This window comes from Anolis carolinensis, chromosome 5 (assembly GCF_035594765.1).
Source record: "Anolis carolinensis isolate JA03-04 chromosome 5, rAnoCar3.1.pri, whole genome shotgun sequence".
NCBI classification, from domain to species: Eukaryota; Metazoa; Chordata; class Lepidosauria; order Squamata; family Dactyloidae; genus Anolis; species Anolis carolinensis.
Window position 1 is genome coordinate 153,209,019 of NC_085845.1, and position 113,934 is coordinate 153,322,952.

Consider the following 113,934-nt stretch of genomic DNA (forward strand, 5'->3'; position numbering starts at 1 on the left):
AATGTTCTGCCTTTCCACAAAGTCAATGCATTGTGAGTTTGTGGGGGATGTAATGATAGTAACTACTTTTTCAATGAGTGCCCAACACCATACAATATTGTCATTGTATTTGAACATTCCTCAAGGAGGTAATCTTGTTTGAAGAAGATCTATTGATATAATACCCCAAGAATGATTCATTGAGTAACCCAGTTAATCACACACACTCTTTTAAAGAGCTTGGCTCTGATATCAGATTGGGTACTGTTTCTTTAAGAGGTAGTTAAATATATACAAATACAGATCCAAACCTATCTCTTTTCCCCCAGGATAGCGGTATCAAATGTTAAGGGTGTAACATTAACTGATAGTGAGATGGTTCATTGGAATTATATTCCATTTTATATTATATAGCATTCTTACAGACAGATTTAGATGTAATTACGTATATAGCCATATGGTTTGGGGGACCAACTGATGATGAATCTGTCATAACAGGTTTTGGAAAGATTGTGGATTTTTTGGTATCTTGTTACAGTAACATGTATAAAGGAAATAATTATAACTAACCTTGCCTTGACCTAAGTCCATGCTAATACTGTGGTAGGAGGCTATTTCAATTTGTTGTAACTTGATTTCCCCCTTGGTGCATCCTTTATCTGTGACCACCTCTCCCGCTTTTTGGCTCCTCTGCTGGCAAACTTCAATCAGCAAAGCAGTTTTGTGGACTGATTGGTCTGTTGAGAATTGATGCTGACAAAAGAGAATTTCTAAAAGATAATTCAGACGGTTAAAGAACTTTGTGCCTAATTGTAATCCCCTATAGTAGCTAGATCTTCAAGTCAGAATTCCATAACTCTTTGCTTCTTCTTTTAGCGAGATATGGCATTTTTGAAAATATGGCATAATTAGCATTTTTGAAAATATGGCAAAAATAGAAATGGGTTGTTGTTGCTAACTGCTGTCAAGTCAACTTTGACTTATGTGGAGCCTATGAACAAGAGACTTCCAAGTCTCTGTATCATCAAGTGTTCTGCTCAGGTCTTGCAGACTCAGATCCATGGAATGTGGTTTAACAGTTTCTAAAAAGGAGAACAGATATAGGCCTCTTCTACTCTGTCATATAATCCAGATCATCAAAGCAGATAATCCAGATTATCTGCTTTGAACTGGATTATATGAGTCTACGCTGCCATATAATCCAGTTCAAAGCAGATAATCTGGATTTTAGATACCAGAGTAGAAGGGGCCTCTGTGCCTAGCAAGTTTCTGGGGAAGTATTTCTAGAGTAGTGGTTCTCAAACTATGGGTCCCCAGATGTTTTGGCCTTCAACTGCCAGAAATCCTAACAGTTGGTAAACTGGATAGGATTTCTGGAAGTTGTAGGCCCAAACACCTGGGGACCCACAGGTTGAGAACCACTGTTGTGTGTGCATGTACCTTCAAGTTGCCTGTTGACTTATAAAGACCTCATGAATTTCATAGTCAAAGGATATTCGGAAGTGTTTTTTCCAGTTCCTTCCTCTGAAATATAGCTCACAGCACCTGGTTTTTATTGGTGAGTACTAACCCTGCTAAGCTTGCAAGATTGGATGGGATCTGGTGCCTTTATTTTTTAAAAAGGACTAATCCACTACAGAGTACCTCAAATAAATGTTTCTGAGACAGAGCTTAATACAGGACTGACTTGTCTGGTCATAAGCAGATGTTGTCATGTCCCCACCAAATACATATGTGTTGGATATTTGCTCTGCAGAAATAACAATTTGCTGACAACACTCCCCAAAAAGTATGATGTTGAATTTTAATAATTCAAAGAGACTGATGTAAAGTATATGTACTTGGCATACAGCACAAAACAAAGAATTCCAGTCCAATCACATCCTGCTTCTAGCAAGTTTTTTTTAAAAAAAAAAAAAAGAGAAGAAACACTTTAATCTTATTCAAAGGCTAATATTTATATTAGCAGCAATTCCATAAAGGCACATTAATATATCACACTGTTCTATTAGATATTCAAACATGATCAGGCAAAATAAACAATATTGAGGCAAAACATCCTTTTTTTCACCCTCTCAATTATTAATCAAACTGCATTTATCAAAAGGAAGTAAAGATATCGAGTCTAAGTCCGTTTGAAAAGAACAAGGCAAGCGGTGGACTTTATACTCATTTTGAACACATGAAATATCAGTTAGAACCCAAAAATAATGCAAATAATATTTCAGCATACTTACAGAAATGTTTGCCTAGTTGCCTACAACTATGTTGGTATCCTTTTGCAAACTGTACTTCGGCAAAGTGGTTTAAATCCTTTGGCAAAGTTTATAGCTGTTCAAACATGCAATGAATGGCACTGCCTTACTGGCAAAGGGGAATGTATGGCATTCAAGTAACTGGCATGATAGAAGCTACTAAAAGGAGTGTCACTATTTGTGTCCAGCCAGGAATGTTTCAGAAATCTTATATTTTGATAAGAAACATATAGATTCTGCACAGCATCTGAAAACTGTTTTGCCTATACATAGGTATGGAAATCATTTGTTTTTTATATGCTCATGATAAGTGATCTTTCCAGATTAATCAATGTTCTTATCTCTTCATGGTTATTAGAATATCAAACCAGAACTAAGGAAACTCAAATTCAATATACAGGGTGTTTGAAAAAGAACTCCCTATTCACCATTTAATTTAAATGGTGAATAGGGAATTCTTTTTCAAACACCCTGTACAACCCCCTCCCCCCTCACACACACATATTTGTGAGTTTTAGTTTTGTTGATTTAATTATGTATGGGTTTCATTTGAAGGTTCAATTAAGGGATTTTTAAATTCTTCAGTGTGACTCAATGGCTGCATCTATACTGCCATATAATGCCGTTCAAACTGCACTGAATAGCACTATATGGACATATACCAGTGGTTCTCAACCTGTGGGTCCCCAGATGTTTTGGCCTTCAACTCCCATAAATCTTAACAGCTGGTAAATTGGCTAGGATTTCTGGGAGTTGTAGGCCAAAACACCTGGGGACCCACAGGTTGAGAACCATTGACCTATACTAACTATATAACACAATTCAAATTGCATTACATGGTAGTATAGATACAATCTATGATCAGTTTCCATTGGAAGTTGACAATAGAGTCACACTGAGGGATCAAGAGATTCCCACAGAGGACTCTTTTCCAAGAATGTCTAGGTCCTCTAGTGTGATCCCATGGATAACTTCCAGGGGATGTTGACCAGAGTCATACTTGGGGACCTAGGCCCTTTCTACACAGATAAATAAAACCCCACATTTTCAACTCTGAACTGGAATATAAAGGCAATGTGGACTCAGATAACCCATTTCAAAGCAGATATTGTGGGATTCTCTGCCTTTATATTCTGGGTTATATGGCTGTAGAAGGGCCCCTAGTGATTCCTAGAGAGATGTTCCCTCCTATAAAAATACAGCATTTATTCAGTTCTTTACTTTCATTGCAGTCCTGAGTCCCAATGTGGAGGGCTGACTTGAAGATCTCATGTTTAGGTGGAATTTTTTTTCCTGCAATTTGAATCCATTGTTCCATGTCCTGGTCTCCAGAGCAGCAGAAAACAAGCTTGTCCCCTCCTAAGTCCCTTCGGGTGAGAAGGGCGGGATATAAATGTTGTAAATAAATAAATAAATCATTTCACTATTAAACATGGCTCTCATGTCTCTTCTCAGCCTTATTTTCTCTAAGCTAAACATACCTAGCTCCCATAGCTGTTCCTCATAGGACTTGAATTCCAAACCTTTGATCTTTGAATCTGTGAATATAGAATCCATAGATATGGAGGGTCAACTGTACTTAAATCTACAAAAGTTAGCAGCCCTATCCTAAGAAGTTGTGCTGCCAACTTCTTTCTCTCTTCTCAAAAGTACTGCAAGATGGCTTTGCATGCTGATACTTCGGAATGCTCTTGTAAGGGTAAAATAGTTACAGGAATAAAGGAGCAATATACAGTCATCCCACCACATTTGTGGTTTTGGCTTTTGCAAATTTAATTATTCATGGATTTGATTTTAAAATATTCTGTCTAGGAATCCTCCTGTGTAACTGTGAGGTTAACTTCTCCCAGTCATGCTTGAGGACTTAGAGATTTCTAGAAAGAATTATTCTATGGGAGTTTCCAAGCCAACCAATGCAATTGGTTATTTATTTGTGGTTTTTCATTTTCATGGGAGTCTTGTACCTTTAACTAACTCACATGAGTCAAACTCAAGGCTCATGGGCCAAATCTGCCTTCTCATGTCATTTTATGTGGCCTCCAGATGCTGGACTACAACTCCTATATTCCTCATCATTGAACGTAATGACTAGAGCTGATGGGAGCAGTGATACAGTAACATCCGGAAGGCTTAAGTTTGTTTTGTTTAGTCAGGATGATGGGGTTTGAATTTAGATACAAAGCTTGTGGATATGATGTCTGACTTCACAATGTCCTTTAACCTTTCCCCAACCTCAGAGCCACAAGTGCTGTTGTCTTGCAATTCCCATTATCCCCAGTTCACATGGCAGATAATCAAAAGTGATGTGAGTTGTTGTTCAATAACATCTGGAGACCCAAATGGGGTAACAACTAAAGAGCACCAACCAGATATAGATATATAGATATGGTAACCCACTGTGCCACAGGGGGTTCCTGGCTAAACCCTTGTGCTGGCAGGTCTGATGACTTGCAGATTGGGTTGCCTGTTCGAATCTACTCCTGGGAGAGTATGGATGAGCTCCCTCTATCAGCCCCCCATGTGGGAACATGAGAGAAGCCTCCCACAATGATGGTAAAACACATCAAAACATCTGGGCATAGAATCATAGAATAGTAGAGTTGGGAGAGACCTCATGGGCCATCCAGTCCAACCCTCCGCTAAGAAGCAAGAAATTGCATTCAAATCACCCCCAACATATGGCCATCCAACCTCTGCTTAAAAGCCTCCAAAGAAGGAGCCTCCACCACAGTCCGGGGCAGAGAGTTCCACTGTCCAACAGCTCTCACAGTGAGGAAGTTCTTCCTGATGTTCAGGTGGAATCTCCTTTCCTGTAGTTTGAAGCCATTGTTCTGTGTCCTAGTTTCCAGGGCAGCAGAAAACAAGCTTGCTCCCTCCTCCCTATGACTTCCCCTCACATATTTGTACATGGCTATCATGTCTCCTCTCAGCCTTCTCTTCTGCAGGCTAAACAAAGTCCTTGCAGATGCCAACTGTCGCTCTTGACACGAAAAAATATCAGTCTGGTTGCAAAAATCACAGTGAACTGGATTATGTCGCAGTGTGGACTCAGATAATCCAGTTCAAAGCAGATATTGTGGATCATCTGCCTTGATATTCTGGGTTATATTGCTGTTTGGAAGGGCCCCAGGCTGCACCTGTTGGCTTAAAGCGCAGCATCTCTGCTGGAGGTAAAAAGGGCGGGAAAAAGAGGGGAGCCACCTGAGTTAGGATAGGGCTGCTAACTAAAGACGGGAAGTGCGACAGGTGAGATGCGCATGCGCACACATACACACGCCCGTAGAGAGGTATGAAGCGAAAGGAGCCGCTGACCACTTCGTTAGCCCGGGAGACTTGAAGCTCTTCTCTTCGGGTGGAAGAGCTCCGCCTCTTTCGGCGGCTTTGTCCCGCCCGTTTGAACCCACCCTCGGGGAAATAAGAAGCGCGGGAGGGGGGGGGGGTGAGAGAAAGAGAGGGCATTTAGGGGCGGCAACAAGGACGCGTTTCGGAGTCGGGCTCTTTAAAAACGGCGCGCGAAGCGAGATGCGGATAGAAGAGGAGCAAAAGCGCGCCAGCAAAGGCGGGGGAAGCTCAGTCTCCTGAAGCCACCAGAACGTCGACGACGCGGGCAAGAGCACTCCTCGGTCTTCTCTCTCTGGACTCTCTTTGGCGGCGTTTCTGAAGGGCAGGCATGCCAGTCTCCCTTTCCAGGAGAGCCGCCTTCCTCCCGCGCGGCACCATGCTGCTTCTCGCCCTCCTGGGCTTCTTGGGCTCCGGCCGGCTGCCTTCCCCAGCTTTAGCGGGAGGCGGAGGCTGGTCGGGGAAGCGGCCCCGGAGCTGCCCGGCCGCCTGTCACTGCGAGCCCGACGCCACGCTTTGGAGAGCGGACTGCGCCGACCGGGGCCTGGACGGCGTCCCCGCCAACCTCAGCCTCTTCACCTCCTACCTGTGAGTCCTCCTCCTCCTCCTCGCCATACTCGGGGATATGGGTCTGTTGACAAGGGAGCAGGGCAACTCCTTATGACAAGACGCAGCCTGGCCGCAGGGAGAGATGATGTCGAGGTTGGAGATGCTTCTGCAAAGTTATAGATAGTTAGGAAGTTGGGAAGTGCCTACTTGATCTACACTGCATTAGCATTGAATACAGGAGCTTCCGATGGCCTAGGGCAGGCATGGGCAAACTTGGGCCCTCCGGGCGTTTTGGACTCCAACTCCCACAATTCCTAACAGCAGGCTGTTAGGAATTGTGGGAGTTGGAGTCCAAAACGCCCGGAGGGCCCAAGTTTGCCCATGCCTGCCCTAGGGCATAAAAACCTCATGACTTAAAGGTTGGGTTGCTGACCTGAAAGCTGCCAGGTTCGAATCCCACCCGGGGAGAGTGTGGATGAGCTCCCTCTATCAGCTCCAGCTCCATGCGGGGACATGAGAGAAGCCTCCCACAAGGATGGTAAAGCATCAAAACATCCAGGCGTCCCCTGGGCAACGTCCTTGCAGACGGCCAATTCTCTCACTCCAGAAGCAACTCTGGTTGCTCCAGACACGAAAAAAAAGCATTGAATAGCCTTGCAGCTTCAAGGCCTGGCTTATTACTCCTGGAAGAATCTTTTGTTGGGAGGTGTTAGCTGGCTCTGATTCCTGTCTGGAATCCCCCTGTTTCTGAGTGTTGTTCTTTATTTATTGTCCTGATTTTAGAGTTTTTTTTAAATACTGGTAGCCAGATTTTGTTCATTTTCGTGGTTTCCTCCTTTCTGTTGAAATTGTCCATATGTTTTGTGGATTTCAATGGCTTCTCTGTGAAGTCTGACGTGGTGGTTAGAGTGGACCAGGATTTCTGAAGACAAGGGAATCCCAGTCAAGAAACAGTCAGGGCCAGTTGACACCTCCCAACAAAGAATGCCCCCAGCAGGAAGCAGCCAGGCTTTGAAGAAGCAAGACTATTTAATGGTAATCAAGCTGACTAATTGCAACATTCACACTTGCCTCAAACAGACAAGAGTTCTTTCTCCCACCCTGGACCATCCACAGATATATAAACCTCACTTGCCTAGTTTCCAACAGACCTTACAACCTCTGAGGATGTCTGCCATAGATGTGGGCAAAATGTCAGGAGAGAATGCTTCCTATGCTATACAAAGCATATATATTTATATATGTTTGGCTGGAGTTACATAGAAATTCAACTATCCAAAGCATGTGTTGTTAAAGGTTTCATGGCTGGAATCACTGAGTTGCTGTGAGTTTTCTGGGCTGTATGGCAATGTTACAGAAGCATTCTCTCCTGACATTTCACCCACATCTATGGTAGGCATCCTCAGATAAATCCAAAGCATTTATCTAGCATCTGCCAATTCCCAGGAGGCTGGCTAACTGAAATTCTACCATATCTACTTATACATAATGAGATACCTGGGAGATGAGACCTTTCTTTTATGTTTCATATACACCTTCCACTCACAGCCTGAAGATAATTTTATAGACCGTATGTTATTCATTTTTCATATAAAGCAAAGTTTATGTACATGGAACCACCAGAAAGCAAAGGTGCCACTATCTCAGCCATCCATGTGGGAAATTGAATGCATTTCAGAATTCTGGATAAGGGATACTCCACCTATATAGATGATTCTGTAATTAAGCAAGAGTTGTACACTCTGTTTATCTCAAATATTTATTGAGAACTGCAAGGGCATCTAAAAACTTGACAGAAGCATCTATTTTTTTAAACAGCTTTCAAGAACACCTTTTTCATATTAACACATTCAGGGTTGTCTACTACTTTAGATATGTGCTGTGAAAATTGAATCTGTTGTAAGGGAACAGGGAAGTTCTGCATGACAAGATGCAGCTGTGCCACAGGGATGATCTGGACATAGAAGATACTTTTGTAAAATTAGGGAGATCCGACAGCCTTTTCCTCACTACACTATGGGTGAGAAGAAGAGTCATATAGTAACCCCCCTTCCAATGTTCTAGAATCAGTTTTGCTGATGCTTTGCTCTTGCACTTCAAACAAAAATACCGATACATCATGGACCTGATGCAGCCCTTGGCACTTTGCACAACTTTTAAAGGAGAGAATGGGGCATTTAACCACCTCCATGTGCTATGCCATAAATATTTTTTGAATTCGTTAGGAGTAAGCATTATCCATGTCCATATCCATATCTGCAACAACGTTGCACATTATTGTTTCCAGGCTATGACACTGTTCAGTGATAGCACTGCAGACAGTTCCTGAGACGGCGCTAATTCACTACATGTCTGCAATATTATCAATGTGTATTCCACATTATACATTGCAAGGTTACATATGTAGTATTTTAGGAAACATGCATGTTGTATTTATGCACATTGGGAGGTATGATTTAGGTCTGTAAACTCCCAAAGTGTTGGTGGTATGATTTAGGTCTGTAAACTCCCAGAGATTTGTTGGTGGTAACAAAAAATCCTGCCCTTTGCAGGAAACAACTGATCAAATGAATGGGTTTATTATGATTTCTGTGGTTATGGCCAATTTGTATTGTATCTTTATGGTATTCTCTAATGCAGCAACTGTTTCGTCACAAGGGAAAGGGATGTTACAGCATGGTAGGTTTAGAGAGCGTTGGTGGAAAGATACAGTTGAGAGATTCTCTTCATATCTAAACAGAAAAGCACTTTCTTGTAGGAATTAACCTATAACCTGTTGCTATCTTACATGAATTTCTGTGTGTGTATAGGAAGGCCATGATCGGCTATAGAATTCTACTTCGTGTACATTGGATAATCTTTGCTTTATTCTGGTATAGTTTAAGCTGTTGTGCAAACAAGCATATCAAATCAGAGGCAAATCCACTTAAGATGCAAATAATACTTAGAAGAGAGTTACAACAGACTTCACAGAATGCAGATTTGTATATTCCATAAAAGAATATGAAGTGTATCAGTTCCCAATAATAATAATCACATTTTGAACATCCGTACATTGGAAAATTAAATATATGACATGAATGGTCACTGTTGTAATATTATCTATTTAAAATCCATCAGATAAAGTTGCCTAATATGCTATATGATATGTATGTTCTATTGTGAACAAAGAAATTTATTTTAAAAAATTTGATTGGGTCAGAAGGATGCTGACTTCATCTTTGCTTCCCAAGAATTGGCTTTGAACTACAACATTTTATTTAATATTTAACCAATTTTTATATCTAGACTCAAAGATTTAAAATACAGAAGGTGCTCATCAATGCTGGTAAATGCTGTTTGCATCTTTGGAAAAGTAATATACTCTGTCTTGGACAGGATTGTTTGTCTTGGACAGGATGGTTTGGGGACTTCTAGTTGGATAGTTGTACATTGGAATGATGATCCAAACACAACAATGACAATTTGAATGCTAGTAAGGAAGTCAAAAGCACTAAATACAGTGTTTGAATAGGAAGCAGCCATATTATATAATGTTTGATATGTAAATGTGCACCCAACTTGAAGTTTTGTATTGCATGTTTCCATAACTGACTCAATGGCAGAGAATAAATATATGAATAGGAAAGTGGTGGTTTAACATTCTTGCAGTGATATGCAACATAAATGCTGTTACAAAAGCAAAAACCTTGAATTGTTTTATGTTCTTCTTTATCATAATAATGAGATTGGGATATAGAATTGGTTATGATTATGTCCAGATTCTGGCAAATTGTATTTGTATGGTGTATTGTATCATTGCTATCATGTATGTGTCAAGGACAGAACGCCACAAGATTCAAAGTAACAGAGTTTATTGGATTACAGAACTCAAAAATGCCCGTAAAACACAAGGGCCAGGCAGTTTTTGCCTTTAGGAGCAAAAAGGGGCAAAAGTAAATGTTCAAAAGATAAACCGGATTAAACCGGAGTTTAATCCGGGTAAAAACAAACTGCTTGCTTCAGCCTGGGTATAAACGAAACGAAAGCCAAGGAACAAAAGATACAAAGAATGCAACTAATTGGCAGCAGATTCCTCTCTGCTGCCAACACTGTGCTTAGAGTAACTTGCGTCGCTCCCCCACACACACAGCAGACAGGATCTCCAACACGAGTAAATCAGCCAAGGATTGTAGCAGTTGAGTAGACCAGTTCCGTTCCGTAGATCAAAGCCAGAAGCAGACGTTTGTAGTTTTTCCAAGTCCAAGAAGGGGGGAAGACAAGCCGTGGTCAGTTCAGTCCGAGTTCTCAAAGCAGGAGATGGCGTCCGTCAAGAAGACGACGGAGGGTCAAGCTAATAAGAGTAAGCACAGGTTTGCACAAACAAATGCCCACACAATCCCTCCCGCCGTCTGACCCTGGATTCCAATCAACTTACGTCACAGCACAGGAAAGCACACAAGTCTTCAGGGAAGCGTCCCACACACACACGGATCCCAAGCGTTTGCCCAGATTACCTTGCCCAACGCAATTTGCAATTGCTCCCAAGCCCCATTTTATGCCAGTTACAAATCTTCATCACTGTCAGCTGTCCTCCTTAACCCGGGCGTTTCCTCATCACTTTCCTCGTCAGAGCTGGAACACCTCTGACTACGCCCAACAGCATCTCCAGCTGTGGATCCCGTCCCATCCCTCCAGCTAAACCATGGGTCTAATCCTGAAGGTCCCCATTCATCTTCTGTCCCATCATGGCCAGTGGCACCCACTTCCTCCCTTACCCGAGTCCAATCCATCTCATCCTCCTCTGAGCTAACCAGCCCCTCCTCCATTCTCTCCGTAAACCCTTCGAAAGACTCCTCGTCAGATGGTGCTGCAAATATGTCTCGCAGTCTTTTTCTCTCTCGCTCCTCGAGAGTATCTGACTCTCGAGGAGTCTTACGCCCACGTCTGTCAGTAACAGAGCCATGAGGCTCAATCATAACACTATCCCCTCTCACAAAGGCCTCCTCCCCCGATGGCGGAGAAGTGGCAGTGATACCCTCCGCTATAGCACCACGACGACTAGAGGTATCAAGTTTCAACAGCGAACGATGAAAGACTGGATGGACCTTTAAACTAGACGGTAAACGCAAACGAAACGCAACAGAAGAAATCTTTTTAACGATAGGAAAGGGACCCAAATACCGAGGCGCAAACTTTCCCCCAGCCTGTTTAATATGTTTGGAAGATAACCACACCAAATCCCCTTCTTCCAACTCCTCCCCTGCCTGCCTGTGGCGGTCAGCCTGAGTCTTCTGCGTTGCCTTAGCTTCCAACAGTAAGCGACGGGCAACATCATGCAATGCAGCCATTTCCGAAGAGCGGTACACAGGGTCCGAAGAGACCACATTGGTCGACGGCGCCACACCTCCCCGTGGGTGAAAACCATAAGTTAGCTCAAATGGCGTATGCTGACTAGACGTGTGCACCGCATTGTTGTAAGCAAATTCCGCCACCGGTAACCACTTTACCCAAGCCGTGGGTTGATCTAAACAAAAACAACGCAGATACTGCTCTAAGAGCCCATTAACCCGTTCCGACTGTCCATCCGTTTGCGGATGGAAAGCTGAAGACACGTTTAACTTAGTCCCCAAACACTCATGGAAGTGTTTCCAAAAGCGTGACACAAATTGCGGAGCCCTATCTGAAATAATCACCTCGGGTGCTCCGTGCAAACGATAGATGTGCTTTGTAAATAGTAAGGCCAACGTAGGGGCCGCCGGAATGGTTGAACAAGGAATAAAATGAGCCAGTTTACTAAATAAATCCACCACCACCCAAATACAAGTATAACCCCCAGACTTAGGCAAATCTGAAATAAAATCCATGGAAATGATTTGCCATGGCCTCTCCGGAACAGGTAAAGACGATAACAACCCTCTAGGGCGCCCAACAGGCGTCTTACTCTGCTGACAAACGGCGCAGCTGTCACAAAAGCGCAGAATGTCTTGCCGCATCTTTGGCCACCAGTAGCTCCTGGTGATAAGCTGTACGGTCTTGAACCTGCCAAAGTGCCCAGCCATGGGTTCGTCATGGTGGGCTCTAATCACCTCCAACCTGAGGGTCCCTACTGGTACGTAAACCTGCCCCCTACGCACCAATACCCCGTCTTGATCCTGGAGATGCGGCAGTATGGTACGGTTACCTGCAGAGAGCAGCATCAGTTGCTCCTGAGTCCACACATCATCCTTCTGAGCCTCAAGGATCTGGTCATGTAACCCAAGCTCATTATCTACAACACACAGAGAGGCAGTAGGCAAGATGGTCTGACATACTACCTGCTCATTGGTCTTAAATTCCGGCTTGCGGGATAAAGCATCGGCCCGCAAGTTTGCCTTCCCCTCCACGAACTGCACCTTGAAGTTAAACCTGGAGAAAAACAAAGCCCAGCGGATTTGACGCTGGTTTAACTTCTTTGCTGTTTGCAAGTGCTCTAAGTTCTTGTGATCAGATCTGACCACGATCTGGTGCCGTGCCCCTTCAAGCCAGTGCCGCCACACCTCAAACGCCACCTTAATCGCCAACAACTCCTTCTCCCATATGGTATAGTTCTGCTCGAAGGGTGTTAGTTGCCGCGAGTAAAATCCACAGGGACGCAAGGTCCCTGAGGAATCCTTCTGAGACAATACAGCCCCCAACGCGTAGCTAGAAGCGTCCGCTTCTACCACGAACGGTCTGTCAACATCAGGATGGGTTAGTATGTTGTCCGATTGAAAACTAGACTTTAGTTGTAGAAACGCCTCGTGAGCTTCCCGCCCCCACACAAATGGCTGTTTCTTGCGCAGAAGCTGCGTCAAAGGTACCGTGAGCTTTGCAAAATTCGGAATAAACTCCCGGTAGTAATTAGCGAAACCCAAGAACCTTTGTACATCCTTCTTAGTCTTCAGCTCCTGCCATGAGTTGACGGCGTCAACCTTATGTGGGTCCATTTTAAGTTCCCTACCTGACACTACATGACCTAGGAACTCCACTTCAGGCACATGAAAGACGCACTTGGAAGCCTTGGCGAAAAGCCCATTAGCCCGCAGTCGGTGCAGAACCTGCTTGACATGTTGACGATGTTCTTTCTCGTCCTTAGAAAAAATCAAGATATCATCCAAATAAATCACTAAAAATTGGTCAATTAGGTCCCTGAACACATCGTTCATGAACCTCTGGAATACCGCAGGAGCATTACAAAGCCCAAAAGGCATGACTCGGAACTCGTGGCATCCGAAACACGTGTTAAATGCCGTCTTCCATTCATCCCCTTCCCGTATACGGATTAAGTTATAGGCCCCCCGCAGGTCAAGCTTGGTAAAGACCTTAGCCCCTTGCACCCTTGATAACAGTTCCGAGATTAAAGGCAGCGGGTACCTATCCCGAATGGTGTATTTGTTTAGGATCCGATAATCGCAGACCAACCTAAGTTCCCCAGTCTTTTTGGCTACAAAGAATACCGGTGCCGCAGTTGGAGAACTAGATGGGCGAATAAACCCCTTGGCTAAATTTTCATCTAGAAACTCCCGCAAAGCTTGCCTTTCCGGTACAGTCAAGGCATACAGCCTCCCTGCTGGCAGTTTCGCACCTTCTGCCAACTTGATGGCGCAATCATATGGCCTGTGCGGTGGTAATTTGTCCGCTTCTCTTTTACAAAATACATCAGAGAACTCCCCATACTCAGCAGGCACTCCCTCCATATCAGAATGAGTAACATTTAGAGTGCAACAATCCTGCCTCTTTAAGATCACTTTACGTGTTGCCCAATCTACTTGTGGGTTTACTACAGCTAGCCAATCCATCCCCAGGATCACATCATATCTAGGCAAGCTCGTAATATCCCACACAAACGTTCCCGTTACTCCCTGCACCTCCCACGTTACTGCTGAGGTTTCATGGTTAACCACCCCAGTCTCCAGCAGTCTCCCATCTGCTCCTTCCACCCACACGTCGCATGCCTTGCGCACTCTAGGAATGCCATGCTTCTTAGCAAACTCAATATCTACATAGGAGACCGTAGCCCCTGAGTCCAGCAGTGCCAAAGTAGAAACAAGTTCCCTTCCCCCAACAGATAATGTAATGGGTACGAAAACATGCTTCCTCCCCTCAGTTGACTGCTTGAGGAGCCCTAGTGCGTTGGACTCACGTCGCACTAGGGCTGGCCTTTTCCCGAAAGCTGGGAAGGTTTCACATTACAATTTTTGGCAAAATGCCCAGCATTCCCACAGTACAAACACAAGCCCAGCTGCCTCCTACGGCTCTTTTCCTCTGTAGACAGCTTTTTAAAGACCCCAAGCTCCATGGGCTCTTCCCCCATCACCACAGGTGCCCTGGTTACATGCATGGGTGGCGCACACATTGCTTTTGAGTGTTTACGAGCCTCGAACCTTGCGTCTAAACGCAGCACCTTAGCTACTAAGGCGTCCCAGCTTTCAGCCGGCTCCAAGCGTGCTAATTCATCCTGGAGCATATCACTTAACCCGGCAGTAAATAAAAGCATGAATGCATTTTCCCCCCAATCCAGCTGGTGGCGATACAGGTTAAACTTATTTAAGTAATCCAAAACAGTCCCCTTTCCCTGTTTCAACCGATACAGAGCCCACCCAGCGTTCTCCGTGCGGAGAGGATCCCCAAAAGTATCAGTTAACAACTTTTTGAAATTATTCAAATTGTCCTTGACTGGGTCATTTCCCAAAATTAAATTAGTGGCCCATTGTCCTGCGGGACCGGTCAACAAACTCAAAATAAAGGCCACCTTGCTAGTGTCTGTAGGAAAAGCATGAGCACTGAGCTGAGAAAAATAAAGCTCCACTTGTGCCAAAAAGGTTGGCAACTTGCACCTGGTTCCGTCAAAGCGTTCAGGAGTCAAAACATGTCCTTTCACAGCCTGAGCTGTTTGGATAACGGTAAAAGCCGTTTGCAATTGGTCTACTTTGGCCCTTAACTCATCCATCGTCTTCCTGACGGGTTTATTGCTGCAATAAACTTTTTATGGGCGTTGGGCAATCTGTCAAGGACAGAACGCCACAAGATTCAAAGTAACAGAGTTTATTGGATTACAGAACTCAAAAATGCCCGTAAAACACAAGGGCCAGGCAGTTTTTGCCTTTAGGAGCAAAAAGGGGCAAAAGTAAATGTTCAAAAGATAAACCGGATTAAACCGGAGTTTAATCCGGGTAAAAACAAACTGCTTGCTTCAGCCTGGGTATAAACGAAACGAAAGCCAAGGAACAAAAGATACAAAGAATGCAACTAATTGGCAGCAGATTCCTCTCTGCTGCCAACACTGTGCTTAGAGTAACTTGCGTCGCTCCCCCACACACACAGCAGACAGGATCTCCAACACGAGTAAATCAGCCAAGGATTGTAGCAGTTGAGTAGACCAGTTCCGTTCCGTAGATCAAAGCCAGAAGCAGACGTTTGTAGTTTTTCCAAGTCCAAGAAGGGGGGAAGACAAGCCGTGGTCAGTTCAGTCCGAGTTCTCAAAGCAGGAGATGGCGTCCGTCAAGAAGACGACGGAGGGTCAAGCTAATAAGAGTAAGCACAGGTTTGCACAAACAAATGCCCACACAATCCCTCCCGCCGTCTGACCCTGGATTCCAATCAACTTACGTCACAGCACAGGAAAGCACACAAGTCTTCAGGGAAGCGTCCCACACACACACGGATCCCAAGCGTTTGCCCAGATTACCTTGCCCAACGCAATTTGCAATTGCTCCCAAGCCCCATTTTATGCCAGTTACAAATCTTCATCACTGTCAGCTGTCCTCCTTAACCCGGGCGTTTCCTCATCACTTTCCTCGTCAGAGCTGGAACACCTCTGACTACGCCCAACAGCATCTCCAGCTGTGGATCCCGTCCCATCCCTCCAGCTAAACCATGGGTCTAATCCTGAAGGTCCCCATTCATCTTCTGTCCCATCATGGCCAGTGGCACCCACTTCCTCCCTTACCCGAGTCCAATCCATCTCATCCTCCTCTGAGCTAACCAGCCCCTCCTCCATTCTCTCCGTAAACCCTTCGAAAGACTCCTCGTCAGATGGTGCTGCAAATATGTCTCGCAGTCTTTTTCTCTCTCGCTCCTCGAGAGTATCTGACTCTCGAGGAGTCTTACGCCCACGTCTGTCAGTAACAGAGCCATGAGGCTCAATCATAACAGTATGTCTGTTGTCATTTTTTTCTAATGAAAACAGCATTTTATGGAGTAGAATTTTGGCTTTCTGATGACTGTAGATACATGTCACTATATTTTTTTTGTTAGCTAGAACTTTAATGTGAACAATATTTCATTTCTATAAGCAGATTGGTATGTATTCAGAAAGTAGATCTTGTATTTCAGTGCAATAGTAAGACCTAGTCGTCAAAAATATACTAACTACTCCAACATGATCATATCTGCTCAGAGCCACAAGATGCCAAACCCATGGAATTGCAACAAGCATTCCTCAAGTTACAATACCCACCACATGACGTAAAACGAATCAACAAGGAAAGACTTGTACCCAAGACTAATCTTTTGGCGAACAGTCAGAAGACAAGAAATGGCATACGAATCCTTTATTTGCCTACAGACAACTTCCCAATCTCAAATAAACACTTATCTACAGGAGGAATCACAACTGTTAGGATTTGGATATTACCTGGCATTTTCTAAGTGATAGCAGGCCTAACCACCTGTAAAAGAGTTAAGCCACTTTAATTAGGGTATGGTGGTCCATGCAATGAGAGCAGTATACAATAGTACATACTTAATACTTTTGAGGGTTGATGAGAGAAGGATGGTATTTTGGAGAATTGCTGCAGTAAGTAGAAGTTGTAAAGTTTGTTGCTGCAACAGAGAAGAAAGAAAAGCAGTCCTGCTTATTTTGAAAAGAACAAAAATCTCTGTGTGTTTTGTTGCTCACGTAGAAGTCCACTACAATTGTGTTTTTGGACACCTTAACTGGAACTAATAGAGTCACTTACACAAGAACAAGAGTTTATGACTGCATAGAACCCCTGACAGCAACATGGATAGGCAGGTGGTTACAAGATCTTGTCACAAACCCAGATGTCAACTCTGCCTATGCATCTACTTAGAGAAGTCATCACAGAACTTAATCACATCATGTAATCACTTGTTCTTTCAACAGTGTTGTTTAGCACTGTGCATTGGGCAAGCAGCTCAGTCTCTGCACTAAATGGACATGAATCAGATATTAGGAATAAAAATACACAAAAACCATTGTCAGAATACTTTAGTCTCCCTTGGCATTCTATCACAGATCTCAGAACAGCTGTCCTGTCCTTGAACAATTTTTTTTTTTACAAAGATTGAAAAGAGAAGCAGAATATATGAACTGGGACATATGCACAAACTCTAGTCCCTCAAGAGGAGAAATGGAAGAATGGTTTCCTTGCACACTACATATATTATAATGTTAATTTATACCCCAGCATTATAAAGGCTAGTTTATCATATCTTCTTTCTGGTTTCTGATCAGCATCATAATGTGTTCCATATCGTGGCTTTCTTTTCTACATCACCTGTCATTTCATCCCAATACCCACACATTCTTCATATAAAAGTATTTTCCTAGGCACTTCATTCCATGCATCTGAAGAAGTAGTCTTAGTTGATGAAAACTTATGCTACCAATTATTTTTTCATAGTTAGTGCTAAAAGTTATCTTTGCAAAGTGATATTCCTGACTAACATGGCTATGTCTTTGAGCATTATTGTAACTGAACAGTAATCCTAAAGATACATACTTAGGAGTTAGTCCCATTTAATTTAATGGGACTTCTGAGTTGATGTGCATAGCATTACACTATTATCTTGGAACCTTTGAGACTTATTCAAGTACGCCCTCAGATTTGGTATAGGATTTTCAATACAGAGGTTCAGTGAAGCAGTTTGAGTGTTTGACTAGAAGTCTTGGGAGACCAGAGTTTCTAATCCCCGCTGGCCATGGAAATCCATTGGTGAGGTCACACATAGTCAGCCTCAAGGGAAGGCCATGGTAGTCACCTCTGAAGAAATCTTGCCAAGAAAACCTCATGAAAGACTCACTTTAGGGTCACCATAAGTTGAAAGTGACTTAAAGAAACACAAAACAACACCTTAAATACTATGTTATTTACTGAGTGAGGCAAAAAAGTACATCACATGGGTTTTGTAACAGCCAGGTCTGACACTTTTAGGTTATTTCTGAAAACTAAACGTTCTCTAAGTTTTGTTTCCTTGGCATGGACTATCCCCCTTCAAACTTCCCATCTATAGATATTGGAAGTTTTTATTGGAAGATCAAAGGCATTGTTCATGGTGATCATTTTTATGAGAAGCTTATCTCATGAAAAGATAAGCCCCTAGGTATAATAAAGTATCAGATGTTGATACCTGAGGCCCTTTTGAAACTTGTTAATGTAGAAAACTGTTCTTCTGCACCAGGAGGGGATGCTGCAACACTGTCTTGCACATTTTAAGCCACTGATTGATATTCATCTAATGTAAAAACATTAGCCAAGGGTCATACTCCAATGATGTATGTTCTTTCCTACATGATTCATTGGGCTAGAAATAGAATTTTTCATTTTTGGAGTATTATTTTATGAGAAATACTGGTTTCCGTCAAATTGAATTGAAATTTAGAAAGTTTTATTGTTGTAATATCAGGATTGCTTCATTACATGCACTATTTGTACTAATCCGTTATGCTGATTATATTTTTGAAATATTGTGTGTATCAGTTATTTTATTAACAGTTATGTATGGAAGTTTGTCATTTTATTGAAAATAATATATTTTTGTTTTACTGAGGGTAAATATTCATGCTCTGTGGATAAGAACTTTACTTAGAAAAAGTTATTTTTAATGAATAAAATATAAATAAAAGCTTGAAAAAGCATAGAAGTAAATATATTTTATAGCATTTGATATTAAACAATTAACACTGTTGTTACATCCTACATTATGAAAAGAATAGGCAGTACATGTATGCTGCAGTAGCACTTCATCATAAAATATAAATCACGGCTTTAAGATGTTCAAAAACCAATAATCTGAACTGCCCCAAATAATTCAGCAAATTTATAAAAAAAAATTTATAGGAATAACTGAAAATTGGACTTAGAGGTATCTCATTTATAAGCAAGTTATAGCTAAGTATAAAAGCTACTGTGTTTCCCCATGTGTTATGCAACCAACTATACTTTTCCTGTGATATTAAGCATGCTATTTACTTTTCTTGCTGTAGAGTTATTTGATATAATATATGGTGACCAATAGGCTAATGGGATGCATATTTACCCAAAAGTAAGGATGCATAGATCAGCTTATAGCTGCTGTGGAAACCAAAACAGGAGTGGGGGCATGTGTGGCTCTCCAGCAATTGGTGGGCTCCAGGTTCCATCTGCTCTAACCAACATATACGAGAGATTAGTGAAGTTGTAGTCCAGTAATATATGGAGGTATATTTGTGGGTTTAAGGAGGATATACAAATATATTAAACAGAGAAAGTTGATTTCACTTATTTAAGTGGGATTTACTCCCAAGTAAATGGGATAAGATTTTAGCATTAATCACACAAGACTTATAGGTCAGAACTGACCTTGAAAAACCAAAGAACAAAGAATTATGAACTTCCTCTTAAGTTTTAGAAGTAGCTTTCTAGTAATTGGTTCCTGTAGCAGATGGGAAGTTGATTCTCAGTTCTTTTAAAAAATGCAGGTGCTTTATGGCAGTGAAGACTACAGAAAGGATATATTCACTCAGTCATCTAGCATAAATAAATTATTCAGTTACTCTACCCTATGTTACCATATGATTGAAACTGAAGTTTGACTAATTACGATGTCAAAATTTTGCTTTTTCTTTCTTTTCTTTCTTATTGAAACTGATGGTTCTTGTATATGCTTACCTTTAGCTGGCCCATATTTTGTTTTTCTCCTAATTCCACATAGTTACATCATAAAAGTAATTAACAATGCAGAGGCATCAACTATGTGGTTTGTTTCTGATTATTGTTCCTCAGGTGAACTTCAGTTCACCTATCACAACATATTTTTGTTACAAGCTATATCAGAAGTGTGTTTAAAGTATGATTGTTTCCTCTACATATACAGTAAATAAGTTCCTGTTGATCTAATGGGAATTCCACATGCTTTTGAGATTAAATTAGAAACCTCTTTTTCCCAGTTGCATATATTGTGCTTTCTTATTGCTCGCTGTGTTGTAGTAAAATATAAGAGCCAGGATCTGCAAATCCTTTACACGTGGAACTTCCATTAGGTTTCTGAAGCAGTTTTCTACCATGTGAAAGCCTTATCTCTTTTTGAAGGAAAGAGTAAACAATGAATGCAGGAGATCATTTCTTTTCTCTCCTTAAAATCTTAGCTATGCTTGTGACAAAATAAAAATTCAATTTCCTTATTTTTTCAGATGTTGATTTTTGTTTGTGACTATAGATCAAACCTACCATAATACCAGTAGAGTCTCACTTATTCAACATTCGCTTATCCAACATTCTGGATTATCCAACGCAGTCTGCCTCCTGCCCAGATCCACAGCTGTTTCTCTAGGACTGAACTTTTTACACATTTAATTTCCGACAATGTTGTTACTGTAAGTTCATTTTATGCAATTCTATCTTTATTTGTAGTCATTTGTTAGTAGCAAATGTTTGTTTTCAATACCATGCGATGTTTTGGTGCTAAATTTGTAAATACAGTAATTACTACGTAACGTTACTGTGTATTAAACTGCTTTTTCTGTCGATTTGTTGTAAAATTAAGTTTTGGTGCTTAATTTGTAAAACAATAATGTAATTTGATGTTTAATAGGCATTTCCTTAATCACTCCTTATTCAACATTTTTGCTTATCCAACATTCTGCCAGCCCGATTATGGGTGGATAAGTGAGACTCTACTGTAATTTGAATTATCTGATTTAATAATCTGGATTATATGGCAGTGTAGATCCAGTCTATATTGTCATGTTGTTATCTTGAGATATAATGAAGAGGAAGGGTCTGCAGAATCTATAATGGGGCCCATCATGTGATGTGATGATTTCACCCAGAGTAATCCCTATGTTTTATTGGAAAAGCAGACAATGGTTGTTAAAGTAGAAGGCACAACAAAAAGAGGAAGATGGAATTACAGGTGGATAGGCTCAATCAAGGAATAACAGCCCCAAGTTTGCAAGATCATGAGTAAACTTAGTTTATAGGATCTCAGAAAGGGAGAGTCAAAATTCATGGTGTGTTGTGTGTATGGTTAGAACACATTCTTCTTAATTGTTATGTTCTATCTAAGAACCTCATTCCAATTGGGGAGAGGCAGGAAGTCAGGGGAATTGTCTTCTTTGTGTAGCGCATCATGGAGACAATTTACTCACCCCCATCATTCAGGATCATCTCCCTTTTCTAGCTCAACCGTCTGCTTAATTTCTCATGAGCAACCACCAGAAGCAGTCCTGCATCGTTTGATGGGCTCCATGGTAGTCCATCTTTGAACCTTCTTTGAAGTATGTAGAAACGGAGGAGGAAAACCGCCTGATACCAAATTAAAGTACAGTTATTTTGGTTAATTTGTATCAAAGTGGCTTTGCTAGGCACACGCAGCAGAAGTCACTGACTAGGAAGCTCTGGATGAATAACAACGCTGCAGTCTTCGGTTATCTATTAAAATGTTTACTTACGAATTCCACAAGACAACACACAGCTCTCACACAGGCATACACGGGAAGGGACAGAGATAGGAAGTAGAGGCTATTTATCTCATCCTCTGCTGTCTGATGCAATCCAAGCTTAACCCTTTACACACTGGTATAGTAAGCAGCATATGATGCAATCTCAGTGTATGATGCAATCTCCAGTACACATTGCACACATGACTCAATTACATTTAAACAACTCTATATACAATCATTCCCACTTCAACAATTTGTCCGTGCTTTTCTTTGTAAAATTAATGTATGGTTCTCATCATAAATTACATGCTTCTTAAATTTGTTTTTAGGAAAAGCCCATGCCCCAATGTGAGATTTTTACTATCTTATTCTGTTTATACAATAGGAAAAACTTTTCAACACTCAAATAGGCAAGATATCTGCCAATCCTATAAAGTGCCAGCTTTCCACCCTTTAAATAAAGAACATCTCTTAAAATAAGAGACATCTGGCAGTCCTACTAATTCATAGGGCTTCCTACAAGTGGAAGCCAACTTGTTGGCAACTAGCAACAGTAACAACAACAATCATTAAGTTGATGGGAATGAGGAAAGCAATAAAGTTTGATTCTCCATTTTGAAATAATTTCAGTAAGTTCAAGAAAGAACTTAAGGAATATTTAAGGCTGGTAAAGTATGATGTTGTAATTTATTATGTTATGTCTTAAAGCAACTTTGTAATGGCTTTATACCACATAAACTAGGTATTCCTGGAATGAACCCAAAATAATTCAATGAAACAGGAAGAAGAATATTCTAATGTGCAACCTAAAAGCAACCTCTCTCCCAGGCAATTATTTTTGTTCTTTCCATGCCTATATACTGCTCCTATTTTGAGATTTTCCATTCACAGGTGATCACAAGTATTTGTATTCTTGCCAGTGCCAGATCAATATTGCTTGGGAGAAGTTCTATTTTAGAGAGCTCTCTACATAACAGCTATATTGTCTAGGTCTCAGGCATAATGAAGGCCTACAGGATATGAGGGGCAAACCTAGTTTGAACTTTTCTAAGGGCCCTTCCAGACATGCCCAAAAATGCGGAGCCTGTTGTGCTTTTTTAAACCCACTTCAGTCCAGGTTTAAGTTATATCTAGAAGCACCCTAAGATGAATGGCAATGTTGTGTTATGAACAGTTATCATGACTATTGGACGATACCATATATATCACATTTTCTGACATTTAGTCAAGTTGTAGAACTAAAAGAAATAGACAACGAAGGATTCCCACAATTTCTAGTAATGCTTAATGAGAAAATTTTAAGAAAAAGATTGTTAAATTGACCAAGCCTTTATAAACATAATGGAAATACAGTAGAGTCTCACTTATCCAAGCTAAATGGGCCGGCAGAAGCTTGGATAAGTGAATATCTTGGATAATAAGGAGGGATTATGGAAAAGCCTTTTAAACATCAAATTAGGTTATGGTTTTACTAATTAAGCACCAAAACATCATGTTATACAACAAATTTGACAGAAAAAGTAGTTCAATATGCAGTAATGTTATGTTGTAATTACTGTATTTACGAATTTAGCACCAAAATATATTGAAAATATTGACTACAAAAATGGCTTGGATAATCCAGAAGCTTGGATAAGCGAGGCTTGGATAAGTAAGACTCTACTGTATTTAAAAATTCATCCTAAGATTATTCTGCAATTTAAGGGAATTTTAGATGTAAAAATAAAAGAGTGCAAGAAAAATTGAAGCTTACATAAAAAGGAGGAAGGAAATGATAACCAGTTCAAATTCTGTATGTTGCCTAGCTTACCACTACAATAATTATTGTTCCAAAAAATTCTATTGCTGGACATTGATGTTACTCTTGATCCTGGTAAATAGCCTGAACACAAATTTAGGAGAAAATAGATGCAAATAGAAATTAGCATTTTTAAAATGCCTTCAAATGACAGACACTGCATTTTATGGAGACAAATTCACCTCTTCAAGCCATGTTTCTTATTGATTAGTTTGTTTCTTGTTATCTGTTTACTCATTATATATATTATACGTTGTAGAATCTCTGTATTCCTCAATATAGAAGCCAATAAAATGTTTTTAAAATCCTTTCAAAATTGATTCTGATTGTACTTAATTAAAACACAACCCCAAACTGGTTTTCCAAATGTCTGTTTCTTTTTCAGGACTGGATTCCTTTCAACAGAAGGTACATTAAAAAGACCTTACACTCATATGTGTGTGTGAGAGAGAGAGACTGAGTGACTGCTGTGTGAAAATGTGCATGCTGATGGAGCGGGGTGTTATTTCAACTAGTTAAATGCAAGGATCTGGCAGAGCGAAAGGTACCTTCAGTTTGGCTTAGTGTTTTGAGTGCAGAGGACAATTGGCCTGACAGAGGGAGCCTGACTCCAGCAGGGAACGCGTGCATAGAAGTGACCTACCCAGTCAGTATGTCAGCTGAGATTACACTTTCTTCAACTGTTCCCTTGTTAACGGAGCCTTTTCTTCAATGTGGTTTGTCTTTCAAAGCCTTGCTGCCACAATTGCAATCCAAATCTGAAGCAATCTTTTCATATTCTCTGTGATTCCCATCCATTCTTGTTTATGGCTCTGGTTGTTAATCATTTCCACTCAAAGAGATTGGATTTGCATCCAAATTGAGTATGTCATATAGAACTGTTAATTCTCCCAAGTTATTTAAAATGTCACAGTAAATTCCAGTTAAGCTTCTGTGTGGCTCATTAAGACAAGGATGGGGAAAGTATCCTGTGGCCCATATAGGTCATTTGTGGGACACCAACTGCCCCAAATGAATCTGAAATATTAACCTTTTTTAAAAAGCCATTACTGAGCCTAAAATTGTTCAGTCTAACCTCCAATACCATGGGGGCATATTGGATCAAATTTATGTTTTGCAAAAAATATATATTCAGAATGGGCACTTGCAATGCGGCACAACCTTTCAAAGTCTCCCAGGTGTCAATGTATTCTCCAAGGGAAAGTAGCCTGAGGATCTTTAAGGATCTTCCTTCTCATCTTCTGTCAGACCCCTGGCAGCTGGGCACCAAGAACCATACACGGAGGCCAATCTCTTATCTAATATCTTTATTAAGGAAATACATAAAAGCAATAAAAACAAGTGAAGAATATAGTTCAGAAGCAGACCTTTCAAATGAGGTCAAATATAGTCCAAAAATGTATTGTCCAATAAATGATATTAGAGTTCAAAGTTTTTTATCCAATACCGAAACACACACTATTGCCAAGCAATAGTGTGGGGAAATGTCAGAGTCTTAGAAGTCCAAGGAAGCTTGACAACAAGGCTGGAAATAGTCTTGGTTCTTTGACAAGGTCCGTGACTAGAAACAAGGCAAACAGTGAATCTTGGAACAAGGTCCGTGGATAACAGCAAAGCAAGCAGTACTTGAATTCTTGATCCGGGAAGCAAGGAACTGGGGTTATGAAGTCCACACACGATCTCACTCCTGAAGCAGCTCTGTTGACTCCGCAAAGAATCTCCCGCGTCAAACACCTATATTGGGTCTCGTTTTCCCGCCAACAATCTCTTTTCCTAGGGAACGAGAAGCAAAACCCAACTCTGTCCAGATGCAAGACTCCTTAGAATTTCCCAAGGGAAGCAGGCCTAATCAGCCTGTTGTTTGGCAGCGATCCGTAAACTCCTGCGATTTGCTTCTCTGACTCCTCTGTCTCTAGAGTAAGATTCCCTCCTGGGAAACGGAGGCGAGGAATGCCCAAGGTCTGTTTTACTGAATTCTTGAGGACAAACATCAACATCCGGCAGGTGAAAGGACTCCGGCTCTTGTTGAACCGGCGAAAACCCCATGTTTTCATCTTCATCTGCCACGATAGCACTAGGAACAGGACTACAAGGCCCATGGGGCATCACATCTTACCCGCTTCCCTCTCTCAAGTTTTTCAAACCAAAACAAGAATCAGGACTTGAACAGATGGAGCTGCCAAAGTCAGGAAATACTGAACTGTTTTGATATGTTGCGCCTCTGGAATAACTGAAACGGTAGTAAAGGATTACTACTTTGTGCCTTTTACTCTTACTGTTAACTTTCCCAGTTCTATTAATGAGCTACTTCACCCTAATTTAAATGATTGAAGCTGCACTGCAAATTCCTTACTTGGTTGGAGGAACAAATGGATTGTTCCATTATTAGGAAAAAATATGGTACAGATGTCTTTCTTCTTCGGGTCTTATTAGACATTTGGTTGTTTTCGCTTTAAATTCCTGATTTCATATCGCTCTTTTTCTTGTCTTTTTAAAATTCTCTGTCCTTTACCTTCTTTAGTTCTACCTCTTATCTTTTGTCTCCCATCACAACAATTCCTGCCTACACTTGTCTTTTCCTAAGTCAATCTTTCACTTTTTGTCCTGTTCTCCATACTTCTAACTGTCAATTACTGGTTAAAGATCTTACATTACATATAGCCTATCATACTCAAATATGTATCCATGTGTTTTAGAGATGTATGAAATATTTTGGGTGATATGTAATTTTCCTCTTAGTAGTCACAGCTGCCGCATTCTGAGAATTGCAGCATTTGTGTGGAGCATGTATAATAGTGCTGGCTATTTGTTTCATGGCCACTGGGTCTTGTAGTCTTCTGATCTGCATGCAGTTCACTGAAATTAAGTATTTTGGGCTAATACAGGGAAAGCAATTTTGGCAATTCTACCCAGAATGAGTAATGCTTGTGTTTATCTCGTAGTGAAAAAGTCAAGATAAAGGTCCAAAGGATCTGAATGAAGGGCTGTTTTTTCACAGGCACTGAAATCTAACTTGAATGTGACTCAAGGTCAGGGTGTCTACAAATGTACACCTCCAATGCATCCTGCAACATGCATCCAGCCAAAAACAGCATGTAAAAAAACCTCCCCAGAAATCATGAATGAAGCCATAAAATCCACTGAAGCTGAACACTGTATAAACAATGCAGAGCAGGAATAAAAAAGCAATATACAGAGCACTTGTGTGGATGGGGCTAATGCTGAAGCACCTCCATTGCTCTCAGTTGCATCCTGGCTCTAGAGAGGTGCTTCAGTCCGATTAACTTGCCGTTTGCTCTCAGCTTTATTTTTTGACTTGGCTTGCCTTGGCCTCTCTCTAGCATTGAATCTTTTTTATTTTCTTGATTATTTTTATTTAGTAGGACTGGGAGTTGGGAAATTGCAGGACGGGTTGGATGGGGGGAATTGGGGGCTTGGGAGGAAGAAAGAGCATCTCTTTGCTCTTGATGTGCTTTTCTTAAAAATGTTTTTCATGGTTCTTGAGTTATCCTTGAGCTTCTTTTTTTCCTCCCCTCCTTTAGAAAATACTTTAAAAAGATTAACAATTATTATTAATAATAATAATCTCAGCAAACAAACAGAAAAGCCTCATTCTCAGAAAGTTACTTCCTAGTTATTGACCTACCTATAATTTCATTCCTTTGCTAACAAATTATCTCTGTTTATATTTCTCTCTGTGCTCTAAAAAGAAAATTAATTCCTAAAAATTAGGAGATGACCCAAATGTTATGAAACTTGGTGGGCTAAACATGGTGGATGTGTTTTCCAAGTGTGGAAATTTTCAATCTGATAGCCCTAAAAATGACAGCAAGGGGAGCCCAGGAAGCCCCCCCCCAAATTGGGCTGGATCTAGCTGCATTTTTCAGCTATTCAGCTACCCACTCGTATTCAGGAGGCGTGCAAAAATGGGCCCGGATCAGATGATGCACACTCAGATGATCTTTGTGGACTCCATCCAAGCTTCCAACCAGTTCATGGAGTGCCTGTGTAGGCGCTTCAAGCCTCTTAAATCCACACCCTGACTCAGATTAAATGATTGTGCAGAAGCAGCCTACATTAATCAAAATTTAAATTCTTTTGTTAATGATTTAATGATTTTTGGCTTCAACAGCTCAGACATAAAGCTATAATAGTTGTCATCATACAAGCAGGTTTTTCATGCTCTCACAGTAAGCAAACACAAGTATATGGTGTAGAAGTGTGCATCTCTTGCCAAAATATGAATATGGAAAACTATGATTTTCCTAACACTGCACATATAGAACTTCTGATCTTATGCCATTAGGTGAACTCTTAGGAAACTGCGGTCCTTCTCTGGATCTCTGAAGAGAGAGAGATCTCAGGGATGTGGGAAAGAAAGAATGAATTCATTTTTTTTAAATGTGAGATATCTTCAATAAAGGATATCCAGCTATCACCATAGGCATGACTGGGTGGCTTGGAAGGCACTGAACAGACTGTGATCTGGTATCACAAGATGCAAAGCCAATCTTAAGAAATGAGGCTACAAAGTGGAGTCCACGACATCCAAGTGTGGAGAAGAGCAGATCATTTAATACAATGTGACACCATTCAAAGTGACAAGCTTCTGGTCAAAGGAAATTTAGTATAATGCTAAGTTTTTAACTTTGTTTGTGGTTTTCCTATACATATACATTATAACTGTATTCTCAATTTGCTTCTGACATGATAAAATTTAAAAAACCATAGCATGTGTGATCCTCCTAACTTTCAGAAATATTCATACATCTACTGATTTTAGGGATTTTTTTAAAGTTTTGACAAAAATGTTTTTAAAAATGCCACAACAGCTATCTCATTGAATGTCTCTCATATATTAACCAATAGAAACCACTATTAACCAATTCTACATTTTCATAGACTCATAGAGTAGGAGGGTGACCCCCAAGGGCCATCTAGTCCAACCCCTTTCTTCCAGGCAGAAAGGCCCACCAATATTCTGTTTTCCATTCTCAATGCTATGGAGTCCTGGGATTTGTAGTTTGGTGAAGCATCTGAACTCTTTAGCAGAAAGGACTAAAGTCCTTGTAAAGTTGCTATACCCATAATCTGAAAGCATTGAGGTATAGCAGTCAAAGTGATGGCAAACTATCTTCATTCTACAATGTAGAACTAGGCAGTTGTATTTTACCTTAATTCTGGGCCCACTTCATTCATGCCTATTTCCAAAATCTCCTGACACAGAAATAGGATTGGGATATTATAAACAATTTTTTTTTGTAATATCCAAAGATCCCTCCCTCTGACTCCAAAGGCCCCAGCCTCTTTGTCTTGAGTTTGGTACTAAAACCTCAGATAAGGGGAAATACTATTATGTGTGTATGTGCTATCAAGTTGCCTTTGATTTATAGTGCTGACATGAATTTCATAGGCTTTCTTAGGCCCTTTCTACACTGCCATATACTCCAGATTATCAAATCAGATAATCCAGATTATCTGCTTTGAATTGGATTATATGAGTCTAGACTGCTGTATAATCCAGTTCAAAACTGATAATCTGGATTTTATATGGCAGTGTAGAAGGGGCCTTTGACAAGGAATACTCAGAGGTGGTTTGCCCCTGTCTTCCATTGAATTATAGCCTACAACATATGATATTTTGTGACAGTATCCCATCCAGGCATTAACTAGGATGACCCTGCTTATCTCCACCATTCCATAGATGAAAACAATCTAACTCATCAGTGGCTTGATCATGACAGGGCCTAATTCATCAGTGGCTTGATCATGACAGGGCCAAGTTTCTTTGAATACAGCCATTGCATTGTAGTTTATCCACCATTAGAAAGATGGAGGTTTAATTTACATTTGCAGTTACAAGTGCAACAGTGACATAGAACATAGTCAAGAAAAATGCACTGCATACATATTTGAAATGTAAATGTCCAGTTGAACAATATCAGAAATTAATATAGAAAAAAACTAAATGTGGCCGATACATTCATAACATCATTTAGCATTGTTTTAAAACAGGCAAAATTTGTTTTTATTAAGTGTGCATTTGATTTCCTTTTTTAAGGAACTTGCTATGTTATCAGAATAAAAGTAAACATTTCTAATGCCAGCACTAAATCCAATGAAATGACAAAACATGGGATAATATGTTTCAGAATATGAAAACTATACCATGTAACAGATAGTTGCAAAGAGCAATATAAATACCAGACTTTATTGGTGTACACTCTACAGGACACAAAGCATATGGTAATCTGGAAATTATACTGTCAGGCAATACAAGGACATATGATGTTGGACAGCTTGATAATTATCCAGTATCCCACTCTCCAAATATTTGTAAATGCTGCTGTCTCTGTAGGCCATTCATTGTACATGTTTCAACTCTGTGATCTTTCAAATCAAAGGAGTTGAGAGAAGAACAGAAGACCACGTTTGACATTAAAAATATCAAAACAAAGCTTCCTACATTTCCTGAGAAATAAAAAACTGTCACACTCAGATATCATTGTTAGTAGAAGATATGATTCTGTTTCTGCAGGCAAGTCACAGTGAGTTTTCCTCTCTGTAACAACAAGCTCCTATTTTAGGTAGATAGTTATATATATGTGTGTGTGTGTGTGTGTTGTATTTGTTATACAGTATACATCTATTCATAAACTTTAGTGAGAGTTAGCAAATTATTTTTATAGAAATTAAGTATCTTCATTTGTGTATGTCTTAATATAATAAAACCAGACCAGTTGTGTAGCTTTTACAGACTATTCAGTTGTCTGTTTCGATATTACATTCTTCTGTCATCCAAAGGAAAACCAAGAGTGACGGAAATCCATTGATTGCTGTCTGATCTCTGTAGAGAAAGAGAAGCAGTGTATCCTTTTACATTCTCCTGCCATTGCTCCCTTGAACCTGGAGGCTCTTTCACATCTATCTGTAAACCTCTGAACCTCCCTGGGCCATCATTCTTCCCTATCCCAACACTACAACTTATTTCAGACATTGGGTTTTTCAGGCATACCAGAAGGTATTGGCAAATTATTATGAATTTTAAAATGAATCCCCCAATATATGAGGGATTATATGGTCATCCAGCTATTAAAACAAACTCTCTCAAAGAAGTAGCAGATTTAGTTTTAGCTTATGAAATGACACTTCTGTTAGTACTTTCAGAAATATTATTGTTATTAACCCAGGAACAAAAATGTGGTGTTCCATATTTAGTCTGATGTACATCTGCCCTGGAGCATCCCAGGATCCTGCACATTCACACTAAATCTGGAGCCATTCTCCATCTGCTCCACTTGACTGTCAACTTCTGTGTAGTTACCACCCCTAGATGGCCATGGAACTCCATCCAAGCTCCTGGCCACTGTGGGTGCCCTGCTGATGTCAAGATGGGTTGCACATGTGACTAGCAAGAAGGAGGGGTACAATCCCCTCATAGGCACCCCATTCTGACATTCAGGCCACAGATGGAGCCCTGTACTTAGCAGGAAGTGGCAGTGGCAACAACACTGGCACGATCCATTCCCTTTCCTTGTGCAAGTCCTATCTGACTTTCCATTCTGCCCCAAAGCCTTAAGGTACTTCAGAGCTTCCAACAAACTCCAAAGTATGTGTTGTCGAAGGTTTTCATGGCCGGGATCACAGGGTTGTTGTATGTTTTCCGGGCTGTACGCCCATGTTCCAGAAGTATTCTCTCCTGACGTTTGGCCCAAATCTATGGCAGGCATCCTCAGAGGTTGTGAGATATGGAGAAATTAAGCAAGGAAGGTTTATACTATCTGTAGAAGTTCCTGGGTGGGGGGAAGAACTCTTGTCTGTTGGAGACCAGTGTGAATCAGCCATAGCAGAGCACTTGATGAACCAACCTGGACACAGCATATTATTTGAGAACACAGAAATGCTCGACCACTCCAACAACTATCATGTCAGACTACACAGAGAAGCCATTGAAATCCACAAGCATGTGGACAACTTCAACAGAAAAGAGGAACCTATGAAAATGAACAAAATCTGGCTACCAGTATTAAAAAACTCCAAAATCAGAACAGTAAATAAGAAGCAGCACTCTGAAAACAGAAGAATTCCAGACAGGAATCAATCAGGGACAGCTAACGACTCTGCACAAAATTTTCCCCCAGGCCAGGATGCGAGGCTGGAAAGGCCATCTAATGCTAACAAAGGTGATTAATTACAACATTCACACTGGTCAGCAGTTCAGATCTGGGGAATGGGGTAAGCTCCCACTGTTAGCCCCAGCTTCTGCTAACCTAGCAGTTCGAAAACATACAAATGTGAGTAGATCAATAGCTACTGCTCCTGCAGGAAGGTAACAGTGCTCCATGCAATCATGCTGGCCATATGATCTTGGAGGCATCTACAGACAATGCCAGCTCTTCGGCTTAGAAATGGAGATGAGCGCCAACCCCAGAGTCGGACATGACTAGACTTAATGTCAGGGGAAAACCTTTACCTAGGGCTAGGAAAACTTGATCTATTTCTAAAGAACCACTATATGTTTTCTCCATTTTTTAAGTACCAAAGATCTTTATTGTTTCAGCATTACAGCATCTTGCTTACACTTCAGTTCCGTTAGTGCTCATATTTATACACACTTCATTTTCATGTAATATTTCTTTTGTCTGCACCTTCTCTTTTTATACTTTTTGATGACATTTATTGTTAACACCTTTCAACCCCACCCCATCACCTTTCCCTCTGACCACATATTTACTCTATACCTTTAACTTTAACCATGTGCACAATTTCCTTATTTTCTGTACAATGTTTACATTGGCTTCGCCTCTTTCTATCCATTCTATGTATGTCTTCCATTTATTTTTAAAAGAGCCACTATATTTGCAACTTCCATTCAATTTTACCAAAAAATTGGAAGTATTGTCAGATTCCTTTTTCCAGTATAAATAAAAAGCAAGAGTGTAGCATGAAAGTTCTATTTATCTGAAACGCTGTACAATGCCTAAAAATGTCATTCAATTATGATAAGGGAAAAAATACAGCCTATCTTCAAAGACAGTCTGTTGAAAGTGTGAACATTTTTATTTAGATTGATATCAAATCAAACCCATCAGAGATGAGCCATACTGTTTTCCAAATCACCTTGCTTGGATCTGCATCTAATCTTTTGTTTGGTGCACATTCATAGTAAACTACATTACTTGTTATATAGTTCAGACAACTCAGTCTGCTTCCTTAACTATTCAATTCATTAACATTAAATCAGCAACCAGAGCTTCTTTCTGTCTCTTTCTAGCAGGATTAATGGATCTGACCATGATTAGGGCATCTAGCAGTAAAAGCTCTTGCTGAGAAAGCTAGGAAGCTTGACTAATTCCCAGCAGTGCTGACTTCATAAACTTTTATTTCAAACATTTAAGTTTGATGGACGATTAAAGATAATGACTTCATGCTGATATCTTTGAATATGGTGTACCAAAACTCCAATGTTTAGTAGAAAGTTGAAGCATGAACATGAGCACCAAAAATGCAAGCATCTTATTTCAAACAAAATGCATATTTCTTGTTATTTTTAAAATATATATATATGTATGAAGAATTTGAAGCATGAAATAATATATCAACAGTGAAAATACCATTCTTATGAGAAGATGTCTTTATTGTGACAAGGCCACCAATTTCTACTAACAACACAGTTATTATGTCCTCCTCTCTCCAATTCATGCAGTTGCAAGAATCTGTATTCAGGAAAGCCTACAGAAAAGGGGGTGGAAGCAAATGGAAAAATATTTTCAGCCTGTCTGACAAGACTACATAATAAGCTTGTGATCAAAGGGTCTTAAATTCATGTTACTGGTGTGACAAACAACATTTTTGTCCCTTTATTAGATTTATTTTCTCCCTTAAAACTGAAGTAGCCAATGTATAGATTGTGAAAGAAGTCTGGCAGGGTTGTATTCTTTGATTCCTAATTAACACCTTCAGTCTCAAAGGAGAACTAACAGAAGTACCATAAAATGTTGCAGCTGCATTGTTATTCCGCTCGGTTGGTTTGTTAAAAGTCGGCTGGGCATTGGCAGCTGCAATAAAGGGAAAGCTCAATGAAAGTTTTGTATTGTGCCCAGTGAAGTGAAAGAAGGCAACCATTTTATTTTCAAATGGGCAGCTACATTGTGAAGTTTAAATGGATCTAAATATAAGATCTACTGTTAATGGATAGTAATTGACAATAAATAAAGGAGCAGCATCACCAACTTGCATCTATTATGTTTATGGTGCACACAATTTAAGAAAACTTTTTATGAAGACACAAACTTTGGCAGACCTTAATGAAAGTTCAAAGTGAAACATATTCACAAATCAAAGTTTTTATACTGGAATGAAAACAATGTTTTTGAACCCATGCTTTAAAATACCCCACTTATTCCTGGAAAGGGATTATTTTTTAATGTTATACTTCTTTCTTCCATCTATGTTATTTAAAAATAAGTTCATTTTCTCTCACAACAGAATAAATTGAGATACTATTTTCATTACATACTCTGGACTTCTAATGTTATCATAATACTAAAGGAAGGAAACATTTAAGCTTGGATCAGATAAGCTGGTCTCAGAAAATGCAGCCAGGGAAATATGGAAATCTAGAAGTTTTATCAAATGTTTGCTAAGGTTCCTTGTTCTTTTTGTGCACAATGATGGAACTAAAGAATTTCAGTGGCTATGTAAGAACTATTGTTCTAGCCACAGCACTTGTTACAAACAGAGTCCGGACTGGCCGTGGGAAATACCTTCATATTTGACATAGCCAATGTTTTAAAAAGAAAAGGGGTGGAATTGAGAGTATGGAGATTTTACTGCTGAATTCTAATCAGCCATGATCTGCCTAATTTGCTTTACTTATGAAGATAAACGAATGTCCCTGCAGCCTGAATACAAATAATTAACAAGCCCACACTTTCATGTTTTGGAGAATGGCATAGAATGGGAGAGCTGAAAATGTAATTGTGACAATAAAGCCTGACTTTTCAGCTCATTTGAAAACTTTTTTCATATAAATCACGATGCCAGTTTAGGAGACACACTATAGCTAATGCTGCTATTTCAGATTTCTAATTCATTTTGTATTATTTCATTTAAAGTATTTTTGTATCACGACCCAGCCCACGAGGGCTCCCAAGGATATGAACAAATAAAAACCAATGAAAACAATATTTGCTATTTTTGTGTTGTGCCTTAGCACTTGGCATTTTCTGGGTCTAAAACTGTGTGACTCAGTCAGCTTCATGCAGTGATTCATATGGCTGAATGGGGAATTGAACCTTCTCCAGAGTTATGTATAGTCTAATGCTCAGACCATTATACTAACAGAGCCCCCCCCCCCCCCATGTGCAGTGGGTTAAACCCTTGTGCTGGTAGGACTGATGACTTGAAGTTTGGGTTGCTGACCCGAAGGTTGCCAGTTCGAATCCATGCCAGGGAGAGTGTGGATGAGCTCCTTCTATCAGCTCCAGCTCCATGTGGGGACATGAGAGAAGCCTCCCTCAAGGATAGTAAAACATCCAGGGACGCCCTGGGCAACGTCCTTGCAGATGGCCAATTCTCTCACACCAGAAGCGACTTGCGGTTTCTCAAGTTGCTCCTAACATGAAAAAAGACAATTATGCCATGCTGATTCTCAATTAAACAATGCAAAGATATGGAAATTTTAAAGCACATTTTAAAAAGCCTTCAAAGGTCTAAAACAATAATAGAATCTATTTAAGTACTTACAATAGCATTATGAAACTCTGAGTGCCATGTAGAAAGTACTGTTTTGGCTGCCCAACAAAAGCTTAAAAGAAATGGGACCAGTCTGACTTCCTTTGCTAGGGAGTTTTACACCCAAAGTCCTGCTACAGAGAAAGCCATATTACATGTCGCCACCAATCTAGCTTCATGAAGTGTTGGGACACACATCCCCCGAAGATCTCACATTTCTGGCAATCTTGGAGAACAGGTGGTTTTTCAGGTATCTTGGCCTCAAGTCCTTTAGAGGTTTTTAGGCCAATACAAACAAGGGATCTGGTAGGAGAGCTTTTATAATAGGAGAAGGTCACCAGTATATAGTGATGTCACTTATTTAAATCTCTCACACACCAGTTACATTTGTTGGTTCTTTGCTGGCCTTCCTTATCTCAGTAACATGGCATAGTATCACATAGCAAGATGGATGGAGGGTATCCATGAAGTGACTGACTTGACCTTGAAGGAGCTGGGGGCGGCAATGGCCAACAGGGAGCTCTGGCGTGGACTGATCCATGAAATCATGAAGAGTCGGAAACGACTGAGTGATTGAAGAAGAAGAAACCTAGAAGTAATATATTAATTTATTATTATTTTTTACAGTATTTATATTCCGCCCTTCTCACCCCGAAGGGGACTCAAGGCGGATTACAATGAACACATATATGGCAAACATTCAATGCCAACAGACAAACAACATTCAGTTTTAGACAGACACAGAGGCATTTTAACATCTTTCCAGCTTCATGATTCCGGCCACAGGGGGAGCTGTTGCTTCACCGTCCATTGGTGGCTGTTCTTCCTCATTCTTTTCCTTGTGAGCAGTTTTATGGTGTTGTAGATTAGTTAAATTAGCCTCCCACATAAAGCGTACCTAAATTTTCCCTACTTGACAGATGCAACTGTCTTTCGGGGCTGCTAGGTCAACAGCAAGCCAGGGCTATTTTTTATCGTAGGAGGCTTAACCCGACCTGGGCTTCGAACTCATGACCTCTCAGTCAGTAGTGATTTATAGCAGCTGGTTACTAGCCAGCTGCGCCACAGCCCGGCGTAACTGTTGTTATTGTTCAATAATGAAGGACGTAATCCAGCCAAAGTTGTGTCATCAAAATCCATTGATTAATATAGGGAAGATATCAGCAAAACTATTAATTCTTTCTGTCTGTTGCATGAAACAGGAGTTTGTTGTTTTTTTTTAAGTATTGTGTCCACTTATATATGAAATAAAATATAGTTCTTTCCACTCTTTAGTAAATAATAAACTATATAGAGAATGTGTAATATCCCCAACACTTTATCCTACAACGCCCATATGAGATCATGTTTCTTGTTTTATGGTGCTGCTTTTATGTTAAGTATCCTTTTCTGATTGACGAAGGTGCCTTTTCTGGAAATTTTCAACTCTATTATTTTTATAGCAGGGAGATATGTTTCTAACTTAATAAAAATTCATTTTTGCCTCTTTCATTTATAAAAAATAGATAGAAATAAAAGTCCTAGAACACTTCTTGCATAGTGCTGTTAATTACATCAAGTATATGTCTAAAATGTTAATTTCATTTGCAAATGATAAAAGAAGTTAAAAGCAAAAACATCCCTATTGTATTTTTTACCAGCTTTACTATCGAATTAGAAGGAATGTGCCTTTTCATCTTTAAAAATAGCAGCATAATTGTGGAATTGTTAGGTTAAGATTCCTAAATTCAAACTGATCATAGATAATAAACATAACAAGCCATTACAAATAGATTTCAATAATTCACTAAAGTATGTCTCTACCAAGCCTTTGTGGCAAATGTCTTGTTTGCAAGACAAATGTGGAGTTGAAATAACAACCCATGAATACCACTGTTGAAATGGCTATGTACACAAGGTGAATGCTAAAGCTTTTCTTTCTGAATGGATCTTTTAATCTAGGCATTATCTAAGCTCTGAAAAAGCTCTCAGTGGCCTTACATACAGATTAATGGGGAAAGCTGAGACCCCGAGTTGAGCCAGTTGAAGAAAAAGTTTTAAAGATTTACTGATGGTTGACAAATGCCATTTAAGTTTCAAAGCCATCAATAACCTATTGAAAAAGATTTAACAGGGAAACCCCCTCTCTCTAATAAGAGCTGACTTTAAGTCATTGCTCTCCCCACCACACACACACTTCACTGGCTTCCTTTAGTTTTGGGAACCCTGAAACGCGTGGCCTTGCAAAAGAGGGTGATGAAGCCCTTTGCATATAACTGATTGTGGAAATCTGCTATTGTGCAGCCATGAGAACCAAACAGAACTGTTTCCAGCTTCTGAAATCAGAGCCAGCCTTTCAAAAGTCTTTTTTTAATGTGGGAGCTGGGATGTCAGAATAATAATCTGTTGAATCTGAAACATCAATCATACTTTGTATCATGATCAATGTTAAGTGTCAGGACATTATTTTTTTTTTCTTTCAACTTTTATTTTACAAAATAGCCAAATTCCAGTTATATCTGTGTTGTATATATCCTTTGCACTGTATATGCATTTCTGAAAACTTAGCCAAAACCTTTTATAGAGAACATACCATGCCCCTGGAGCCCCAATAGCACAGTGGGTTAAACTGCTGAGCTGCTGAACTTATTGACTGAAAGTTCGGCGGTTCAGATCCAGGGAGTGGGGTGAACTCCCACTGTTAGCCCCAGCTTCTGCCAAACTAGCAGTTCAAAAACATGTAAACGTGAGTAGATCAATAGGGTGCATGTGAGGACTGATTATTCACATAGGCACTTTAGTTAGTTAATTGATGACAGCTAGTTTTATCTACAGGTATTTTTGCCATTTATAAATTTAAACAATTTTATTAGTATGTGATGTTATGTGTGTTCATTGGGATTGTTGCTATAATTTTATGTTATCATTTTTATGCTTATGTATTGTTTATTTTATATGTAGCACTTTGGAGTGCTTTTGTGAGCCGCCCCAAGTCCCTTTGGGAGATATTGACGGGTTTTATTATTATCATTATCATTATCATTAAAGTATGAAAACTAAAAACACTGTGGGAGAACACACCAATTCATTACTTTATTAAAATATTTATATTAAAAATTACTAGGAACAGTGAAAGTGTATATAACTGTTGGACAGCTTTCCATAGGCAACCAATAATCACGATATGAACAGAAAATGACTAGATAAGCATTTTATCTGATTCAACATTTTTCTCCATATATTTTCAGGAGTATGAGACTGAGAACTCCAAGGTTAAAGGTGGCACTAAGCTATGATGTTTATTCACAGACCTTCAACAAGTCACTCTCTTTAAGCTTGAACACCGCTTACTCGTGCTAGGGATGTGCATGATCTGTGTGTGAAGGAAAGGAGAAAACGAAATGCTTAGCCGGTAGAAATAAAACAGCCTTGATCTGTCTTATAATACTCTCACAATCAGTAATGCCATAAGATGCTGGTCATTATGCCTTTCCAGCTTCTATTGTGCACTGCAGTGAGGACTCATCCTTCAGGTCAGCAAAATAAATGAAATAGTCTAATTTTATTTAAGAATAAAATAAAATAGTATAGTCATTCTTCCTTACAACTGTATGGGGCAATTGTTCATTTTCATGTCTTACAACCCATTAACCAAATACAATGAGAGTCTGACAGGTGAATATGCTTTTGTGAAGTTGCCCTGATAATTTATTGCTTACCATATAAATTATTACTACATGTTTTACTTAGAAGCTGTTGGGTTCCAAGTGAAATGCCATACCATCAACCACAGAGTGGGGAGTTATTATATACAAACAAATATATTTAGGAGCAGTGGAGATAAACATTATAGAAATACCTTACAATAGCATTAAAATGTCAAGTAGCTATCTGAACAACATCAAGCACTGATAGACTTGGTACTGATTGATTCATCATATAATTTGATCCTTCCATTTTACCTTCTCCTTCAAATCTCTGACTATCTGCTCTTCCTCTACTAGAATCTGGGCTAAATTTAGCATTATTAACATTACTCCTCGAGGGAGTAACCATCCTGTCATGGCTGCTTAACTAGGTTATACAAAGTTACTTTTGAAATCTGCTTCAAGCAGCCAAAGTAATAATTTCATTGTTTTCAGGGCTATTGAATGAGTGACCACAAAATAACACTATAATTAAAAGGTCTGCTCATGTCTTACAGACTCAGGTTTGTGGCATCTTTGATCAAGTCTATCCACCTGTAGTGTGGTCTTTCTATTTTCTTCATTTACTGCTGCCTTCTACCTCTACCTTGCCAAGCATTATTGCTTTTCTAGTGAGTCATGACTTCTCAATGTGTTCATTGTTTAAAGTTATTTAAATCAACTGTTTACTTAATGTTCAACTATAATCCTGTCTTTGTACTTTTTTATTTGACTTTCTTCAGTAATTGTTCTTAAGTTTTTGCTATTTCCTGCTAGTAGTATGGTGTCATCTACATATCTTAAATTGTTGATGTTCCTTCCTCTAATTTGCATGCTTGTTTCCTCTGAGTCTAAGTCTGCTTTACATATGTACACTGAACATATCACATGTAAAACAGATAAGGTGGTAAAACAAATAGGGTGATAAAATGCAACCTTACCAACCTCTTGTCAATTGGAAACAGTTTTACCATATTCTGTCCTGATGATTGCCTTTTTCCTGAGTACAGGTTAACCATGACAATTAAATGTTGTTGCACAACCATTTGTTTAAGAATGATCAATAGTTTTTTATGATCTTAGCAATTAAAGGTTTTTCTATTCTCTATAAAGCACAGGCTGATTTCCTTTTGAAACCTTTGGTATGCCCTAGCATCCATATATCTTTGCAATATGATCATTTGTGGCTGTTCCTTTCTTGAAATCAGCTTAGGCATTTGGCATTTCTTGTTCTCTATGTGCTAAAAGTTGTACTTGTAGAACCTGGAGCAGCACTTTGCTTGCATGGGAAATAAATGCAATGGCCCTGTGCTTACTGCAAACCCAAGTGTCCCCTTTCTTAGGGATTAGAATGTATATTGAGCATTTCCAATCTGTTGACCATTATTTTGTTTTCCATATAGTTAAAACTAGAGTAGGTTCTTTCTATGAAGCTTGAGGCAGCTCTGTTGGAATACCATGTGTCCCTAGAGATTTATTTCTCTGAAGTGCTCTCAATGCAGTTTTCACTTCACTTTCTATAATGGTAGCTGCATCTTCAAATGGTTCTTATAAAACTCTTTGCTGTATTGTTTCTATCAGCTTTTTATTTGTACCTGGTCATATAATGTATTTTTGTAACACAGCAAATAAAATATGCTTAAACATTTTGACATGCTCCATGTGTGTTGATGTATTTCTAAGCAAATGTGTGATATTGTGATATGTGATTGGTGGAAAGGGCGGTCAGATAGCCTGTTTTCATTATTGGTTAGATGTCAGGCAAGATTGCAGTGTTAAACATATAATGTTAACAAGGCACCTAAAACAACCCAAAAGGAATCAGGACCTTGGACAGAAAACTGTGGGTACTAGAGGTAAGAAGGCTAAAAGGTGAGGCCAAGGGTCAAACAATAGGTTATTTTGAACATACTTTAGAAATGGTATGAGCCTTTGATTATTGGTAGCCTGAAGTATTTGACTCAATATTTTATGGCATTAATGGAGAAGGAATAGTAGTGTGCATTGCCTTCAACTTATGCCTGTCTACTTATGGTGACCCCATGAATTTCTTGGGGAAGAAATACTCAAAAGGTGGTTTTGCCCAGTCCTTTGAAAAATAAACAATAGCTCCCAGTATTCATTGGTGGTCTTCCATCCAAGTACAAATTGGAGCTGATCCTGCTTAGTTTCCAAGATTAGATGGAGTATGGTGGTTTTAGAACAGTGGTTCCCAACCTTTGGGCCTCCAGGTGGTTTGGACTTCAATTTCCAGAAATCCCACCAGCTTGCCAGCTGTTAGGAACTGTGAAGCTGAAGTCCAAACACCTGGAGGCCCAAAGGTTGAGAACCACTGTTTTAGAGTATTTAGGCTAGCTTCCTAGGTAAAATTCAAGGACCTTTTTCTTTTTCTATCTTTTCATGAGTATGTATATAGAAATATCCTCACTGTCTAATATTTAAATTACCCCCATGATGATCAAGGATCTTTGAAGGCTAATGCGGGAAGGCACTGGGGCTTTATTATGCTACAGATAATGTAAAAGAGATTGTTGTTGGGTAAAATTTAGAAAGAAGTTTCCAAACACCAGATGCTGCCCCTATGGTCATGTAGTGGCTGGGAAAGAGCAAGGGTGCCCAGTTCTGCAGCTCTAAGTAGAAAATGGTCATCACACTGCCACACTTCCAGAAAAACACATCTGGTAAAGAGAGATCAGCTTGTGCCAGGTGCTCCATTGTGTGGTTTTGAACTTGGAAAACCTTTATTGTGGCCTTGTCTTACTTTTTCATAAAGTTTGCAAACTGGCATTGATTTCATAGCTAAAATGTGTGTTCGTTAGTCCTATTCAGAGCATGCTGCTTAAGTTATGAAGCATTTATTAAAACCCATTATTGGCATATTTAAAAATACACCATTATCCAAGTGGCTTTATCTTATTGTCTCTCTATAATTAATTTGACAGATTATATTTCATTTGTTGTCGGTTTGTTCCTTTGCCAAGAAAGCCCTTTGTTCCTTTGCCAAAATAAAGGGATAGTGGCCATCTACTGAAAAGAAAGAACAGCATGCTTAAATATTAGGGGGGAAAAACAGGAAATTTAATAACAGTACTAGTGTTTAATAAATTAGCTTTTGAAGTGACTGCTAAACAATAGATTTCCAGCTGAAAAAGAGCAACTGTTAAGAAATATGAATAAAACTGCCATTTATTTCAAAGGATATCCAATATTGGATGTTGTCAAGAAGATAGCTATAAAGCTATATATGTACTTTAGAATGCCAGCTAAATACAATATCACCCTCAAATATGAACAGCCAGCATGATTAATATTTAAAATGTGGTAATAAAATTTAGATCACTTGCTTATAATATTAGTGGTATAGCCAGCAGTCAAAGAGACAGCAAGGAGGGAGAAACATTGAACAAACCCTGTAAAGACACATTACTGGAGTCAAATTGGCCACTGCTTCATTGGTTGTAGTTATTAAAACCTGACTGTAACTGAGGAAAATCAGTCTACACTGGTCGTTCCTTCTGCCATCTGATGAGAACCTTATTCCAGACTGTCTGCTATGAAAACCACTTAATTCCACATAGGGATAAGCCACCAGGTACTAAATCTGGCCCAATTAAACACTGTAAAGTCCTAAACCAATGGTTCTCAACCTGTAGGTCCCCAGGTGTTTTGGCCTGCAACACCCAGAAATCCCAGCCAGTTTATCAGCTTTTTGGATTTCTGGGAGTTGAAGGCCAAAACATCTGGGGACCCACCGGTTGAGAACCACTGTCCTAAACTAAGCATCTTCTACTGCAAGCAATGACCAAACCCATGCTGTGTTGCTTCTATCGCATGTGATTCATATTGCTGTTTTTGATCTTTAAAGCCCTTCGTGGCATCAGTCCAGGTTACCTGAGACAACAGGTTCCTTTGTACACATCAGGGGGAGCATTAAGATCAAGTGGGGAAATGCTGGTGTCCTCAAGCATCCATGACACTCGCCATTTGAAGATCACTAGATAGGGGTCCTTCTTGGGAGTGGCTCCCTCTCTTTGGAATGTCCTCCCCGGGGTGATTAGATCTTCACCCTCTTTGTTGGCATTTAGAAAGAGCCTAAAAATCTTCATTTTCAAGGAAGTCTTTGGGGAAAAAAACCTAGTGATATCGAAAGGTTATGAAGACCCTGCAACTTCCTTACGTATTATCAGGGTGGTTTTTAATGTGTTTTATTTGGGGCTTGTTGTGTGTTTAACAGCATTTGCTAATATTTATGGTTTTAACTTGTTTTTAATTTTATATTTTATGTTTTTACTGGCTGTGAGCCACCGTGATTAGGGAAAGGCAGGGTATAAATTTTATAAATAAATAAATGTGGTAGGCATGTGCTTACTGTCTCAGGATGGCTCCAAGACCATTTATCTTTACCTTCACTGATATGTCTCTAAGCTTGAGCAAAAAAAAAAAGTAGCTTTGTTGCCACACAATCAAAGTGAGAAAGAATTCACCATCCCCATATTTTCTCGGGAAACAGTTGCAGCCCTTTGATCCTGGGGTGATGCACTCTATTGCACAACTAATTATTTTGGGTGAAGGCTGCTTTCTTCTTCGGGTGATCTTCAGGCTCTTCCTCTACTGGTCCACTAGTGGCTGTAAGTGGTTCTCTGTCATTATCATCTCTGCCTTTCTCTTCCCTAGTGTTTGAACTACTACTACAACAATCTTTATTTGATACCAGCTGCTAGGCTATAAGTGTTTTTATGCTCCCTGTGATGAACAGAGGGGACAGTTCCCCTCTGATGTTCATTCAGTAATACTTGCCCTCAATTTTGACAATTACTACTGTCATCATCATGCTAACAATAATGAAAATTATTTATTACTTGCCTTTCCTAATGCCTCTCCTTACAGCTTTGTTGTTGTTTTTGTTGCTAGCTCGCCAACCAGCTTCTGAGCTGGGGGAAAGTAATGATAAAAAGCCACTTCTGGTGTGGAGGAAAAAACCTTAGTGTCCTCCACTGGGTCATAATGAATATGACTTTTTTGTATCTCATCCCATCTGCTGCTTCCTTAACGGTGTTCCTCAAACCCAAGACCCCCTTGAAAGGAAGAAAGGAAAGGATCCTGGGAATTGAAAGGGGAGCCTTGTAAATTCCTCATTCCTGCCAATGGGCTCGATCTTCCTGAATCTTTTGGCTGCCTAGCTGAAAACAGATTTTTCCATTAGCCAGTTTTCAGGAGGCTACTGGAAACGGATTTGGGTACTCAACGAAATTCGGATACCAAAACTGGATCACCCTCTAGCCAAATTGTACAAGCCTATTGTTTGCTGCTGTCCACTTCAGCAAAGTAAACTGGGGCAAAGGGCAAAGAACTGCTTAGGGCTTGAGCTCCAGTAAATGCTTAAGAGTGCTGACCCTTTGACTAAGCCTGGTACTTAGAACTGAATTAATACTGCAAGCATATAGGATAAATCATATATATATATAATGTTTCACTTGGCATTCCATTTGTTGCCTGTAGTCATCCAGCCTGGAGGTTTTGGAACTGCATAGTGCTACATGCTAGCATAGCTTCATTTACATGAAGCATATGCAGGAGGATCTCTCAGTAAAGTTTTGTGCCTTACATGGGCAGAGTTAATTTATGTTGTTGTAGCTTCTATGTGTTGTAATGATGCCTCTCAACATAAATAATGAAACTTTCATAGCATTTTTTAAAAGTCTGGTTACATGGAATGATGTATAAAACTGCGGCTGATTTGAGTTAGAAAAGCTGTTGATTTCATATGCCAGGAACGAATGTGGAATACACCAGGAAGTGTGTTAACTTAGTAGGATCACGTTGCACCCTTGTTTTGTGGTTCTTTTCACATATCTAATGTAACCTGAGGATTTAATGTGCTAAGAGAGCACATTTAAAAGAGAACGTTAAGGTTATTTGTTAGATTTCTGTGAAACAAAATACTTGTTATTGTAGTTTAAAAGCAATAATAAATGACAAGTTCTGCAGCTATATTTTAAATTCCACAACTAGTTATATGCATATCAGCATGATGTTTTCTAAATGTGAGTAGACATTTAAAGATTATCATATTGCAAGCCATGCACTATCTGACACTTTTTTCTTTAATAAGCAAAAAAACTCAGTTATGCCAGCTGTTTTGTTTTGTTTTATTTTTAGTGGTGTATTGTCATAGAAAAAAAATGGCTGAATAAGAAAAAAATGAAAAACAATATTTCAAAGTTCCTGGCAAAAGGCCTATAACACCATGCTTTAAAACAATAGATCTAAAATTATTTTTGTCCAAGTTAACCCATGGGATGGTTTGGATAGTTTGAGGGACTCTAATTAATGTGTTAGCCTTTGTAGGGTAATAACTTCATCCTCCTCCTTCTCTTCCTCCACCTAGCATCCCAATTTAAAACAAATGGATAATGCATTTATGTGCTATTAAAACTCTTGTCTTTTTTGTTTTTACAGTGATCTCAGTATGAACAACATCTCTAAGCTGCCATCAAACGTTCTGCACAATCTTCGTTTCCTGGAAGAGCTGTATGTATCTTTGCATTTAAGACTGATATAGCTAGGAACACATTCCTGGGTTTCTCTCTCACACTTATACTGGAAACCAGTTAACATAGCACAGAAAAGCTGTGAGTTTTGGCACATAAGGAAACATTTAGGGTGGGGAGCCCAAATGCTTGTGATTCTGATTCTGGAAATGGACTTACTTTTCTAAGCAGAGACAAAGCCATACAAATTAATTTTTCTAAGTTTGTTTAAAGAGCTGGATTGCTATTTGGAAATAGTTAGGCAGCAGGATATTAAAAGTTTGAATGCTGGCTTGTGTTTATTAAAATAGCAAGTAAAATCATAATCAAAACCAAAACCTGCTGCCTCACTCTGCCTGTGTCAAGGACACTTGCATTCATGTTTCCTAGTACTAAGTTGTTTTGTTGTAATCACTGTAATGTCTGTTTCCTTACTCTTCAGCTTTTAGCATCCCTCAAGGCTGACTATGGAACACAGAAACCTATATATAGCTTATTTGCCCAATTTAGTGTGTTTTTTTGTTTTAAAAATGTGCTATAAAACTAGTTAATCAAACACAGGATTATGGATGAAACACTGATTTAAAAAAGGTGATGGCCAGCGATAAAAAGGAGGCAGTCTTTGCCCATGAGAAGTACATGTAACAAAGTGACCAGAATAAACACTAAATAGAAAAGGCTTTCAAATACTCACTCTTTATAATAGTACCAACTCAAGAATTGGGACACTGCAGGTATTCTAGCACAGCTCACAAAATGAAGATTTAGTGGTCTCATTCCTCTCATTTTCATACTCTGCTTCTAATTCAACAGTCTGTCATTTTAATAGGTAGCAAACTATTTATCATGAAAAAGCAATTAATTTAAAACACCTAAATTTAAAAAAAATCCCTTACTTTGGAGGAATACCATGCAATAGTAGTGGTATTCATGTGAAGATTAGGCCAAGAGGGGTTGTATCTCCACCCTCCCTGCACTACTGAACATCTTCAGTCTGGAATTTGGCGTCAAATTAGAGATTTGATCACTTGTTACTGAAATGGTCTCTTTAGCCTCAATCATATTTAACATACTTTCTATCTAGAAAAGGATCTAAACTTTCACTACCTGGCACCGTATAATACATAAAGCCTGTTGATTTGAAGAAGTCACAATTAGAATCCTGATAATTTACTGCAATCCTGGTGCTCCAAATGCCAATACATTGTAGTGCTGCACAAAAAGTCGCCAGCCAGTCTCCTGGAAGAGCCTATAATTGAATGAATAGCATGAACAACAGAACCTATATCCTCTTGATTGTTTCTGCAGCTTTGAAGGAGAAAGACAGTAAGGCTGCTGGAGCTAGTTATAGCATTGTTCAATTAGACATATCCAGTTACTTTTCTAAGACTGAAAAGCTGGCAATTTCAAACAAAAGAAGAATAGGCAAAGCATCAGAAGCATTCTTAGTACATTATTATTAATCAACAATTTTGCAGCAGGTGCTCTTAACAAATAATAAGGAGATAAATTCAGTTTCGGACAAAAGTGGTCTTTCCCCTTCGTTTTTCAAAAGAATTAGTTGGGATTTGGTTTCAGATAACAACTGTTCTGCAGATCAAGTGACAGAGCTGCCTCAAAATTTATTTGTGCCATGGGTACTTGTGCCAGCTAACAAAACCGTGAACCTTCTGCAATTCTTTAAAAGAAGATGACATGGAACTCTTATGTACTTATTTGGGCAGAATCAGTAGCAAATGATTTCTGTGATTGTCCAGTGATTTGGCAGTACAGTTCAAAGAAACACAGAAATATAAAAGAAGCTGTTATATTTTTTAAAGACAAATGCTGACTTTTAAATACTAAGAATTTTACAAAAGCTAGGGATATGAGAATAATGTAATTTATCACAAATTATATCTGAATGTGATAAAGTTTATGGAAATAAATATTAAGGAGCAATTGGAGATAACAGTATCTTACACTCTCTGTTGCATGCGAAAACCCTGCTGTGTTCAAGACATTCATGCATAAATAGTCATATATTGAGTTATAGATTCTTCCCTCAGTTTAGAAAAGTACAACGATAGGAGGAGGCCATTACTTGTTATTTTGCTTAAGTTTCAGACAGCCATCTGGGTAGAGTTACATTGCTATGACTATGAAATAGCACCAAAAAAAGATGCAATGGAAGTAGAACCAAATGAGGTATCTGTCCAGACTAATTGTACAACACACTACACATATGCAAGAAGGCTATAATAAAACCAGCTGGAAATGACATTCACTCTTGCAGTAAAGTTTTGCATAGGCTTTCAAAGTCATGCTCCTGCTGTCCAAAATTTCCTAACCTAACAATATAAATGAAGAATTAACGACAATTGAAGTTATATCGTGTAGTTACATTATCAAGGTAAATAAGGTAGAACTGAAAAAATGAGCATGGAGAAACATTAACAAGAAAAAGATTGCTGGTATACATAGTATTTGAAAGACTTTGATTTTTTGAATCACAACAGAGATGGCATAGATAAACATTTATTATTTAATATATTTATGTGCCTCCTTTCTCACCGCTAGGGAGACTCAAGCCACTTTACAAAATATTAATGGCAAGAATTCAGTGCCAACATACATAAAATAAAAAAAATCATAATAACTAGACACATACATATAACTATAAATTAAAATCATTAAAGAACATTTGTTCCCAGTTCCATTAAATTATAGGGTAGATTCGCTGTAGTACATAGCATTGCTTGAATGTATTAATGCTTGTTCAATTTTCAATTGCTCTAGTGCAGTGGTTCTCAACCTGGGGTCCCCAGATATTTTTGGCCTTCAACTCCCAGAAATCCTAACAGTTGGTAAACAAGCTGGGATTTCTGGGAGTTGTAGGCCAAAAACATATGAGGACCCCAAGTTAAGAACCATTGCTCTAGTGCAGGGGTCCCCAAACTAAGGCCCGGGGGCCGAATGCGGCCCATCAAAGCTATCTATCTGGCCCGCACGGCACAAGGGCAGAAGGAGGTTGGGCTAAATGACCCAAGGGGTCTCTTCTTCTCTTACAACCATTATTATTATTATTATTATTATTATTATTATTATTATTATTATTATTAACATTGTGGCTGGGTGGCCATCTGCCAGGGGTGCTTTGCTTGTGCTTTTGGTGCACAAAGGCAGAAGGGGGTTGGACTCAATAGCCCAAGGGATCTCTTCCAACCCACTTTATTATTATTATTATTATTATTATTATTATTATTATTATTATTATTATTGACATTGAGGCTGGCCATCTGTCAGGGGTGCTTTGCTTGCACTTTTGGTGCACAAAGACAGAAGGGGGTTGGACTCAATGGCCCAAGGGGTCTCTTCAAACCCTCTTTATTATTATTATTATTATTATTATTATTATTATTATTATTATTATTAACATTGAGGCTGGGTGGCCATCTGTCAGGGGTGCTTTGCTTGTGCTTTTGCTGCACAAAGGCAGAAGGGGGTTGGACTAAATGGCCCAAGGGGTCTCTTCCAACCCTCTTTATTATTATTATTTTATTATGACACAGCAAACAAGATAGATATGCTGGATTTCGTATCACAAAATCACAAGTCAAACACTTTCCAAGTGTCTAGGACTGTGATGTATTTTCGGATGATGCGTGCATATAATAATAATAATAATAATAATAATAATAATAATAATAATAATAATAAATATTGAGGCTGGGTGGCCATCTGTCAGGGGTGCTTTGCTTGTGCTTTCGGTGCACAAAGACAGAAGGGGAATGGACTCAATGGCCCAAAGGGTCTCTTTCAACTCTCTTTTTTATTGTTGTTGTTGTTGTTGTTGTTGTTGTTGTTGTTATTGCTCGGTGGCCAACTATAGTCTGGCCCTCCAACGGTCCAAAGGATCGTGAACTGGCCCCCTGTTTAAAAAGTTTGGGGACCCCTGCTCTAGTGGATAGCTGCCTATCTTTTTTACAGCCCAAATATTTTCAGCATTTCATGTTAGCTTTAGCTTCCCTTAAGTGGGCACCCCTCACCCAATCACCTGTTGAACACATTAAAAAAATTAGAGCTACTCCCTCTATCTATTACCTTTGTGTCTGCCAAGTACTCTATATTTTAAGTAAAATTTGGTCAAAATATATACTTTATTTTTGCATAATGATTTGCTAGATAAACAGAAGAAACCCAATTACCTTATATAGGATATACCAGTGGTTCTCAACCTGTGGGTCCCCAGATGTTTTGGCCTTCAACTCCCAAAAATCCTAACAGCTGGTAAACTGGCTGGGATTTCCAGGAGTTGTATGCCAAAATCCCTGGGGACCACAGTTGAGAACCACTGCTATATACCTATTGTTGGCTTAAATTAATATGAGATAAATTGGGGGGGGGGGAAGCAAAACTGAATATTCTCATAACATGCACAAAAAAGTGAAATTCTCAGCTTGGTGCAAAAGTAATGGTATAGCAACAACTGAAAACCAATTTTTTGTTTTTAAATGAATACTACTTGATTAGAGAAAATGTGTAGGAAATACAGACTGCTCTCACCTAGGTTGCCTAATTTATTGTTTTCCTTGAATTTCTGGAATGTAGCCTAGTAATGAAGTTCTCTTTTACAAACATCCTCAGGAATCTGTAACTGGCCACAATAACCCTGGGTTTGATGAAATGTAACTGTTCTTATGTATTGGCATGTTTCTCAGTACAAACAGCAGCTTTTGACTTTGCATATGGTCTCAACATGTGCTTTCTTTTGTGGTTATGATAACTTATTTTTACAGCCCTGCATTGATGGAGATATATACAATACAGAACATTAGCTGGGGTTTATAGCTTAGTAGTGCTTATTGATAAGACAAGTCTCTCCCCATACAGGCAAACAGCCAATAGCACATTGTAAATTCCATTGCTACAAGGCAGACTTTGCCATTAAACAGAAACTCTACTGCAATGAGTGAAATAGAAAAAGTGGTAAAATTCCACTCAGTATTCCATACTCTAAAAGTACTAAATTTCATCTAATTGCCACATTTTTAGGTTTTATTTACTTGGTCATGTATACTGTCTAAAGATGGTTATTTTGGCAAGGCTAAATATTAATATCTTCAAAAAATAAGTAGCCATGCTGGCCATGGCCGTGTCTACACAGACCAAGTACAATGGATTCACCTTGCAACCACTGCAAATATCCATATGATGTGAGGTTAGTTTTGTAACAGCAACTCTGCTTGTAGCTCTTAATCCAGAACAAGAAGAATTTGCAATTTATGCCAGGGCTTCCTGGAGTCTCTGGAGTAACCCCACTGACCATTCAATGCAGTTTCAAACCATTATTGGAAAAGGTAGTTTTGCTGTACAGTACAGATGATTACATAGGAAATCCTAGCACCAGTTTGAGGCCTGGATGGTTATTGTACAAACCACAGAGCACTGATGCACATCAAGGGTTTTCTTCTACCACTTTGATGGGAGTTTTTTGTTGGGCTACCATACAAAATTTCTTCTTACTAGCTAGCTTCAAGCTGCATTAAATAATCACGATAGATGCGGCCTTTGGGCTAGTAAAGTGGTGGCCTCTAATGCACCAACAGCCTGGCCAGCCATTTGGACTCAAAAAGGGCTTCAGGGTACTCCCATGCTGTTTCCAGGGTAGCTCCAGAGCAGTCTGTTGCAGAGAGGTTTGACAGTTGGAGATGTATCTCATAACACAAATGCCAAAATCCACATTAGTCAAAATTATTTTATCAAAATGGTTGAGCAAACGACTAGAAATGTGTTGCGAGCTTGACATCTCAGTAACTCTTCATTACACAGGATGTTACAAAAAGAAGGGATGGAGGTCTAGATTGCTGACCTGATAGTGAAATCGTGGAGTCTGCATGATCACAGTCTTGATATTGAGATGAGATGTCTGCAGACATTCAAAATAAAGCACTAGCAGATGCTGTGATGTTTTTTGAAAAGTGCATCCAGAGTGACTCTTGAGGCCGTTGGAAGCAAAGAAGGTTGAAAAGTTTGTTCCCCATTTAACACAATACATCTCAGATGAAGCTCATCAGCTGTTTTACAAGTGAAACGTGGAGTTAAAATAGGCCACTTAACCTAGGAGTCATCTCCATTGAATTCAGTGAAAATTACTTCAGACCAAACATACATAAGAATGCATATCTTAGTTATTTAGCAAGCTCCCAGTCTATTCACCCTTCAGTTATTTGGAGGATATTAAAAAAAAGGTAAAGGTTTTCCCCTGACGTTAAGTCCAGTCATGTCTGACTCTGGGGGTTGGTGCTCATCTCCATTTCTAAGCCGAAGACCTCCAAGGTCATGTGGCCGGCATTACTGCATGGAGCGCTGTTACCTTCCCGCCGGAGCGGTACCTATTGATCTACTCACATTTGCATGTTTTTGAACTGCTAGGTTGGCAGGAGCTGGGGCTAACAGCGGGCGCTCATTCCGCTCCCGGGATTTGAACCTGGGACCTTTTGGTCTGCAAGTTCAGCAGCTCAGCGCTTTAACACACTGCACCACCACTAGGGACCCTTGGAGGATATACATCAAAGTAAATAAGATGTGAATTATGGCTTAAATCTACTTTTATGCAATAATGCCAGCTAAAAAAAAAAAGAAGCACTGCTTCAGTTTGCACATCTGCTAAATCATTAATGGCAATAGGTTTATTCCCCCTGCTTCTGCTTATTAGTATAGCGAATTGAGGGTGAGGCTTTCCACTTTTTTCTACCAATAAACTAAAGACTGTTTCTTCTGTTTTTATAATGCAGTAGTTGTATCAGTTAGAGAAGCTAATTTTGATTTACAAGTCTTGACAAGGCAACAAGTAAGAAAAAATGTAGTGCAACTCAGGTATAAAGTATGACCTGTCTGTGTTTGTGTGTGCCCCTTCAGAAGACTGTTTCTACCCCTATTTTATTATATTTATGTGTTTGATAGTGATATTCCTGCTGCAGTTCTACACACACTTTCTGTGGACACATTTGCATTTATATGTTACACTCAGTGGGCCTTGCTTCTGAGTAAATAAGATTGTACTGTAAATCACTTAGATTATGTGATTACATATTCAAGGACTTGGAAAGAGATGTAATCCTCTCAGTTCAAGGAGAACGTAATATATAGCTTGGTACATGAACTTGTTCAACTTCCATCCTTTATTCAGTTCTTTGATTGTGTTATGATGAATCTTCCAGATGGACATTTTAAAAAGAAAAGAAAGCTATCAGAGTGAAACCAGATCACCCCAAGGTTCAAACTATTTTGTCCTGGTGGTTGAATCATACTAAAGCGAACAATATAATGATTATAATCCACAGAGTGGGTTAAGATATATTTATCAGACAGCACAGTCATATGTGTGAGTCAACCTCTATTGTCTTCATGGCAATAATGTGGTTTGGTTTAGGATTAGAGTTACATTAACAGTCCATGAAGCATTCTGAAGACATGCTAATTTAAACAAAACAAAATATTATAATCTCAGCATATCTCCTGATGAAGTGATTCCTTCAGAGATTAGAAGCAGCATGTTGTGCAAGTGATAACACCATCTGTAACATGTTAGTTTTGGAAATAATCATCCTTTTCAAACAACATTTTTGGTTCTGGTTCTGCTTATTAAGCTATACACCACTCCCACACACATGCACACATACTTGAGGACTTTCTGATGTTTTGGAGTGCAACTTCTATCATCCTCATACTAGAGAGAGAGAGTTTTTGTTTTGGGGTTTCATCTATGATGTCTAGTAGGGGTGTGCAATTTTTTCATTAATCATATCAAATTTATTAAATTCATACTTACAATGTGATATCCAATGTGTGGGCATGGCCCATGCCAAAAAAATTAAGAATCAAAACTTACCCAATACTTTATTGTTTGAATTTTGTAAATCTCAGAAGACTACAAAAGTCAGTTTCATTTTCAGCACAAGGAAGCAAAGCAAAGCCAAAAAGAGAAGAAAGCAGCAGGGGAAAAGCAGAATTTGCTAGGAAAGAGACTGAGAAAGCACAGAATTCTGGGTAATGTAGTTTGAGAAGGTGAGGAGCCCTATGCTAGAGAATTCAAAAGGCCTGCCCTAAACTATATTTCCCAGAATTTTGATCAGCATCAGACAGCCCCAATCAGGATAGGGGAGAGAATTGTTCATCCCTTGCAGCAGCCAGACCAGAGTTCCAATAAATTGTTGAATCTGCAAAGAGGAGGAGTGACTGATACTTCTGGTAAGTAAATCTCTGTGCTGGGCTGGGAAGAAATTCCTAAATGGAAGTTCTCTTGGTTAATATGAGAGACATTCAGTGAGATAGCTGTTATGGCTTTTTTGTTTTTTAAAGAACATTTTTGTCAAAACATTAAACATTCCCTAAAATCAGGAGATGTATGATTATTTCTAAAAGTTGGGACGAATGATCGCCTGTTATCTGGTGTCATTGTTTACAAAATTCAAGGAGATAACTCTTATAGTTTTTTATATTGTTTATAAAACCTTTGAAAATTCTCAAAAAATATCTGTGGATAAATGAAACATTCTGAAACTTGATGGGCTAACAGTGGTAAATGTGTTCTACCATTGTAGCAAGTTTCACCCCAATAGCTGTAAAATGAGGAGAAAGGGGCCCCTGAAGTTTCCTCACTTGCTCAATTACTACAACGAAAAAGTAATGAAATGTTGTTACTCTCGTTATAGTAACAAAATTTTCACTAACAACTCTTTAGAAACACTTTAGAAACGAAGCGCCGGTGCCCCCTAATTTTGTAATGACTTTTGAAACTGGCTAACATGAAGGCAGACAAGTTGGACTTGTGTCATGCCCTGAGACTGCTGTAACATGGAAGGGACAGTGACTACCATCCTGTGTCTCTGGGCCACCCGAGCCCAGAAAACACAGTATAGAAGTGGGGGGAAATGCAACAAGTTTTGTTTTGAAATCAGTTCAACCTTTCTGACAGGCCCAAAGTCGAGGAATAGTCTAAATTTTGGGTCAGCTTTCAGATTATCCCTGACTTTAGCTAATGCAGATTGAAGTGATATTAAGGCGGCCTTTCCTTATGTTGCCCCAAATCAGCTTCATGTGGTATTTGGCCATGAAGGACCTAATCTGGCCCTAGACCAACCTGAGTGCCTTTTGTTAGTGTACTTGGGGCTGGACTGTGGCACGGGCTGGTGAGCAGCTGCTGCAATAAATCACTCTGACCATGAGGTCATGAGTTTGAGGCCAGCCCATGGCTGGGTGAGCACCCGTCAATTAAAAATAAAATATAGCCCCTGCTCGTTGCTGACCTAGCAACCCGAAAGATAGTTGCATCTATCAAGTAGAAAATAAGGTACTACTTATAAAAGTGGGGAGGCAAGTTTAACTAATTTACAACGTTGGAATGAGGAAGTGAGGAAGTGCCATCAGAGTGGATGATGAAGTAGCTGCTCCCCCCTGTGGCCAGAATCGAACATCCCCTCAGGAGAAAGTTAAATTGCCTCTGTGTCTGTCTGTCTGTCTGTCTCTGTCTCAGTCCGATGTGTTTATGGGCATTGAATGTTTGCCCTGTATGTGTATAATGTGATCCGCCCTGAGTCCCTTTCGGGGTGAGAAGGGTGGAATATAAATACTGTAAATAAATACTTGTATATATTTCCTTAAATCATCCATTCACACTAAGAAATGTATTCATAACATAATGTAGAGGGAAGTGTTTTGCTTCTAATTTGCTTGTGCAAATTGAGACAAACATAAACATACATAAAACTGATTCCACTCTGCTTCTAAGAGAATATGGATTAATAGCCAAGTAGAGTTCCAAAAAATAATGGAACATCCCAAGAAACAAATTTTTTAACCCACGCATGCACCATTTTTCAGACACATGACACAATAATTTTGGATGTATCATTGTACATGTGGCAATTGCCAGTGTTGAAAACAAGATTTCCACTCTCTTGCTCAATGTGTCCAGGTGCTGTATTGTATAAGCAATGAAAATGTTGCACTATATGTATGATTTGATGGATTAAGAACCTCACCATTAGTCTCCTCTAGCTAATGAGCTGTAGTGTGATGACCCATGGGCAATGTAGTCCCATTCCTGGCACTGTGGTGCCAGATGAAGAGGAAAACTTGGGTTTTTCACCGTTCCAGCCAGAATTGGAACTTTCCCAGCCAGATTTGGAAACCTTGCACCTGCAAGAGATTTGTCTTCCAGAAGTCTGTCAAACAAGCCCCGAGCCAAAATCTCCTACGTTTTCTCGCCATGCTTTTTGTAAACAACAGAGGGGAGTTCAACAGGCGTCTCGCAGGAGTGCTAGGATAGCTGCTAAGCATTCAGCTGATTAAGCCTGCTTTCCATGGGAAACTTTAAGGAGTTATGCATCTGGACTCAGAGAATAGCTTTCGTTTCTGGTTCTCCAGGGAACTGCTCTTTGGTGGGAAAACTAGACCCTATTTAGGTGTTTTGCCCACAAAGGGATCTTGCGGAGTCAATTCGTCAGCAACTGGAGTAGGTTGTGTGTGGACAGCGCTACTCCGCTTCTAAGCCTTCGTCCCTGTTTCCAAGCCTACGTTCCCGTTCCAGCCTTGTTTACCTCCGCGGACCTTGCCTTGCTTCCTAGGACTCAGCCTTGTTTTTCCAGGACTCTGCCTTGCCTTGTTTTCCGGATTTTGCCAAGTAATTCCACGGATCTTGTTCTTGCTCCTCGTTCCTTGTTGCCTTGTATCAAGCCTTGTTTCAAGTTACTCCCTAGCCTCGCTCAAGTTCCATGGACTAAAGGACCTTGTCATCTCCCCTCACTTTGCCTGGCAAAGTGAGTGTTTCGGTTATTGGATTACAACTTTGGACCTTAATATTTCATATTGGACATTGTTTCTTTGGACTAATTTTGACCTTTCCTGAAAGGTCTATTTCTGGACTATTTCATACACTTGCTTTTATTAACTTTATATATTCCTTCAATAAAGATATTAGATAGAATCTGGCCTCGGTGTATGGTTATTGGTGCTCTGCAGCCTGGGTTGTGACATGTAGCCATTTATACATATGCTTCTTGTGATTTCTACCGGAGTACGTACAAAGTTATGAAAATGATATATTGAAGGTAACCTGTATACAGTCTAGGAAATATTGTTTGTTACTGAAGTAGAACATCCAGAATAATTACACATGCACATAAACTGGATTTATTGAACCAAATGCATTTGCCAAGATAATGGACTATATAGTTATATGATATTATGCACAGAATGTTAATTATGACTAAACAAGTCTCTTAAACCATTGCTACTTGTGCTGATGTTTACAACATTGTTGGTCTTGTACAATCCTAACATTCAAATTAATTCCACATGAAATGAAATTGATTTATCTTCTTTGTTTTAACCCTACAGACGTCTAGCCGGAAATTGTTTGACACACATCCCCAGAGGAGCATTTGCTGGACTTTTCAATCTCAAAGTATTGTAAGTAGTCTGGGCACTTTTTCAAGCATTTATGTTATTTATTAAAAACCTTTTAGGATCTAGTATTGGTGCATCACTCTTGTATTTAAATACCTTGTTACTTTGATCAGAGTTTCCAAAAGTAAAGTTATGTATGTTTTGAAATCACCTTTGCTTCATTATGGTGAAGAAACGCTGAGCTTGAGTCGATGAGTGATGTTTCAAAAACAGTTCGCTCATCAGGTTAAATATGTCTGGACAATATTAATCACAAAAGGAATTTCAAGTAATCATTTCTTTAACCTCAAAAAAGAGGGCAGGTTTTAATTCTCAAAATTCAGAGACATTTCAAATGATGATGGAAAACAGGGGATCGTTTTATTTCCATTTTAATGGGTAGGTGTGACAAGGAGAAAATGAGCAGATTAATTACTGTAAAAATTGAACTTGAAGAAGCCAGAATTACCACTGTTACCAATCTGAAGTAGACTACGTCTTGACAGGGCAGTTACCCAATGCTGTTCTGGAATGGCTACTTCAGATCAGCATCGGGGTAATTACTAATTACAATGCATGATAGCTACACCAGCAGCCCCTGAACCAGCCCAATGGCTGCATAATGGCTGCATGAGTGAGTAGGGGTGAAACTTGTTTGCTGTAACTTGCCCACTACCTCAACTTGCCCACTCTAACTTACCTTTTGCTGCTCCTGTTGGCACCAAAGTCGACATTCCTTGGCACCTGGAATAACAATATCTAGCAGGCTGGGGAGAAAGGGGAGAGGAAGAATTAGAGGAGGAATTCCTTCTCCTCCCCAATCTCCTCAGTGCGCAGAATAGCATCATTCCAGTTGCCAAGGGGTGGCTCTCTCAATTATGGGGCCCACCAGGCTAAAGTAAGTTAAAGGAGGCAAGGCAAGTGCTATCTCTTTTCCCCAAATGGAAGGCAGCACAGTTGGATGGCCCTGAAGTTGCTGGATAATCCAGAACTTTTGGAAAGCTCCAGAATTACAAAATCAGTCCCACATACTTTAGAAAAAAATTCAGAGCACACATTTGTGGTGATCTGCTAGACATTTGCTGGTTGATTTTCCCCTGATTATGATCTTACTGATACTGTACTGATATTCACACACACACACACACACACACCCGCCCAATGCTATTTAGCATATACATGAAACTCCTGGGAGAGGTCTGCTGATAATAATAATAATAATAATAATAATAATAATAATAAGAAGAAGAAGAAGAAGAAGAAGAAGAAGAAGAAGAAGAAATTTATTTATATCCCGCCTCCATCTGGGACTCGGGGCGGCTTACAGCAAAATCAGATACAAAACAATGATAAAATAAAATATGAAACATCAAAGACAATAACAAAAACCAATAATAATATATACACAGCAACCGAAAAAAGACTGATGTTTTGCAGTGCAATGCCATCTATATTTAGATGATACCCAACTCTGTTACTACTTTCCACGCAAAACCAAGGAAGCTGTCCAGGTTCTAAAGTAGTGTCTGTCATCAGTAATTGATTGTACGAGGACAGACAAATTGAAACTTTATCAAGACAAGACAGGGATGCTCCTGGTCAGTCAGAAGGCAGATCAGGGAATAGGGATCCAGCCTGTGTTAGATGGGGTCACACCTGCCTTGAAGATACAGGTTTGCACTAGTGCACATCCCTATGTGATTAAAGTATCATCTCAAAAAGCCAATTTCATGATAGGGGTAATTAACACTATGGTACATAGTGATTGTATAATCTTTAAGGATAAAGTAGGGCTCCAGTTTTTCTTTTACTAAATATTAAACCAAGAAAAATATAACAAAAATGACTAATCTAAAATATGTTGTTTTCTCTCCCTCTCTCTATATGTGTGTCTGTGTATTTATATTTACAAATGTAGAATGCTTCAAAACAATCTGCTAAAACAAGTTCCCTTGGAGGCCCTGCAGAACCTCCGCTCTCTCCAGTCTCTGTAAGTATATGTGTCTTTCTTATGATATTGTACATTATAGTTAATAGAATAACACAGAAAGACTGTGTGTGTGTGTGTGTGTGTGTGTGTGTGTGTGTGTGTGTGTGTGTGTTATAAATCTACAATTACTGTGCTGTGCCACAAAGGCATGTTTCTTTGTTTCTAAAACTTCACAAAAGATCAAATAAATAATGGGTTTGAGATTAAATATTTTACTGCTTTTTTATTATATTTCTGGCCTGAACACTATCTTGCTTTTGCCTTTCAAAGGAATGATTAAAGCTATAGAACAGATTTAAGCAACATATGGTCCATGCATAGCGTCAGCTTTAGAGTTCTAAGTTCCAAAACATTTATTTTAAATAAAAGAAGAAATAGTCCTGAAAAATATCACCAAACACATATTAAAACAAAAGTAGAAGTAAAAAAGGAGGGATTTCTGTTAGTGATATTTTCCAAATCTGGAGATTTGTGAGTCTATGTGTCGACCTCTATTGCTTTCACTTCCTTACACAAACTTCCAAGAGAAATGGGACCTGCAGATATGATAAACTATAGAAACAAAAGGTTCTTTATCATGTTGAGAGTGAATTGATGCTTCAACTGGCTTTCAAAATGAGCTCTCTTTCTTTCTATCTTTTACTCTTTGAGGCAGATATCTTCCCAGAAAGCTAGAAAAGAAGAGGCCAAAGAAAGGAAGGAATAAAATTGAGGAGTTGTGCAGTCTGTTTAAGAGCCTGGTTTTTGGTGACAGAATTAAAATAAAAAAGAGAAAGTGCATGGTCAAATAGGAGCTTTAAACAGCTGTGGAGCCCACATCAGAGACAATGATAAAAGCATGTGCAGAATAGCTACAATCACTTGAAAGAGGATCATTGGCAATTGTGACCTCTTTGTAAAAAAGAAAACCTGTTTTCTAAATGAGTTGTGCAACTCTGATAAAAGTGCACCCTCTGATAAAAGTTTCTCGTTTCATACTACCTGGTAATTTTCTATCCATAAAGTGGTTCTTGTCTTGGTTTCCGATTTAAAGTACAGATTACTTTGAAACTATTGAAAACAGGAAATCTTTTTTAAAGGAACACAAAGCTTTAAAACAAGCGAGATATGTCTTACAAAATAAAAGCTTTCTTGAAAGTACAACAAAGTTTAGAGCTTAGTTTTAAAGTGCTCCGTATGAATATTGATGGTTCCTTTGTCTCATTTTCTTCGTGTTTATTGATGGCTAACCAAACTAACTTTACTGATGCTCTACCAGTTGGTCAGGCAGGACTAATTTTCTTTCTAGTTTAGGTATTTGCTAAGTAGGTTTTCCTGAAAAAAATATTCTATTCTCAAATGTGGGGCAAATTTCATGGATCATCATGGAACAAGTTATTGTTCTTCTTTCATCTCCCAACCCCTCTCCCACATATCTTAACAATTAGAGTCAGGATAAATGGTCAGTTGCTTTCAGCCCCCTGATAGTTATGAAGCAGTTGCCTCACTGTGAATAATGGTTCATAGATAGTGCTAATTTCACATGGATTCAGGCCAGCCCTACCATTGAGTGTAGTGAAGTAGCTGTCATGTGAGAATTGGTGGCTCCCTGTGGCACCCCCCCCCCCCCAAGCTCTTCAGGTATTTCCATTTCTTGGGAAACAGAATTATGTGTCATAGATCTTATCCTGCACCTCCTAAAACTAGCCTTCTGTCCTCAAATGAGCTTTGTGATTAGCTAAACACTAATTATTCTTGTAGATGTTTGTACAGTTCTGGAGGGATGCAAGAACTCCCTTTGTTTTCATTCTGAAAGACTGCAAGATGAACAACAGTTATCTCAAATTCAAGAACTCCAGCTTAGTATAATCTTCCAGTGTCAGTGTAGATTGATAGAAAGATGCGATAGGACTAAATCATAAGAAATTATATTCTGTCTATGCTAGGCTTTTATGTTTGATCAGTATGTATTGCAAGACATGTATGAATGTGTATTTGGCCTGTGACATATGTATAAAAGTATCTCTACATTGGTCTGATGGCGTGTGAAACCTTTGCAAACTTCTTAGAAACTTTAACATAGTCTAAAGCATTTGGCTCAGAAGAACAAACTTAATTGCCTTGTTTATAGATTGAAGATAGACATGTGTCAGGGAAGCCATGCACACTAGCAGAAAAAAATTGGTGGATAGGTTGGCCTGCAAGGCTCTTAGACTACATCACCACCTTATGCCATCACTATGCTTGTGCACTTCTCATCACAGGCCAGATGCTGAGAAGATTTCTGGGCTGCAGCCAGCTATGTAGAATCCAGATACCCTATGAAAAATATTCAGTGGTCCACATCAGAGCACATCCCTTCAGTCAACGTTTTTACCAGTTTGGTTTAGTTTGACTGTAATACCATAATACCACTTATTTTTTATTAAGGAGGCAACACAATTAAATTAAATTTTATTTTACTCTTCATATTTATTTCTTCTTCATTGTCTGCATTGCTGATAGAAATGAATTTTGCACTTAAACAGAACCACAGTTAAAATCTTCAAGTACTACATAGTTTCCAGTAGGAATCCCATCCAGTGCCTACCAGCACACAGACACAATGCACCTCAGCTTTTCTCTCTCTCAACAGCAGCTTAATGTTCTCTTGACCCCACAGATGAGCTAGATCTATGCTTGAGATATGTATACACTTCATTCGCCTGTAATTGTCATTGCTTCTGTTTTGTATATGGTTTGTAATCCCCTCTTTAAGATATCTATTTATTACAGTTGCAAGATAGCTCAGTCAATGAGATAAAACACATTAATATTTTTTGTGGGATGTTTTTCCAGTGAAATACTCATTGTATATACTTGAGACTGGCCCTTCACAGATTCACAGGACACCTTTTCCAATTCCAATTGAGCTGACAATCAGCTTTTGCACACTCTGTAATACAACAATTGGCTCATGAATCTATGAGTATTCTCTCTCTTTCCCTATGCTGTATTACTTTAGGTCTCCCTTTCCGGTATCTCCCCCTCCCCGATATTACTTCTATGGGTATCCCTTGGCAACTGGAACTCCCCCCTCCCCTATTATGCCCTACCTCCTGGTCCTCAGCCCATGGCTTGATAGTCATTGCTGACTGTTCTCCTCTATAAACTAGTTTTCTCACCACTATTTCTTCTCCCTCACCCTGTAAACTTCAGTCCCCTCTAGCCCTCCCAACCCCCTCCAAATTAATAAAATTTAAATACAGATCCTTAAAGTACACAAAGGAGATTAAGGAGCAGCATGGAAAAACAGATTTAAAAGAAGTCTATAAAGTGCTAGGCAGGTCTTGGAGTGAATTATAGTCCGTGGGGCATATGCCAGTTAAAGTGCAAGCAGGTGACCAAGTCTTGATGGTGCAAATTAATTTGGTGGTAAGGACAGAAAAATTTGATGGTAACGACAACACAAGCACAAAAGGTTCCCCTGATTAAATAAATTCCATTGTCCCCTCCCTTCCTACAAGCTGATTTACCCAGTTTTTTAAAGGTTTGCCAAGATTCTTCAGTATTCTCCCATAGTCAACTTGGTTCTAAAAAAGACCCATCAGTCAGTTAGGCCCACAGCTGGTGGTAAAGTGTAAGGTGCTGAATAGGCCTCCCTATAGTGAATAGAGAGGGAGCGTCCAAGTCCTCACACGGATGGAGCCAGAAGCAGCAGCTGAAGGTGCTCCAAAATCTAGTATTGCCAGGGCAGCAACAGGATCCCCCCATGAAGCAACCGTGCTGCCGAGGTGATGGCAGATCCCGATCCGAACGGTGGGGGGCGGTGGCAGGCCTTCACCCCAGGCTGTGTAGATCACTGCAGTGTCTGTGGCAGGTCCCAGACCAGCGCAGTAATGGGCTCAAAAGCCGGCAGCAACAGAGGAGGAGGTGGCTGTGGACCAATCCAATGTGGGCCCGGCTGTGGGCTCGGCGAATAATTCTTATCAGTTGATAAGGAAAGCCATAAAGTGAAATGATGGGCAGATACTGCTGTTCATAAGCTGTTTTTGCTATCTATGTTATAGTCTCCAGGCCTATATGACTGTCTATCAACATTTTGGGAGAAATTAGTACTTTTCCTTCCTTGCCCTTTAGAAGATCATAAAAATGTGGCACTTCTGTTCTAGTTAGAGGTATGTTGTCTAGCAGAGCAGCAGAATAAGACAGTCCAAAATCCTGCAGAATGTACTTTCAGTTTTATGGCAAGAGCCAATCGTTTGAGAAGAATGCTTATCTTCACTTAGCTAGAAACACTGAAGATTTAGATCCCTCATTGTGGACCTATCCTTCAATGGTAATAGACTGTTTAATGCAAAAAATGGTGACATGATGACTTATCTTTGTAGAGCAAGGGCAATGGTGAAGCCTGGAATCCTATGGCTAACAGCTGGGTTTCTGGGAGTTTTAGGCCAAAAACATCTGGAGCCCCAGGTTAAGAACCACTGCCATAAAAAAATTAGTTCTCTACTGCATTCTCTTGCTTGTGTTTACTGTCATTCTAATCCAAAGTCATAGGTTTCATTTGAGAAGATTCCCTTCTGATCATAAAAATACCACTCAGTTCAATACAATAGTAGAAGAGTGACTCCCCTTTAGTTATCAGGTGCATACTTTTGCAAATCACATATACCTTTTTTAAACTGTTGTACAAATATAATCAAAACATCAAATCCAAAATAATGTGGGAAAGAGGTGAGAAGGTAAAAGAAAGATAGCTGTGAAAGTTCTTGAGAGAAATTCTGATGCATGCAACTGGGCAATCCAAAAATGGCACATGAAAACTAAAACTAGCCGCTCTTTTAAAGAGAGTGGTCAATCATTATTTTCTTCTTAAATGCTCTTTCTCAGACCCTACATTCTTATTTTCTTTGAGATGAAAGTATATCATGGCTATGACTCAGGGCATACTTTGTAAAAAAAATAAGAAATCAGTATTCATTACTTACATAAGCTATTTTTTGGCTTACTCTGACTTTTCAGGCATAAAAAGTTGTAGATATGCTGCAATATATATGTGTACAGTATGGTTTTTAATGTGGCACTGGATTAAATTCTCTGTGCTGCATGAATTTTGCTTGACATTTTGCATATTTTATGATGAATGCATGCCACGTTTCAAGTTGTATCCTCTTTTATATGCTTTCTATAGTAGAAAATGTTATGCCCCTAAATTGGCCCTTTTGATCATAATAGCTCCTTTTAAACTTCCCATGTTATCCATATATTTAAAATTATAAATAAGTTATTGTTCATGGGCTAATGGACTTCGCTTTGAAAGTGCCAAAACTTTGATCAGCACAACTAGAACAACTGAATGAAAATGTAACATTTCATTGCATATTTTATAGATCAGTGTGCATTGTTTACATTATGACAGGAAGCATAATCACTCATGAAATGTTTTATTATCTGCAAGTAGGAAAATGGTTCCTAAGAGTAAAAGAAAAGATTAGATAACAGGGAAGTGTTTTTGGCGGTAGATTTTAAGAGTACCTTGTGAATGTTTTAACTTGGTTACATAGTTTGTAATATGTAACATAGTAGCTTTTTAGTCCAGCATGTTAAAAATAGATTTCCCTGAATTTGAATCAAAAATCAATATTGTTACTCCTGCATTAATAGGCAATGCAAGTTTATTTTAGGCTTGGATAATCTTAAAGATTAATAGTTCACACACAGACTTACAACTGTTGCTTTTTTAGGAATTACTTCTGCTCCAAAATACATTTTACATTATACAGGCAGTCCCAAGTTACAAACAATATAGGTTCTGTGGGTTCTTCTTGTTGAATTTGTTTGTAAGTTGTAACAGATACATTTTAAATGCAATTCCAGCCAAAAATATATATTTCTTAGCTTTGGGTAGCATAGGGAAGATTTCACCTCACTTTCTGTCCCTGTGATAATTGGAGTTTGGAAAATTTGGCTAGTTGTGGAAATAAGGATTGGTGATAAAGCCTTTCCCCGTGATAACTTTTTCAGGAGTGAATTTGAGTTTTGCATTCCTCGGTGTGATATAATTGTAATTTTTAGTCACCTGGGCTGAAGGCACTGTGTGCCAGTTGTCAGGCTCACTTCAAAGGACCAGTCTGAACGCAGGTCAAAGATTGCTGCTCTCAAATCCAATCTTTATTGAAGAATACATGACTTTGGAAAAGTCGGGAATGACCTAATGTTTACATACAATCATTTTTATCACCTCTGTCGTAACGTCACACCACACGTAAATATCATCACCAAATCCCACCCCCTGTATCACATTACTATTATTCCCACACATTCTACCAATTATAATTGTTTATACTTTCAACCCCGAGTTCCCAGGCTCTTCTATCTTCTTCTGCCAGGTGCTTCATGAGACATCCGGAATTATTTATGTTATGACTCCAAGTCCAGGGCTTGGAAATTCAGCCCTGGGACTTGGTTCCATGACACCAGTCATGCTCAAACATCAAGTTTTGCTTTATCTGTCAAATTGCTAAACATAGGGAAGTGTGAAACCTGATATAGATTCTTGGACTGTAATTCAGCATTGGCTATTCCAGTTAGGATGTCTGGAAGCTGCAGTTCTGCAATATCTGGAGGGCCATGTTTTCCCAATCCCACAATTAAACCATGCCAACCAGATTCACCATCAGCACTTTCCACTTTCAGGAAACTGAAAGATCACAAGAACTTGAATTTGGTGATTTGGTCCACTATTATTCAGGTTTTACCATGTAACTGAGGACTGTGAACTGTTTAGAGATTATATTTTCATGCATTGAGAAATTTAAATGATGGAAAATGTAAAACAGCCTACTGCTGCCCATCACAGAAAGTTGTTTGACCAATACACCATTTGACAGGAAGACTCTTAATTCTGGAGTTGGTTCTGGATTAAATTATTGCAAAATATGCATGTTCTATAAATTATTGTTTGATATGACAGTATAACATCTGGACATTTATGATGCATAAGAACAGTATGGATACAGTGTGTGCCTGCTAATCTTACCCAAATCATTATGTGGGCAGAAGCCTGCCTGGTGTCTTGCAATCCTTAAATGGAATAAGCAATAACCTTGGAGTCAGATGCGAAACTGTAAGATCAAGCCCATAGATACACTAGGATGTTAACTATGCAGGAGGGAGAAAATGTGAATTGATTAAAGCCTTTTCCCTCTCTCCCTTTAATCAATGTAACTGTCAAGCTAGTGCAACTCTTAAGTCCTTGGCTTAGACAGAAATATCACACAGACAAGAAGTGTATCTCTAACTAAATGCTAAACAACACCATTTTTCTTTTAATGCATATACTTAAAACATAGTACAAATGATGCAGTTGCTTTTTCAGAAAACAGATGCTTATGTTGGACATTTTAAAACATTTCAAGCTATTCCAATTTGTTGACAGTCTTTGTGAACTTTTTTGGAAGCTGTGTCCTTATGGCCTGCCATGTCAGTTATTGTATTGAAAATTAAATTGTGAAAAGGTTTTGACACTGAACTTTAATAATTTGTTCCAACTGACCTTGTCTCAGTTATTTGCCAGCCTGGCATGGAGCCACAAAAATTGTTATTTGTTCTCGTGCAGTAGGTAGAAATACTGAGAACAATGATATAAAATGGACCTGACATTTTATGTGCCTGGAAATGAAGAAATGGTCTTTAAATAAAGAGATTAGCATGCTTATCACAAAGCCCTATTTCTTTCAAATGAGCTAGATTTGGTTTGTGAAGGATTACTTACAGTCCCCTTTCATCTACCATCTTTTTAATTCATAGAAGACAAATATTTAAGCATATTTCCTTTAAGCACCCTTTTCCTGGCATACTTTAACAGAACTACAACTGATGTGATTAAGCTGTAAACAGTTTCCTGAATCAATGTTTCATTGCTGATTTTGTCTCTTGTAGTCACTTTGCTAAATGCTGAGCTTGAATAATAGAATAATAGAGTTGGAAGTGACTGCCTGGGCCATCTAGCCCAACCCCCTGCCATGCAGGAAAAGCACAATCAGAGCATCCCCAAAACATGGCCATCCAGCCTCTATTTAAAAGCCTCCAAAGAAGAAGTTTCCACCACCCTCTGAGGCAAAGAGTTCTACTTTTGAACAGCTCTTACAGTAAGGACGTTCTTCCTAATGTTCGAGTGGAATCTCTTTTCCTGTAATTTGAACCCATTGATCCCTTTTCCTTATGGCATTCTTTCTTATATTAATACATGACTCTCATGTCTCTTCTCAACCTTGTCTTCTGCAGGCTAAACATACCCAGCCATTTACGATGCTCCTTATAGGGCATGGTCCCCAGACCTTTGATCATTTTAGTTGTCCTTGTCTAGACACCTTCCAGCTTGTCAATATCTCTCTTGAACTGTGGTGCCCAGAATTGGACATATGTAATATTCCAGGCGAGATCTGACCAGAGCAGAATAGGGAGGCAGAATTACTTCCCTTGATCTAGACACAAAACTCCTTTTGATGCAAAATCTCATTGGATTTTTAAGATGCTGCATCACATTGTTTGCTCATGTTTAGCTTGTTGTCTATTAAGACTCCAAGAACTTTTTGACTCTCAAGATCTCTTGACAAAGAGTTCTGTGAAGTGTTTTGTCCAATTCTTTTTGGCTATTCTTATTTCTTTTATTTCTGCTATTCCTTTTAACGATGCCTTATGTAATTAAAAGAATGGAATGGACCTTCCACATCTGTGTGGGTTAGATGTGTAGGACCTCCACAAAAGTGGGAAAACTATGAATAAAACTAACACTGAGGGAAACCTCTGTAGGTCTTCTCTGTGGTGAACCTCCGCTGGCCTAGAGATTCCTAGCAACAACATATTAATCAAATCTGTGATAAACAAACCTACCAATGCAGAGGCACAACTATAGAGGCTGAAGAGGAAAAAAAGATGAATCTCCTGTAATCTGCTGCCCCTAGACCTCCCCCCCCCCCCCCAGGGAAAGACTTGGGTCTAAGGAAAGTAAGCCTTAGGAAGATCTTAGGGGCTCAAACTGCGACTTGACCCTTTATTTTGGGGGCCTGAACAGAACAAGCTGTCGGTCCGGGCTATGCCATTATCAAAGCCATACGTTAACCAACTGACTATTCCATTGCAGAGAACTCGCCATTGGCTTCCCAGCTAGACTGGGGTCTGGGACTGTGCTTGTTCCTGCTTCAGCTCCTCTCCCTGCAGTCTGTGGTCAGGAGAGGGACCATGTTGGTGCTACTGCATCACCTGGGGGCCTGCAGTTGGGCCTGGCTGTTGCTGGGCAGTGGGCTTTTGTTCCATCTGACCTGAGCCCCAATGGATTTCCATCTGGCCCTGGCTCACCACTTCTGTCTGTTCCGCTTTCTGCTGCAGCCATTGGACTGTGTGGCTTCTCTTCCTGACTGCATCCTTGTTTGTCTGAAAAAATAAATTGTCATTGGCAGAACCGAGAGTTCACATTTTATTCTCTTTTCTATAGTTCTGTCTGTGTTGCACATGACAATCAAGTGTCATCTGTGAATGACTCATTTCAATTTTGGCTGCCACGGCTAATAATGAGCACTAGACATCCATTTCATGGACTGCTGTTGTTGTGTGCCTTCAAGTTGTGTTCAATGTAAAGACGCCCCTAAGGCAGGGTTTTCTTGGCAAAATTTGTTCAGGGGGAATTTGCCTTAGCCTTCCCTTGAAACTGAGGGACTTGCCCAAAATCACCCAGAAGGTTTCCATAGATGAGCAATCTAGCTCTTTTTACCATATTTTATAAAGAAAGTGTGCTTTATGATTTTTAAATTCATGTGAATAACAAACTAATTAATAAATTAATAACCTGCCTTTCTTACAATATGAGACCCAACTAAAATGGTTTGGGACTACTACATGAAGCTATTTTAGTTGCACCAAAACAGATGTGTTTTTAATAAATGTGTGATAAAATATTTCCACCTACTTTTTCTTATGCGTTAGAAAAGTTTTCCAGAAAGATTTAAGACTAGGCTTATTCTACACTTCATTATTTCATCTATGTTTGGCTCTTGTGTGTAACTCTTTATTTGATAGTTGTTTTGAACACTTGAAGCTTCAGATGGAAATTGTATATCCTTCTAGAAATGGTTGAATTGAAGATCCTAGCCAGAAGATATGATGGAGAAGAAAAATTAAAGTTGAAGTTCAGCAATGTATGGGGAATTGTTTGATTCTCACCACTGCTTTAGAAAAAGAGTAGGCAATCATGTCCTCCACAGAATCTGGAATACAAATTTCATCAAACTTTTTAACCTAATTACATTGTATTAAAATACTATTGAAGATTTTAGCTTCTCTGGAGTTGTTTTATCAAGCACCTGATTTTGTACTTCCAAACTTAAACTTTATATACAGCCACCATTATTATATTAATATAGTATGATCAGTAAAAGTGACACTACGCCACATGAGTAGAAAATGTGAAATACTTGCTTAAATAAAAGGAACAGGATAGAGGGAACAAAAGAATTAGGAAAGAAATCAGATTTACAAATCATATATATGCACAAATGCAATATATTTGCTAGGGAGCATGAGCAAATGTTCCACAACAATTTTGCTTGCTTTTATGACTTAATATCACAGAATTAAGTTTTTCTTAGTATGTAATTTAAGTTACATCCAGTGCACTATCCTTTTGTTGCTGTGTTTTTAAAAGAACATGGATAACTCCGTCAGCATGGAGAGTTCTATTGGATGTTTCCTAAAGTATGTGTCCTTCATTTTGGCTGCATAATAAAGTAGTGCTTTGCTTGTTCGGCTAAGCCATTATAGAATATGTTGATGGAATTCATTGTTTAAGGCACTTTGTAAAGTTTTAGTAGAATGTTGGGATAGGTAAAGGTTTTCCCCTGACAGTAAGTCCAGTCGTGTCTGACTCTGGGGTTTGGTGCTCATCTCCATTTCTAAGCCGAAGAACTGGCATTGTCCGTAGACACCAAGGTCATGTGACTGGCATGACTGCATGGAGCGCCATTACCTTCCTGCCAGAGTGGTACCTATTGATCTACTCACATTTGCATGTTTTTGAACTGCTAGGTTGGCAGAAGCTGGGGCTAACAGTGGGTGCTCACTCTGCTCCCCAGATTCGAGCCTGCAACCTTTTGGTCCATATGTTCAGCAGCTCAGAGCTTTAACATGCTATGCCACTGGGGGCTCCCAGAATGTTGGGATATAGTAACACAAAAAAAAAAGCAGAACTGTGTCACTTTTTCCTGTTAAAGCCATTTATTTACAACACATGACAATTTCCCCTCATTTCTAAATTCTACTCTTATGTTTCACTTAGACGTCTGGATGCTAACCACATCAGCTTCGTGCCTCCCAACTCTTTCAGCGGCTTGGTTTCACTCAGACACCTGTGGCTAGATGACAACGCTTTGACAGAAATTCCAGTACAAGCTTTCAGGAGTTTGCCAGCACTTCAAGCAATGACACTGGCACTGAACAAAATACACCACATTCCAGATTACGCTTTTGGAAATCTCTCCAGTTTAGTTGTTTTGTAAGTTTTTGGTTCTTTGGAGCAGGAGTTGATTAGTATTTCAAGACATCATATCACAGTGAACTGACTGTTTCAAGATTTTGTGGCTGTTCCCATCTTGAAGTAATTTGATTATTATAAACAATAGGAAAGGGAATGTACTTTTATTAGACGGAGTAGAAAAGTGTGAAATATTGACAGGTCCAAAAACTGAGCAATGGTGCCAATGTAATATTAGCATGAGGTGGAGGAGGTGAGACTGTAAACACTAATGCTTTCTTTTATCCATGCATGCAATTTAAAACACATAGCGTAACTTGTCTACATCTCATAAAAGGATTAAAAAATATTTGCTTGCAGCCTAATTAATAAAATTAATCCTTAATTAAGAAAATTAGAATATAGTCACTTTGGGCATACCACAAACTCCAAATTGGGCCAGAAGTAATTCCTGGACATTCATGCAGTATTCAGAGTCTTCAGACCCCTAACACAGATAAGACTGGTTCACCTGATTTTACCCTACTTTAGAAGAAGTCAGAGAATGCTCCAGATCTTTTTCTTGAAACTCTGGAGCAGCCATACACGTCGGGATTGATGTGAACAGCTGGTCCAGTTTCAATTCAGATTGGTCCAGCTGTTCATACGAGACAGCCCTACCATCCTATTTTCCCTGTGATCCACAGTGCAGGGGAAAGGGGATAACACTTACCTGGGCTTTAGAAAGCTCATTTCCTTTGTTGGGCACTTTTGCTGATGTCAACATGACCTGGTGAAAAGAGGATTACCCTGCTCCCCTTTGCCCATCCCTTTCCAGACCATCTGCATGATTTTGCTCACATTGTCCCATGTGCTCTGGCAAAAGGAGCGGGATTACCCTCCCCCCCCCCCCGTTTTTTCCCCCCAGCTCATGTGGGCACCTTTGCAAAATAGCCAGGAGATCTCCAGATCTCAGAGGCACCTGCCACAGCCACAAGCAACAGCAACGGTAAGGGTTACTGAACAGCCAGGCCAAACCAGATTCAGCCAGACTGGGTAGTGTGTAAATGCCTATGTGGAATCTGGGGCCAATCTGAAGTAGCAATACTCTAGACCAGCATCAAATTTAGGTTCCAATATAGATGGGTATTATTTTCAGAAGGACCCAAAACAGCCAATCTAGCTCACCAAAATACTGGCACTTGTTAAACAGATGAATTAAACAAATTTAGGTTATGCATGCTGGAATTGAGATGTAATCCAAAAATGCTTTTCTGCTCAGATGTACAACTTTGGGATACCCAGTTGTTTTTTGTCATCAGACACACTAAGTCAGAAGCAGTTTGTTTAGCTGTTTATGGAAATCCCATTGTGATGTCAAATTGCTGATAACCGTTGCTGTTTGAAAAAAGCTAGAGCAAAAATAGAATGCAAGAATGAATTTCTCCAGAAGATGAGGAGATTAATGAAGATTTGGGGAATGTTCAAAGATACATATATATCATTCATGCTCTATGTCCATGCTAGTTGCTAATATATCCCCAAAAAAGTTAAGAAAAGAAAATGTAATTCAGTTAGATTCTGTTCAGTCACACATACCCAAATCTTATGTCTGTTCTTCTCACTTTGCAAATGTATGACAAGTTTTTTCTGTATTATCTTTTAGTCAATCACCAGTTTGAAAACAATCCATGCCTTCTCTCCCCTGTTATGATACTTTGCAGTTGAGTCTGTGTTATTACAAACTGCCAGGACCTAAACAGCATCACTTTATTATCCCTGTAAATATCTATCTATATATGCATTTACCATCACTGCCTGATGAAGAAGCCTATGAAGTTTTGAAACCTAGTTTGAAGTATTTTACACTTTTTCATTTGCCTATAAAGTTGTTACAACAGGATGGATCTTGGATCTTATTGAGTTTTTACAGCAAGTTATATAAACCCTCAGGCTGAAGGAAAATCTGACACTGTCTTCATTGGGCAAAAGAAACTGGGTTGATAGTCAATAAAAATGTAAATAGAATAGCAGCTTTTGGATATGTTAGATTTGAGGAAAATTGCTGTAAGACTAATATGGGATAAATTCTTACTTTCCATTCAGGTTTGAGTGGGTGTAGTTTAAAGTAGTTTTTCTCAGTTCTAAGTATTTCTACAATGTCTGCACAAATGTGCATTTATTTCTGAGATTCTTGTTTCTAAATATACCAATACACAGCAATCGTATGTTATAGTTGTAGATAAGCCAAGTGTTAAATCCCTGTCCCTACAGCTGTAAAGGAGAAAACATGAACAAATCTTGAGAATGGTAGTGTTGGGATTTGACTCACTTAAGGCTGTGCAATTTCAGTTGTAATCCAACATAACTTCTGATCCTGCAAGAAGGCACAAGCCTTGAAACACAGCTACAATGAACCCTACATTTTCACAGAAGTTAGGGACATAAGACCCTCATAAAACTGGAAAACTTCAAAAAGAAATCCACTATGTTTTTAACTTGAGATAATTATTTATTTAATGTACCCATACCCTGCCCTTCTCTCCCCCGAAGGGGGATGCAGGGCGGCTTGCAAACTATGGCAATTATTCAAGGCCAGATTCAGATAACAGTATCAATAAAATACAATATTATACAATTGTTAAAAAAATCTACATAATGCCTCTGTGGTTGTCCAGGATAACTCGGTGGTCACCGTGTACTTGAAATTAACCATATACTTATAGATTATCTGCAGGTTTCTAGAGAAGCATTCTTTCTAAGGATTTCCAGATACTTCAGCATCTGGATCAGCATGAAGGTTGATCATAGACCTGTGGTTCTCAACCTGTGGGTCCCCAGGTGTTTTGGCTTACAACTCTCAGAACTCCCAGCCAGTTTACCAGCTGTTAGGATTTCTGGGAGTTGAAGACCAAAACATCTGGGGACCCACATGTTGAACCACTTCCATAGACTCACCCTGGAGGACCTAGAGAACATATTAATCAAATCCACAAAAGTTAAACCCACAAATGTACTTACATTGCAACTGTACACTTACCTTTCAACTGAGGTATACTATTATATTCTGAAGTCTACAACTGACTGAATTATACAAACTTCTAGATTTACTTGAATTACTCTCAAAACAGATATCATTTGTTGTGTTTCCAATATAATGGTGGCCCTAAGGTAAACCTACCACAGAATTTTCTAAGCCCAAGCAGGGATCCAACCATTGATCTCCAGTCATAGCCAACTTAGATATGCTTCATTTCATTTTCACTGTTTCTCCTGTACTGAAACATATATTGAATTACATAGTTATCCTGCATGGTTGCAAGAAGCAAAGCATAAATCCATTTAAAGATTGGAGTTGCTGTATTGCAATTATACCCTTATATTTTTGGCTTTAAAATACTTTTTTTAATATACATAATCCTTCTCAGCTTGAAATTCCTTACAATGCAAATAATACATTTTGTCATGAGAGGAACAGGGAGCAAGAACAGAGTTAACTAGAAGATCAGGAGCTAAATAAAAAATAAAAAGTAGATTGCAGTTTAGATCACAGGGACATTGGAAACTAAATAATTGTTAATTGAGCAATTTTAAAGAACCAACTGGCAGGCAGTGCAAAGGGATGAACAAGTAGAAAACAATCTGTCCCATCAACAACTTTGTAAATACTTGACTTGTATATAATCATGCCTGTGGTGGTGGAGGGAGGGGGGCTTTCTTTATATTTAACCATCAAAATGTGTTTCTCAGTTCTACTGTGTAGTTGGTTTTCTGACTTTAGTGAATCACATTCTATTACAGACATCTCCATAACAATAGAATCTACTCTCTGGGAAAGAAATGCTTTGATGGTCTCCACAGCCTAGAGACTTTGTGAGTTGACATTTTATTTTGCATGCTTTGTTTTCATTAGCTTTCTAGAAAAATAGAATAAAAAACCAAACATAATTTTGGAATTACTACAGGCTTGAGGTGATATTTTATAGTGACTCTATAAAAATAAATCTTTAGTGGTTGAATTGGATTTTTCCTCCATAAGATAACATAGCCTAGTAGTAATATTTGCATAGTATTCCTAATATCTGTCAATGAATAATTGCTTCACATTAATTTTGGTAGATTTTTTCCACATTTTTGATCCAGGTTAAATTTTCAGTTGGTTCATTATTTAAGACAGAGTTTAAAGCACACAATTAACATAAAAATAGCATAATTGCAATATCTTCCCCATGCAAGGCAGCAGGAATTAAGAAATTTAGAAATTGTAAGTGTAGTCTGATCAATATAGGAAGATTTAACACTATATCTGGGGATTGATAAACTAAAAAAATATTTAAAAGATATTAATGCAAATATCCATAAATAATTTGTGTTTCTGGAGATATGTAAATATAGATACAAAGTACAGTATAGATAAATTTTACACCATGTGATAAATTATTCCTTTGTAAATCTGAATACATATTTAATTAAGTGATACATAATCTGGTTTACTGTAATTTTTATTTTGATCTAGAGATCTAAATTACAACAATCTCAATGAATTTCCTATTTCTGTCAGAGCGCTCAGAAACCTGAAAGAACTGTAAGTACTCAGATTTATAAGGATTCTGTGTTCTGAAAGTTTATTACTTTATTTCAGTAATGACAGCATCCATAACTTTATATTCTGTGTATTTTAGAAATATCTAAGAAAGCAAGAAGTAAGCCTACTTCTAAGTGTTGTAGACTTATTTACCTATTTGCTGAGGCCTGAAACTATGAAATAAAAATGTGGTACTTTCATAATATCCCGGAAAACAAGAAATGCAAGTTACCAGTGGCAGCCAATAACTTCCACATTAGTGGTGCAGTGAACTTGCTCTTGGTTTTACTCCAGATGTTAAAGAAGCTATCTAAGGTGCTGAATGAGGTTCAGAACCATGGACAGCTCCTTTAAAGCTTGCATCAAGCCCAGAGCAGATTCACTGCACTCATAGAAACCACTGCTGCCATTCAACATTACATATTGGCACCATTTTTTTTAGATAGCATCAGCCAAGAGAGTGTGATGTGTGAAAACTGCATGTTGTAATAAATAAAATGCAGGTTTTGATAGTTATCATATGACTTTGGCCAAATGAGTATATCTTAATCTAACAGCCCTCAAATCTAATAGAAACATGATACCTGCTATACAAAGAGCAAGAAAGCATATTCCCCTCATCCGGCATCTCACTTTAAATGACAATCATCAGGTCTTCTCATCTAGGTACATGAGGTATACCTATGTTGAACTCAGATGCTGTACTGATATACTAACACTGTATGTAGAGGTAATACTGGGCTGGCACAGAGGCTTGCTGGAAACTTTTGCTTCTGGTTTATGCTGGCTTCAACAAGTGTTTAATATTTTTATTGTATTTTATTGGCTGGATCCAGATCTGGCTGAGCACAACAGTGCTGGCAGAAGGAGACCTCTCTGGTCATTTTTTAAAAACATTATTTTTCCAGCCCCAACCCCAAAATGATGTATGGAGGATTGAAATCTCTTGTCTAATTGCATAGATTGCTGAAGAAAATTTCATGCAAATAGGAGGGGTAAAGGAAATCTGTCTGCCAGGACAGTTGCAGATCACTAAATCTTGATTCAACTTTCTTATTTTTACTGGTAGACTCCTCTGAGATTAAAGACTGAAAAATGGCCCCACAATATAAAACTATATTTTATCATTTAAATGCAGCCTCACAGGCTTGGTGGTAGTGAGATATGTATAAATACAGCAAATACATATATAAATCCAAAAATGTATCATCTGTAATATACATTGAGGAATAAAGTGAGCAAATTCTGGGAATGATTATACACCATTGATTGTACTTGTTGTGAATGTAGATTTTTATTAATTGTTTTACTTGCAGAGGTATTAATAAACCTGCTAGGTGGCTTGCAATGTAATCCTCAGTGTCAGCAAAACAACTGATTTTTCACTTCTGGATGTGGGAGTGAATTAATCGCCTTTTTAAAAAATAAATGTTATGTTATTCAGACAAAACCTTATATTTAATTGTATTATTTCAGTGAGCCATCTGCACTTTTAACCTTGAAACAGCATCTGTCATCTGGCACTATATCACATAGCCTACAGTGATAATGGAAAATATTTTGTTGTTTTTATTTGGCGTTAACAAATGGAATTGACAACTTTTGTGGTTTGGCAAGAATTCTTGATTCTCCATTTTATAATGTAACTGACTGAACCACTAAAAACAGAACCATAATTTTCAAAATTCTAGGAGTTATTAACGATGAAAAGGTGGCTAAAGTGAAATGGACACCATTCTTTGTGAAAACAATTTGGATCAAACCAGGGGGGCTAGGAGAAGATGATAGATTTATCTTTAATTGACCATACTATCTTGCTATTTAACGTTTGGGAACTAGAGATACACTGTTAGAAATGTTTCCAGTACAACTTGCAAGGATTCTAAATGAAATCTGGGATTTCTGCTTGGCTGTATGCTTCTATCTATCTATCTATCTATCTATCTATCTATCTATCTATCTATCTATCTAGTAATGGTGGACTCAAAGGCCACAAAAGCCCAGAATATGTCCCTAAAGAGGTGGTAAACCATCATTGACATAACACAGTGATGGGGAATCTGGCATGAAGTTCCCAAGTACAGCATACAGTATTTTGTATTACATTGCACTTCGTCCTCAGCTTATTTATTTCGTGTCAAAAGCATTGCATAATAAATAAGTTTAAAAGTAATGAAATAAAGGAATCACAAGCAGCTAAATAGTTTTAGACCAAAAGCTGGCAACAGCGACTGCATTGTCTGTAGCTTTAAACAACTCCTCCTCCGTACATGAGGCGGGACATTGTGGGCAAGCATACATATGCGAAGTTGTTTGTTCTGCTCCACAGTCACACAAGGTGAAGGATTCCTCCAGGTAGTGCCATCTTGCCAAGTTGTCTTGATCTGCCCACTCCGCTTCTGAGTTCCCAGATCCAATAAGAAGATGGAGATGGCTTGGGAAGGACCTTATATTGTGTTTAAAAACCTGCTTGATGTGAATTATATTGTGATGAAAGTGGGTGATGAAAGAAGTTACATGTTAATAGGATGAAACCATATTACATGAGGACCAATTTAGTCTTTAGGAGAATAGTAAAAGAGGGAAAAGGTTATTTGATGTCAGAATGGGGCGAATTAAGTAGACAGAGTTTGATACCAGATGTGTCTAACTGCTTGGAACTGTCTGAAGAGCAAAAAGGTCAGCTAAATATCAGGATATTTTTTAAAATGTGCCAGGTAAAACAGAGCCAATAAGACGTAAGATTGACACAGGCAACGCAAAGCCCATATCCTCTCCATCATATAGAGTAACAGGAGAACAGGCCCAGATAATTCCTAAAGAGATTAAAGAAATGTTGGATTTAGAATTAATTGTGCCTTCAGATAGCCCATGGTTGTCACCTGTAGTACTGGTTCTAAAGCAGGACAATACCATGAGGTTCTGTGTTGACTATAGAAAATTAAATGCTTTAACGTTGTCAGATGTATATCTGCTTCTCCTTCCAAAGGTTTTGAAACACAAATTATGATGCCATCTGGAAGAGTGTTAACAAGGCTAGGGGTCAGAATCATTCCATCTGTATCTTTTTTCTTGTACAGTTCCCAGAATATAGGCAACACTTCTGACAATATTACCCAAAAGTCTTCAAAAACTAGTTCATTTATTCACATCAAGATTTGAAAACTGGCATATGCTTAGTTTAGAACTTGGAAAAGCTGCATTTTTCGACTATACCTCCAAGAATCCTCATCTAGCATAGCAACAGAACATGTAATCTGGAAAATCTAGAATTATAATACCAAAAGTAATGCTTCCAAACTCTCTTGGTTTATCAACTGTTTTATTTACAATGAACTCCTCTGTTCCTGAGCACCATATAGGTAGAAAATGACCTCATCGCATACATATGTGTTAAGCAAAATGCCAGCATCTTGCAATATTCTCTTTAAAAAACAAAATAACTGTAACCATAAATGTCTAGTTGTTATATTTTTAAATATTTAAAATGGAAATATTGCTTTGGTAACAAAAATTTTAAAAATAACTGGTCATGGGCATTGAAGTTATCATTAATTTTTTAGAAGTAGTTTGTGAAGGTCTGTTCTGGAGAGACAATTTTCTTTTGTAGCCAGTTTTCTGAGAACACTATGGTATGGTCACTAATAGCATTTGAAAATCTCACTGAAGCAATGCATCAGTGAACCATCCAATACTTCAGTTTAAATCTGGGAAGCTTTGTTCATACCTGATTGAACAAATGGACATTTCCCACACAAATCATTACTTTTCCTGCTGAACACTTTGTTGCTCCCTTTGTTTTTAACAATAGATTATTACTCATGTGAACAAAATGCGGTAATTAATTTGGAGACAATTTGCTTCCTCCTTAAATGGCTGTGATTACATTGTCTAGCTTGTTCATTTAAAAATATTTTCATAATGGAACTGTGTAAAAGGCTAAAATGTACAGGATGTGATTTTATGTATATTCACTTTCATTAGCACCCTAATTACAAACACATTGGAAGCCCTGTTCAGTTTAATTGAGACTTCATTTAAGAAGAGGCATCGGAGAATAGGCTATGTTTACTTATGTAGGGACACATCCCACTGAATGCAGTGCTACTTTAAACGAAATATATATGGAATCAGATTGAGAATCTCATTAGCAAAAATAAAATAAAAATCCTGTATCCATTGAAAATATGCATAAGATTGGGCATACTGGCTACTTTACTGGCGTAGCATCACAAAGCATTTCATTTCATTGTTTACTAGAGGCAGGGGTACTTATGCAGATATTTAAGAATTTAAACATCTGGAGAAAATGGGCACTTTGATTACCACATTAGGAAAATGTCTCATCTGTCCACCCATTTAAGTCCTACTTATCCATCCGTCCTTGTATTTATTACCATAATTACAAGGAACAAAGATTTCCATTGTTGCATCTGCCAGCATTTTCCTGAACAGACTTTGTCCCAAGTAAATGTGCATTAGCATCTCTATAAAACAAAACAAAACAAAAAGGTTTGTCATACATCTTGTTATTTCCTTTGTAGAACATTTCACAACAATAATATCAGATCAATACCTGAACAGGCATTTGTGGGCAATCCATCACTTATAGCAATGTAAGTACTCTGCTTTTCATAGAAAATGTGAAAATAATTTCTGTCTATATCACTATCTCTTATGTTTGGGTACCTTATACAAACAGATCATTACTTCTCAAACCTCATGAGATGTCACCTTCTTATCGGTACACATAAGTAGATATTCAGTATCCCAGTCTAGAGAACATGCTATGGGTTCTTTTTTTCAACTTGTTTTTGTCTAATTACATATGTCTCAATATACCTTAAAATCTACTCTTCTCAAACATTCATGAAATTTCTTCCTCTGACCTCTGTACACATATTTTCCCCATATCACTTCATTTCCAATCTGATATAAAGAAACAACAGTCAGGAAAACCCAACTGTCAGGAAATAAGTTATATTATTTGAGAACACAGAAATATTTGACCACTGTAACAACCACCATGTCAGACTACACAGAGAAGCCATTGATATCCACAAGCATGTGGACAATTTCAACAGAAAGGAGGAAACCATGAAAATGAACATAATCTGGCTACCAGTATTTTTTTTTAAAAAAAAACTCTAAAATCAGGACAGTAAATGAAAAACACCACTTAGAAAACAGAGGAATTCCAGGCATGAAACAATCAGGGCCAGCTAACACCTCCCAACAAAGGATTCCCCCAGTCAAGAAGCAACCAAGCCTTGAAGTTGCAAGGCCATTCAGTGCTAATCAAGGTGGCTAATTGCAACATTCACACTTGCCTCAAGCAGACAAGAGTTCTTTCTCCCACCCTGGACATTCTACAGATATATAAACCTCACTTGCCTAGTTTCCAATAACCTCACAACCTCTGAGGATGCCTGCCATAGCTGTGGGTGAAGCATCAGGAGAGAATGCTTCTGGTACATGGCCATACAGTCTGGAAAACTCACAGCAACCAGTCATAAAACTACAGTCCCAGTTTTCTTTGAACTGATACAGAATAGCACATCTTCACACTTGTAAGTCCTGAATCCTGATTATTTAATGATCCTGGTATCAAACAAAAAATTCCTGCATCCTCCTAGCCTTTCCCCACTGCACTTCACTAGTGTTTCATTTCTCCACTACTTTGTCACCTACATTTTTAGTTTGGGCAAGAATGGGATAACAGTTTAGAATCCTTCTTCCATGGAGAAATCACATAGACTTCTAGTGCAGTTTGTTTCTCTGACAAGTTATTATCTCGGGTATTTTCTTGCTCACCAAACCAATTACTCCAAAATATTAAAGTAAGCTTAATGAAATATTTTACTATGTAATTGTTTTATTACTTGGTTTTATGGTATTTATTGTGACACATTAAAAGAACTAGTCCTTGAAAAGCAGATTGCAGACAAGGTCATTAAAGCTTTGATGTGAGCCTCCAGTGTATTATATAAATATTTGAAGATATCAGTCTTGAGTGTTAAAATTGTCTTCATCTCCTTCACAGCCATTTCTATGATAATCCTATTCAGATTGTGGGGAAAACAGCCTTTCAGCACTTACCTGAACTCAGAACCTTGTATGTACTTACATCTTTTAAAGCACTTCATTTTCAAACAATCTCTGCATCCCCTTCAAGAAAGAGAAGGGGAAAACCACCCACTAATTATGTTGTGTTTGCAACTTTAGGACATTAAATGGTGCTTCACAGATAACAGAGTTTCCTGATCTGACTGGGACAACAAGTCTGGAAAGCCTGTAAGTATCAGAGATATAGTTCATATTACCTCCAGAACAGATGGTATTAATTATAGCAGATGTTGAATTGCTTTTAAGTAGCTTTTGAACTGTCTGTCAACTAGCCATTTGCAACCCAGTCTGCAAAAAGTTTAATAAAAAATAATGGAATTGATCTAAGCTGATGCTATTGTCACTGTGGTTCATATATTTACCAGGCCGGGGAATTTGTGTGATGAATAAATGGATGAGGAGGTCCCCCCATTTACATCATGTACATACAGAGACTAATACAGAAGTATGATTAATATGAATGCTTCCAAATCCCATTCCATGTATGGCCAGAGGAGGAATCATGCACATATTTGCATGGACGGTTTGCATTACTTCGCCTGTTAATGTTGTTACATAATCCAGAGAAGAGTTCAAGCATACTATTTCACACAAAGAAGATGGCCAGCCCAGTAACCTACAAACTTGACCGACTGACACTGAATGGGAATGACTCTTAGTGCTTTAATTCAATAAATGTATGAATGAGATTGATAATTGTGTGTAATTGTGTACCTAAACAGGACCCTTACAGGAGCTCAGATCACATCTCTTCCTGAAACAGTGTGTGATCAGCTTCCTAACCTTCAAGTACTGTAAGTATAAGGATTCGTTTACACTAAAATGTATCTACTTGCAATGGACAATATTAACATGAGTAATACTTGAATAGTCATACAAAGATAATGAAATTCACATAAACACTATATTTATGTATGTTGCAATTTAGTAAATGAAGTACAGTATTTAATGTACATTTCTACTACTGGTTGTTGTCATGGTTTTTATAGTCATATTTTGACATTACCTATACGCCTACTCATATATTTACATATGACGTATCCTTTTTCAAGACTTTTTTTGTAATGTATTTGGGACAATTTGTGTGATTTATGCTATAGGTTATATTATAAACCTGCCACGTAGGCTCAAGCACTTTGACCTCTAAATGCAAGATGTTTAAACAAACGTGTAACTAAAAATGAAGATTGTAATATAGGGATCACATATGGCTGATGAATTAATAGTGCTACAGTCTGCATTGATCCCATTCTTAAAATTGGTATACAGCATGAATATTGTCCATAATCCTATCGCAGCTACCTAGTTAACTATTCCTAATTAAGTAACCCACTCCCGCAAACTTGTTGGATTCATTATTCACCTCATTTCAGAGGGTGGCAGAATGGATCTCCTTCTCCCCCTGCAGCTGATGCTCAGTAAAATAGGTTTAGAGGGGAATTATTATCATAACAATTGTGCCACAATCTTGAGTAAATAGCAGTCATGAATATAAAACAGTTACCTGGATTTTCCCATCTTATTCATGATTGCTACTTAATCACTATTTTGGCACTATTACCAGGATTATAACTCATCTTCCAACCTACTTTATCAGGCATCAGCTCCATGGGGAGGAGCACATCCATTCTAGCAACTGGAAAATGGGTGAATAACATTTCTGTCAGATTTGGGTCAGGCCAGAAAAAGGTATTACTCCAGTATATTTTATTAAGTAGCCGATACAGGATTCCGGCCATTGGCCATTAAATAAATAGTGGACTGAAATACACCACGAAACCCTACAAAAACAGGTAAGATTTCAACATGCATCTATATATAAAAGATGTTAGAGCATTTCTGATATCTGGATGACTGTGGAGCAGAACTCAAGTACATATTGGTAACAGGAGGACTTCTTGAAATGACCTCAAAGATTGAACAAATCATCAAAGATAAGGTCTCTCAAATAACCAGACTCTGATTTTTGTAGATTTATGCAAGCCTTTTATTTTGCAGATTTCATTTTAATGGCCAGGATCTAGGCACAATGCTTAGAAATATTTCTTCTATTCCTTCTACCTAAATTGATCTGAGTTCAAAAGTACTCTACATAGTTCAGAGGATCTTCTACTCAATACTGGATCTTAACATAGAAGGGAATGGCTTTCTCTTAACTTAAGCATTTTGTTTGTATAATTCCATGTTACTACCTTAATGTACCTTAATGTTCAATGACTTAATTTTTCCTCTATGCCATTTTTCTTCAGTTGGTCTTTTGAACAATATTCTTGAGACACGTAGGAGACCTCTTTTCTTATAATGATTAACCAATAACCAGTACATTACTGTAGCTTGCAAGAATGCTGGAGTGTTCGTTTAATTACTATCAAAAGTAATCATTCTGTCTCTTTCTTTGTGAATGGGCCAAAAGCATGTTTCTTTAACAATTACATCATAGTGAATATATGTGGTATTAGTTTTTCTAGGCAACAGTTTTAATAGCACTTATTGTAACACACTGTAATAGCACCCAACTGGCCTTATGAGCAGTTAGTGGAAACTTAATTACAAATTTTGTTGGATTAACATGAATTATCCTTCAGGCTATTGCTAGCAGAAGTAACAAATGAAGTATCCTTTCCTTCAAAGCATGGGCTCAGCAAAAAAAAAATTCTTAATCATCCCCAAAGCCATCAGCAATCCTCACTCTGCTCTGATCGTAGGCCAAAGATGAAAGTGGGTTTGTGAAGGGCAGAGACTAGCCCTCAATACTTTATAGCTCTACCATTGAACATCACATCAAGCTTACTTATCTCTGGCATCTGTTCACAATCAAAACACCACCTTACCTGCAGCATCGTTTGCCACTGGATCTCAGAAACATATTGTGAATCGGAAGTTATCCATTCTTGGGCAGTTTGTTCTGGTGGATTAAATAATCCCCCCTAATTCAGTGGTTTCTTATGATTTGCATTTCCTTAGTCATGCCTCCCTTAGTCTAAATCTGAATCATATATATCTTATTTGGATTTGGAGTTTAAAAGGTGGTATATGTTCTACAGCTCTGAACCTTATCTTTCTGCATGACTCTCCTGTCAATATCTGCAACCGATCCGTTCTCTGCTCCATGGCTCCAAATTAATGGAGACTACTAGGACATGTAAATATTCTTAGGTGTCATGTGTCGGCTCACTACGGCCGCTCCTGAATGAATACATGAGTCTCGCTGTGTTATCACCAGAAACTTTACTGTAGGACACATCGACATGAAAAAGCCAAGAATGGGAGGCATCGATAAACTCTCCTTTATATACCCTTCCCACTCATTCAAAGATACATTTCCCATCCAACAAAAACTCCGCGAAGTTTCCCCGCCAAGTCCAGCAGCCGTTTCTTCTCAGGACCCCAGGATGCAGGTGTCTTATCAGTTCATGATGTCAGTGACCCTGAAACTTAGCACCATATTCAGGCTCTAGGAGCAGGGTTCTGACAGTGATGTATTATGGGAATTCATTGATTTAAAATCCCTACTTTCTGCAGCTTCAGTGCATTGGCTTTTTTATAGTTACTCTACCATACTCATGGGTTAGGACACTGTTTTTCCACACTAAAACAGCCTCCTCATTCTAATGTTCTCTCTGATAGTTAGAAGAGCCTCCTTATAGCAATACCTTCCTTTGTTCCCTTCAGCTTACACCTCAGTAGAAAGTTACTTATCATTCTTGTAGTTTACATTTCACAAATTGAATGTGCCTTTTCTCTTTGGTCCCAGTGGCACTATTTTGCAGGGGAAATTGGGGTTGTGTTTTTGCCCCCTTTTCTAGCAATTTGTATTGCTATATTTTCTAGCAAGATCATGGCCATACAAATTGACTTTGAGAAATATAAATGTAGCTCTTTGAAAGCATATTTCTCCAGTTAAGAAAAATGAATCTATTAACATGCCGACTCATCCTTGAGAAATGGTAGGATGATACTCTGGGACCCAGAATATCATCCTACCATTGTTTAGTTATGGACATCATAACAATTGTAGTTTTCATCTAAAAATAACATTCCAAACTATGCATAAATTTGAAGTATTAGCAAAGGCATAAAACTTTACCTTTTAAGGTTATAAAACAGAAAGAAAGCCTAAGTCCCAGTGTCTAGTCTCATTTCTTTCTTTACAGAAGTAAAATTTGAATTAAAGCTGATGGGAGTTTTCCCTGCAGAAAGGAGTACAGGATGCAATTCTATTTCTCTTTTTTCTTTTTACAATTTCTGCAAATTACCGTGGCTTGTTTTTGATTAGTTATATTATACTATAAATGAGTCCAGATGTTTCAGTTATTCTGTAATTTGTTGAGTTTTGGCTCAAATCTTTTGAAGGGCTTTTTTCTTCCTAGTGATTGATTTTCAAAGTTAGTTCTAGTTCATCAAACCACTTTCCTCAGCTAGAGATATGGCAGTTCTAAAGGTCAGAAGCAAGATTATTTAATTTTGAGTGTAGTCTGGGAAGCTAATTAAATTTCACTGTGATTGCAGCTAAAAGGATGAGATCCTCTTAGAATATTGTCTTAACCAAGCATCTAGTATATTATTTTAAACAATTAATAGAGGACGTGCTTTATCTTTCAGAGACCTCTCATATAATCGTCTGGAAGATTTGCCCCATTTTACTGCTTGCAAAAAACTTCAGAAAATGTAAGATCTCAAAAAAATATGTATGAGTATGATGGAGCATACCTCTCATTCTCTGCAGTGCAAAAGACATGCATTTGAAATGTTGTGTGTCTATACAGTAGGACCCCAGTATTCAGGGGGCTACACTCCAAGACTTTGCATGGATAATAGTGAACCTGTGGATAATAGTGAACCCTATTGAAATGAAGGGCGTCTGACTCAAGAGTATCATAGAGCCATGCTGGAGGTCCTGGAAAATGCCCATAGAGGACACATCTTGCCGAATATGAATAAACAAAATTGTGGATATCAATCCCACAGATACAGAAGTTGTATTATATGTGAAATGCATATTTTTGCTTAGTGGTGAGCCATTTTGTTCCATCGTATTATACACTTGTTTTTTAACTTTAGTGAAATACAAAGCTTTTCAAGGGGGACTGAACGTATACTTATAATGGACTCTGTGTAGTAGAAACAATTGATTCTGTTCTTTGTACTTATTGGCTTTTTCAGTAAAGTAAGAAAGCTCCAGATATTTATAGGAGGTTCCTGGTATTTTTTCCACCTTATTTACTGCTTGTTCTTCCCTCTGGCTCCTTCATTTTTTGTTCTCTGCCTTGAAGATAGAGGGACAAAATGAAAGGTGTGAACCTCTGTAGAATTTTTTCTGTGTGAACAGATTGCAAACTTTTTTTTTGTAATGTAGCATGTAATTCTAAAAGATATCTAAATTGTGATCAAGATCCAAAGAACAATACAACTAATTCTGCACATTAACAGACTGAAGTATATCACTTATGAATCCAAGATGACTTTTCCAAAACAGTTTGTGGTATGATATAAAGATCTAGAGATGACCAAGTGATGAACCTGAAATAATTCTTGATCATGGGTGGTATTTGATGTGAAATTAAGCTATTTTTTGTCAATTGCAGCAATTTACATCATAATGAAATATATGAAGTACAAGTGGATACCTTTCAGCAGCTAGCTTTTCTGCGTTCACTGTGAGTACAGCCATAAAACTATTTACCTTGGTACTGAGAACCATAGAAGTTCACATTCCTTTTTTTCTGTCTGCTCCTACATATTTTGCTTTCCATTTTTTGTCTTTGATCATTCAGCTTGCTGGGTTAAATTTGCCAAAGCAAAACAAATATTCTGACATTGAGCATTTCCAGCAATGAATTCACACAGCCATAAAAAAAAACCATTCTTGAAGTAGCTTCAATTTGTAGACTTCTCTGAAGAGATTGGAAGTTTATATTAGTCATATAAATTCCTCTTTGTAGTACATTTGAAATGGAAAAGCAGAATCCTGTTTATCCTGAAGAGAGAGGGACAGACTTTTTAGATGTTCAAAAGTAGATGCTGCTTACCTGTAACAATAATAGTGCATGAACACAATATTCTGGAAACAGATAAAGCCATGCGTGTATTGTGATTGTGAATGCAATGATCAAGCCTTATGCAAAATAACATAACATATAGGGAGGATGTAGAGGGAAAAGTTGCATAAAGAAAACAATCATAGACCGAAAGTACAGTAGAGTCTCACTTATCCAACATAAACGGGCCAGCAGAACGTTGGATAAGTGAAAATGTTGGATAATAAGGAGAGACTAAGGAAAAGCCTATTAAATGTCAAATTACGTAATGGTTTTACAAATTAAGCACCAAAACAAATTGACAGAAAAAGCAATTCAATACACGGTAACGTTATGTAGTAATTACTGTACTGAAAATATTGACTACTATAACATTGATTACTAAAAGGCAAACTGTGTTGGATAATACAGAACATTGGATAAGTGAAGGTTGGATAAGCGAGACTCTACTGTAATTGAAGAGCAAAAGACATGTAAGAGAGGATATGACATAATAATCCATTTCAGATGCTCCCAACAATCAGTGTCTTACTAGAGTGTCTATGAAATCAAGTGATTTTTCTCCTTTTCTTATGTTCTTGTGAGGACACTTTCTAAGTCACAGTTTTTTGTGACATCAGAACTGGACACCTGTACATGAGGCAATGCCTACAAATTACGGGTTCATCTACACTGTAAAATTAATGCAGTTTGAGACCACTTTAACTTCTATGGCGTAATACTATGGAGTCCTGGAAATTGTAGCTTGGTGAGGCATCAACATTCTTTAGCAGGAAAGACTAGAGATCTTATAAACTACCGTTTGTCATGATTCCATGGTACCGAACCATGGCATTGAAGATAGTGTCAAACTGCATTAATTCTATGATATAAATGCACCTAGAATTATGTTTGCTCTTGGTTTACAAACCAACATAGTGGATAGTTCTTAAACATAGCTTTGTGGTTCAGACTTCTAGCTGACATCTAGGGAAGTCTTCTTTCAAGTTGGTATGTGAAAGAAGGTGGAAAGGACATTGAAAAAATCATTGTTTATTTACACTCATTTGCAGCAGCATTATTTCAGAACCAAACCAAGGACTGTTCCTTGGTTTATACTAGATTTGATAGATAAGTGGTGTCTCTGGAGAAGGGCTGTGCACATTACTGGCTAAAACACTGGCTGTAGCAACTTTGTTTGTCTCTAGGGTCCTTTGAACTGCAAACATATTTCATTTAACTATGCTTGCCCAAAGATCAACATACTGGAAGTCATTTCATGATCTATTTTTATTTATTTAGAGATTCAAAGTAATTCTCCATGTATTGCTAAGCACATATCATTTTCATCCTTTCTGTAAGGATTTAGTTTGGAACAAAATATTGATCGTTCATGCCAATGCATTCTCTTCTTTACTGTCCCTAGTTAAACTGTAAGTGCTTATTTTTCTTTCTTTAATGTTCAGTGAAGCCCTGTTGGGATCATCCAAATATCCCTTGGCAAAAAAACAAACAATTCAATAAAAAATAAAATATATTGGGGCAGTTGAAAGAACAATGGAATACAAAATGCAGCAGTTCTTACACTTTGTCCAGCACAGTAGTTGTGCTGTTCTGTATCGCATATGATTTTCATTACTGGTAGAGCAGGATCCTAAAAGAAAAGTGTAGACCTAGTGTCTGCTCCCATGTAATTCAATTAGCATTCATCCCAGATCACAATGGAGTCCATCCCAATAAAGATACATTTCACTCACTATGGCAACTGAGTCTTCATATTTTCTCACCTTTTACCTAATTTACTGAGGTTGTAGCAAACTTTCATGTTTATAAATGGCATTAAATTTTTCCAACAATAAGTATGGATAATAGATTCATAGCTACTTGGATCTCTGGGAAATATATTTCTAATTGTCTTTGTTTTCACGGTTTACTGTATCACTTGATGCTGCAGTGCATACTTGTGTCAGTGTCCTTAGAAAATAGGTTTATTTCAACACCAGATATGAATTTTCCTACACAAACACCCAGTAATTTGGAGGCAAGCAGGAAATGGTAGAGAAAACTGTCAGTATTCTTGTTGGACCCAATCTGCCATAGACACAGTTCACATGCTGGATTACTTTACCAATATGTGGGGGAAGTATTTCACAAAACAATTTGAATTCCACAAATTGTTGGAACAATTAGATGTGGGGATATTCAGTCATTCACTTTGCCCTAATTAAGAGAACACAAGCATAAATATAACAGGGCGTGTGTAGGAATATTGGAATTACAAGGAGAATTTATATTTGTCTTCAGTTCAGAATCAATGATTTCAGTGCAATAATATAAACAATGAAACACTAGTAATTACTAATTTTCATCTATTCAGTGGTTGCTGTTGGTTTACCTCATATGCTAATTATCGTCTTGTTGCCACAGATGGAAGAACATTTCTATATACCCTATTTACTAATGCTCACCTTTTTTGGCTAAATGACCTCGCCAAAATGAGGGTATGCATTAGATTCCCATCATAGATTCCCATCTTAGTGCTAAGCCAAAACAAAAGTTGAATCTGTTTCAGGAGCACCTGGAACTCCTATTTGAGGGATGTCATCTCTAATTTAATGGCTATGGCTCAATGCTGTGCAGTCCTGAGATTTCTATTTAGGTGAGGCATCAGTATTCTTTGGCAGACAAAGCTCAAGACCTTATCAAACTACAGCCCCCAGGATTCCATAGCATTGAACCAATTAAAGTGCATTCATTGTACAGCACAGATGCACCCAAGGTTTTCTTTTCAATTGCTGGAGGATTTGGTGTTCTAACACTTGTTTTTGAAGAAGCAATTCTAAATGTGCAGCAACTTAAATGCACACTTTTTTGGCCAACAGACAAAAATGCCCTTTTTGGCACTGCACATGACATTCTACAGCAAATACCTTTTTTTGGTTTTTAGGGTTTTGAAAATTGAGATGCGCATTAGATTTAATGGCACATTAGACTCAAGTAAATATGGTATCTTCTCAAACATTTCTGCATAATTTATTGTTTGCTGCTTCTGTGTTTATAGGTATAGATGGTTAATCTGTTTTCCACATTTTAGAAATGTATTCCTACTCATAATAGGACTGTTTCAAATAAGTCGTTAAAAAACCTTTCTCCTCTCCTCTGAGTCATTCTCCTTCTCTTTAGAAAACAGCTGGCCACATAAAAAGGGTATTGCATTACTTTAAGCCTGGGAAGACATTTGCAACATTTAGTTTTAAATTGTCCATGCATAATTTGTGATATTGTACTCAGAACCTTATAAAACTATTTATGTGCATGGTTTGACACTTCAATGTCAGGATTTAATGTGTATGCACATATAGAGGCCACTTCATCCCATACATAGAACTGTAGTTTTTGAGATATGAATGTGGTGTGATCTAAAAATAAATCAAACTTGTGAAAATAATTGCAAATATTTGATTTTTTCAAATACATAAATAGAACTAAGAATAGTTGCATGGATTTAAAATCAATTTGTAATGAAAAAGTCTACAAAAACTTGTTAACCTGTTGCAGATACTAAGAATAAATGTGTCTTATGACTTAAAACTTTGTAGTCACTTCATAATTTTTCTACTATGAATGTGCTTTTAGGTATAAAAATATATTTGATATGAATGTTACCATAATTGTCATTTTAAAAGGGTTTTTTGGGTTATTTTTTTAAAGCAACTTTCAGAATTAAATGGGAGTATATGAACTCTTTATATTAGTCATATAGACTGGGCATCCCTTATCCAAAATGGTTTGAACTACGAATACTAAACTGAACACAAAATTTGGATTTCATACATTTTGCATTTTGGAATGCTTGTATTTGGATATATTACATAAGGAGATATGTTGGAGATTGGATCCAAGCCTAAACACAAAAGTAATTCCGGTACTGTTTCATTATCTGGGCAGAGGCCACTAGGGGATGCCAGAAAGAGAGGGAAAGTCCATTTTATTGGAGGGGGAGCTGAAGGAGGGAAACCATTTCCCCTGTTTTTACTGGTTATTCCCCCTCCATCCTTACCATATCATAAACGGGCATTGTTTCCACAACAGGAACATGGGTGGGGGAATAACTGGAAAATAAGGGAAAATGGTCTTCCTCCTTCAATCCGCCTTCCATCCCCATAAAATGGACCATCCTTCTCTCTCTAGTGCCCTGTAGTACCCTCCGCCCAGATCATGGAACAGTAACCTAATCCCAATTTCAGAATTCCAGATAAAGGAGGCTCAACTTGCGTGGATGATTCTGAAATTAAGGGTCTGTGATAGATCTCAAAACTGAGTACAGAGATATTCTACTTAAGCCAAAGTTTAGGCCATCTTTTTTACAATATAAGCTAAGCAAGAGAACTGGTACAAAACTTCTTCCAATAGTACGTGATTTCCTAGGTATTGTAATCACAGAATTAAAGGTTTCTGGTTCTTAGGCTCCACAGCAAGACAGTATATATACATTGCAATTGAAAGTACACTTACTTGGAGGTAAAACTATTTAAATAATTGGGATTGGCATCCAGGCAAACATAAGTTCAATCAAGGATCCTTAGCATTGTTGGCAGAATTTATTCAGAGGGGTTTTGCTTTTTCCTTCCTCTGAGGTTGTGGAAGTATGTATTATTTGCCCAAAGTCACTTCATAAGTTTCCATGTTGAACCCTTGAAACCTGGTGTTCTAGTCTAACACTCAAGTGACTAGTTATTCACAGCGGGTGCATTTTTGTCCACTTAGTGTTTCTTTTTCTTTAATAATCTATGACAGCAACAGATAACCTCAGGTGGAAAAAAATCTATCTGTCTAGAGTTATACACAGATTTTCTTTGTTATTTTGCAGGGATCTATCATCCAACCTTTTGTCCTCTTTTCCTGTAACTGGTCTATATGGTTTAACTCATCTAAAATTAACAGGAAATCACAAACTACAAAGTTTGATATCATCTGAAAACTTTCCAGAACTCAAGTGAGTACCTCATTAAAACTAATAAGGCACACTTGTGTTCATGTGCAATGGAAGGAGTGTCACTGTATAATGTTTGTTACTTCCTATACAAAGTCTTTGAACCACAGCACCGAAACAAAGACATATATGATAAAAATTATAGCCTTATTACATCCTTTTTATCTCAAGAAAATATGATTGATTTTGAACACCCTAGTAGCCCCACACTCTGAAACACATCTGCTTCTAAGCAGTACATTTCCAAAATATATAACCAGCTTCTTTTATAGCTTTATTCTCTCTTACTTTGTGTGTGTGTGTGTGTTGGCATGCTCCCCACTCTTTCATTATACATAGAGTACCACTATAAAATAACTACAAATAAAAATAGGTAGTTTCAAAATGGAAGTAAAATACTTTTATCAGATTCATTAAATCCAAAAATATTATAGCTGAAACATCTGATGGTAGAGTTATTAAAGGCCTCCTCTTTAGAGGGTTTGAATTAGCACATATGAACTAGACTCAAAGGCTGCCAAGGAGATAAAGCATCACAATTTGTTCCATGTTACCAGTATAATGAAAAAAACCTGGTGGGTTAGAGCTGGCACAAGTTCATAGGTGGGTGATTATTGTATCAGCCAAAATTGCCATGATGGCATGTAACAGATGCAATACAAAATGCTTTTAACAAATACCCATTTAGCGAAAACAGGCTGCTGAATGCTGCATTAGTGAATGAGTGTGCCATTCACAACCAGAACAGTACAAGTGTTGCAGTATGTGGTGTTTCCGCTGAGGATTGCAGTCTTGTTTCCCAATTTTGTATGGCCTTGGGGCATAGCAGGTTTTCATTGGGCTATTTTTTTCAGTGGCTGCTCCCAAAATCTGGAACTCCCTCCCTACAGCAGTGATTCTCAACCTGGGGTCCCCAGATGTTTTTGGCCTTCAAATCCCAGAAATCCTAACAGCCGGTACACTGGCTGGGATTTCTGGGAGTTGTAGGTCAAAAACATCTGGGGACCCCAGGTTGAGAACCACTGCCCTAGAGGGACCAGGATAGCCCTATCTCTACTTGCCTTCAGAGGCAGGTAAAAACGTACTTTTGCCATCAGTCATTTAGGGAACAGTGAGAGGCGGGTGGCTCAGAAAGTGTGATTAGGATTTGGGGGTGGCTGTGTAGTTTTTAATGAACTTTAATATGGACAGGTTGCTCACCTGTAACCATGTTTCTTCGAGTGTACTCTGTGAATTCACACTAATGGAGAAGCTGCGCCTGCGCAGGTTCCGACGGAAACTCTTCCAAGCTGAAGTTCAAATTTTGGCGGTAACCACGCCCCCCTTCCCAAGGGGCATATAAGGCAGCCCCAGGCGCCCGCTCTCCAGTTCCTACGCCGCCAAGGCAACGAGAAAGGGAGAGGTTTGCCAGAGGGGAAGGAAGGGCGGGTTTGTGTGAATTCACAGAGTACACTCGAAGAAACATGGTTACAGGTGAGCAACCTGTCCTTTTTCTTCGTGTACTCTGTGAATGCACACTAATGGAGACTAACACGCTAAGGTCCCGGATGGTGGGACAAGGCAAACTCGACAATCAGTGAATGTCCAAACACATGTTTATTAGGACATAGAAAAAATAACCGTCCCAAGGGACCAGTGCAATAAATTGTCCGAAAGGACCAGTGCAATGCAACATGAGCATCATAGAAGAAGAACATAACATGGAAGGAATTTTTCAATAAACATGATAGAGAAAAATACACAATTGCGTAGTGCATATAAACGCTCTCCCAGGGGGAGAGGGACAAACACATCTTGGTCTTTGGCATATCCGCCAGGGCCAACGAGGCGGTACAAAGCAACAGAGCAACTGCTCAATACAATCATGGGAAAAAAACATATCCCTAGAGGCAGGTATGGGGAAAAAACCCCGTCCAACTTGAAGGAGAGGTATAGAGAGTCACCTGTGGGTGAATATGAAGAGAAAAAACGTCTGAGAGTCAGGAGAGGCAAGATGAGAGTACTGATCTTGCAAAGGCCGAGTCTTTAAGGGCCTTACTGTCCAGCCTGTAGTGAGAGACAAACGTGAGAGGGTTTGACCAGATAGCCGCTTTACATATGGAGTCAAGCGGAATACCCCTAAGGAAGGCGGTCGACGCCGAGAGGCCCCTAGTCGACCTCGGGCGGATGGAAGGAGGGGGAGGTCGCTTGGCTAGTACATAGGCCAACTCAATGGCCTGAGCGATCCAGTGGGACAGTCTTTGGGAAGAGATGGGATTACCCAACTTGTCCTGGGCATAGGCGACAAAGAGTCTTTGTGACTTACGAATGTCCTTAGTACGGTCCCTGTAGAAAAGAAGTGCTCTCCGAACGTCGAGAAGGTGCAGTTTTTGCTCGAGAGGAGAGGAGGGGTTAGAGAAGAAAGCTGGTAAGACAATGTCCTGGTTGAGGTGGAAGGCTGACACCACCTTAGGAAGAAAGGTAATGTCCGGGCGAAGAACAGCGCGGTCATGGTGGAAACGAAGATAAGGCTCGTCGACTCTGAGGGCAGCGAGCTCGGATGGCCGTCGTGCCGACGTGATCGCCACCAGAAAGGCCAACTTCCAGGAGAGCAGGCGTAGATCGGTCGAGGCAAGCGGTTCGAAGGGAGCAGAAGACAGTTGAGAAAGTACAAGTTCGAGGCTCCAGCCCGGCGTAGGTGGTAGCGACGGCGGGCAGATGTTATTGTAGCCCCGGAGAAAGGTTTTGATCAGGTGGTGAGAAAAAAGAGATGGCTGGCCGTGGCGCTGAAAAGACCAGGAAAGAGCTGCGAGATAAGCTTTTATAGAGGCAAGAGAAAGTTTCTTCTCGACGAGAGTCATGAGGAAGTCGAGGACCACCGATACCGAGGTCGGGAAGGTGTCGACGTTACGGGATCGAAGGAAGGCATGAAAGCGAGAGAGTTTGTAGGAATAAGCCTTGGTAGTAGACGGCTTATGGGCTGCCCGCAGGACGTCTTGCAGATTCTGCGGAAGAGAGGCTAGGTAAGAATCCTCCATGCAGTGAGATGAAGGGAAGAAAGGTCCGGGTGAAGAATTTTGCCGTCCTCCCGTGAGAGAAGGTGCGGCGAGAGAGGCAGAGGGTGAAACGATCCTCTGGAGAGGCGAAGAAGGGCTGGATACCACGGTTGGCGGGGCCAGGCCGGAGCTATGAGAATCGCCGTGACCGAGATCGAGAGAAGTTTTTCGAGAACTTTCGGTATGAGGGGAATCGGTGGAAAAAGATAAAGCATCTCCGCCGACCAGTCCAGAAGAAAGGCATCCCCTAGGCAGCCGGGGAAAGAGTTCGGGGGGAGCCTCGCTCCGTAGCGGGGTAGCTGAGCGTTGTGGGGAGACGCGAAGAGATCCAGAGTAGGGCGCCCCCAGAGGCGGAACAGACCGTCGAGGACCTCGGGATTGAGCTTCCATTCGTGAGAGGAAGAAGTCATCCTGCTGAGGGCATCCGCTAAGCCGTTTTGGGCGCCCGGTAGGTGGATTGCAGAGATCTGTACGCCGTGGGCTATGCACCAAATCCAGAGACGAGAGGAGAGGAGCATCAGTTTCCTCGAACCCGTACCACCCTGTTTGTTGATGTAGAATACTGCTACTAGATTGTCCGATTGAATGAGGATGGACTTGTGGCGGATGAGGGGGGAGAATGCTTTTAGGGCTTTGAGAATGGCGAGAAGTTCGAGGAAGTTTATGTGGTTGGCCCTCTCTGACGGGGACCAAAGATTTTGAACCGTTAGACCGTTCATGTGGGCTCCCCAAGCGTAGGTGGAGGAGTCTGTGGTTATGGTTAGCGATGGCGGGGCTGGATGGAAAGGAAGGCCCTTGCACACGTTTTGGTGAGACATCCACCATGAGAGAGACTGGCGGACGGACGACGGTACCGACAGGTATCTGGAGTTGTGGTGGTGGAACGGTTTGAAAGTGTCTATAAACCACCTTTGCAGGGTCCGAAGGCGCAGCCTGGCAAACGGGGTCGTGAGAACCGTGGAGGCCATGTGGCCTAGAAGGACCTGAATGACACGGGCTCTGACCCTCCGGGCAGATCGACAAAGGGCGATATGGTGGCGGAGAGCCAGGAATCTGTCGAACGGAAGTGACACAGTCTCTGCGACGGAGTCGAAGAGGGCCCCGATGAACCGGATTCGGGTTGACGGGGAGAGATTTGACTTCTCGGAATTGAGTTGGAGGCCGAGAGATTTTAGAAGACGCAGCGTGAAAGAGACGTGATTTTGGAGAAGAACCGGGTCGGGCCCGACGAGAAGCCAGTCGTCCAGATAAGGAAAGACCGTGATGCCATGTAGCCTGAGGTGGGCCGCTACGGCGGCGACAACCTTGGTGAAGACCCTCGGGGCCGTGACGAGACCGAAGGGCAAAACGGTAAACTGGTAGGTTTGGTCGAGAACTTTGAAGCATAGGAACCGTCTGTGCGCCTCTCGTATTGCCACGTGGAAGTAGGCGTCTCGTAAGTCTATGGAGGCAAAGTAGTCTCCCCGCTGCAGCATCGGGAGGATAGAGGCAATAGAGACCATCCTGAATTTGGAGGGGCGGATGAATATATTGAGTGCCCTTAAGTCCAGAATCGGGCGTAGCCCGCCTCCTCTTTTCGGGACTGTAAAGTATCTGGAGAAGAAACTTAAAGGGTCCAGTTCGGGAGGGGAGGGACGGATAGCGCCTTTGGCCAGTAGCGCTTCGACTTCGGCCAGTATCTCTGGGGAAGGGTTTGAGTGGAGAACGTGACCTGTAGGAGGGAGGTCCATGAACTCTAAGGCGTAGCCGTCTTGGACAATGCGGAGAACCCATGCATCTGAAGTAATAGAGTCCCATTGATTGTAGAAAGGGGCTAGTCGGTCTGCAAAGATACCGAAGGGACGAGGCAGCGTGGGCTCTACAACGGTAGCGGGCGAGGAGCTTTGGCAGGGGTTGGCGTCAGGTACGCCGATTAGGCTGCGGAGGAGCAGGGGTGGATCGACCGCGTTGCTTTTGCGGATGAGGTCCCCGGCGAGGTTGGTGATGGGCTTGATTGTTCGAGCCCGAAGGCCGCCTGAAAGAATGGTGTCTGAAAGATTGCGGCGGGAAACGGCGGGAACGGTGCGGGAACCAGCGAGTGCGCTGAGGTTGAGGTTGGTCGCCACATTTAGACGCAAGAATTTTAAAGTCATGATTAGACTTGAGTTTGTCATCGGTACCGGCGTGAAACAGTCCGAGCGCGTCAAAGGGAAGGTCCTCAATGACCTGTCTGGAAGATGAGGAGAGACCCGAAGACCTCAGCCAGGCGTGGCGGCGAATGGAAATCGCGTGGGCAATCATTTTACCCGCAGTATCACCTGTATGCTTCGCCATTTGTATTTGGTGGTGAGCGAGCGAGTCTGCCTCCTGTTGGAGGGTAGTGAGGACGGAGCGGTCTTCGTCCGACATCTTAGCGAAGAAGGGCTGCGCCTTCTCCCAGATAATTTGTTGGTAGGCACCCATGCAGGCTCCATAATTCGCCATGCGGCAAAGCAAAAGGGCTCCGGAATAAAGTTTTCGACCCACGGCGTCGAAGCGCTTCCCCTCTCTGTCGGCCGGAGTATTCGACTGACGACCTGAGGATTGAGAGGCCTTAACGACCAGGGAGTTAGGGTCGGGATGGTGTTTGAGCCACTCCAGGGTATCATCGTCGGTACGGTACCAAGTCTCGATCCTCTTCGAGGTCGGAGGAATGGAGGAAGGGTTTTTCCAGGAGGCCTGGATAACGTCCAACAGATAAGGCAGAAAGGGGAGAAGCGTGGCCGGCGGAGCTTGGGCCTGCACCCTTTTGAAGACTGGGTCAGACACTGCTTTGGAGGTTTGCTTGATCTCCAAACCCAGGGCGTCGGCCATCCTGACCATTTGCTCAGCGAAAGCGCGAACATTGTCAGTAGGAGAAGGCGGGTCCGCCTCATACGCGTCGTGGGGAGGAGAGAGGTCGAGACCGAGAGAGACCACCGAGGCCGAGAGGACAGAGTCTGGGCGGTCGACATCAGCATCTTCCTCCTCAGCCCCTTGGGGGGACTGAGGGGGAGAAGACAGCACAGTCTCGGGAGGAGGCAAGGCCTCGCGGGAAGAGAGGGCCGGAGGCCGAAGGTCCTTAGAGGCTGAGGCCTGGGCTGCCCGAGCCAGGCGAGCCGTTTGTCTGCCACGCTCCGGTGTCGAGGTGGGAGGGAAGAGCTGTTGGCGCGACGAGCGAGGCGGCGCAAGGGGCTCCGGCACCGGCACCCTGACCACCGTTTGGGTAGAGTGGTGGGGTGAGTCCTGCAGCTCCCCATCAGACAGGGGGTGCAATGGAGACTGAGAAACATCTCTAGGCCTCTGGGCTGGTACAATAGGAGAAGACCTTCTCGAGGAAGTTGTCGAGGAGGATGGCGGGTCTTTCTTTGAGGAGGCCGAGGAGGAGGAGCGCTGAGTTAGCCGTTTCTTCGCCGGCGGTTGCTTGGATGCAACCCTCAAGGACTTGCCAGGTGTGGGAGGAACCACAGCTGAGTCGGATTGCGCTCGACGAGACTCCTCGTGAGCCCTTTTAAAGGCTATTTTGATAGCAGAGGAGGACGGAGGGGAACCGATACGAGAGCGGATCGAGGTCACCGAAGCCAGAGAGCTCGACGTCGAGGAAGGTCCCACCTTTCCGGAGCGGGTCGACACGGTCGCCGTCGTCACAGTACACGGTGGTTTGACCGGTTTAGCGGCCCTGGAGGTCTTGGACGCTCTGGACGAGACCGAGGAAGCCTTGGCTGCCGGAGGCTTAGTTGGTGGTGCCGACATAGCTCTCAAAGCTGAGGACGCCGACGTACCCGACGTCGACGGAGTCGGTTCTGGCGCGAGAGATTTTTCGTAGAGCGCCGCTCTAAGCCTAGCGGCTCTGTTCTTTCTGGCCTGAGCCGTGAGAGCTAGGCAAAAACGGCAGGTACTGACCACATGAGCCTCGCCAAGACAGAAGAGGCACTTGGCGTGGCCGTCCGAGTCAGGAATTTTAGCAGCACACTGCGTGCAACGCTTGAAACGAGTAGTAGACATGCGAAGAGTCCGAAGTGAACCTTGCGGCGGAAAAAAAGGAACTGGAGAGCGGGCGCCTGGGGCTGCCTTATATGCCCCTTGGGAAGGGGGGCGTGGTTACCGCCAAAATTTGAACTTCAGCTTGGAAGAGTTTCCGTCGGAACCTGCGCAGGCGCAGCTTCTCCATTAGTGTGAATTCACAGAGTACACGAAGAAAAATTTATGTATAATGGTTTAATGATACAAAGGGTTCAATTCGTATACTCATATTTGAATGCGTATACATTACTTCAATTTGCGTTGTGGCGTATTTATTGTTACCTGTGTTGAGTCCCTGTATTTATTTACAGTATTTATTCACAGTATTTATATTCCGCCCTTCTCACCCCGAAGGGGACTCAGGGCGGATCACATTGTATACATATAAGGCAAACATTCAATGCCATACACATAGAACAAGACAGAGACAGATGCAGAGGCAATTTAACCTTCTCCTGAGGGGATGTTCGATTCCAGCCACAGGGGGAGCAGCTGCTTCATCATTCACTGCGATGGCACTTCCTTATTCCAACTTCCAATTGATGATTTTTATGGAGTCATAAATTAGCTAAATTAGCCTCCCCACTTTATAGTGGTACCTTAATTTCCTACTTGATAGATGCAACTATCTTTCGGGTTGCTAGGTCAACAACAAGCAGGGACTTTTTTTATTTTTAATTGTCGGGTGCTCACCCCGCCACGGGCTGGCCTCGAACTCATGACCTCTTGGTCAGAGTAATTTATTGCACCTGGCTGCTTACCAGCCTGCGCCACAGCCCGGCCCCAAGAGAAAGGTGGGATAAAAAAAGTATTGGGAGAAAGGTGGGATAAAATAAAGTAAATAAATAAATAAATTTTGTAGTTTCTATCCACCAATCCTTCTTTAGCCCTTTCCCATCCCATCCTCACACTTAGATTTACATTTTTTTCCCAAACCTTGTGGTCTACCATGCCTTCTGATACTATATTGTGTGCGGATAATTAGCAGCAACAAGTCATTCCCACATCAGTGAGTTGATGAATTCACTGCAACATTAAATGAGCTATCTGCGGTGCTGAAACCTGTCTCCCAAAGAGTTTCAGCACTTTAGGTAATGGTTGCAAATAACTCTTTAGTTGGCCCCCAAAACAACCTGCCTCATTTCATTGGAGAAATCATTCCACATGGTTATTGCCACAACAGAGAATGTTCTGCCTCACAAACAATGAATGGCACTAGGTGCAGTACAAGAGGAACATCCTCTCAGGACGTAGGGAAGTCTGCACAAAAGAAAGCAGTCTGTTAGAAAGTCTAATCCTGAACTGTTTAGGGTCCAGTAAACCAAGACGATAGCCATTCTCAAATATCTGAAGGGTTGTCTTGTTGCAGATGAAGTGAGCTTATTTTCTACTGCTCCAGATACTAGAACAAGAACCAATGGATTTATTGAAGATTGTAGATGATGTTAAATTGAACCTCTTACATCCACCTGTGAACCAGAGTCAACCTGTAGTGTAATGACATGCCATTCAGCTTTGTAGTGCAAGTAACAGGAACTTTACTAACTTCAAAAGATCAAACAGAGCAATGATATTTACAATAGTCTCTCTGATTGCTCACAGAGAGTCCACAAAATTGCTTCAGTGCCTTAGAAATAGCAAGGCCTCAGAAAATTGGCTGCCATCTTCTCTCCTGGCTGTTTCCAGTCAGCATACACACACTCATTCTAAGGTAAACCTGCTCAAACCGGTTCCCCAGTACCATGGCAGAGAAAATAACCAATCAGATTCTGGGCTCTTCGCAGGCTCAACCAGTCAGATTCTTACACATACTTTTCCAGGTTACCCCTTACATAATGGTGTCTTTACAAACCACAACAGGATTTACATTACAAGAAAAAAAATCCATCGAAACATTAGAAAGAACTTCTTTAGTGTGAGAACTGTTTGACAGTAGAATAAATTGCCTTGGGAGGAGCTGAACTCTCCTTCTTGGAAGATTTAAACAGAGATTGAATGAGCATTTTTCAAGAGTTCTTTAGTTGTAGGATAGCAAAGGAATCAACTAGAATGTTCCTTCCAGTTCTAAGATTCTCTGAGTAGCATCTTCCACTTGTCCCAGAAGCTAAAGGGCAGCTAATACATGGACACAAGCATTCACAACCTAAATAAGAAAAATACAGGGATGGCAATGACATATAGCAACATTCTGAAATATAGAGATGGTGGAATATTGTCATCCCCCATTTTTAAATACTTCTTCAATCAGTTAGAGTACCAACTGTCTTACGAGGCATTTTAAGACTAACTGCCATTTTGTTGGTTCTGTGCAGGATGTAGATTAAATATACTAAGGTTTGCTAATCTGTATTAATATGTTGTCTGTTACTCTAAAGGATGATAGAAATGCCTTATCCCTACCAGTGCTGTGCATTTGGAGCTTGTGACAGTTATTACAGAATACAAAACCAATGGAATAAAGATGAGAATAACAGTGCAGATGAATTTCAGATGAAAGATGCTGTTATCTTCCATGCTCACGGTAAGTAGACTCTTGACCTGAATATAGGTTACACAAAAGTCAAATATTGTGATACAACCTTTTTTTCCCAAGAGTGATCCATACATGTTTGATTTCTTGTTTTCCTATGTCTACCTTCATGTGGCTTACATTTCATGTTCATATAATAGGTATTATGCAGCTTCAGACCTCCCTTCACTTCTGAGCATGTCAGTACCTGAATATCTTTTTGGCTTGAGTCCAGTTGTATCATTAGCCACAGTACTGCTCACTGTTGTCCTCTGCTATATCTCAGTAGCTATTTGAATACCACCTGCCCTGGGAACTCCATATTGCAGCACCATCTTTTGTTTCATTTTGAATAGTCTTATCATAGGGTTTTCATGTCAAAGGATCTTCAAAAGGAAGCTTACCATTCCTTCCTCTGCACATAACTAATATATATTACCTATGGTGCCATTGCTTTTGTCTCTCAGAGTTCCTCTGCCAGTGGCACATTTTGTTTCCTTCCACAGCAAAAGCCTGTCTGATATGGGAGACCCTACTAGCAGCACTGCTGCCATTAACATAGCCTTTCCCTCACAGAAGCATGCCATTTCACCACCATGGAAACATTGTGCCATTGGTGGGTCTTCCATAGCTATGCAGAAAAGCTTATTGTTAGTCTAAATGGCTGAAACTTTGTGGTATTCCTTCCTACAGATGACCACGACTTTGAAGATTTTCTTCTTGACTTCGATGAAGATCTGAAAGTTCATCATTCAGTACAGTGCACTCCTTCTCCAGGTAAAGATTAAAGCAGAACTTCTGTTTTTAGGTTTACTTTTCAAGATCCTTTCATATGAAATGTCATGTTTTCTAGAATCTAGAAATCAATACTACATGGAGTGTGTGAGGATAACTTGGTTAACTATGTAGCACTGACTTTCCATGCAAAACAGTCCATGTTCAGTTTCAGGGAGGAGCTAAGAAAGAGTGGAAGAACTCTCCCAGGCAAACCACAGAGAGCCAGTGCCAATCACATTAAACAAAATGAACTAGTCTGACTTGATCTGAGACAGTTTTCTAATTTTTCATGACCATCATTTAGCCATGAAATAACAAAAAGCACACATCATAGGATGCTTTCACTCTACCAAATTATTATGCTATAATTACATCTCAACTGTCATAGTTTCATCCTGTGGAATAGGAGGAGCTGCAGTGGCACAATGGGTTAAACCCTTGTGCTGGCTGAACTGCTCACCTGAAGGTTGCTGGTTCGAATCCATGAGATGGGGTGGGCTCCTGTCTGACAGTTCTAGCTTGTGGGGACATGAGAGAAGCCTCCCAGCTAACATATCTGGGCGTCCCCTGGGCAACATCTCTGTAAAAGGTAAAGGTAAAGGTTTTCCCTTGACATTAAGTCTAATTGTGTCCAACTCTGGGGGTTGGTACTCATCTCCATTTCTAAGCCGAAGAGCTGACGTTGTCTGTAGACACCTCCTAGGTCATGTGGCCAGCATGCTGCATGGAGCTCCGTTACCTTCCCGCAGAAGCTGTGCCTATTGATCTAATCACATTTGCATGTTTTCAAACTGCTAGATTGGCAGAAGCTGGGGACAACAGTGAGAGCTCACTCCGCTCCCCAGATTCGAATCGCCAACCTTTCAATCTGCAAATTCAGCAGCTCAGCAGTTTAACTCGCTGCACTATCGGGGGCGTCTCTGTAGATGGCCAAGTCTCTCACACCAGAAGCTACTTGCAGAATGTTCTCAAGTCGCTTCTCACACAATAAAAATAAATCCTGTGGAATCTTAGAAATCTGTTAATTAAACTTTATATTATTTCATTTTTACCTATCTTGTCATTTCAGGACCCTTCAAGCCTTGTGACTTCCTTTTTGGCAGTTGGCTAATCAGACTTGGTGTTTGGACCATCGTGGTTCTGGCCTTTATTTGCAATGCATTAGTAGTTGCAACAGTCTTCAGATTTTCGCTGTTCACCTCCTCCATAAAGCTGTTAATTGGACTAATAGCCATTGTGAACGCTCTCATGGGTGTGTCCAGCAGTGTACTGGCTGTTGTGGACGCACTGACTTTTGGAGTTTTTGCAAAGTATGGGGCTTGGTGGGAAGATGGAGTTGGTTGCCATGTCGTTGGCATTCTTTCCATCTTTGCTTCCGAGGCTTCAATTTTCTTGCTTACTTTAGCAGCTCTTGAGCGTGGGTTCTCTGTGAAACATGCCACAAAGTTTGAGATAAAACCCACTCTTGCTAGTATAAGAATAGCCATTGTCTTTTGCTTTGTATTGGCTTTAATTATTGCTGTGATTCCCATATTGGTTGGCAGTGAGTACGGAGTTTCTCCTTTATGCATACCATTACCTTTTGGGAAGCCAACCGATGTGGGGTATATGGTAGCTCTAGTTTTATTGAACTCTCTCTGCTTTCTTGTAATGACAATAGCCTATACAAAACTCTATTGCAGTCTGGAAAAGAGAGAATTGGACAATATTGTGGATTGTTCCATGGTTAAGCATATAGCTTTATTACTATTCACTAACTGCATTCTCTATTGTCCTGTGGCCATTTTATCCTTTTCTTCTTTATTAAATCTTACTTTTATTAGCCCAGAGATAATGAAACCCATCCTTCTCGTGATTGTCCCCTTACCCGCATGTCTAAACCCACTTCTGTACATACTTTTTAACCCCCATTTCAAGGAAGACTTAGGGAGTCTTCGAAAGCAAACATTTGCATGGAAATCAAAGCATGCCAGTTTGGTCTCTGTTAATTCAGAGGATGCAGAGAAACAGTCATGTGATTCAACACAGGCTCTTGTCACTTTTGCAAGCAACAGAATATCATATGATATTGCCTCCAACAATTTACTAGTGCCAGCATCCTATCAAATGAGTGAAAGCTGCAATCTGTCCTCGGTAACGTTTGTTCCTTGCCGTTAGCTTCATCTCAAGGGTACCTTTGATGTTTACAAAATTATCAATCCCAGATTAAGTGAATGTCTGTGCATTTCTTATGCTGAAAGAGGAAAATAATTCTCTGTTCTGCTTGTGTCAAAAATGGAAATTGTCATCCTGAAATGTTAACAGATACTATCTCATTCTGCTTTAAACTGTGCACACAGACACATTTGTCTGCATTCAATTCAAGTCTAAAAACCACTGGATTTTACAACAGTTGCTCTAGTGCTTTGCAATAGCTTGAGAGAGAAAATAAGATGATGTTTTAAAGTTCCCAAGAAAGTAATGGCACACTCTCCATTCGTGGGTCTTCTTGCGATAATTGTGAAACCTCTTCTAGGGTGATTGCTAAAGGATGGAAAATATTAAGCAAAACTATCTAGCCAAGTAAAAGCCACTAAACTCAGTGGGGACTTTTGAACAGAAACGTGTGGGGTTGAACTGTAAGTGAATCCAAATGACTGGATACATTATTTAGAATCACTTTTCATCCTGACACAGCCTGTTAGCTTTATACTGGGAAGACTATTAACATTAGTAGGCATGTTTCACAGAATGGAGAGAACGACATTATTTTCACATGCATTCTTAGGAGAGAGAAAAGTGAACAAATGTAGAAAGTATTCGTAAACAAGCTGGTTGTGTGGTTATCATTTTTTTTTATCTCCATGAGTTTTGAAGCAGTGCAGCCTGCAGGTGGAGAATGGTTTGTAAAACCACTTTAGATTAAACAAAAGATGGCCTGACAATTGCACAATACTTATTGCTATGTTTATTTAGCTTTATTTTTACTCTGGTACAGTTAAGGGAGTGCTGCTTAATGTGAATGAAATTATTCCTCACATGAGTACATTTACTGTAGTATATGTGTTTGAGAAGTGAATGAACACATCTGTCGCAAGGAGGATTGTTTTGTTCTAAAAATGAAAATTGATAAATTACAAAACAAAACAGCTTACTATGCATATTATTTTTATAGGCAAGTTCTAAAGCTTTGATGCAAATATTTTATCTTGGAAATGTTAAGATTCAGTTCAGATATGGTTTTTTTTTCTAAAGTAGAATTTGTAAATATAGAACTGTATATTTATTATTACAGTGAAATTATACTAAAAGAATAAGTCATGTACAGTTTCATATGGATATATTTGCTAGATTTCTATTTTCTATTCATATATTTGACTAAATTCACTCTCTGTATATAATATATGTAAATGTGTAGTGTCTGTAAATATGTAGATTTGTATTTTCTTTTCTACTGTTTCAAGTATATGTGATTTGTAATAAAATCTGCAATGAAGCAGAAAGGGTATTCCAGTACCTTATATTCACCAATGAATTGCAAGAATTCTATACATTTTATCCTAACCTATTACCATTTCAACATAATCAGGTACACAAATTACTACTTTTCCACTGAAGAAGTAGCATAAACCTAATAGTTTCTCTTGGTAAAGTGACTGTGTACACTTTACCAAGCCTAATCAATCTCTTACGCACAAAAATACCAGTGTTGTAAATCTAATCAGAACATATTTTAGTTTTCACATTACAATATTGTATTACTACAACTTTCTAATTACAACTACATAAAATTCTACAGTAATCCAACAACAGATCTTTGCATTTGGAAACAAAAAATTCTTGAAGAGATAAATATTACATGTTGTGTAGAAGAATGTTTTTTAAAAAACCCTTATGAAAACATTACCATGTTCTCCAAACTTATATTATTTGTAGCAACAAATATAAATCAGAGTTTAATTTTCAGAAGTAAACATACGCTGATGAAGGTAGACTGACATATTAGCCAAGAATAATCTAAGTTCCTTTTCAGAAACATAGCTCATCCATCTTTTTAAACAATTCAAATTTTGTTGTCTAAATACAATGTAGTTACTTTTACTGTTATCTTTCATGATTCATTGACGGTATTTGATCCAAGTCTTGGAAATGATAGATGAGGTATCTAATTGAATTTGATGAACTTGTTATTTCAGAGAAAATGCCAAAAGTACTAAACATCTAACAGGTTAAGGTGGCTCATGCTACTTTCAGCCTCCAAAAGTGGTAATTCCAGCTAGCATAGTCAATCATCAGGACTGATGGGAGTTGGAATCTCACAAAATCAGGAAGCCTACAAGGTTGATATGGAGAATTTTACTTTCCAAAAATGAAATTTATATGGTTTTCCGAATTGCCAGAATTTCAAGAGCTTTAGTTTTTAGCTGCCACCAATGTTACATTTCAAGAGCCTGTTTTCTCACTTCTTGTGAGAAAAAAACAAGGAGTTGTTGTTTATTTATTTTTGAGCAATAAATAAGTGTAGTGGTTTCATTAACATTGAGCAGTTCAAATGCTTGCCGGTTTCAAATAACAAGTTAGGCTCTTCTCTTATAAAGGATGGTTCTATAACTTGAAACTGTATATTAGGTTCCTTCACCAAGGGAACACAAACACAGGACACTTTAAACTTTTAAATCCACTTCTGGTATTTAACACAACAGTCTAGACTATAGAGTCACAGATATAGTTTTCAGCTCTTCCTTTTACTGAAGACTATATTCCTCAAAGAGGCTTCCTTTTAAAAACCACAGTTCCCAATTTTTTTTCTCTATCTCTAAATTCCACTAACTGACTAACTGAATAATACTCTCCTGCATAGTTACTTTCCTCCAGCACTGGAGGAAAATCCTGAGATTGCCTTGGATCGCAAGAAGATCCAACCAGTCCATCCTCCAGGAAATAATGCCCGGCTGCTCACTGGAGGGAAGGATATTAGAGGCAAAGTTGAAGTATTTTGGCCACATCATGAGAAGACAGGAAAGCTTGGAAAAGATCATGATGCTGGGGAAAATGGAAGGAAAAAGGAAGAGAGGCCAACCAAGGGTGAGATGGATGAATGGTATCCTTGAGGTGACTGGCATGAACTTGAAGGAACTGGGAGCGGCAACAGCCGACAGGGAGCTCTGGCGTGGACTGGTCCATGAGGTCATGAAGAGTCGGAAACGACTATGTGATTGAGCAGCAGCAGCAGCATAGTCACTTTGGTTCCAGCCATCTCTAGTTGCTAAGCATCTCTGTCCATTTGCATTAGTCAATCAGACTGCATTATTGCAATGGCTGCCTGATAGCTCCTCCCTTTTTCTTTGCTGAGCTTTTGCAAGCAAAGCTTACAAAATGGCTGCACACCAGCCCTGCAAGGTAGGGCATTCACCAACCCAGTAAGGAAGGCAAGATCCATTACATTCAACTTTCCTAAAGTTAAGGGGAAACTTCTAATTGACTATGTACAATTTTAAAGAGATTGCCGCATCATTTTGGAATGTCAGTGAATGTCCTGTCAGCCCTTCCAGACAAGAGAATGCACCAGTAACATATCTTGCAGCAGCATTAGGTATTTATGTTCAACTCAAAAGCTGATGGGGTTATCAAAGAATGCAGCCAAGTTCTAAATACAATACATAAGAGCAAAATTACTTTGCTGATGTAAGGCAGACTTGGCAATCAGGCAGCCTTTTTTCTTATTAGTCCTAACAAGGGCAAGGAAGGGAAAAGGTCATGCCAAGAAATGAGAAGGTAATAAAAGAGTACTTCTATTGAAGGGAATGATCACCAATGGCCCCTGATGGCACCACAGTCCTGTCCCATAACTTGTGTGATGAATCCAATTCACTTCTGTACTGACATGTCATTACTGAAGTAACATCAGGGGGTGAGACTGTTCTCTTCCATTCTTGCAATGATCCATGATTTAAAGTTATTGGTTTTTTAAAATTACAAACCTTTGCTGTAATTGTGAAACTGGTTTTACAAAAATATTTTTTTAAACATTACGAAGCAGTGGAACTCCAGGATTATGGAGTTAAACTTCTAACTGGAAGTATGGTCACGGGACCACAGATTGATAAATCATTACAGTGCTGCAATAATAGAAAGATGCAATAGTGGGGCTGATCACCCTGGTAAGCCATTATCCCTGACTGTGTGAATGCCTCAAGATAGCAACTTACTGCATAAAGACTTTAGTGTGAAGCAAAATTCAACCACCTAAAACAAGTGGTTCTCAACCTGTGGGTCCCCAGGTGTTTTGGCCTACAACTCCCAGAAATCCTAGCCAGTTTACCAGCTGTTAGGATTTCTGGGAGTTGAAGGCCAAGCCATCTGGGGACCCACAGGTTGAGAACCACTGGCCTAAAATGAAGGTAGGGAATTCTGTTTATACTTTGAGCTCTCCAAACATTCAAGAATATATTAATATCAAGAAATTGGTGTGTGAAGGTGTGGGGGAAGGGGATATTTCAGTATTTATCAGATATTGGAGATTTCATTTAGATAAGGAGAAAGAAAATGAAGGTAAGCATGGTCTGCTTGAAAACCTCTTATTGCAAGTATAAGGTGGTATTTTACACTATTGTTCTCCTAAACCCAGCAAGAAAGTTGTACTTCAAAGCATTCATAGGGCACCTGCTTGTTTACCCATAGTTTATAGTAATTCAAGAAGAGATTATAGTTAAATGGATATGGATTATGTGATGAGAGACTTCTCATTTTTCCAGAAATCCCTCTCCCACACCTGAACCCCCTCCAACCTTGCACAGGAACATATTGTAGCAGTGCTCAGTATTTCATTAAAAAAATTGATTGCAGTTCCACCTATTTGTACTTTATAATAGTAGGATGCTAAGAATTGGTCACAGTAATACAGCAACATCTATTACTGTCCAAGACCCCAGTCATATTTCAAAGGACTTTGGCCTGGAGACAAGCAAGCACCAAAATGGATCATTTGAGACAACTTTCTGTAGAAACATTACTATAATTCCTAGATCCAGACATCATGAAGCTTGACATGGAATGCCAAATGACACTTCCCCCTTGTTTCTCATCCGAGAAAATGTGCATGTTACCAAAAGCCTGTGAAACAGTAGTGGGATATGAAGCCAAAAATCCTAGAAATTTGTTTCCCCACCCTGGCAGCAAAATCATAACCGAAATAATTTGCTACCAGCTTGTGACAAAACCCTGGTTTTGTCTAATGGCAAGGCTAACCAGTATCTTCCTTATACAATCAGAAAATGAATACACAATAGAGTCTCACTTATCCAACATAAACAGGCTGGCACAACATTGTATAAGCGAAAATGTTGGATAATAAGGAGTGGTTAAGGAAGAGCCTATTAAATGCCAAATTATGTTTATGTTTTTACAAATTAATGACCAAAACATCACATTTTACAACAAATCGACAGAAAAAAAGCAGTTCAATATATGGTAACCTTATGTAGTAACTACAGTATTTACTAATTTAGCACCAGAGCATTGCAATGTATTGAAAACATTGACTACAACAACATTGATTACTAAAAAATTAACTACAAATAAAGATAGAATTGCATAAAATAAGCTTACAGTAACAACATTGTCGGAAATTAAATCTATAAAAAGTTCAGTCCTTCCTGCCTAGAGAAACAGCTGTGGATCCGGGCGGGAGGCAAACTGTGTTGGATAATCCAGAACATTGGATAAGCAAGACTCTATTGTATGTTGGTTATTGGGAACAAAACAATGTGAAGTTGTATTTATTCCTAATCAGTCTCGAAGACCACTCCCATATAGAGAGCCTAGCAGAAAACTTTGCCAGCTAGGTTAGACCTTGGAAAAGTTAGTTTTGGGAGCTACAGGCCATGATTTTCTGCTCTTAAAGATAAAAGACTCAATTATTGGATAAATGAATGATTGAAAAGAACAGTCATGAGCTCTGAACCACGGAGGCTCTTTAAGTATGTTCTCATGTGTCGTATAGATAAAGACCACGTTCCTTGCTTCAGTGAAAGGCAAAGTAACTGGACTAGAGAGACAAAGTGGAGACTGTCTGTGCAGAAGCCAAGGATCCCATTAAAGCTAAAACAAGCACAAGCCCAGGCACGCTTGAGCTCTGGCACTTCATGTTTTAGAAATTAAATACACTGTCATTTTATTTTCCAATAGGACACACAGAATTCCTGATATTAATAGGGTAATTAGAAAAGTTTATACAATTCTAGATTGCCCAGTAAATTCCCTGGCAACCCTCTGGATTCAGGTTCTCCAGGCTAAATCCCTCTGTCATACGGAAGACATTTAGAAACACTTTTAACATTTATGATTTCAAATCAAGTGCCAGCCAAGGGTGACCGTATCTAGCGAGCAAAAGCATCTCAAGGGAATGCATTCTAAAGATTAAATCTCAATCTTTCTCTCCAAATCAATATATTCTTATGACTTGGCATAAGACTTTTCGAAATGTGGGTTACAGACGCCACTTAATAATTGAAAGAGAATGTGTGTTTTCTTTTTGAAAAATGCACAAAGGGGATATTTCTCTCCAGGGAGCATGTGAAAGTGAAACATGACTGGAAACAGAATGCCTATTACAGATGATAGAACTCATGTGTATTTAGAGCATCATTCTTACTTAGTATTTCTTAGAATTACAGAGTACATAAATTAACCTCAAGTCTTATTTTAAAAGAGGTGAACAGAAATTAAACGTGGCTACTTTCCTCCTTAAAAGACTTGTTCATCCAATCTTGGTTTCCATCTTGCGTTAAAAGTAGACATGGTTCCCATTTCAAAATTGGATTGTCTGTAATGTCTGAGAATTTACTTTTATACATTAAAGAGGTCTGCAAGAAGAATTGAGAAGCCCTATAGAACATGTGGCCTTCTAGCTATTTTTGAACTATAATTCTCATGAACCCTATTTTCAATTCATATGAACCCATCACAAGGAAAATAGGAGCTGCAGTTCAGGAACATTTGGAGGAGGGTCTCCCCATATGTGCCTTAAAGGAAAAGTTCCTAAACTTCTGCTAAAATGGCAAATCATCACTAAGTTTGCAATTCCAGGAATGGAAACAACAGTCTAGAAAAAACCTAACTGTATCTGAGGGACCATTGAAAAGAGCTAGAATTACATGCTAACAGATAACTGAGCCAGAGAATTAAAGAAGTGGCCACTCAATTCTTTAGCCAATTGATTGTAATAACTGTAGTATAATTCAGTTGAGAAGCCAACATTGTATAGTATACCCTCTGTATTAGCAAAAGCAATATTCCTGATTTCATTTATCCACAATTTTAGGACCTCCTATACTAGCTGCACCCCTTCTTGGTGCTTCCATTGTTCATCTCATTATAAATAACAGTATTTTCTGTTATCTGTGGTTTTATCGAAGTCCAGGAAATAACTCCCAATGGAAAAGGGATCATGCTGTATAATGGTTGGAGTGTTGACAATGCCTGGAGGACACCAGGATTAGAATCCCCACTCAGCAATGGAAGCAAGATCATAAGCCAGAGTTGTAACAACAGTAAAAAAAAAAGATTATTTTTGAGAACAAATAAATTTAATCATTTTAAAGCTCTCCATATTAGTTGCCATAACTATACCTTATGACAATGACTGTCCCTGTTTAATTGTGAGCTGTATGAAGAAATGCCTATTTTTGTCTTTCCTGTATCTCTTCAGTTTCATCAGATAGCTGGATTCTAGTATTATGAGAAAGAGAACGTGTAAATAGCCAGTTACACCTATTTCAAACAATACTTTTCAGATAGTTAAACTATCTTTTGACACCACTTGACAGAGAAATCATAAGTGTTCTTAAATAATTATTCAGAAGTTTGATTCCTATTTGCGGAGCCTACCACCATTTGATCATAATTGACCTGATGAAACCTCAATGAAAAGCTACTGAATGCCAGGCTCTTGGAAGATGTCCCTGAATAGGGGATATAAACATAAGTTTTATATGTCTGTTTAGAGCTTTATAGTACTCAACTGACTTGGTTCTATGAATAAAGTTGTTGTTCAGATTTGGAATGGATCCACGAGGATATTTCCCTTCCTACATCAAGGTTATTACAAGTAGCTCAACACAGGGTTTATTAACAAGACTTCCTTTTAGCTCACAAACAACATTTGTGAGTGAAGGCCGATTTGCCAGCTGTGCCCATACACTGATCATGGTAACTTTGCATCAGTTGCCCCTGCTTTAGTACAAATTATTCAGATTCCTTGAACATACATTGGCCTGAAAATGGCCAGAATTCTCTTTCAGAGCACAACAGCGTCAGAGAGTTACTGAGGTGTGAGTCACTGAATCACATCGTGTCGCTTGTCAGAATTATTTTATACTTGGTTCTCCACCCCAATTCAAAATGTTAGTCATGAAATATAAGGTCTGAAAGGGCTTGGGGTCAGGTTACCTTGAAGATCACTTTTCCCACATGCAACTACTCAAATTTGGAAACATCTTCAACAGCTGTTCTCCAGGTGAACCAATAAAGTAAAATGGGGGGGGGGGATTACTGATAGAAGGGATTTCTTGGTGTTGGTATCCTCTCCAAAGAGGACTGTGTAAATACAAGGGAAAATAAAATACCTGGGAAAATAAAAATCTTTTTTATTTCCCCAGGTAATTATACAGCATACTTCTAATTTTATGGGATATCTGTTGTACTCTTTTATTGAGGCAAACATTTCTCTGTGATTGGGAGATCTAGTTTAGGAGCAATGCCAATCTGACTGGTACCTACTCAGCTGGGAATCTCACACCCACAAACTCTACTTTAAATGAGGTGAATGTGCCTTGTCGTCTCCCCATTTGGCTGGAAGAATAAATGGGGAGATTTATCCAGAAGGTGAAGATTTGATATCCAGCATGTCATCCCTTAATGGGAAAAAGTGGGGGAGCAGGCTAAACAATAACGAAATTGGCCAAGTTTTCCATGGGGTCATCACAAAGGATCAGAAAGGAACAAGTAAAAAGAATTATATTTGCCAGTATCTAACCAAGATACAGTTTAACCATCCACAACTTTTAAAATGACCAAATAGTGGGGTATGATGGCATTACAGCCAAATTCTATAAGAAATTCCATTTGGAACTGCTTCAACATTTAAATTAGCGGGAGATACAATACAAGAATCTTGAAAGCTTGCTCAGATTGTAGCTGTGATTGTTGGGTATCTGTGAAGCAAGATAGTCCCAAGACATGTTGAGGCAAAGAGAAGGGCAAGATAACTAAATCACCTGTATCCTCATATATTACAGTAGCAGTTACATTTGCATGAACCTTGGTTCAATTGATTGTGTAGCCCATAGGTTGCACATTGTGTGGCACATTCAGTCATTTTCGCAACCTGACACACATTCTCTCACCTCCAAACATCTGGTACCCAAAGTAGTAACCTCGCTCTTCCCTCTAGCTCCAGAAGGAGGAGTGAAGAAATAGCTCACAGCAT

The 113,934-nt window shown here is 39.4% G+C and overlaps 1 protein-coding gene across 2 annotated transcripts; it reads left to right on the plus strand.

Annotated features, from left to right (window-relative positions):
• The first annotated feature begins 5,513 nt into the window (after positions 1-5,513).
• On the plus strand, positions 5,514-105,949 carry lgr5 (leucine rich repeat containing G protein-coupled receptor 5). Of its 2 annotated transcripts, XM_008110947.3 has the most exons (17): positions 5,517-6,161; positions 45,448-45,519; positions 56,901-56,972; positions 58,867-58,938; positions 70,232-70,447; positions 74,207-74,278; positions 74,922-74,990; positions 79,535-79,606; positions 81,034-81,105; positions 81,216-81,284; positions 81,839-81,910; positions 85,719-85,784; positions 86,702-86,773; positions 92,004-92,129; positions 101,557-101,702; positions 102,384-102,467; positions 103,537-105,949. In XM_008110947.3, the coding sequence occupies exons 1-17, from the start codon at positions 5,905-5,907 to the stop codon at positions 104,622-104,624; spliced, it is 2,697 nt and encodes an 898-aa protein (XP_008109154.2). In that variant the 5' UTR covers positions 5,517-5,904; the 3' UTR covers positions 104,625-105,949. The 2 variants fall into 2 exon arrangements, with proteins under 2 accessions (XP_062838684.1, XP_008109154.2); XM_062982614.1 differs by lacking the exon at positions 92,004-92,129 and having other exon boundaries at positions 5,514-6,161.
• Positions 105,950-113,934: the final 7,985 nt, after the last annotated feature.

Bases quoted from the DNA above. Each gene is read 5' to 3' on its own strand.
- lgr5 (XM_008110947.3), top strand. From the start codon at position 5,905: ATGCCAGTCTCCCTTTCCAGGAGAGCCGCCTTCCTCCCGCGCGGCACC. The intron at 45,520-56,900 runs GTATGTATCTTT...TTAACCCTACAG, and splicing joins CTTCGTTTCCTGGAAGAGCT to ACGTCTAGCCGGAAATTGTT. The intron at 58,939-70,231 runs GTAAGTATATGT...TGTTTCACTTAG, and splicing joins CTCCGCTCTCTCCAGTCTCT to ACGTCTGGATGCTAACCACA.